The 127,064-nt window shown below is 40.6% G+C and overlaps 1 protein-coding gene across 3 annotated transcripts; it reads left to right on the forward strand.

Annotated features, from left to right (window-relative positions):
• The first annotated feature begins 13,911 nt into the window (after positions 1-13,911).
• On the forward strand, positions 13,912-91,627 carry Snap25 (synaptosome associated protein 25). Of its 3 annotated transcripts, none has more exons than XM_005068687.3 (8): positions 13,912-14,064; positions 63,489-63,624; positions 65,609-65,650; positions 71,565-71,613; positions 77,955-78,072; positions 81,880-82,005; positions 85,342-85,486; positions 90,317-91,627. In XM_005068687.3, exons 2-8 carry the CDS (start codon positions 63,553-63,555, stop codon positions 90,383-90,385), a joined length of 621 nt encoding a protein of 206 aa, XP_005068744.1. In that variant the 5' UTR covers positions 13,912-14,064; positions 63,489-63,552; the 3' UTR covers positions 90,386-91,627. The 3 variants fall into 3 exon arrangements, with proteins under 3 accessions (XP_005068744.1, XP_005068743.1, XP_021082038.1); XM_005068686.3 differs by lacking the exon at positions 77,955-78,072 and adding an exon at positions 78,252-78,369; XM_021226379.2 differs by lacking the exons at positions 13,912-14,064; positions 77,955-78,072 and adding exons at positions 14,224-14,247; positions 78,252-78,369.
• Positions 91,628-127,064: the final 35,437 nt, after the last annotated feature.

Below are 127,064 nucleotides of genomic sequence, written 5' to 3' on the forward strand. Positions count from 1 at the left end.
CTGGGACCAGGCTGGCGGGAAGAATGCTCATTACACACAGATTTGGAGAAAAAACAAAATAGCATTCTCAAACAATCATTTATGCTTTTTAAAACTCAGGTTTCTGTCCGATAAGAAACAGAAGTGTGCAGTTTCCACTTCTTGGTATCTAGGCTGGTAAATCCATTTGTCTACTTGATGACCAACCCTAGTAGACATCAGCTTACTTCATGATCACTCTAAAAGAAACACAGAAGTAAGGGAATTAGCAGGACCTAGCTACTAAAGTCATACATTTGGTCTTCAAATTAAATTAACTACCTTCAAAAAGTGTTCAGTCTCTTTGCCTCTCCTCGTCTTTAACATGTTCACCCAACCCAAGCTGCCATCATCTTGTACTAGTGTGTCCTGAATTCTGTGGATGGCCCCCATATTTTAAAACCTTTCTCAGGCATCGATTACAAGCACCCTAAATTCCAGGAAGGAGGTATTAGCCCACACAGTTTCAATGAATATAACAATGGTATGTCAGTGAATTATCAGCCATTTTTGTTAACCTGCCACAAACATACACAAGTTACTGCCGATTGTAAATCCCTTTCTTTGGAGTCCCACTGCTCCTAAGCACTGGCCTTGATCAATATAAAAACATAACTCTACCTCAACTCTGTGCTCCACAAAGTCAATGTTTGCATGTGGTCATTGATCAGTCTAATTCTACGTTTCTGGGTTTACAGATGTAGTTCTCCTTCACCCACTTTTTTTAGGCAGGTGGCCTTCCACAAGTTGCTCAGTCTCACTACGACTCAGTTTCCTCATACAAATTAATTTTTTTTATCTCATCACTGAGTGCCTTATAATCCAACATCTCTGTGAAACATCAGCCATGGAGCATGCTCACAGACCACAGATATATGATCAATGAGTGATCATTTTAATTGCATTTGTTATTGGAGAGCTACTTCCATCTCAACATTTTATAGAACATAGCACAGGTCTCCCGAGGATCTGAGCTATCTTATCATTCCTCCTCCCAAACTTCTCTAAATTATCTACACCAACTTTAGATGCTGAAACTGTTTCATAGCCAGGTTCTTTTCTGCTTTTCTTTTTTTGACCCAGCCAATTTGTCCTCATTCCAATTTCCTCAGCAAGCCCCTATCAGATTTGGCCCTTGTTTTATTCCTGCAAGGTTTTATTTTCTTTCTGTTCAAATTTGTTTCTTCAGTTGTCTCATTCCAGTGGGTCCTCTATAATTCTTATTTTCAGTAATTTATAATAAAAACAGTCATCTTGTTTAAATTTTCTTTGTGTTAAAATTCCAAATCATGTGGTAGTAGATAACAACATCCCTTTTGCACATTGATGATTCACACAACTTGGGGTAGGAGGCAGAGGTCAAAGGTGATGCACTCTTCAGAATCATTAACAACTTTCAATATTCATCATGATTAATTTTCTTTAGAAAGAAGAAAAATATTCCCTTTGTTCCCAATTCTCTTTTTTCTAAATTTTGAGCACATATATGAACTTATATAGATGTCTATAATAAACGTAACATTAAAATACAGAGTATCTTTTAATAAAAATAAACCACTGTCAGTAATCAGTAACCCAGCAACTTAAAGCCTATTTTCTTTATTTTTATTTCAACACAGCATATACATAGGAAGAGTCAAAAGATGGTAAGATTTGAATTTCCTCAAACTTAAACTATACATGTGACCAGCTAAAGAGTTGGGATTTTCTCTTTTTGAAGATGTTTGTTTATTTGTTTGTTTGTTTAATGTGCATGTGTTTGTGTCCATATGAGTTCATTCTACATGTGTGTAGGTACACACAGACATAGGAAGATGTCAGATTCTCTGGAGCTTGCAGTTGCAAATCAGCTTGGTGCTAGGAACCAAACTCCAGTCATATAGAAGAGTGGGGAGTGCCCTTAACCACTGAGCCTTCTCTCCAGACCCTGAGATTTTTACCTTACTGTTGTTTTCAAGATAGTCGCTTGAGAAATACCTACATAGATATATTTATTGTTATTAACTTTATATTGTCATGATACTTTCTCTGCAATTAAATTATATGTTCTACATGGTCTGACAATAGAACCATAGTTAATATATTTTCCCACTATAGTCCTACGTATTATTAAATAATATTCATGCTGAATTTATTCAATAATAATGTGTACCAATTTCTGCTTTATATGCTTGTTTAAAAAACCTATGACATCATGATTTTTCCTTCTCAATATTCTTGCTGACTTCATTAACAACAAATGCTATTTCTCAAAACTTTCCTCTCTTCTCTCTTCTCTCTCTCTCTCTCTCTCTCTCTCTCTCTCTCTCTCTCTGTCTCTCTCTCTCTCACTCACTCACTCTCGCTCTCTTCCTCCCCAAGGATTTAAATAATACCTGTAAACTAAAGCCATTAAAATAGAAACATATTCCATAATCAATTAATTGCACCAATCACACAGTAACAGTCGACATGGTAGCTTTTATCAACTTTGCAGTTTATTTTGCAAATACTCTCCCAAAAAGTGGAATTTTTTCCTCTACCCATTGAGTCTTGAATATTTTCATAGTTGTCTATGTCCATCAGAAAGTGGAAAATGTGTGTTATATCATCTATAGACATAAACCTGTGCATGTTTTCAAACCCTCCTTTTACAATATGAACAAGGCCAAGACCTCTCACTAAAGAATAAAACCCCACATAGATCATGATACTAGCTGACCCTCAACAAGACCCCTGCACTTTAAATGAGGGAATACTACAAAGGTCCATGAAAATGAAATGCCCTGGCTAGTCCTAGGTGTCTCCCATCCTCCTTGGATTGCTGCTATTACCTCAGAGGGATGTCCTTATCTAACTGTATTCTGAGGCTGGAGGGAAGGGACAGATGATAAAGACCGTTCTTCATACTTCCCTATTAAAAGAGAGGAAAAACTTCCTGTAAACTACCAGCCCAGACCATTTCTAGTTAAATTTCATTGGCCCAAGTTTCATTTCATACCAATAACTACCCACAAAAAATATTTGTGTGTGTGTGTGTGTGTGTGTGTGTGTGTGTGTGTTTGAGTATGTTGTAAGAGCATGTGCCTGCCTCAATTTTTCAAATAGCTGTGGGTGCTATTATACTGACTGGGCCTCATTCTGAGTATTTATATTGTATCACTTTCTCTTCTTCTTTCCCAAAGTATGTCACATTGCTACTATGTTTTATCATGAATCAGTGGTTTATGTGTTTGTGTACAACTATTGCTGGAAAACTCCTGGAGGGGAGAAGCTTGCACAATTCATCATCACAGCGGCTTGCACAAACTATATTCAAAGAATACCAGAGATCATGACAAACAAGAAGCAAAGAGTAAGCCTCAGCTACTAGGTCCTAGTTACACTGTTGGTCTGTGCCTACTCTGGATACGTACATTAAAGAAAGTTAGTCCATAGGGATAGCTTTTGGCTTTTGATCACCTGTTTGGGAGATGATTTTAAATTATCTCCACCGCACAAATCTTCTAGCCATATAGTGCCTTGGTAATGTAGGACTGCCAATCAAGTTAGAACTCAATAGATCACAAGCTCCATTTGGCCTGACTCAGGGACCTATGTATGGGAAAAGTGGACTGTTGACCTGATGTGACATGGCTTCAGCAGAGCCCACTCCAGAAACTGAAGTTACCCATGCTTTGACAAAGCTCTTTAATCTATGAGCAAAGAGGAATGAGTGAGCAGCAGGAAGTGGAGTCATCTCTGCTTGCCTTATTAAACAGAATGCTGCTTGTGAGCCAGATAACTGACCTTCCAGAACCTGATGCCAGGAAATTTCTTCCGCTCAATGCCTTAAACTCCTGTGGTCCTAAAGTAGCAAGATGATTTTTAGCAGAAAAGCTGCCTCTCACTGCCCTACTACTTGAAAAAGGTGACTGATAGCCAGTCAAAGCCTACCAAAGGCATACAGATGCTTCCAATCCTCTACCATTTATGGGGGGTGGTCAGTGAAGATGCAGAATTCATCAGGGCAGGGGACAATTTCACTAGCTACTTCAGTCTAACTTCAAACAGAGGGAAACATGGCCCTTGGCAGCAGCACCAGCAGCATCTGGAGCTCTTATCAGAGGTGTGGACACTTGGACTCTGCCCCAACCCCTCGAAACCAGCATCTGCAAAGCATTCCTTCAGCAAATCAGACCACTTGGAAAGCATCTATAGTCAGATTTACTACACTGAATGAGTCAACATGATGAGAAGTAACTCATCTAAGTGAAGCAATCCAGCATTGTTTGAAGTTGAGGCCAGAAGCCAGAGTTACTAATTATATTAGCTGATGTCTCCATTTTATGCCTAAGATATTGTGATCTTAATTTATACACCTTACTTGCAAAATAATCCCTCTACCCACAGCATGACATAAGCTTGCTGACTTCACATAGTACTTGGTTCAGCTGCCAATCCCTCTTCTCTTCACTGCCACCTTAGATATAGTCATTCTCCAGCTTTAAAATCATAAATTTACTTAACAGCATGGTCACAAATATCATGGTCAGGAAATCCATAAGCTAATACTTTAGCAGTCACTGTCCAGGACTTGGAGCAGACATAGTTTGCTATGAACACACTGTGAATCTGGAATTCTGAAATCTATCTAGAAGCTGGTTATTCAGATTGGACTGGCAGTACGAACTTGTTCCGAATCCAGAATCTCCTGCTTCACCATGACCCTGATGAAACAGCGTTAGCATCTTGTCAAGATCCCCAGGGAACTCATGTACACATATATGAAATGGATCTAAATAGGTACCATGTGTGTGGAAAGCAGTTGCCTAGAGTTAGAAGACTAAGCACCAGGGTTCCTTTGCCTCAGTTCCCTTGCTTGAAAAATGAGCAGACTATACTATTTTGGAGTTTTACTTGGCCTAAAGCTCTCTAGGACATCCATAATTTCAGGTCCCTAGCTTGAACAAACTATGACCCAAGCATATACATGGAAAAATAGAATAGTGACTCTACCAGAAGGCAATCAGGTGGACACTGTGGGTGGAATGGAAGATAATCTAACCAAAGATAATGATTTGTCTCACAAATAAAAAATAAAGTGCTGTGTGTCTATAACAAAGAGCTAGGGCTGCAGAGACAGGCAGTGAGCTCTAGGAACAGAGGGAAACTCTGTCTCCACAATGTAAGGTAGAGAAGTGATTGCTGAAGATACCAGCATCAGTCTCCGGCCTCCACACATGTGAGAAATGTCCCCACCCACAAGATTCAAGTATGAGAAGTTCAACCCTACCCCATGCTTTTGAAAAGTTACCCTAATAGTACACCAGAAGCCACTAATTATTTACTATAACTGATTTGATAATCTGTTTTTAGTAAAAGAACCACAGCAGTCTAGATCACCAGGGCTTTAAAAGGAAACAAGGATTGTATGGATGGAAAAGTGCCAGAAGGAATGAAGCAAGGTGACTCCTGGCCACTCATTTATCTGCCACCTGCCAAGCATTGCAACATCATAGGTATATCTGAAAATGAGTTTTTAATTATCAGGATTCAAGACTCATTTCCCCACAGTAAAATTGTGATTTCTAAAAATAGCCCACAAACCACAATGTGTCATTTAATTGTGGCAAAGTAATTTCTAAAGCCATTTTTAGGATACAAGTCAGTGGCATTAAATCCATCCACAATGCCATGTGCCAATCAGCAATGATCTAATCCAATACTCTTTTCATCTTACAAAGCTAAAGCTCCATGCCATTAAAACATAATTCCCTGTTTTCCCTTTGCTATCCAGACAATACCATTCAATTACTGTCCTCCAGATCCCTCAAGTAGGTGGGTCACACAGTATTTGTACTCATGTCACTGGCTTGATAAACCTAACAGTATATACTCAAACTGTCTCCTTGCTGTCCATGTATTAGAATATTCTTCCTTTTTAGGGCTGAAAAACACCCACTATATTTACAAACTACATTTTGTGTCTACATTTGTCTATCAATGGAACCTGAGTTGCTTCTGTCCATTGTGGATGTTGCTACGCACACCAACATAATTTCTTTATGAGTTCAACTTTGGTCTGTGTATATATTCAAAAGTGAAATCACAGGATCTCTTGGCAGTTTCCTTTCTTAAACTTTTTTTCTTTTCTTTTCTTTTTTTGTTTGTTTTTCAAGACAGGGTTTCTCTGTGTAACAGCCCTGGCTGTCCTGGAACTCACTCTGTAGACCAGGCTGGTCTCAAACTCACTAAGATCCACCTGCCTCTGCTTCCTGAGTGCTGGGATTAAGGGTGTGCACCACCACCACCCTCTTTTCTTTTTTAAACATCACTTGCTTTCCATGGTGATTGTACTATTTCCCACTCTCCAACAGTATACAGGGTTCTAGTACCAGCAAATTCTTTCCAATATGTATTATTTTTCTCTTTTACTTTGCTTAGTTTCTATTAGCCATTCATAAAAATTTCAATTGATAACCCATGGTTTAATACCCCTTATCACTTCTAGATAAAAGTACCCAACAAGAAGCTAGAAGAATGACTCTGAAACTCATGAATATAAAGGAGTCTAAGAATATGACCATAAATGTCTATATATAAAATGATGCTTACACTCAACGACATGAATTGGAATTTTGAAAACAATGTCCAACTAAAACGAGACACTGAGTCTCTTTATGTACTATGGTCAGTCCAGAACTTTGACAGATTTATCAGTATTCTGTGTTACCTGACATAAGATTTATGATAGGAAGTTTTCTGTGCCAGTTCCTGCTCTGCTGCCAACCAGTTGTGTAGTGTAAGATCTCCATGTAGTAAAAGTATGAATTACTATTAAATATATCTCAGAGATTTTTCATCAGAATAAAATGAAGATTATGTGTGTGATAGTGCTTGTCAGCTTGAACAGAACTGTAGCAATGGTAAAATGGTAGCTTTTGGAGTTTTTTTTTTTTGGTTTGGTGGTTTCCGGTTTGTTTGTCTTTGTTCTGTTTTGTTTTTATTTATTTATATGTTTTACTCTTTGGCTTAGTCTACAAAGCTTTTATGGTGGAAACTTAAAACAGGTACAATGGACATATGGAGCTCCTGGGGCTTGTATGGAACTCAGGGAAATGTCCAGATTAAACTGCAGGGAACCACTATTTTGCCATTTCAACCCATCTGCTGTGGCAATGGAAAGGCCAACAAAGAAGGAAGAAAAAAAAAGAGGCACCCAGTAAAGAGACCTCTGTAAAAGGGAGGGAGGAGAACAGTGTTAGATGAACCCAAGGTCAGGAAGGCAGAAAGCACACTGGAAATGGCCAAAAGGTTGTTGATGTAAGCTACGATGACTGGAGATTGGGAGTTTCTTAGCTAGAGCCTGTTGGCAGACAGAGCTTAGCTGTAGAACTAGTGGTACATACTAGATATGCTAACTTTATTCTCAGCTGTATCCTGAATCATTCACTTCAATCTGTACCCATCTGATCTTCTCCCCAACTCCTAGCACTCAACATCAATATTTATTTAAGAACTATTCTGTCTCTCTCCAAACTACTAGTATTGTTGTTCTGCTATGAGTTCTGGATAACTTTATTAAGTATTTGAGTACTGTTTACTTTGAGTATTGTTTGCTTTCTTTCTTTCTTAGGTAAATTACTAGGAATCAATCTTGGAATCTCCTCCTCAGTTATACTTTGTGTCAGTGGTAGCAGGGATGAAGGTATAGTTCCACTTGTTGCACTCAGCAACCTGGAAAATTCCTTTAGTTTTTTTTTTTAGAGAACCCTGTTCAGATACAGCTAGATCTTGACTTCCACACTGAGAATTGCAGGATGAGCCAGTATGAAGCAGAGCTGGTCTTTCTTAAAATAGCAATATACCCAGGGGAAGAACATTATCCACCAGAAAACATGGCTGTGAGGTTCTCTCTGAAGAGTCGCAATTTATTAAAAGATGTAGACTTTAAGCTTGTTGGTTAAAAGAAAGAATAAAACATGCAAAGGTGTGGGTGTAGGCTTCTCAGGGATATTTGAAAGTGTCTTAGCAGTAGACATATTTACCACTTGGATGGCTCTCAATTTATAGCTCAAAGGGCGACTAAGAAACTGTTTTGTTCCTTTTATCTCTCATTTTAATAGTGAGATTATAGGGGATCTCTAGAAGTGCCTTTGATAGGATTATAATCTAGTAAAATAAAACCAGAAGGCTCTAGGATTACACAAGCAATTTAGGACATGTCTTTTACTATGTAGTGGGCTTTGGTGGAAATCCTAGAAAATTATAGGTCTGTATCTAGGAAAAGAGACAAATGCTGTTAATTGTGTTGGAGTTTTTGATTCTAGACTGACAAAAGGATTCAATTCAACCAGGCTCTGATAAGGGGACTACTTTCCAATGTTCCCATAATTTCCTCCTTTCCAGCCTCAACCCCTCCCTTGTCCGTGCCCCAACCAAATTTGTTATTCAACCAACCAAACCAGTGGGTCAAATACTCATGCCCTCTAATGTTATTAATGAAAAAAGGCATACATAAATATATTAATGTAGACAGATCAGATGGTGTGGGAGGAAATGAATTTAATGGAACTGGAAGAGTATGAACCAATATACTGGATCTTTGAGTTCAAATTTCAGCTGTGCACATATTAGCCATATCCTTAGTCACGTTATTTAACTCTCAACTGTCTCCTTTATTTTAACCCAACTTCAATGTACTCCAATACCAAGAACAGTAATAGGTGTTAGATTTTGACTAATTGAATGGACTAATATAGATGATTAAGCCTAGCCTAGAACAAGTAAGTGATACATATTTTTATCTAACCTCGACATTAAAGCAAAGTTCGCGTCATTTCTTAGAGACATGAGGTCTCATTGAATTGATAGATTTATAGTATTTAACCAATAATTCACAAAAATGAGACATGATTCCATATGCCTCATCATTCCTTTGAGACTAGTGCACGTATGAGAAAACTGAGGGAAAGACAGGGTACAGACACAGACTAATTCTTCAAAGACTTCATGAAGGGTGATGATGATTTTGTTTTCAATTAGTCTATTTGAATTGGCTACTATTTCTCTTTCCTCCATCCTTCATTATCACAAAGCTATTCTCTATCTGGCCACAAGCATGCTCATGACTGGAGCTGCTTTGGAATTCATCCATGTATAAAAAGTCTGTAATGTATGGAAATATAAATACTACAAGTTTTTTTCTTATTTATGGAACCTTAATTTAAAAGTGGGGGTGGTATCTAGAAATGGCATCATGAGAAGAGAGGAAGAGATCTTAAGGGAGATGCGGGACAGGTACTAGAGAAAGTAATGGAACACATATAATAGAAAGAGAAACTAACTAGAGACAGGAAATGAAACAGCTGGGGTAAGAGGAGAGGATCACAGGGAAGATAGTGTTAAGGGGGAATGGATGAAAACAAAATATAATTGTACATATGTGATGTGATGAAACCAATGACTTTTTAGTCTAACTAAAATGTTTTTAAGTCTATAATCTTGGTGTATTAAGGAACAGGAGTGTGAAAGCATCCAGCCCCCAGTTGAGAGCAATCTCTTCCATTACACAATACTTAGTAAAAAACGTATTGCTCAAAGTTATACGTGTAGAATCTTATTTTTTCTTGACACAGTAAATCAGAAAGAATTAATACTTCTGGATCTCTCACAAGATATGGCCCTGTTTCAGATGCTTTGTGTAACAAAGTTAGTTTTGGAACTTAGACTTAGGGCATTTCATTCTTCCAAAAGCAACTGTGAAGGGGAACTGGGTTGGGGTGGGGTGGGGTAGCTACGAGAACATACAAGGAGAAGGGGGTAAACAAGTCGTATGGAAAGAAAACCAAGGAAGCAAACCAGCTCATCTATTCAGTATGTGCTCCTTTGCCCACACCTTGTGTCCTCCTTCCAATGTGTTGATGAATTATTAGGAGGTTCCAGGTATATCCCAAAGGAGGCTACTGGTGAAAGTATTTCCAAGCTGGGTACTTCTAAAATACTTCAGAGTTGACTTTAGAAAATTCATATAATATTTTATAAAACTGACATAATATCCAGCTCCCTTCTACATATGTTAAGACAAACACCACTGACAGCCTTGATCAGGAAAACTTCTTCTTCTTCTTCTTCTTCTTCTTCTTCTTCTTCTTCTTCTTCTTCTTCTTCTTCTTCTTCTTCTTCTCTTTTTTTTGTTTTTGTTTGTTTTATGAGACAGGGTTTCTCTGTATTGTTTTGGAGGCTGTCATACCAGCTCGGCCTCGAAATCACAGAGATCCACCTGCCTCTGCCTCCCGAGTGCTGGGATTAAGGGTGTGGGCCACCACTGCCCCACAAAACTTCTCCTTCTAGTAAATGGTGGCAACGCAAAAACTCATCACTACTATGAGAATAAGTGACAGATGAGTGCTAAACAAGACATTTGTCCCTCCACCCCACTATTCCCTGTTAAGGCTCAGCAAGCATTGGGGAAGTAGGGGTGGAAGGACTAGAATAGGGAGAATGGTTGTAAAATGTCAACTACTGGGCAAGAAACAGCCATCAGAATCATGAACTCACAAAAGCAGTTGTTACCTGCACTAGGTCTGAGAAAAAGAATGAGCCTGTCAACTGTCAGGTATGAATGGAGGAGAAACTCTAGGGCTCTACCACGCACTTCTGAACTGTTTGCTCCTGCCAGCTTCAGGGACTGGAGAGATGATTGCCTCCAGTTGGATACCCACTGATAACCTTACCAAGCTCCATTGAACACTTCCAATGCAACAGTTAACACAGATAGTCCCTAGTGAAGCTAAATGAACCACAAAATAAAATACATAGATTTAAACCTAGGGAAGAGTAGTAGACGTATGGGAGGAAGAAGGATTATAAAGATGATGGGGGAAAAACATAACAGAGTGTGGAAGAGAGAATAATAAGAATACAATATATGCATGCAACAAAAAATAATTCATAGAACTTTTTGTTATTTTTTTTCAAGACAGGGTTTTTCTGTATTGATTTGGAGGTTGTCCTGGAACTCACTTTGTAGACCAGGCTGGCCTCAAACTCACAGAGATCCACCTGCCTCTGCCTCCCAAGTGCTGGGATTAAAGGCATGTACCACCAACACCCAGCTTAGAAAATTTTAATGAAATTGTAGTTGTCAAAGTCAGCTATGGATCTTTGAAGTTTTTCGTTTGTTCGTTTTCTGTATTTATTTATTCATTTACATTTTGGAATTTTGGAGCAAAGTTTCACTATAAAGACCAGGCTAGCTTCAAACTTACTATATAGCCTAAGCTGACCTTGAACTCACAGTGAAGCCCCTGCCTCAGTCTCCCACTTGGCTATGAATCTTGAAATTTACTTAATATTCCAAGCGTAACCATTGTAAATTAGAATGCTTTGGGCCATGGTATACCAGAGAGCTTTGAGACATTGCACTAACATGTTTCCGTTTAGCACAGATGTGAGTTCCTCTGGGTTAGTTACTCTACATACTGGTTCTTTGCAGAGAAGACTCAGACAGCTGAATCATTTCATAGCAAAATATTTTTTGCCTTACTTCTTGGTGTGGGTCAGACTTTTGTAAACCCCAAGTAACTGTCAAGCATCCCCATGGAAGTTTTTGTTTGTTTTACTTTATTTTAATAAAATAATGGAAATAGCCCTGGGGGGATCTTATTATGATATTCAAAGTAGGTTAAGGACTATCTTATACACAGCAAACTTTTGTTTACCCAGTGTCTCTCAGATCAGACTTTTGTGCTCCCCAAGCTTTAAGAGACACTCAAACAGCATCGTCTTCTAAAGAAGCATACAGATCTGAGCAGTGCTGTCACCTCATTCTGCAGGGCCTGTGTTATTTTCTGTGATGCCCTGAGTCAGCCTGACTCCTTCCTACTCTGTACCTTTTGAAGATGTCAGCGTGAGGAATCTTCTGTTGAGAATTCAGAACACAAAGCAGTTCTCTCTGGTGATTGCCACATCACTTTCGCCTGCAGAACCAGCCTCTGTCAATGACGTACTTTTTTTTTTTTAATTTGGAAAATCCCCCGCCTCCATTCTTACACAAACTTTCTGCATGACTGGTTTCTAGTCGAAGGGTCATAAACATATTTTCTTTCTCCTCATTGCCTATTCCTGTTAGCTTTATAATGAAAGTAAGAGCTGGAATGGCAGTGGAATGAACACCACGCATATTTTCTCCTTCATCATATAGATACTTTAAATGTTGAATGAATAATCAGGTAAGCAAATTGCAGCAGCAACATTTCAGGAATCTGGATTTAATAAAAACCCAAACACCATCATCATCGCAAACATTAATATTTCAAAATATCCTTTGAATCGGGGTATCTTTAAGAAAAGGCGCAATCCCTTTACAAACAAGCCCCCCCCCCACACTTCAACACGCAATCACCTACAATTAAAAGCTTTATTAATTAAAGCTTTAAAGCCGGGGAGCTATGGTGTGCCTTGCGTGGGAGGGGGGTGAGAGCATGCGTGTGGGCGAGCGAGGTGTTGTCGAGGCGGTGCGTTTGTGCGCTGTTTTTCAGACCTAGTTTTGAACGCCCCCACCCCCTACGGCTACCTCATCTCCTCAGGAGTAGGAGGACTACTCCCCTCCACCTCCTCTCTCCCCCTACATTTCCGCAGCCAAGAGACAAGGATTTTCCATCGCCCAAGAGGCCATCAAGTTTTAAGATTGCAAGGCACGACTTCTAATCTCATCCTCCGCGGAAAAGTACAAACAGTTCCTCAGACGAGGTCCCCCACCTCCCACGCGCTCCCCAGCTCTCCCTCCCCGCCTAGAACCCCGACAGCCTCCCCAACACCTGTGAATCATCCAGAGGCTGAACCACCGAACTATTTGCATACCGCCTCCCGCCCTCCCCAGCTCCTGACGCACAGCAAGCGAACACAGGATTATGTTGTGTGGTTATTACTTCTAATCTCTTATCTGACTAGCAGAAGTAGACATTCTTGCTCATACCCAGCCCTAAGCTTCGGAGGGTCAGCCATTGCGAGTGCCTGCCGGGGTTTGTGTAATGAGTGACCCTCCAGAATTCTTTCCAGTCCTAGTCACTTTCCCTCCGGATGTCTGGACATGCATACACCAAGCCCTGGAGATGTTCTAAGAAACCCGAACATCACCCAGGCCCTGACTGCAAACTCAACCGGAAACGGCGTCATCTATTAGCCCTGGGCAAACAACTCTCAACTCAAAGCCCTGAGCCCTGCAAACCAGGGCTGGTAGGGTTAACTATCTTCCCTCTCCCTTTTCCCAGCTCAAGTGCTTATCTAGGTGATAGTTGCTCTGACGTACTTTAAAAGAAAGTGTGAGCCTTTCCCCAACTGGCCATGATTAAATGAGACCTCCAAACCTGCAATACTGCTTTGATACACCAATCACTCATAAAAATAGCAACCCCCTGTAACCTGGTCTCATAAGAAGCTAGTGACAGCGAAGGGGAATGCCTCTTCGGACCCACCCTCCTCTTTTGAGAAAATAAATCGCAACCCTCTCTACTCCTCTGTCTTCCTCTCCGGTCTGTGACTCAACCAAGACAAGTCAGCAAGAGAACGTTTTACATATAAATATGAATGTATTTACATTATAATTATATATACATTACATACACTCGGATATACATACATATATTCACATGTGCATACCATAGGCAAAAGTATAGGCCATCAGGGAGACTGTTTTCCCAAGACCGTTCTAAAATGGAGTCAAAAGAATCACCCCCATTTAGATGTTTATAAAAGACTGAAATAAAAAGGTTTGCTGCAAAACGCTCGGGGAGCTGAGTCAAGCACTCCCGCACCTCCCGGCTCCTCCCCTACCGCCCCCAGCCACCTTCCTCCCTCCGCCCTCCCCCAACACACTTCCTCCCCGCCCCTCGAGGAGCCGGGCTATTAAAAGCTGCTGACGTCAAAGGAACGGCCATCTTTGATGAGGGCAGAGCTCACGTTGCATTGAAGACGAAACCTCGGGGAGGTCAGGAGCTGTCTTTCCTTCCCTCTCTGCTCTGTGGCTCCTTCACTCTTGTGACCTGCAGGGATCGGCGGACAGCATCCTCTGGAGAAGCCAAGGTAAAGAACCCCTTCCCCAGCTCGTGGTCCTGGCCCTGGATGGCCGCATACACAGAAGGGACCGCAGCTGGCAGCCCAAGTGAGCCTGGACAAACACAAGTGTTGGTGCGCTTAGGGTGCGGTATTCCCTATGTGCACGTCTGCCTAGACTCTCGCCTGGGGCTGCATAAAAGTATTTTTGAGGTGAGCTGTTTGGAGAAGGAATGAATGGGGACACTGCAGATGGAGCGGTGGGAAGAAACTGCAAGGATGTGTGCAGAATAATAACTTACTCTTTTGAAACAGCCATGGGACCCTCTTCCATCTTGCGATGCAGTTTGGGGATAGGTTTAGGTTATTAGGGTTATGGGTTTCTTTCCTTTTTTTTTCTTTCGAACCAAAAGCAAAAGCAAAACACGATCTTGTCGTTTGTTCTAACTGTTGTCTTTAGGGCGCTGCTACCCAAGGGAGATAAGAAGGCAGGGTGTGGGCGCTGGGGAGGCAAGAGGAGAAGGGGGGAGTTCCCGCCCCGGGCAAGCTGAACTGCGGCGGCGACAGCAGCCTCCATGCCCCGCAGACTTGATTTATGCCGCCTGCCCCCTGTCAGTTACTAGCGGGCGGGTGGTGCTGGGTGGGAGAGCTCCGTGGAGTGTTGGAGAGGTGGGCTCGCCTGGAGGACTGAGGTGGCCAGAGCTCAGCACCCTGGACAGGAGTGCCCAAAGCCCGCGTCGGCGCCCTGACCTTTCAGCACCGCGGACAGCGATCAGGCTGCAGCGCCGCATTACCTGCTGCAGAGATGCCTGGTCAGGGCTGGAGGCCAAATTTTCTCTTTGAGATCTAGGTCTTACAGAAAGTCTGAATAGAACTGGAATACTAGATTAAAAGGAAGATAGGAAAATAAATCCCATCAACGGGGATTTATTTACAGACAATTGCCTGCTCTCCTCCTCACCTCCCACGTAGCTTGAAGAAATTATTGACTACTTGGAGAAACCTTCTGTATTTCTCCGTGTGCCTTGTTCTAGATAGAAAATTAATACACTCTTAAAAACAGTCACTTATCCTCCATATGACATGAAAATTGTTAACGTTTTGTGATTAATACAGGGGATATATGTCTGTTGATATTAGGTGAGCCGGAGTGGGCATATATGAAGATGTTAGTGCAATCTGTTTATAGAACAGCTCCCTCCCTATATTTTATTTAAAAATATGAATTACCTAAATTAAGTAGAATCAATTTTAGGAGTGAATCCTCCTTATTTCTCAATTTATCCTTAAAACTGGATATAAACATGCATACACATATAAAAATGCTTATCTCTTTGGCCATGGTTTTGGAGTTAGCATAATTCCTATCAACACTGGTTATGGCAGATTGATTGCTTTAGATTTTGACATTAAAAGTCATCATACTTGAAAGAACCCAACCATATCCTTCAGGGTTGTGCAGGTGACAGAACCATGGTACTAGGCTGAAACAGGAATCTGACCCCAAGATTCACTGCAATTTCTATTATGGCACTGCGGGATTTTGCTGAGGTCATGATAACTATTTTCTTCTCTGAAGATTGGAGACTCTTCATGGGCCAGAATTCATTACAAGGACAAATATGTGTTTGATTTAGATTTTCATAATTGTCATGAAAGTATCAGGACTGAAATTATAAGCTTTCTGCCATTAGTAAACAAGACTGATAGATGCATATGGAAGGATATATATATATATAATGCATTAAATAAATGCTAGCATGAACCCTTTTTAAGACCTCCTCTCCACAAAGGTTTTAATTGTGCTTTTTAGTCATAACTCCAATAATCTGTGTTTTAGAAATACTAAAATCCCTTGTCTATGTAAAAGGTTTGTTTTATCCTCAGTTATTTATTTCTGGGTTACTTTTCCTTTTCATGAAAAGCCATGTATTTCCATGTATCTATATGCTGATATAATATCGTGTATAGATGTAGATTGCTTCAGTGGAAATATAATCAAGTTATGTAGCTGCACGGGTGTTTATGACTTGTGAATCTTCAATATAATAAACAACTATGCTTCATTGATGGAAGGTGGAGGAGAAAATATGGATAGGAGTTTATTTAAATGCTCTAACATTATAGTGCACACAGAGACAGCTCTGCGTAGCTGCATCAAATGAAAAGCCTAATGCTGCCTGAATTATGTGTTTGGACATCAGTAATTACTACTTGGTTTATTTGCTAGTGGAAGATGAAGGAAAGGGGCACAGATCTGCAGTAAAGCCTTCAAAGGATGCAGGGCTTGGAGTAAGAGGTAGTGTGGACAATTATATAGCTAAATATAGCCCAGTTAGCTGAGAACATAAAGGAAAATATAACTGGGACATTGACTTAGTATTTATGTCACTGACAATCTTCATCAGGAAGATAATAAGATTTTTTTCTTCATTTTAAGCTTGAATTTTGAAAATTCAGGGCAATACGATGAAAAAGACAGGAGCAGAGGGGTGTGACGACAAGCCAGAAGACAGTCACTAGCCTCTGTGATAGTACCTGCTTGTTTGTTTATTGTTTTCTGCACTTTGGCATCCCCAACACAAAATAATTTATAATTTCTATAATCCTTCATGGTAAAACCTCCCAGGAATTTTCCTTTCTAAAATATGCACAGCTCCATGGCAAACTGTCCCTTAATTTGTTAGAAGATGTTCCTAAATTCTGAATGTTAACCCCAGAGTAAAGGTTATCAGTTAACAATCGATTGCTCCTCTGATGACACCTAGCAACTGCGCAGCAGATGGCCTTCAGGAGAACATGTTGGCTTTGACCATTAGTAGAAATAAAAAAAATTCAATCAAGAAATTGAAAGAGGAAACAAAAGAATATTGTGATTTTTAAATGATATACTATCAAAAAACAATGCTTTGTGTATTATGAAATTGCTTTACAGCTCTGAAAAGGTAGGAAAATTCATGTTTTGGCTGCAGCACTGGATACATTTCTGCAATGTCATCCCTTGCCAGCAGGCAGCAACCTAATAGGAAGATATTGATCAATCAGGAAGCACCAGATACATAAATGAACCCCATGTGGGGTATAGAATTTCATGGTTATATGGTTTTTGACCTCAGTAAATTTAGCATCTAGCTATCTTAATGGAAATAGTGAGTAATAAAACATACCGCATAATACCAGGATGAAAAAGCAGTAAAACATCAGGAAAAATTATTAGTGTAAGTAATTCATTTCTAAGTAAAATGACCAATAGTAAAGAATACAGTTTCATCAGAGGGCAGAATGAAAGCAAACATAGGACTTAAGCTGGCCTTGGAAGGTTAAAAAGAAATTAGAGCGGTCTGCTAAGTAAACAACTTTAAGTTATGTAAGCGAAGCTGTGTTCAGGGAACCCTGAAAATATCTGTCCGTTTGGACATAGCTGAAAGCTTGTGTAGAAAAATTTTCTAGAATAGAATTAGAGCCTCCTATGGAAGGCTTTGAATATCAAGCTTAGATTAGATATTATACTCTAAAGTTGATTTCTGAGCAGAAACTGATATAAATAAGAAAGCAACCAGGTTCTGGCTAACATCCAGGAATTGCTATTGACAAAGGTTTAATCCACAGTAGAAGGAACTGTTGTTTCATCATGGGGGATTAATTAAAAAAAAACTCCATCCTGCTTTTAAACATCATTTATCACTCGTTGGTATATGTATATCTACATGAGCACGTCCTCCTTGCCCATAACCATAACCAAATTGTAGTTTCCCTTTTCCATTTTTTTTGCTTTTTTAAGTAATTTATTTATTCTTTTAAATTTTATTTCACATTCCATCCACAGTTCTCCCTTCCACCCCTTCTCCCAATTCCCCTATATTCCTCCCCAGCCCACCCCCAGTCCATTCCTCCTCACAGGTAAGGGCTCTGATGAGGACTCAACAAAGTCTGGCACAATTCCCTTTTCCATTTTTAACTAAAACAAATTATTTGAGATGAGATCATGCTAAGGGAATTAAAAAGCCAGTCAGGACCCAGGTGATCAGAGGTCCTGGAAAGTATATTTGAATAATAAACATGGTGTAGAATTCTCTCTCTCCCCTCTGAGTATTCCAAATTGGCAAATGCACTGAATGAATGGCAGGGAGGGGTCAGTTCTTCATATGTTTCATGCTGCATGGCAAAAAGAACCAGGGGAGATGATGACGGGAAGCTAGGATGAGCTTAGGTGGAGGATAGAACACATTTCTTTGCCAGCTATACTGACTGATTCTTTCTGGTTCCCTATATCCCAGAGCTAGACTGAAGTCTGAACTATGTAAATTCCCTTTTTAACCCTGTAGATACCACTCTCATGATAGAGCCTCAAAATTCCAAATAGTGACAGAAACACTAATGCAAAGGAGCCAACAGCCTCATCACTGCAGAGGAAGAGACAGCAGTTACAAGTATAGATTTTGTTACTTTCCTTCTGACTATGAAACCGAGGAGATTTCCCTATTTTGCTGTTTACCAAAACATTGGCAGGAGAAACATGATGGGATAATGTTTTGATCTCTAGGCTCACTGCCTGGGGGAATAGAGGAGGTGATGTCATTTAAGTTTTAGGAGGAGACTGTCAAGCTGGGTCCAGAGGACCTCTCTCAGGTAAGAGGAAAGGAAGAAATGAATCGCAGTGTCAAGGAAGGAGGACACGGTGAGTGGAGAAACTAGTTCAAAGAAATTGGTGTCATGAAAGGAAAGTGACTTCAGAATTGCTATTGTTGGTATAACAATATCTGTGTTTTCTACGTAATCGTCTTCACTGAGATTGCTTCATTTCTCCCTTCGGAAAAGTTCAAGTGGATTCTGATTTGAAATGAAGTATGCAAACTACAGTCAGATTTGTCAGATGTAATGCTAAATAGCATTTAGTAAGTCATGAATTTGATGTAAAAGGATGGAGGAACCTAAGGCAGTGACTAATCCGAAATGCTTCAGGGGATGAGGTGGCCTGAGCCTCCCCTGCTGCTAATTCACCAAATGTTGGCAACAGCTTTGTAATCAAGTTACTCTTATCATTTTGGTTTTGTGGTGAGGTAGTTGAGGTAGAGCCAAAACAAGCTAAATGACTTATCAGAGAACAGAACCAGGAATAAATGTATTCATCTTGACTATAGAGACCAGGCTGTAAGCTAAATGTACTAGGTTACTTCTTGTGTCATCAGCTTTCCTACTAATCAAATGAATCATGGTGAATACACATCGATTTATTGGTAGAAGATAGATGATAGATAAATTGATTGATAGATAGATAGATAGATAGATAGATAGATAGATAGGTTGACTGATGTATTGATTGACTATTTGTGTGCTAGTGATTGAACCCAGAGAATTGAGCATTATACGCAAGCACCCAATCCTCAAACTACTACACTACAGGCCTCTGCACATGATTTTTTTCCATCTTCTCCTCCTCATTTGTGTAGCAAGGCATTCCTGCGAGGATGCTGGCTGGGAGCCAGGAGCCCCACTGCTATCCCGAAGCAAGTGTTTGTAATTTCCTGTTGGAATCAGTCTCTTAAAAACTCTCCTGAGCACTATAAAACTTGATCTCCTCATCCACAGGCTATGTTGGTCAGTATTACTGCCATTCAGATGCAGCTGAAATCCCCCAGCAGTGCCTGTGGGTCTCAGGAGAAAGGCTTTCAGCTCCCATTGTCCCAGCAATGCCTTGGTTACCAACCTGCCTTCACAGATCGTGTGATTCACAAATCCCAGTATCATATCCCTTTCTTAGTCCCTTTTTATCCCCCCAGCAAAACATTATTTGATATCATCTTTCTGGTCAGACAAGAAATCCTGGCTTTTGCCTCAAAGCTCTGTTCTACTTAGTCACTGCTTTGAGTGTCAGCCCTCCTTCTTCGTCAGATTTATAGTCATCTGGGCATGCTATGTCCTACAGCCTTCCCAAGCATTTTTAAAATAAATTATTTTTAAAATTTTGTTTTAAGATTCTGTTTTGATCAACTCAGTGTGTCTAACTTAAGGCGATGTATTGACTAACTTTTGCTTTTCATCTGCCCCTTAGAGGATAGAAAAGATACCTTTCTCTCTGATAGGCTAAGTATTTAAAAAGTAATATTTCTATATGACCTGAATCACTTAATACCAATAACCAGTACAAAAGTTGGTCACACAGGGCTGAGGGTATAGTTCAGTGATGATCACTTGCTTACCATTTGTTAGAACCTAAATTCTAGCCCCATTACATGGAAGCTCACATATCTCAGAAAAAAAAGGTTGCTTTTTGTCTTTCTAATGTCCTGCAGATTTCAGTGTTGTTCCATCCAGGTAAAGTGTTAAAAGGCAAGAAGAGATCAAGCAAATTGTTTTTGTTTGTTTATTGCTGACTCAAAAACATTGGCTGTATCAGCAGTTAACCTGTTGTTATCAACAGATCTGTATCCCCAAAAGAGGGAGGGGATGCTACTTAAATATTAGTGTCTCCTTTTCTGTCTGGAGAAAGTAAATTTCCATGCCTGCTCGGGGTTGATGCTAAATGGCTGCTCTGCTAAATTTACGGCTTGTTGTTTGATCAACAAGAAAGATGTGTCTGATCCTTCTGCTGTTGCTGTTTTGGCCTGATAGTCTGAAGATGGATGGATCTGTACTATCTGCTGACTCACTTCTTGGCTTCCAAAGGTGGTCGGTCCATTCCTGTACTTGAAGGGTAAAGCGATTTTATTCCAAAGTGACAAGTTCTACAAGCTGACCAGCCGGCCTTCCCTTTCACTTCTTTTTTTTTTCCTATGACACCAGTTCTAGGTTTTTTAGCTTGGTGGATGATGTCTCATGCCTGCAGGCTTGAGATGGTGCTTTCTGCCATGTCCTGGAGAGCATGAGTGGAAATGAAAGCCTCACTGATGCCCTCCTGAGGCCGGTGTTCAGCCCTGCACTCCTGCCTCATTTCTGTTTTAGAGAATTCTCTCAGATAAGCCCAGAGCCCGGCAAGCTTGACTGGATTCCCTTTCTATGGAGAGTGTGGGCTAACCTGTTGATCTTCTTTATTTATATTTCTCTGTTGTGCAGCTTCAGAGAAAACTGACTGGAAAATGCAAGAGTGAATTTCTTAAATTCCCCTGCAGTTAGTATAGGTTGGTCTGATGGCTAGCCATAGATAAGTCACACTGTGACATCTTTATTAAGAAATGGAAAGTAGAGGGAGAGAAATTCCAGAAAGCCTGCTGGGACGATCACTAGGAAGTTGTTTGTATATGAGGTAGCCCTGTCAAATATTTTCTATTTTAATAACTTCTTCAAGAGAAGATTTTTGCTAGAAATCAAAATCATATTCCTGGTTTATGTTTGAGAAATTACTGAACATTTAGGCATTTCTAACTTGACTGTCCGTGAATTCCTCAAACATAATCAGTGGTTTGCTATGAGACTTTCATTCATTCACTCAGCAAATATTTTATGAACAAGCTTTCATTTACCAAGAAAACTCTGTATTGGTTCCATAGATACAGCAATAAATACGTATGTTTCTGCTGCCAGTATGACATGCTGAGCATACCCTATCCAGACAGTAGTATTTTAGGAGGTAGGTTTCAAGTAGGACCTTTTAAAACACAACTTAGAAAAGAACATGGGAGGCTGTAAAGATGACTCAGTTAATAAATTGCTTGCCTTGCAAGCACAAGGACCTAAATTCAGTTTCCAGACAAACACACACACACACATACACACACACACACGCACACACACATGCACGCACGCACACACACGCACGCACACACGCACACACACACATACACACACACGCGCGCACACACACACATACACACACACGCACGCACACACGCACACACACAAACACACACACATACACACACACGCACGCACACACACACACACACACACCACATAAAAAAATTCAGCAGGTGAAATTGGTCTGAATGAAGGTTTCTTGCACTGGCTAGTACCCTCCTACAGCAAGATTACGGTATCGTGAATGAGTACGTTAAGAAACATACTTGGTCACTAGACTAACAAAAAGTAAGCTATGACTTTGTGTAAATTGTCTTCATTTACATGGTAATGACTAGAGATATGTATCCCTTAATATAGTTTTATATTTCAGCATCCATCTTCATAGGGATGTCTCTAGACTACTTCTTAACATAAAGAAAGAATAAAGCGTCAAAAAACATGACATCTCCTAGGCTAGAAAACTTCCTCTCCAATCTGAAACTCATGGAACAATGCAAAAACAAGGTGGCCAGGAGAGAAAATGCAGTATTTTTGTATCTTGGTCCCCTGGAAGCTCCCCATTATGGCCCATCATTCATAGATTCAGAATAAAGTACAATATAGGTTGGCTTCCAAGCCCTTACTTTTAGAAGTTGACTTCTGTTTATCATTTAACAATGTTCCCACCTCCCTTGAAGGTTTATGGCATGCCTTTATAATTACCTACCTATACATTTCTCTTCCTTAGTAGAAAATGGAAGCCTAAAGATCACAGACAAAAGCTCTTGGTTCCTTAGTGCCCTACATGCACCAGGAATGTAGGAATGAGTGACTGGGAATATTCCCACTTCTTTATAGAAAAGCAAATATGGCTCATTTAAGTAGTTCTGCCTTTTACTGACCAAACATTTCAATCAAGAAAAGTGCAGCAATTGTTCCGTAGCCTGGTAAGTAGATTCACCCTACATGTTGGGATAAAACTCTATATGAAAGTGGTGCTTTGGCTTGCCCCCAACTAGCCACCAAACTATAGCAAATAATTTAATATCTTTATATGCTATTTTATCATCTATGAGCCAGGATTTAAAATTCTAATGAGGAACAAAGAATTCTAAAGAAAAGTAATACTAAAGGCAGAATTATATTCAGAGATTAAACGCCATTACCTGAGAGTGATGTAAGTCATTTTCCTATAATGAAACTAAGCTGTTTAGCATACAAAATACATATACTTAAAGCTTTCTATCTTTCATTACCATCAAATCATATTTTAATTGATTTATGCCTTTGGCCAGCCCTTCAGAACTACACACTGCTTTATTAAGATAGGCATGGTCTATACATCCTGTCCTTGTTGATTTGGCTTTCTGTAAAATGTTCTCCAACTTACAGCAGCAAGCATCTTCTTTCTTTAAAGAGAAAATATCAATTTTAGCATGGTTAGCATATCAACCTCATTTATTTATCCTGGGGAACCCAACGTATACCACCAACTGAACAATGAATTGTGTTCGACTTTTCCTGCTCCCTTTCTTGTGAAATAAGTTTTAAAAACTAGTAGACAGTAACTCTACACTCTATTTTCTGCAGAATATATAGAGAATTTCACTGAATGACTACAAAGATGATAAATAATTGGCTGAAAACATGCTAGATATTACATACAATCCTTGGCTTAGGTTATGTCACATAATCTCTCTGGACACGTTTAAACTGTTTGGAGCTCTTGTCTGTCTGAATGTAAAGTCCACCTTTTACATTTTTCATCTTTACCCATGAGTTTTCCACATTTACGGATAATCTATTGAGACCCTCTAACACAGTGGTTCTCAACCTTCCTAACTGTGACTCTTTAATACAGTTCTTCGTGCTGTGGCGACCCCTGTTCATAAAATTATTTTCATTGATACGTAATGACTATTTTTGATACTGTTATGAATCATATTGTAAATATCTAGTATAGAAGATATCTGATATGTGACCTCCATGAAAGTGTTGTTTGACTCCCCAAAGGTATCACAACCCATAGGTTGAGAACCACAGCCCTAACAGAAAGCATGCTGTCCCTGAGTCAGAAAAACTCAAACACCACAGTTTTTCTGGGTTAAATCAGGTGCATATGATGGTGTGAATAACCAGCAAAAAAAGTTTCAGTGAGTTCACTGAGCACTGGACAGATCCTCAGAGGCTGCAGACCAGCCCAACCATGAGCTGTACGATGAACCACCTGAACTGAACTTAACCTTGGTATCCATACATGTTAAAAGAAAGTGAGGGCTTCTGTGAATGCCAAGTGGCCCTAAGAAGCTCCTGCTGTAAGTACAGTTATCTCTAGCACTCTGAAGGGGGAAAGCAGATCTCTGTGTTCCATTAGCCACAGTGTATTTCTAATGTTCTTAATTGCAGGTCATTTGAAGAGGATATGCCTTTTTTTCTTCTTTATTGTGTTGTCTTTTTAGAGAACCTACAGGCCATGGGATCACATTACTTTTAGCTTTAACACCATGCCTGATAAATTGGGAAGATGTATCAGGAGTATTTGATTTTTCTATTTAGGGGCGGATTTTAAAATGCTTTGATAGCATCTCTGCTTTAGAAATGGTCTCATGATTCTTAGAATGATGTTTAGATACCCCAAAGGCTCAGTTTTCACTTAGCCAAACACTAATCCCCCTGTTGTCTTATAGATTGGATTTTTAAGGACTCTTGAGGAGGAAAAAAAATACAAATAAAAAAAGTTTTTTTGTGTGAAAGAAATGTGCTGCAAGCTCTTCAGTAAGCTGAGTCAGCAAAGCCACATCTGTTGATACTGTTCTGTACTCAGCTTTCTGCTGAGGGGTATGGGGTGGGGTTAGGTTTCTTATCAGATATCATATACATGTGTGTGTGTTTGTATGTGCATATAATATACAAGCAAAGACTTGTAAATAAGGGTATTTCTTAGCCAAATTTGGTATCTGATTTTTGCATATATTCAAAACATTAGCTTCATTGATAAGCCAATGAAAATAAAATGCACATAGGCAAATCTTTTTTTTTATTTTTTATATCATTTTTTTATTTTAAATAGCTTGTTTTACATGTCAATCCCAGTTCCCTCTCCCTCCCCTCCTCCCGCACTCCCCTTCCCCCCCACCCTCCCACCCTATTGCCAAATCCTTCCACATAGGGGATATCAGAGTCTGTCATTTTACTCTGGGTAGGGTCCAGGCACTCCCCTAAGAGTCCAGGCTGAGAGAGCATCCCTCTTTGTGCTATAGGCACACGAAGACTGTTTGTATATCAGGGATAGACACTGATCCACAGCTCAGGGCCCCATAGGTTGCCCAGGCCTTCTTGCTGACACTCACATTTGGGGGGTCCAGATCAGTCCCATGCTGGCCTCCCCACTGTCGGTCTGGGGTCCAAGAGCTCTCCCCTGTTCAGATCAGCTGTGAATCTTTTTTTTTTTTTTTTTTTTTGGTTTTTCGATACAGGGTTTCTCTGTATTGTTTTTGAGGCTGTCGGTCCAGCCTGGCCTCGAACTCACAGAGATCTGCCTGCCTCTGCCTCCCGAGTGCTGGGATTAAAGGCGTGCGCCACCACCGCCCAGCCAGCTGTGAATCTTATGAACAGCAAAATATCCCAAGGTTTGCCTGCACAGCAAGATTTCTGGTCAAACCTGGGGAAGGTTTCCCAAGATACTGTATGTGACTATGACTTCCAGTCTGATATGGGGAAAAGCTCAGCAAATTGAAGCCTATCAGGTGAATGATTCTGTAGGGAAAAATCTTGAAGCTCCCTATTATGTTTACATTCATATCTGTTGTGTGATAGCTATAGTCCTAACTATTGTAGTTAGTGCTAGATTTAATCTCTCTAGTGACATACTAAGTGGTAGATTGTATTTTCCACTCTTACATAGGATAGTGTTTGATCACAATATTTTAAGGATCTTAAGGTGCTAATTGCCACTCTCTTCTGCATGAAGTGGTTTATACCTAGATAAGGGGTAATGACTAAAACACCTGGCATTCTGTTCTGGCTAGATTTTGAAGGGAGATAGTGATTACAGCCAGGGTTCCATTACCAGACTTCACCTTCCTTTCCAGTACTGGAACCCATGAGAACAGAGGGCTGCAAAAGTAAGTATATGTAGTCAGAGCAGCTAGGAAATCTTAGTTCTTCCACTTCTGAGGAACCTGCCTCAGGGAGCTTGAAGTGACACAGAAAATTCAACTTGACTGTGGACATGCAGATCTTAGAGAAAAAGCCAAGTGGGAGATTGTTACGATGCTCGATGCCTGTTCCCTATCTCACAGAGCACTATAATAATGGTCAAAAGGGAAAATAAGGGGTGGAGGGAGTATTGAAAGCCATCTCCTACTTTGTGAGGCAAGATGAGTATTGATGAGCCCTTATTAAGGAGAAAACTATCTCTTCCAACTTCTACTTTGAACTTAGCCCTAAAGATGCTGTTGTTGGGCAGAATGAATTTAAAGGATAAGGAAAGTACCTGTCTACAGGATGAGAACAAGGGTCAGAGGTGTGGGGGGAGTGGTAATAGACTCCTTTTCATGATTTGTTTCTTGTAATAGTGGCTCAATCTAGAAGTTCAGAATCTACTCCTGAAAGCTGGTCAAAATTTAGAATCTCAGGAATCCTGTTCATCCTCCTATAGTAGTGCTTGCAGCCTCTGTATGATACAAGAAAGCAAAAATGTTCTAGGTATGACAGCTAAATCAATGCCTGCCTGTCACTGCCCCTCTTACCTCCACAATAAGTGGCCTCTTCCCACTTAGGATCTGTGAATTTTTGTTTTCCACCCTGCACCAGAAAGGATCCTCATATCTCCTACTATTCCTCCTCCTCCTCCTCCTCTTCCTCCTCCTCCTCCTTCTTCTGCCTCTTTCCTTTTTAGACCCATAGATTTGAAGATCTGGCTTATACCTGTAAAATTGCGTTTTTAGAAAGGGAGAAATCCCATAGCCCAGACATGAGTCCCCACCATGGTAGCTAGTGAGTCCTGAAGCCAGTGCTGCTACTGGCTCACTCCTCAGCGCTTCTTTACTACTGGCCACTCTGCCTCATCTCATCCAGATTTTCAATCCTGGCTGTGGTTTTTCTTCTGAAGGACAACTCCCTACCTGTTCTTACTCCCAGAGGTCTTTGGTCACAGATAGTAAACAACCTCAAAACCTGATAGAAACTCTGCTACAGTTTGAACCATCAAACCAAGTTTCATGAATAGTTGGTTTTTAGTTAAAGAGCTATTTGATTGTTCCCTGTAGTTTAAAAATAAACAAATGTAAATTAACTGATAAAAGAAAGATTTATTGGTTTAAATATTTTTTAAAAATATTGAACAGTCAAACCGCAGGAGGAAGTAAAGAGAAGACAAGTTAAACAACCAAATGAGCATTCAAACACTTCCCCAAATAAATGATCTCTTCTCCACCCATCCTTCCACCTCCTCCCTGCATTTCTCTAATTCTCCCCTATGTCTCTACCATATTCTGTACATTTAATTCACTTTGTTTTGTTGAAACCATTTCCTGCCTCCATATAGTGCAATCACAGAGTGATTAAGTACTCCCTCTGGACCTATTATAGACAGGGAATTGCCTTTGTTGCTTCAACTCTATGTTCTAGATTCTCATGGAATTCTTGTGATTGGCCTTGCTTGGACCAGGTGTCCAATCAAATGGAAAGATGTAAAGTGTTGTGGAAATGTATTACAAGATAGAGCTACACAGTTTAATTGAAGGATGGAGCCAATTTCAAGTTAGACTCTATGAAGCTGGTGGGTGAAGTTGCTCAAATCTGTAACCGCAGTACACAGAAGATTCCTGACATTCAGGTAATAAATGTCACCCCTCAAAAATGGGGTTGGATATAACATCTTCTGCTTTAGAGGAAAGAAACTGTGTTAGGAAACTTAACGAAATCAGAGACAAACACGTTTTACATCTTGAATTCATGCTTTCATGGCTCTACAGGATGATCCTTCCTTACTTATAGCATTCATTGAATACTTGATGCTCCTTCACTACATATCAGACACTGTCCAAGCAATGGGAATAAACAGAGAACACAGCATCATGATAAAACCTACTTTCCAGTGGAGAACAATTGACAATACTGTGAACAAAATAATACAGGACAAGGGACAGTCTAGTAGCACCACAGGGTAGAATGATGGTTTAGAAAGGGTAAATACAGGATTCTCTGAGAGGTGACACTTGACACTTAAGCAAAGAACAAATCATCTCGGGCTTAGTGATTGAGCAGTCTCTTCAGCATATGATTCCATTACTAACCACCAACAAAGCCAAACTAGACTGTGATCTGAACAATACAGATTCATTTTCATTTTCCCATTGTCATCTCTTTTTTTTCTCCCCAATTCCAATACCAATGACACCTATTACTATAGGTTCAGAAAAAATATATAAAGTCTCTATGGCCCACAATGTCAGGGGAAAGAGATAATCTGGCCCCTGGTTCCAGGTTTTCTTCCTCAGGCTCATTTTGTTTCCCACTGTGGCCAGATTATAGGCTCAGATATACTTACAGATGAGTTGGGCCAAGTATGGCCTCTATAAACTGAAGGACTCTGATTAATACCAAACCTAAATAGTTTTGCACTGGAAATTAAATTATGTTTAAGCCTGAAATGTCACACTTACAGTTCTTCTTATAGCCATTAATATATGGGTATCAGGAAGGCATACATAGCCCAATGGGAAAAGATGCTAGTATGAGACCCAACCAGCCACAATATTGGTCTACGTCAAAATTTCCTTAGACACAAAAGGGTGGAGATAAAGAAATAACTTCCTGTCTCTGCATCCACTAATTAGAACTCCTATCTCAGTCACCAAAGAGGAACAAGGTAAAATTGAGTCATCTCTAGCCCAGAGGGAAGATAAACATTAAGAATCATCATCTAATTGGATGATGGAATGCAGGAATGTACATAGTCCATAAAAGAGAAAAAAACTGGGTCTAAATGTGCTCTTAGACTACCACATGGTACCACTGTACTCACAAGCTGAGCTTTAATCTTATGTCCTCATTTCACTTGCTCTAGTCTCTTTTTTGCTCTGATGTTCTAGAAGTCTAGTCTGTACTTCTTCCTTCATTCTTTCAACCCTTCCTTTCTTCCTTATCTTTTTTAAAATGTAACATTAGTCTCATTCTTTTTTAATCAACTTTAGTCTTAATGTTTGTTTCCCTAATGAATTTTTATTATTAAAATGGAAGTTAGCTGTCCACCTCAAGGCTAGTTATGAGTAGACCTTTCACAAGCTATATCTTCCAAATCGACTAAAAACTCTGACCCAGTAAATCAGAAATGGCCTCTTGGTAAAGTGGATAAGGCCCCTTTTTTAATCACTGCTGACATACTTCTTTTGTATTTGACAGGCTGGTGATGCAAATGATCTACATTCTCTATAAGCAGACTTGCAATTTATCAGTTCACTTACCAGACAATTGTACTGGTTCAACATGCATCCATTTAATGACAGTTGCTTCTTTTACCTAGTATGTTTTCTCACTGTGGTCTAATTTTTTAACTTTGTGTAACCTCTGTAAATAAAGATAATAGAGACTCATAGCTACCTAGCAAGTATACAAAATGGTACATACGAAATTTGATTTCACTGAAAAAGATCACCTATGTAATCAACACCAGAGCCTATTTGTGGATGCAGGTTGACCAGATGTCCAATTCGTCTATCTTATTCCTATTCAGTAAGTAGAAGGAAGTGTTTTATCAGTTTGATAAATATACACACTATTTATTAATAGGTTCGCAAACTCTTTAATCTGAGTATTTGAAAGTAGTATATTTCCTTTCTAATTAATACTACTCATGTTCTTTCTTGTCTATTATAAATAGCCTTAATATCTTCTCAGTCCTATAGATGTGAACTTGCTTCCATTGCTTACCAAAATTAAGAAATTCTGTGTCCTTCATAAGGAATGACTAGGATTTTTAGATTTACTTTTTCTTGTGAATGTTTTCATAAGTGATAGTACTATTTTGAGTAACAATGTTGAGCAAGTAACCTACACTAAATAGACCACCATAGTTTTATCTGAAAAGAATTGCAAAAGACTTAGCTTTTTGTTCTTTTCCACTGGCAGTGTGGTGAGGTCTTTGGGTCCCTTTTCAGAGTTACTTGTTTTAATATATAAGGCAAAACACATAAGGTTTCTGACTTAGGATTTTTATTACTGTGAAGAGACACCATGATCATGGCAACTCATAAATGAAAATGTTTAATTGGGGTGACTCAGTTTCCATTATCATCACAGTGAATGGCAGCATACAGGCAGATATGGTGCTGAAGAAGCAGCTGAGAGTCCTACATCTTGCAGTCAACAGGAAGTCGAATGAGACACTGGGAGGTATCATGATCATAGGACACCTCAAAGCTCTCCCCCACAGTGACACATTTCCTCCAATAAGGTCATGCCCACTCTAACAAAGTCACACTTCCTAATAGTGCCTCTCCCTATTAGATTATGGGGACCAATTACATTGAAAGTATCACAGTTACATACAAAATCAATTATATTGAAATATAATTACCAAAATACTCTTCAAGCAAATCTGTGAAGGTGATATACGATCTCTTTAAAATTATAGCACCAAATACTTAATGATAAGTGTAATCACTACAATAAGTTTTAAGTATTGATAAAAGTATAATACAGTTAAAGATTATTCACTATCAAGTGCTATAAAGCCATCTGAGGTGAATGGTGACAGATCATATTAAGCCCTCTGTGTGGCAGGGTAGGAAGAAGTCAGCTATGCAGAAGAAGACCCACATATTATCCAGGCACTAGTAATAACTTGAAGACCATGAACAAATGTTTTATTGTGGAATAAACCATCCTAATACATAAAACCTTGAAACCTCACACTTGAAATCTTAACCATCTCTTAGTGAGTATGGTCATTAAGTACATGGTTTTCAGGCAGCCGCTTGAGTGGCTGAAGCATGTATTCACTTCCATGTGGTTGTTGCTGGCTCTTAGCTATGGTATCATTGGTGCCCAGAACCATTTGTCTCCCATGCAAAAGGCTAGCCCTAGTGTTTCATATGGATATAGTGGGTGTTACAAAGTTCTTCGAAGCAATGGGAGAGGGTGAGCAGGAGTAGGGAGGCATGACCAATGTTAAAAAAAATCACTGTCTGTTTAAGGTTCATGAATCAGTCTATTGAACCAAAGAAGTCATAAAACTAAGTACAGAGAACATGTGGAAGGAGGAATTATTGTTACTGGAAAGAGAATGATCATAGTCAATTTTCACACAACACACATGCATGTATATAATGATGTGCACCAGTCTTGAAAGCATAAATGAGAGAAGGTTTTGTATTGGCCACAGGCTAGACATGGAGCTTTGCCTGTCCATCCTGAGACTACACATCTTCTTCTCAGTTACATAAACCAGGAAATTTAACCAAGGATCATTTTTATGTTAACACCACAGGCTTTCTGATGTCTTTCCAGTCAAAATTGGAGCCCTAAATGAAAGAATTGGATTGACCCAAAGGACATCTGGAACATGAAAACCTTGTCTTTACAAGAAAGCTGAACTATCACAGACCCAAATACCATGTAAATTCAGGAGACAAAAATAAAAAATAAAAAAGAGGAAGATCTTTTTTCCTCAGAATATTGAACATTAAGGATGGGTATGCTACTCTGGTTCTGAGCTAGAAATATAAATGCAAACACTTTACTGTTTTGTGATATTTCTCTATCTGGTGAAATTTTATTCAGACCTCTCTTGGTAAAGGCAATCGTAGTTGCATCTTTTTCTCTGTCTCTCCAGACATGTCTCATATTCAAGCAAGAAAACTATGGTTTCTCCTCTAATCATAAGAACCACTTTACTGCTAGAAACAACTCTCAGGCAGCCCTCTTCCCAGGGAGCACCAGCAAAGGAAACCCAAGGGAGTAAGCATAGGAAAATAACCCTGAAGGCTTTGCAACTCTGACACTGCATCATGGAAAACAAGTCAGGCAACTGATGGGAAGCCCTCAGAGCCCTCACCTTTATCAGTCCATAGAGGAGCACAGAGCAGCTGGCCCACAGGGCCACCTGACCAGGCATGTGCTCTGGTTTAGGGCTGCAAGCTTTTTAGTTTAAGTCTGACATCAGATGGTAGAGCCCTGAAGATCAACCCCCAGGTAGATGGCCTGATTGCACTTTCAGGTCTGTACCAGTCCAAAGTCAAAACATAAAGTCTTCTCAATGATTTAGTTAGAGTGCTGTGTTACTCCAGGTACATCCATAAGCAGAGCCTGCTTGAGGACTGTGAATACCTGCAATTAGTCTGGGCAGTGGTTTTAGGAAGTGCTGGCAGGTGAGGAAAGAATTAAGATGAGACTTTGAAGGAAGTAATGAGGGGCTCATTAATGAGCAGGGTGACAATTGCTGAGGTCCATGCTAGCTGGAGGCCCATCTAGGAAAGGGTACATAATATGTGCAAATACATTACCTGAAGGGCAGCAAAGTGAGAGTCCTGTGTGTCAACCGTGGCTAAGGGATGTTCCCTGGGGTGTGCCCTACACCGTGCCTGTGACAAGACAGGCTCCTCTTAAAACTAAGAAAACCCTAAAGCTATGATCTTGTGCCTTTTGCAAAAGGCCAATAACAGCAGAGGCTCTCCAGATATACAGGAACAGAGGTTAGTGACAGGTGACTACCAACAAACTGCTACAATTTTGCAAATGGTCATTCCCCACCCCCAAGTCTCCCAGAAGCTAGCTGTCTTCAGCTTTGGGCTATCAGCACCTCACCCATTCACTTATTTACCATACAGTCATTTGGGCTCCTAGTGTGTGTCACTCACTGAGCATCTATGCACTGAAATGCAGTGGAGGTTAAGTAAGTTACAATATGTCCCTCACCTTTAAAATGACAGAGCTGAGATTCCTTATAGGAGCTGTCAAGCTACAGGTCCAGTCGCTGTAAGCCCTGTCACACTGTGAGGTGGGGATTCTAATCCGCTGATTTAAGCCACAGATCAACCTTGCTTACTCCTGTCGACACTACCATGTATCCAGGCTCTTTCCCCTTTCCCTTCTTTATCTCTCCCATTACTTTTGCTCTTGTTGAGTTGGCGCCAAGGAATTAACTCCTGCCTCTTGGGTATGCCAAGCTCTCTCCAGCACTGGCTGGTCCTTCTCCTCCTCCAGACTCTTACAATGGGCATTGTGTCCACTATCTCCAAGCTGAGAACATCATTGAATTTCTGAGTTCTTAAACACTTTCAAACACCTCTTTTCTCCCCCCTCATCTGTGTTTCTCTCTACTGGCTGTCATGTTTCTGACACTGAGGCAGGAACAGCTTCATCTGACATTTGAATAAAGAGGAATCAGAAAAGCATTTCTGCATGGCAACTCTCAGTTAGAAGGCTGATTTACCTGTGACTCCAAAGCAAATCAGGTCAAATGGTGATGACAGAAATTCCTGTCTAGCCAGGTTCTGCCACCTTTCAATCCCAAATAAACACACTGAGACTTATATTAATTATAAATTATTTGGCCAACAGCTCAGGCTTCTTACTGGCCAGCTCTCTCTTAATTATTAACCTATATCTATTAATCTATGTATCTTCACATGCTCTTGGTTTACTGTAGAATGCCCAGACATCCTATCTTCCCGGTAGCTACAGGGCATCTCCTCTGGCAACTCTTTCTCTGCCTTTCCTCTTGCCAGAATTTTCCTAGTCTGGTATCCCTGCCTATACTTCCTTCCTGACTATTGGCCAGTCAGCATTTATTCATCAACCAATAAGAGAAACATATATTCACAGCATACAGAAGGACATTCCCCATCAAAAGAAAATTTTTTGAGTATCAGGCCAATGTGTAAGTCCAAGGTAACTGTTGCTTATGTTGTAAGATGGTTTGGGGCACAAAGAGGAAATAATTAATACTAGCCCGCCAACAAAGGAGAAAGAAAGAGAGGCACTGCCCTCTGGGTCTTGAAGAGGACAGTGAAGCTACAAGCCAAGATCATTCTTCCTCATTGCCAAAGCCCATAAAGAGGATGGGCAGACATGCAGGATGCTGGAAGGCTCTGTTGTACATCCCATATAGCCAGCACCAGTCAGCATCAGGGGGTGGCTGAGGTACTCTACCCCTCACAGGCCCCAAACTGAAAATAAAGTTAGTACTCAAAGACCTGGGATGTGGCTTAATGATAGAGCACTTTCATAGCATACCTGGACCCTGGTTTGATTCCCTGGCACAACAAAAATAAGAAAAGGAAAACCTAGACAAGTGGGACAGAAGGTGTTGACTTTTATACCCTGGTATATGTCAAGGAGTAACAAGTTTATACTGCTAATTCTGGCAAATCATTTAAATGATACATTAGGGACCCCTTCAGATCTGCTTTAAAATCCTACCTTACATCCCTCTCCAGGGAATCTTTGAACCTCTCAGAATGCCATGACTCTTCTGTAGACTCGGGGAACAGTTGAACATATATGGCTTAATAATGAGAATAGATTCTGAAAAATATTGGATGTTCTCCATTGTGTGAATGTCATAGAGTGTGCTTGCTTGTTCAACGAGGAGGAGGTCAGTCTCTCTAAATGGATTCTTCAAGTAACCAAGAGACTTGATATACATGCAATAGATAAGACAACTTCTGGGGATAAGAGGGATTATTAATATTACATAGGTGGTTAGTTTAGTATGATGTTATAAATTGGCCCCAAGGCTTCATGAATGTTACATAGGTTCTGTACTACTGGACCATCCCCATGTTCCAGAATACTGTTTTAGTCAATATTTTTCATAAATGGTAACATACTCTAAAGTAATGATATGAAGTATAACACAGTGAATAATATAAGCAAATAGCATTGTCATTTATTATCATTATCAAATAGTATATACTGTACAGAAATATATGCATTGACCTTTTCTATTGCTGGTAGGCCAATAGCTTTGTTTGCATCATTGTTGTCACAAACATCACCAGCGGAGTACTCACATTAGTATAGATAGCATCATTCAGTATTAATTTTTCAGCTCCAGTATAATGAACGTGAACCCAGTGATACATGTGGTCTGTTGTTGGTGAAATCATCAATACTCTGCATGACCATATATGAATTCACAAACACATAAATGACATTTCAAGTAATGGAAGTATTCTGAAGGAAATCCAAACAAGAACAGAGTGAATGAGGGGACACTGATTCTAGATAAGAGCAGGATTTCACATAGGTATTTTGGCTTTGGAGCATAACTGAATTCTTCCTAGGCCCAAATAAAAACACCTTTTAATTTTTTTCTCTGTTTATTTCTTTTTAAAGATTTATTTATTTATTATGTATACAGTATTCTGCCTGCAGCATATATTCCTGCAGGTCAGAAGAGGGCACAACAACCGTGTGGTTGTTAGGAATCGAACTCAGGACCTCTGGAAGAGCAACAAGTGCTCTTAACCTCAGAGCCATCTCTCCAGTCCCTCACTGTTTATTTTATTTACTTTTGGAGATCAAATCTCACTGTATTGCCCAAGCAGTTCTCAAACTAGTGGGCTCAGGCAGTCCACCTGAGCCTCCGTGCTGCCTGGAAGTACAAGCAGATGCACCCATGCCTGGCATTGTCTACTCTTTGAAATTACAAACTGGACTTAATTTGGTGATTGTAGACACTGGTATAAGTATTAGAGAATTACTTTAAAAGGAAATGGCAATTTTCAAACGTTGCCAGAACCTAAGCCAAGTTCACTAAGTATACAGTCGTTCCCCCACTCACCAGGTCAAGTGCAGTGGAACCTTGTGTTTTCATTTAGTGACACGAAAACTGAGGTTCCAAGGAACAAGGAGGAATTTATCAGACAATCTGATTTCCATCCCTTGGTGGTCCTCTGGAGAGGGTTCCTAGACAGGGCATGCTGCTACCTTAGAGCAGCCTTGGTGCACATGGCACAGTGAGGGCCCTCCCAAAGCCATTTGAGCTGCCAGCCTCCTCAACTGCATGATTTTGATGTTCTCAGGCCAGCTCCACCTGACCGCCAGAGTTGGGGCCTGCAGCTATTTTTCTGACTTTGATTGCTCAATCTGCAATCATGATCCAAGGGCCAGGGAGGCCTACTGAGCCCTAGGAGAGCAGGCAGGGGGTCTCTGGAGCTGTCCTCTTTCTGTGTTTGCTATTAGCAACCTGGGGAGTGATGTGAGTGGCTTCAGTGCTCAGTGGAGCCAGCAGCAGGGTGGTCTGGGGGCCCTGGCAGTGAGCTAGAGAAATATCTCTGTGAAACTGTCAAGAGAAAAATGGGAATTCCCAGCCACCACGCTGAGCCTTCACAAGGGCCAAGACTGGGAAACAACACCAGCTATGGGGCCTCTAAGGCTGCTGGTCTTTTCTGAGGCAGGCCAGCTTTGGGCTAGGACAGACCTCAATGGGGTAGGCTAGCGAGGCAAGCACAGTTGGGGAGCTTCAACAGCATCTTAATTCTGTGATCCATGGGTAGTTTAGCAGTGTCCTCTGGGCCTCGTTGGGTTTAACACTAGATGCCCTTCCTCAGAGGGAGCTTTAAAACCCACAGCTCTGGAATCCCCTGCCGCTTCTCATTGACCACACATTTATCCAGCCGCCATTGCCTGCCAAGAGCTCCACCAGGCAATGAGCAAACAGATGAACATAACGGGCCAAAGCTCCTGGTGCAGTAACATTTTAAAGACAAGAGATAGACTTCAAACAGACAGAGGAAGAAAAATACCAGACAGAGACAGGGCCTATGTTGGAAATTAAAGTAAGGGGAGGAGATAACACTGGTGTTAGGGAAGATCTTTCTGCAGAGAAGTTTAAACTGACGCTGGAAGGGATCGGACACATGAGAAGATTGGGAGAGCGTTTCAGTTGATGTGTAGCCTCAGGTTGGGCGAAGCCTGGTGTGTTGGAAGAACATTAGTCCGCCAATGATGTTGGAAGAAAGGGAAAGACTGTTAGGAAAGAAGCAGATAAGCCAGGGTGTGTGAGCCTGGTGAGGAGTCTGGCTTTGCATGAAGACACCAGAAGGTCTGAGAAGTTTAAGAATTCTTAGATTCCAGTGTGTCTTTTTACAAGATCACTCTGGAGTATAGTGGAGCCGGAATGAAAAGGAACCTAGTAGGAGGCAACTGCAGTTCCAGTTGTGCCTGTGGGTGAGGAAATACAGGCACAGAGAGGAGGGAAGCAAGACTTACTGAGAGCTCCCTGCTGGACAGAACTGCCCAGCAGGGCAAGTACCATCATCAGTCCAGGCCACCAGAGAACCCTACCTATCCTTCCTCTGTCACACCCGGTGAAGAATGGAGGCTGAGTCTGCCTTATAAAAATGACAGCATCTGTGTTCAAGTGAGTTCAGGTGAAACTCACAAAAATGTGAGGGTCACAGGATGAAACTGGGAAAAGTCAAGCACGAATATGGTGACTATGGCGGCAGGTAGAGACAGAGTACTGTGCATCTGATCCCCAGGAAGTTCTGGAATAGGAATTGCACCTAGTCCTGCTTTGAAACTGGGGTGGTGGTTTTTGTAGGCTCATATTAGTCAGTCTTTGAAGACTGTATAAACTCCCAGGCATCTTCAAGGGATGGTGCACCTGTCAGCCACAGGCAGGGCTCAGGAGAGTCACAGGTGTGAACTCCAAGCTACAGCAAGTGCAGCATCTGGGAAACAGATGCACCTGCCGGTAAAGATTAACAGGAACATGGTTACCACACCTGCCCCATAATGAGTATAACTTCATGGAGAGAGGACAGAGGGGCTGTGTGCGCTAAGGAAATACAAAGAAGCAGAAGGCCCAAATGTCTAAATAAGTGAGTTAGCACAGACAGCCTGTGACAGGAGAAACCTCTCACTGCCTGCAGATTTTCTTTAAATTACCCTTAAATAGTCGACCTCCACTATGTACTCCGGTGATAGGTGTCCCATTCACTCAACTCTTGTCCCCAACGGTTTTATCTGAATATCCATTTATACAATATAAAAAAATCATGAGGATTTGTATCTGTTCCTGCAAACAGATAAATATGAGAATAAATGTAGCTCACTGTCAAGGAGTAATAGGCTGGGGATATAGCTCAGTATTAGAGAGTGCCTGCCTGGCCTTCACAGGTCCTAATGAGGTTGGCTATGTCCCACAACTGTGTGGCCCCTTCCAATGTAGATCCACAGCTTTTGAAATAATAATAGCAGCAATAAGGCCTTGTCTATTAACTACCTAGACCTACAAAATGTAGACTGTAACTTATATTTGGTGGGGAAAAGATAATGTAAATATCTGTGTTTTCCAATGGTCTTAGGTGACTTGTTAAAGGGTCATTCAACCTTCAAAGGGGTTGTGACCCACAGGTTGAGAACTACTACCCTAAACCAATCAAATTATAATTTCTGGAATGATTTCAAACCATTTTGTTTTAGCATAATTTTAGATTTACCCAAAAGTCATAAAGATGGTATGATCTGGTCAGGACAGCAGAACCTAATCAAAGAAAACATCTGAATCTTATGTAACTATATATAGTGCAAGGGAGAGGGCAGGAACCACCAGGAAAGATTGTTTAAGAAAAAACTTGAGGTCTCCTGGAAGCCAAATGATACTGATCTTTCACATGAAAGTCTCTTGCTCTATCAATTCACAAAAGCACCTAGGAATTCAGTAGGTTTCTGATTTTAGGGAGACCATGGGCAGGGGGCTAAAACTTCCCATTCAAGAACAGAAGTGGGTGGTTTGAATTCCAGAACAGCCAGGTAGGTCTATGTAGAGAGACCCTGTCTTAACAAAACAAAGCAAAACAAAGATGGAAGTGGCCACCTGCATCAAAAAGTCTAGGCCACTCAAAACATATTCTCAGCAGGTAAAGGCGCTTGCTGACAAGTCTGATGACCTTAGTTCTATTCCAGGAACCCACATAGTAGAAGAAAATCAGCTCCCACAAGTTGTTCTCTGACCTCCACATGTGCTCCTTACCACAAGCATGTAAAGGACTCTGGGTGCAAGCATTACCACCACAAAAAATTAATAATAATAAATAATTAAGTAAGCCCCCCATCTACATGTTTATGCTTGGTCTTGCACCTTTAGCAAGACCAGTCTATCCTTGATAATTTTTAGTTCAGGACACCAGCAATGCAGAAAAGGTTTCTGATTCCGAGTACTTAGATGAGCTGTGGATTGTGCCTTGGTAAATAAATGTTTACTTGAGTCTCAAGGTTTCCAAAGGTACTGTTCCCAGGTTTTTCAGTGGTGTGTTTCTGTCCTCACCCTGACTACATCTCCAGATCCAGAGTATTGCATTGAACTCATCAGGCGTTGTGATGTCAAAACCATTAGTCAGCATTCATACAATCTGGCATTCTCTCAGAACTACTTGCTGCTCAAGGAATGTTAAAAATGAATTACTAACTAAATAGACTTTTTACCACTTGTTATGGCTTGGTTATTTACCACTGCATCCATGTTTGGTACCCAGAGAGGGTACATAAATCATGTTATGTTTTCTTATTCTTCTGCCTGTTACCATATAAACTCATCTTCCTGCTGGGAAGCTAAGACAGGAAGATCAGCCAGCCATCTGAGACCAATTTAGGCTGCATAAGGCTGATTTCAAAAAAGAAATCATCTCCTTGCTTATAGTATTGGAATGGAATAAAAATGTGTTAATTTGCTTTCTAAATAAAATTGTAAAGATACCTTTACCAAACCTGATACTTCAAAGCTCTGTGTCCTTCAGCCCAAGTAGCCAAGTGTCTGATAGCACCGGCAATACCCAGAGAAGCTCACTGGAGTTCATTCTCTGCCTAATAAGATAACTCCACTCAGTCTGGAGGCTGGTGGGTAAGCTTGGAATTTTTCTGATTCCACTGAGGATAGGTAACTCTAAACTATTTCTGAGCCACCTTTCAAAGGCAGCATCCCACCTTAGGTTTTCTGGGTTTACAGCAAGCAATACAGAATAGTGAGTGTGTATATTCTGTGCACATCTGTGGGGGTTTGAATAAGAATGGCTCCCATGGGCTCATATGTTTGAATACTTGGTCCCTAGTTGGTGGAACTGTTTAGGAAGGACCAGGTGGCGTGACCTTGTTAGAGAAGGTGTGTCACTGTGGTAGGCCTTGAGGTTTCAAAACAATGAAACCTCAGCATTCTCCTCTGCCCCCTGCTTATGAATAAAGATGTGAACTGTCAGTCACCAACAATCCCCAGTTCCCGTTGGTGGTGACATCTGGTCTAGCTCAACAACATTAGTATGTCTGAGGTTGCCAGGGCAGCAGAGGCAGTGATCTGAAGTGAAATGTGATGAAAAAAATTCAATTTCACCAACTCTCTTCTTCCTGCCTTAGCCCCCAACTTCAGTTTTCCCTCACAGATCATGATAGGCGTTAACTGGAAATAAATGTCACCTTCAGTAGAAGGACAGGCTAAGAATAGAATCACTGGTTGTTTCTCAGACGCTGTATGAAAAATTTAGATTAAGTCAAGCTTCCTTTGTTCCCCTTGTCCTATTTTCTTTTACTAAAGATCCAAAGGCAGCACCATCCATTTCTGACGTGCCTTCCAAGCGTTTCTGCTCCACTTACTGCCTGCAGCTTACTCATAGTGATAGTCACACTATCTGTAAAAATCCCTAAAGTAAGAGAATGAAAAGAAATTAGACCACTGAGTCTAAGGGCAGAATAAGAAGGGAAGACAATAACACCATAGCACATTGAGCTATTCTCAGTATGTCAGTTAGCTTTGGCTGTGTGACAAATGACCCTGAAACTTACTGAGGACAAAAAAGATCCACATATATAGCTCACAGTTGTAAAAGTCAGCCGTTTTTACTGAATTTATCTCAGCTCATTACAAAGTTAGTTAGCAAGGTCATTGGGCAGCTGGTTGGTCTAAAGTGCCCTTCACAGTGATTTTTCTCTGTTGGGTGGAGTCTACCTTGTGATCCACCAGACTAGTTGAAGTCATTCACCTTCTGACTACATGGATACAGAGAGGGATGGAGACCTCCTTATTCCAGTGGAGTCATTTCCACAGGTTGTTTTTCCTAGTTGTCCAAGTCTACTTTCTATTGCTGTGATGCAACATGATCTGATGCAACTTGGGAAGGAAGCAGTTCTTTTCATCTTGTAGTTTACAGTCCATCATAAGGAATGTCAGGGCAGAACTCAAGGCAGGAGGCAGGAACTGAAGCCGAGGCCAGGGAGCAGTCTGCTTACTAGCTTGTTCCTCATGGCTTGTGCTACCTGATTTCCTATATATCCCAGAGCCACCTTCCCTAGGATAGCACCATCTCCAGTGGGCTGGGCCCTACAACATCAATCAATTATCCAAAAAAGAAAAGAGAAAAAAATTCCTCACAGGATTGCCTACAGGTCTGTAGGGTGGAAGCAGTTTCCCAAATGAGCTTCACTCTTTCCAAGTATCTAGCTGCTGTCAATTTGGGGAGGAAACAAAAACAACAACACAAGCCTAATTAGGGTATGGCAGAATCCTCTGCATGGCTCTTGAATGTCCAGTTTGCTGAGGTCCAGCCCCAAGCACTATGTTTGGCTGGGAGGGCTGAGTCCTAAGAATTCACATTTCCATCCTGCTCCCAGGAAGTGCTGATCCTGCAGGCAGACCTGGCACCTTGCAGTGAGGTGCTGTGCTCACAGCAGCACGCATTAGTCATTCTGCTTCACAGACGAGAAGCTGAAGCTCCAGTTCGATAACGAGGTCAAGGACACACAGCTGGTTGACTCTGTATTACATCCCCTTTCTAGTGCAATTTAATGGAGAACCATTAACACGGGCAATTTTCACCTCACACCAGACTCCATGTCTGGCTTATGGTGAGGCCACAGTGCTCAGAGACATCGTTCAGAACTTCAGTACAGCCTCCCTAAGAGCTGGGCATGTCTGTAGTGCAAATGTGGAGACTGCAGTCTTTCCCCTCCCTATTCATTCATTTCCTCGATGATGGGGTCCGGCTATGAAGCTTGTGGAAGAAGGTACTGGAAGAGCTCTGCCAGCAGACTGATATCAATGTGTGTTTCTCACTAGAGGAGTAACAGTTCTCATCAAGTGAAGTCTAAGCAAGAAGAAAGGCACATTTTGTGGCTACAGGAAACAAACCTCTCCAAGGGCCTTGGTGCTCTTTTTAACCAACTAAGAGCCTCATATTGTTCTTGCTGAGTTTCTTAGGAGGAATAAAAGAACTGTCCCCTAATGTCAATGCATCCCTGGCTCTCACAAAGTGGAATATAACTTTCTGGGTCATACAGCCTAGCCTGGAGCTTTCCTGGCATCTGTAGTTATTCAGAGTGTGGTCTCCCATTGTGAAGAAACGTAATGAGAATGCTAAACACAGGCCCCACCACAGACCAACTGGCCTGGGCCACTGTGGGTAGAGTGTAGGAATCTCTATGTTAAAAGTGCCAGCCTGAAATGGTGGTTCATGCCTTTAATCCCAAGAGGCAGAGACAGGAGGATCTCTGAGTTAGAGGCCAGCCTGGTCTAAGGACCCAGTCCCAGGACAGCCAGGGCTACACAGAGAAACCCTGTCTTGAAAAACTGAAAAGGGGGCAGGGACAGTGAACTATATAGACAAAATTGCAACCAGGTTATCCTAAAACCTTCATGGGCTTTACCTGAGATTCTAGAGCTGGGTAATACCTTGTTCTCCAAATAGGATGGGTGTAATGAATAGGATGTAATGAATTTAGGAGGGGAAATGGACTGGTCAGGCTGCAAAGGGCTCAGGAAATACCAGAGAATGGGAAGCAGGTTTTAGCATTACTCTCCTTACAACAGAGCTGGCCTCATGCCAGTTAAAGCTGGCTTGTTTGGGGACATTAGAATCTCTTCTCTTTTCCCCTTTTGGTTTTCAAAATCAGATAAACAACTTAGTTTTCATTGGGGATATGGAATTTTAGCAAGAATGACTTGGCTTCAGTTTGTGACCAATGGGCCTAACACAAGGCTCAGCTCAAACCAATTGCTTCTCAGACCTTTTGTTACAGAAATGTGAGGTCATGTGCCAGGCACCTAGTCTAAGATGCTTCCTCTCAGGACGAGTCATGGTATGCGGGGAGGACCCAGAGAACCCAGAGGCAAATATAGCAAAAGCACCCACACTGAATCCATAAGAACCACAGATGATCCCAGGAGAGGCCTGGGCCTGAGCCAGCAGCCTCCTCCAGGAGATGCTGTTTGCAGAGCAGGAGAGACGTTTAGAGGACTTCAGTAGAGGCAAGCAGGCAGCCATTTATATCAGGTTTGTTCCTAAAGGAACAGGGATTAATAAGTATGAGTTCTGATCCCTTGGAAATGTCAAACAAACCTGATGCTGCTTCCAAAACAGAACACAAATCCATGAAAGGAAGATGTGTTGCCCTTGGGATTAAAGCAGCTAACCTTTCTTGCATGGGCTTTGTCTTTCTGTTGTGTTATTCATGAACTCTTTCATTTTCACTACACCTCCTGAGGTTCTACCTAGATGGACTGCAGACCCAGAAAAGCCTGCTTGTCCCAAATACGTTCCTCTTCACAAGTGAACTCATGGAAATTTTAGATATTTGAACAGCTACAAAAGAGGAAATTTTAAATCAGAGGAACTGAAAAAACCAAGAGCCTTGGGAGAACTGAGGTCCTATGTCTGCTGGTGCTTGTTAGGTGCATCTACCAGTACATGACAAGAAGGATTAACGAGGTTCCTAAGTTTGCTTTCTTATAGGTCCAGAATATCCTCCTACAATCATCTAGAACAATTGCTTCTACAATCGTCTAGAACTCCAGCGTCTTTTAGTGGAGCCTGAAAAATCTGTTGTTTGTTCTCTAGAAGGTTTTGAGGATATTTTCTAAGTTTAGGCACACCTAGGGCATGCGCACAATATGGTAGTGGCAAAGAATCATTTTCTTGTTTTTAATTGTATAAAAAATTTATACAATTCCCAGATTCTCCCCCCCCACCTTCCTACCTGTCCGACTGTTCTTTCTCTCCCTTTCAAAACAAACAAACAGACAAACAAACAGAAAAAGGAGAAAACAAGAAAGAAACAAAACCACACTGACAAAAATAAAAAACACAAAGATGAAAAATCAAAACAAACAAGAGACCAGTAAGACATAAAATACCAGAAATACCAGAAAAAAGTAAATGAAATGAAGAATTCACAACAGCACCACTGAGTTCCTTTTATGTTGGCAAACTACTCCTGACCTGCCATGGAGACTGTCCTGAAATGTGCACAGTGAGACTCCATTGGAGAAAACTCATTTTCCCTTTGCCATCAAGTACCAATTGCAAGTAGCTTCTTCATTATGGGTGGGATCCCATGTCCACTCTCCCTCTCATTGATGTGATCCTATCTGGTTAGATCTTGTGCGTGTGTCGTGTGTGCTGCCACAGTCTCTGCCACAGTGAGCTAATATTGTCTTCGGCCATAGGATACTGCCATACAGTTGTGGATACAACCAATGCCTTGGCAATAGGCTGTGATGTTTGGAGGTTTCTGTGGGGCTTCTTTGGCCAATGACTCAGTAAGATATAAGCCATTCTTGTAACTGGAGGTTTTACTTGGTGGCATAAAATATCTAATTGGGACTTTGTGACTTCGTGTAGATTATCTTCATTCCTGTACATATTTTATAAAGCTTCTATGGTTGTAGGTTCCCTTATGGTTTTTCAAATGGTGTTTTGTGTTAGTTGCCCCCCCATATTCCCTCCTTTACCCTTTGCTCCCATTCTCTCCCTATTTAATCCTCCTAGTCCAGTCCCCCCCACATATATTCTTTTCTCTGTGTGTATATTATATTTCCCCTTCCTTGAAAGATGCTCTCTCCACCCCCAATCTATAAGTAGGCACTTAACCCTGGATTTATTCAAATTGTGGCATTCACATCAAAATCTTAAAAACTAACACCCACATGTAAAAGACAACATGCAATATTTGTCTTTTGGGGGTCTAGGTTAACTCACTCCAGATGACTTTTTTTTTAGCTCCATACATTCACCTGAAAACTTCATAATTTCATTTTTATTAACAGCTGAGTTGTGTAAATAGCCCATGTTTCTATTTTCCATTCATTTATTGATGGACATCCGGGCTGTTTCCAATTTTTCTGTAGTAAGATATAGAGCTCTTTGAGTATATGCCCAAAAGTTATACAGCTGGATTTGAAGTAGATCAATTCTTAGCTTCCTGAGAAAATTCTATGCCGATTTTCATGGTGACTACCAGTTTGCACTCCCATCAGCTGTGATTAAGTGTTCCCCTTTCCCCACATCCTCACCAGCATATGCTATCTTTTTTTTTTTAATCTTGGCCATTCTTACAGGCATACAACCACATCTCAAAATACTTTTGATTCAAATTTCCCTAATGACTATGGATGTTGAACATTTCTTTAAGTGTTTGTCAGTCTGTTGAGTTCCATTTTTTTGAGGACTCTCTGGTTCTATACCCCATTTTTAATTGGGCTAATTGTTTGCAAAGAATGATTTTTAAAGAATTAGCATTGGCTGTTATCTGAATATGTAGTGAGTGTATGCCAAAGGTTTTTTCTTACATTCCCAGAGTATCTGAAGAACAACGATTTATAGTCAGTCAGGAGAGGAAAATTTAAATAAGTTTGTTAAGAGGACTATCAAACAGATTAATGTGCTAGGATCTTCAAGAATACATTTTCTACCAGAAAGAAATCATCTGCATCTGTAACAGGTCAAAATCATTTGTTCAATCCTCTGTAAAGTAATATCTCCCTTACGATCCAGTCTCTAAGAGTAAGGAAGAGTTAAAACTTTTGGGGCGTGACAGGTACATTCATTTTCTTGTGTCAAGAGTTTCATGACAATTTATAAGATTTTTACATTAAGTATGTACATTTATTGCATGCAGTTATACTACAATAAGCATTTTAAAAGAAAGAAAATAATAAGTCTAGGGATGAAGAAACAGACCTGTAATCCCAGTACCTGGAAAGCTGAGACAAAGAGACCTTGAGTTCCAGGGCAGCCTGGGCTACATGGTAAGCCTTGACTCACAATCAAACAGAAAGTCAAAGAAAAGCATAAACCCTTAGAAAATTAGGTAATCTTTGTATAAGTTTAAAGGTATAAATGTTCCAGTACTATGAAGAAAAGCTCTTCTGTTTTGTATATTTAAAATTTAGATAATGTTTTTGACATTAATCTAAGTAAGCAAACAGACTCTTTGGAGTCAGATCCCAACTCTGCCACTTACTATCTCCATGACCCAGAACTATGTATTGAAACCCTCTTAATCTTGATTCCCACCTATAAAATGAGAGTAATGAAGGCAATAGGCTGATTCTTTTTTAAATTCAAAAGACTAAAGATAAATAATGACCTGACATTCTCCAACATTTTCTGCTAGTTTCTTTAAGTGGCATAGAAGGAAACCTCTCCCCAAAGTGTGAGGACAACCCAGATATTAGTTTTAGTTAGGAAAAGAGAAAGACCTGTAAGTTTGCTTGCTGGCATTTACTGAATCAGAAGTTCAAGGTGGCCTTTGCCCAGTGTGATGACTCTGACTCCCAACCTTCCAGCTTTTCAAAAGCCTGGTAGTTTTCACAGACACACAGAAGGAAGTCTCTTCAAAGTCCGAAAGCTAAAAGGTCTGTAACCTGCTCACCTTGCCACTCTTCAGTTCATGCCATGCCTCATACACTTATTCTTCACAAGAGCAAAGACTGTGACCAAAACAAAGACTGGATGGGGAAAGTGAGTGCGTCAGAGTAAGGCCTTCCTGGATTTTGGAATCACAGTGTAGGAACATGCTCATGTCTTCTCCTAGGTCCTCCACCTGCTCAGAGCTATAGTGCATGACTTCTCTGAGGATGCGTGGAGTTGTTGAGAACATTACTCTGTATTGTCACATACAAGGATCCAAACACTGTGTTCTTAAGCCCTCGGTGCACACTCCTCTTCTTAATAGGACCTTTGAAAACTGACAGTGCCATGTATATGTGATGGAGACACCCCTGGGTGCCAGCAGTCATTCTAGAAGGGTGTCAGGAGACACTAATGCAAGTGATCTAGTAGCTCTATATGCAGCACAATGACATAAAAACACTCTCCTCTGCACATCATGTATACTCTGGGCCTGGAGAAAAGGTCTTGGGATCTGCAGAGAGGTTAGTCAGGCAGTTTCCAGGGTGACCTGGCCAGGTCTTCCATTGTGCTGCCTGGCAGGGATCCCTATACAGGATGTGCCATCATGTTCCCACAGAGCCCACAGATGGCTTGAACCTGTTTTTTAGATGGCTTTTCCCTACAGCCTGGGCTGTAAGAGCCCCTGCAGAGTTCCTGTTCTAAGCACTGCAGGTCCCTCGTGAGATACCACTTGGATTCCATCAGTGTCCTTCATATAGCTTCTGTATGTTTTGCTGTTGGAGGTAAGCTGAGACTTTCTCCACTCAAGGAGCTGCTTCATTCAGAGGCCAGAGCCTAGGTGTTTGTGTGCCCCTAAAAATGGCTTTAACTAACAACTGACATGGAAATAGAGGGAGTCAACCCCCCGGGTCTACTGAACACAGGCTGAAAGTTGTATCTAAGACCTCACAGTTTCCTACGAATTAGGATAGGAGCAAGGAATACACTGTGCTTGATCTCTTTCTTGGAACTTACTTCCTCACTTGATTTCCTGGTCTACCCTGAAAGAGCCCTTTCAGTAAGTCATTTGCACATAGACTCTTGACTAAAAATTGGCTGCTGGGAGAGGTCTACCATTTCTCAAATTCCCAGAAGGGCAGTACCTCTCTGCAGACAGCTTGCTGAGTCCTGAAGGAGGGGTCATACTTTAATGTTCTAGACAGATGGGCCTTGACTTAATCAGCTTGCCCGTTCCAAGTCATTTGTTCATGAAATTGTTGACAACTAAGAGATGAACAGCTTTGGACTATATTGTTCATTTTTTTTAAAAAGGCAGTTATTCAGAATTCTCCAAGAAAACATCCATTGCCACAAGGCAACATGCTTAGAGTCAGACTTACCTCACCTCAGATCTAAGAGGAGCTTTGCAATGTGCTGAGAAATGCCACAGCTTGGAGAACTTCTTCAACACAGTTGCAGCTTTTTCCGTGCCTCAGAGACCTCAGGGAAAGCTTCCTGATTCCACTTCTAGGTCAGCCAGCAGAAGAGGTCCAATACTTCCGCTCCGATCAGATTGACTGGCCTCCTAAGTATAAGCATCTGCTACCCAACACCCTGGAAACCTAAGGGATCCCTCCCTGGAGGTACAAAGGCAGCTCAGGGACTAGCTCTAGGGAAAAGGGGGCAACTTAAAGCTTGCCTGTTGGTGTTTGCTAAATCACAGGTGCAAGTGGTCTATAATCCACAACTAGTCAGGTTTCCAAAAGCCTCGTTGGTTTCACAGACATAGATAGAAGAAAGCACTTAGAAATTAGATTGACCTATCAAGTAAAGCTTATTTACCTGACCAAACCCTCACTCTCTCATTCTACATTATTCCTGTATCCTTCCAATAAAAAGGGTTAGGGGGGTGGGCGCTTCCCTGAAGTCAACCATTTGTAAGGCTCGGTCTCTGGTAATAGGAGAAGCACAGAGAAGGGGTCTCAGAGCAAAACTAAGAGTGATAACGTCAAGAAAGAATAGCTTATTTTATTATAGTATTATTACTGGTTTTTCATGACAGCATTTCTCTGTATAGCCCTGGCTGTCTTGGAACTTGATCTGTAGACGAGGCTGGGATCCACCTCCCCTGTCTCTGCCTCCCAGGTGCTGTGATTAAAGGCATGTGCCACCATACCCAGCTTACTTATTTTAAGCTAAGATTTAGTAAATCTACCTTTCCTGAATTGCATCACATGACTGGTGTGGGTTAGAAGAGAAAGGCTTAAGTCCTGCATTCATTGATTTTTTTTCCTGTTTTCTTGAATCAAATTAAAAAGGCTCACCCCCTTTTTCCATGTACTATGGCCTTGACAATTTTGTGTGTGTGTGTGTGTGTGTGTGTGTGTGTGTGTGTGTGTGTGTGTGTATGTGTGTGGTGTGTGTGTGTTTTTTCAAAGCTCAAATAGGACAGGCAAGGTAGCTCAGTGAGTAAAATTTCTTGTTCCTAAGTCTGTTGACCTGACTTCAGTCCTGGAACCCACATGGTAAAAGAAGAAAACTGACTCCTGCAAGTTGTCCTTTGACCTACATACATGTTCCCACACACAGATGCAGACATACCAAACACATTTTTTAAAAAAATTCAAGCGCAGAATAATGAGGTTATATGTTTTCTTATTTTATAAAAATTGAGTAGCTATCTAACAGCAATACATAAAAAAGGTAGGTCCAACTAAACCCAGAACCGGTGATAACTGTTTTGGAGTTCCTTCCTCGGCAGGGAGTGCTGGGGCGTGGACAAAGCTATGGAGGAAATAGCAAAGTGGGGCGGGTGGATTGAGACAGGCTATAAAGCCACAAGCTGCTTGTGGGCAGATTAAAGGCAGCTCAGGGAGGATGAGCTTTGCATTGTTTTCAGTGCCCAAGTGCTCTCTCTCTAAATGAGTCAAACTGGAAGGAGGTGTTTCTGAGGAGCACCTGGGGAGTCATCGCTAGCGTCCACATAGGAACATAACCTGGTATTTTTGGTTTAAGCTTGGCTGAGCGAACCTTGGTCTACTCAAAGTGTGAAGTCCCGTTCTTTAACTACTGTGCTGTTTTAAATTTCTGACTGCTGGCACTCATGAGAAGAACAGGCCTTATTGACAAGGAACTGTTGAGAAAACTAGCAAGTCAGACTTTGGACTTTTTCCATTTATTCCTGTGGTATGAAATATTTTAAAAATCAAATGCAAAGAAGTCACAAGTTTGAAAGAGTGCACTGGTCAGGCTCCATGAAAAGTAATAGTTTCAGATGTTTTTAAGCACTCATTTTCCTTGGCATGTGAGTCCACCTGGATGGGTAAGGGAATAATAGAAGATGTACTAAAGTTTCTGTGTACATATACATGTACCTGTCTAGTTTATCATTACAAGAAAGAAAAGGGGAAGGGAGACAGACAGACAGTCAGACAGATGGACACAACATCAAACACCCGTGATAGAAGGTTAACCAAATAAATCATAAATTTATATGATGGGACACAGGTCAGGCTTTAAAAGTGGCATTTTTAAAGTGGCATTTGATCAATATTTAATGCCAAATTTCATAATAAGATTCGTAATTAAAGAAGAACTTGGTAATACATGTTTGGTCCTAATTTTAAAATAAGTTTATGTCCCCCCATTCCCCCCACCCACACAGCTGTATTGTCACTTCCTGGTGAATTTTCATATAAACTGCTTCCTGGGATCCGTTCTGAGGCGTTGTTAAATTGGCCTGGGGTGGGTGACCTGGCAGTGGACCCTTATTAAAGCTCCCCAGGAGATTTCTATTTGCCTTCTCAAGTTTGAGCACCTTAAATATAACATTTAAAAACTACTCTTCTCACTTAGTACCTTCAGAAATATCAAGGATACCTATTAAGTTTTTCAAAACAAACAAGTTACTTAGCAGCCAACGTCAGGTTTAACACATTGTGCACAAGGTGAAACTGGCTTGCTTGTATCTTTAAGAAAAATTTTGTAAGACCTTAGCACAAAAGCCAGATAATGTAAGCATGTATGTATATTTTTCTATTTGTCATACTGATGCAATATTGAATGAATTCATTTACTGATTACCTAACTCCCCTTCCTTAATTTACTATACAGTTAAAGAATAAATTTTAGTCATTGCCACTCTCCATGAAATTCATGTTTGAAGGGAACTGAGAGTGACATGTGTAAAAAGTTAAATAAATTTGCTCATCATTCCTCTCTCTCTGTCACTGGGTTCCTTGGGTTCAGTTCAGTGATTAGTTGTGTGTTTGCCTCTGCTTCCATCAGTCACAGGATGAAGGCTCCCGGATGGTTATAGACATCAAGTTCATTATCAGGAATGGGCATTCCAGGTGGTCCCTCCACTATTGCTTAGCTTGCCAATTGATGTTATACCTTTGGATCACTCGAGGTCACTCTGGTGCCTGATCTGTCTTCGATCCTATGATTCCCTCTTCCCCCTATTCTACCCCCACCCCCTCAACTTCCTGTTCCCCCATGACCAAAAAGAATGGGCTGGCAAAACCAGCAGAGACAGCTGATCTGAACAAGGGAGTGCTCTTGGACCCCAGACCGACAGTGGGGAGGCCAGCATGGGACTGATCTGGACCCCCCAAATGTGAGTGTCAGTGAGAAGGCCTGGGCAACCTATGGGACCCTGAGCTGTGGATCAGTGTCTATCCCTGGTATACAAACTGTCTTCATGTGCCTATAGCACAAAGAGAGATGCTCTCTCAGCCTGGACTCTTAGGGGAGTGCCTTGACCCTACCAAGAGTAAAATGACAGACTCTAGATATCCCCTATGTGGAAGGATTTGGCAATAGGGTGGGAGGGAGGGGGGAAGGAGAGTGCGGGAAGAGGGGAGGGAGAGGGAACTGGGATTGACATGTAAAACAAGCTATTTAAAATTAAAATAAAAAATGATAAAAAAGTTAAATAAAAAATATGAAAAAAAGAAAGAAATTCATGTTTGTTGATGTGTAATTAGTGTGTGACAAAAGTGTTTATGGTTTCTCTCTGGTGAACCACAGAACTACAGAGCTCTCACCTCACTGCCCTACAAGATACTGACCGAGTCTATGACTGTGTTGGGAATCTTATCCCAGCATTATATATATATATATATATATATGTATATATATATAGGTCATCTCTAAACTGCCTCTGCCATCTTGTTGGTTTTCCTCACTAGAAAGCTAGATTAATCTTTGACATGATCCTTCTGTACTCTCCTGAAAGTCCTGTGTTAAATCTGAACCTAATGCCTTTGAAACTACCCAAGGTTAAATGTGGATTTGGAGATAGAAAATAAACAGCTCTTCCTGTCTGGAGACCCTGGCAAAATCATCTCCCGCAGAAAGCTTCCTGTCTTTAAAGGAAATACTCTCCGTGTTACTTACAGAAATGTTCCAGCCTTTGCCCACAAGGTCTAATCTGAAGTGCTTTTTAAACCCTCTCCATGTTAAGGACAGGGAATGACAAACTGCGTAACTGGAGAAGAGAAATTTGCACACTGACGCAGTTGTAATCACACCAGTGACTTATCTTAAGCGAATGGAGATTGGGGTAAATCTAATTTGATAAATTGGTCTTCTGTCTCCTATTGACTCACACAAATCACTTCAGGGGCACTTTATCATCATTTGGAGCCCTTCTGCCATTAGCAGAGACTCCAGACTCTGGCTGAGACTCCTTTTATGTCCCCACTCTTTGTGTCAAACACTTAATGGCCTGGGAAAAAAACCTAGAATGTAAGCTAGGAATGCTGCTTTTAAAAGCAACTCTGTGGTGAATTTACTTCAGAGCCAATAACTTTCCAGTGAGTCTCTTCTCTTAACTGTAAAGGCAGGGTGGTATGTGGGAGCTCTGAATGGAGGGAGGTTGTGGCAAGTTTTAACTTCAAGGAGGGACATTAGCAAAGCCAAAAAAAGTGGGGGACCTTCTCACCAAAGGTGAAAGTTATAAATTTCCACTATTGACTGAAATGATTTGTTTGAAAAATATCAATTGGGGTGCCACTTTGGTTTCTGTCACCAGCCCAGAATTTGCCAGCCCTGCAAACAATGAGTAAGTAGAAAGAATTCAGTCCCTCAAGGTCTAATCTCCATGTAGTTTTGTAGAAGAACTTGATACCAAAGAATCGAACAGAATCATTTATTTCAGGTCATAGGTGGCTACAAAGAGCCCTGCACTTAGGAAGGGATGTGGGATTGCGGCATCAACATCATGTGTGATTTCTTGGCTTCATAGAGACAAAATCCCAAGGTTAGAAGGGAATGTAGGTACAGTATTACATACCATCCCATAAATAAATTGTGTCCACTAAAATCAGCCAGTCTTTCCTTGTATAATTCCAAGAATAAGGGACTCACTCACTTCTTCCAAGTTTTCCAACCCACAGGTACAGCTCTCTTAGAAAGTTTTTCATCTGGCCAAATGCTACCACTTCTTCCCAGTGCTGGTGATTTTCTCCTTGGACTCTATTGCAAATTTTCTTCTGCCAGTTGGGTAATATTCTGTAATTATTACAGTAGAAGTAGCTAAAGTAGGCAAAGGTTATGGTCTCATCACTTTGAAACTAGATATGATTTTATCAAGAAAAGAAACCTCTGTATGGACTCTTTTTTTTATTCAAATATTAATTAGATAGCCAATAGGTAGCAGATGCAATTCTAGTATAAAATCCAATGAAATAGCACCATGTTAATTAAATTTCTGTTACTGTAACAAACACTGGACAACCAACTTATAAAAAGAGAAGGTTGATTTTGGCTTACTCTTTTGAAAGTTCCATTGCAAGATGCCTCAGCCCCTTTGCTTCTGGGTTAGTAGCAAACAGCACATCATGGCAAGATCAGTGTAGCAGTAAGAAAGGCAGCAAACACATCAGCTTCAGTCATTGTTTTCTGTCACATTCTGAAGATAACATCTGTGAGAGCAGACAGGTCGCTTTCTTCTGAGTTTCCTTCTATTTGCTGTCAGCAATGCCTTGAAGTTGGTTCTTAGACTGAGCATTGAAAAGATTCATGCTTTGGATGACCTGTAACTTCAACTAAATTATCCCACCTCTCTGAGCTTCCTTTCTTCTTATGGGGAATGTCCAGCTTATAACCTTTATGTACTGGCCATTCTGTGATAGTCTGTATGGGGAATCTTCATGTCCAAGTAATTAAGTTCAGCCCAGATTTACCATATTTCTTAGCATGGCTAGAATGAAATTTTTCTTCTTTCCCATTTTTTCCTTATGCAATGATTTATTGATATTTTAAGTGATTGGAATACATAATAAAATACTACTCATAAATAAATGGCAGTTGCCCCTAGATTGAGTTTAACGGAAGCACTCTCCTAGACAAAGATTGATGTGCAAGTGATATATTAAGGAAGGATTCTGGGAATACAGTGGGAAAAAGGAACAGGTGATGGACAGAAGCCAAACAAAGGAGTGCAGCTGTGGCTCCAGCCTTGGTGCAGGCTTCAGGAATCTCTGGAATGCATGTTGCACCTTGCAGTTTTAAGGCTGGGCTTTTGTTTGTTCTTCCCCAGTTGCAGGCCTAGAAGATTAAAAGTCTTAGGCACTTGCAGTTCTCAGTGAATGAGATGAAACAGCCCTGGGTAGTCTTTATAAAAAAGGGTCATAGGTGTAGGCAGGGTGGTGAGTGGGAAGGCAGCCACAAAGACCCAGTAGGGGAGCTGAACAGTGCACCAGACAACTTCCGCAGCTGAAGGCAAAAGCCATCAGTGAGCCAGGATACCAGGATACGTGGAACTTCTTGCTAACTGTTGACTCAGTCATATGGCAACAGAAATGACTTCGTTTGAAAGACCATGGGGGGTCCTTTCTGTTCAGTCTTGGATTGAATAGAGTTCATTCATGACTCCTGAATGGAATTCTTTTATTTAAGGCTTAGCAAGATTTGTGTCTTAATTTTTAATTAATTAATTAATTTTGTACCAATATTCTGGCCCTTGTCCCAAGACCAATGTAATATTTAGAAATGGAGCATTTTCATTGGCCCTTCACAGGCAAGGCAGAGGACAAATACTTGAACCAAAATACTTCATGCTAGAGCCCTGAAAGTCATAGCTAAGAGGCAGTGATTTGTCTCTAGCTACATGCTGGATATGGCTGTCCTCATTTAATACCCAATGAGAAAAAGACAGTAGCTCAGTGAATGAACTGTGATTTGCTTAAACTATGATCAGGATAAGTGAGACAGGGTTCAGTTCTGTCTGCCCCTTTCTCCTAGTCAAATTAGTCTGCCATGCTTTGGCTCCCAAGTAAACAATTATGAACCACTGCAGAATACAAACTATAGCACTAAATACTAACTTAGCCACATTTGCAAAATAGACAAAGAACCATTGGCATTTTTGAAATGGGGACATTTAGTCGTAATCAGTACTAGTTGTGGCTGATTGCCCCATTGCAATTAAGGAATTCCAATGCTGGTTGCATTTGAATGTAAGGCCACCCATACCCAACACCCTTACAAACCCAAACCAAAGCTACCTATCAGTTATACCCAAGACAGGGCTCATGCCAAGAGGCAGACTTCCCTTCTCAGGAGAAAGGAGATCAAAACTGTGCTTAGATCAGGAATTCCTATTCTGATAGAATCCAAATCAGGAATGGCATGTAGTAGGATGGTCTGGGAAATAAACAATCCAGACTTGAATAGGAAGTAGGTTTCTGAGGATGCTCGGTGCCTGGGAGATTCTGAAGGGGTGGGGGCATTTTGTGAGCTGGTTTAAGTATCTGCCACTTGAGATGGTTCTTCAGCTGGGTTCTTCTGTACTTGTGTGTTCATAAGGCCAAAGCATGAATATACATCATCATATTGAAAAAAATTGAAAAATAAGTGACTTCAGGTTACTGTGTAACAACAAGCTGGAGGACCACATACTTCCTAGATAATTTTATATCATGGCTCCCAGAATGTCCCATTGGATGTTTGTAGCTACACACAGATGCTTCCATTAGCAAATGATGGTGATGAAGGAGGTGAATAAAAAGAATTTGTTGCTGATTAAGATGCAGATTTTAGCACCGCCTCCACAGATCGATTTCACTAGTTGGTGTAACTGAAAAAGATTTTGAGGCCAGGAACCCTCAGACCATGTTATGAAAGATCCTGTCATGAACAATTGTGACATATCCTTTAACCAGATCATGCACATACAATAGATGCATAATGGTTAGTAATATATGAGTCATGTATCCCTCATATCTGAGATAGTCCTTTGACTTAACTAAGAAATGGATTGATACCAATAGGACCCACTAGGAAAAAGAAAGTCAAGTTTCATTCACAAGAATGTTCAAAATCTATTCACAGAGACACTAATCTGAGACACATCAAAAATTTAAATCTCAGTTACAGCAAATTTAGGAAATGACTATTTTATTTTATATTTAATTATTTAATTTTCATTTTTGAGACAAGGTCTCAAGGTGAGGATTTACATTTAAATGTAACCAGCATTGACATGTAAACAGAGAGCTGCCATATGCTATTTGTCAAAAGTACTTTTGTCTGATTTTTGCTTTGGAATTAAAGCATAAACTTCCTTTAACCATTTTCACTTGACTAAAAAGACAATCACCAGACCAGCCCTAGTCTCCAACATTAGAATGCGCAGTGCTTTTGCCCTCTATCTTTTGTGGAGATGGACAGTGCCAGATGTGTTTCTTATTAACCATCTTGCTTTAGCTTTCCTAAGAAAATCTTTTCTTGTAGAAGTTAACCAATTTGGCCCCTCTCAGAGGGCAGTATACAACTGGAAATCCTAAGAATCCTTTTGCATAGACTTATTTTTTGTTGTTTTGGTTTTGTATAAATTTTATTTAAATTAGAAACAATCTTATTTTAGATATCAATCCCAGTTCCCTCTCTTCCTCCCATGCCCCCCACTAATCTCCTATCCCAACCCCCATCCTCTCCAGGGAGGATGAGTCCTTCCCTGAGGGATCATCAAAATCTGTTAAGTCATTTTGGGCAGGGCCTAGGCCCTCCCCTGTGTGTCTAGGCTAAGACAGTATCCTTCCATGGGAATTTGAAGTAAATGATGCTGGAACTCTGGAGGTTATGAAAGTTGGGCAGCTCAAAAGAAGGATAGCCTGATTTAATCATTTCATATTATCCAATAAGCTAGTGAAACTAAAAGTAAAATAGTATTCAGTTTTTAATCCAAAGGAAATTTATTTATACAACTTGTTCTGAGAATAAATGTGCCTTGTGAGTATTGGTATTGAAAATGATCCATACTCTTGACCTACATTTCAGCGGAGGGCCAGTCTTTCCTTCTAAACCACAGTGTTCGGGTCATACCTGCATCATCATAAAGGTTTGTGTGAGGTTTAAATAGAGTACTAATGACAGAGTAAGCCTCTGAGAGTATTATTCAGCATGATTAGAAAGTTCTTTTGTTCTTCCTTTTGCTTTGTATTCATAAACTAACCAGTTTTTAAAACATACCTTCCTTACAAACAAGAGGTCTTTCATTCAAGTGACTAGCAGTGGGAGACATCAAATATATATTTTAACTCTCTGAGATATAATAGGAAGAGTGAGCATTGATTTATGTAAATTTGTTGATTTGTTTTATTAATTAAAAGAGGAGACATAGAAAGAAACCACTTGCTAGCTCCTTACCCTGTCTGAAACAAGCTTGTGCCCCATGGTACAATGTTCATAGCATGATAGCCACACCTCTGTTCACCTTACACATCAAGCCACAGACTCCAATATTCCCACTCAACTCTTACTCCCTGACCCAGGATCTCTGAGAATAGACTAAGAGGTGGAAAGCAGTTTTACGCTACTCTACTTAAATAAGTCCTTTAACAGTGGGGAAGCACTCCACAGTTATGTTAGTGCACTACTGTTTTGTAAAGTTTGCAAAAAATCACCATAAAGAGAACATTTGTTTTGATCTTCAGTTTTATAGATTTCTCCTCAGAACTGATTGGTCCTGTTGTTTGGGGATATGGTGAAGCAATACCTTATGTTGGGAGCACACAGCAGAGGCAGCTAGGAATCAAATCTTGAAAGCTAGGAATCAAAAGGGAGGGTGAGAGGGAGGGAGGGAGGGAGGGAGGGAGGGAGGGAGGGAGGGAGGGAGGGAGGGAGGGAGGGAGGGAGGGTTTCCCAGTATTCCCTTTAGATGCACATTCCTAATGACCTAACTTCCTTCCTCTAGGCCTTACCTATTAAATGTCCCACCACATCCCATTTGTGCCAAGCTGAAGGACAAACCTCTAATACACAGGCTTTTGAGGAGCATTCCAGATAGAAACTGTAGCACGCACACTCCCTCCCTTCTAATGAATTCCAGGCATGCTTGTCTGTGGTAACAAATGGAGAGATTTGCAAATTACCCCTGACACCAAAGAATAACTACAGCAGCTTGCTAGCTTGCCCCATGTACCAAAACTGTGGTAGGCCTTCAGATGATTCTGTTTCTGATATAAAGAGCCCAGTACTACTGCTGAGGCTGGGAGCCTTTGTCTGCAGCTGACCATGGAAATTAGAATCTCTATGAGGTTGTGAGGACACCCCATCACCTCACAATTGCAAGGATTAAATCTGATTTGCAATCCTAAAACTCTGTAGGCATAGTCAATCAAAAGCAAATTCATTATCATATTTTGTAGTTTTGCTCCACACATCATTCTTATTTTAGAACATGTTCCAAGAAACACCATGGGAAGCTTAGTTGAATGGATTTTGCATGCAGAATTGAACAGAAAAAATATCCTACATAGTGTTCATCTGTAGTAAATATACAATTCTCTGGAGCTATTAGAGATTGATAATGAGTGTTTCAAGATTCCTGGTTTTGTTTGTTTGCTTGAATCCACTCCACAAATTTATTGTTTTGCAGAGCCAGCTAGCAAATATGTTCAGCTTTGTGGGCCCTTCCGGCATAGAAGAAGCTACTGTCAATGAATCCAGGAATAGACAAACATATGCTCAAATAAAACTTTATTTACAGACCCTAAAATTTGAGTATCTAATTCTCATGTCACAATTTTTTCATCTCAAAACCTTTCAACCATTTAAAAGTGGAGCGTGGCTTAGTCTAAGTCCCATGCAAAACCAAAAGCAAGATGGTTTTGGTCCAGAGGACTGTAAAGGAATCAGAATTCCTGGAAAGAAGCTGTCTATACAGGCTGATTAACTGATTAAACTGTAAGGAATATGGAAAGGCTGGAATGTTGCAGGTTCAGAGTCTAATTAAATTTCTCTCAACTCTTTTATCTCCCTAAAGAGTCATTTATTGTTCACCTTTCTGTCAGACATAACATCCTGATAAATAGATAAAGACCTTTGGAATATATTAACTTAAGGAAACCCTATTCTCCACCAGTCAGAGCTAAGGATGTTATCAAGTAACATCTGAGGTCTATTGGATTCCTCTACCTGAATGTAGCCACATCTCTGATGTTTCCACCAACAGATCTTAGAAATGCCTTGATATATAACTGTATTTGTGCCATGACCATTAAAAACTTCCTGAAACTACTTCCACTTTGGAACTACAGATCTCACAGTAACCAAAGCCTATGTCCCAGGTCATAATCACTCAAATTTAGGTTCAGAGTCTCTTACTCCCTTACTGTCTGATACTTGTAACACAAATTAATAAAGGCTGATATTGGGGTTCACCTTCAAGACGAATATCAGAAAAGCAAAGCTGACCACTAACTTCTTACCTCTACCTCAGACTGAATGGACTGGTCCTGTCTCCACAAGCTCTCACCAAGCCTCAGCATGACTGGAGAATGTATCTCTCTACTGAGACATTGTTTCTGTCTTATATATTTCCCTAATGTTGGGAATAAAGGTGTGAGCTTTAATTCTCTTTTAGACTGTTCACTCTTGTGTAGATATGAGTGGTCTTGGACTCACAAAGATCCGTCTATCTCTTAATCCTGAGTCCTAGGATTAAAGGTATGTAACACCACCTCCTAGCTTCTGGCTGCTGATATTAAAGGTGTGTGCCTGGCTTCTATGTCCTGTGGCTGACTTTGCTTTCTGAATCCTCAGGCAAGCTTTAATAAATCATAAACAGTATAACACCACACTTATTCTCTTTGAGGTGAGAGCTGTGTTGCTGCAGAACCCTTGACTGGTTTATTCAGGCTAATGTCCCATTTGTGTGACTACAAAGCCATTTCTTGACCCTATCTAGTGACACTTGATGCTCTAGCTGTAAGTAGGCCAGATGTGGTCGGCAGAGCAGCAGTGTCCACCCCTCCTGGGTGTTTGTAGAGATATAAAATCTAGGACTGCGTCTCAAACCCAGCAAATTGGAACCTCTATAGTTTTAATGACTCAACCATCACTAAAGAATTTTCTGGTGGTGCTGACTCCTGCAGGAGTTACAGAATCATTCTCTTAATTTGTAAGCTGAAAATGCTGATTTTGGAATGTTACAGGGATCGCTGTGATAATTCATCGTAAAGTCAACTAACAGGAAGTGAACACCTAGTTAGGGCCAGACTCTGCCTTGGTGATTTGAGATTATCAGCAAGAGTCTTTAGTGACTAGGGGATGTCTTATATCAGAGCTCCAGGGAAGCCTTTTGAGAGGCAGATTCCCTGTATCCTCTCTTACTATGTGAGATTTGTTCCTTTGGGCCACACCACCAGCTTAGGCAATGAATGTACTTGGCCCATGCTACCTGGGTGATTTCATTTCACTATTAATATCCTCTCGGCCACTAAAATAACTGATAGTTACCATGATGCCTGTCTCCTAGAATGCAATCATGCATGGGCTTGGGATTTGTAGGAACAATTTATCAAATAGTAGTGACAAACATCCCAGCAAGTGGCCTGTTGTCTGGCTGTTCTCATCAGGAGGGATGTCATTGCTTTCTCTGCTTTAAAATGCTGTGTGTCTGAGATCTGTCACTCACCATCCATCCTTCCAAGACACCGATAAGCAGGCATTTGAGAGTGAGACAAAGGTATGGGAACTCTTGGTGGGGGGTGGGAGTGGGGAAAGTGTGAAAGCGAGGAATACAAGAACATCTACCACATGGCTTCTCTGTCAGCCTGCCACCTGCCCATCAAGCAGCCCCTGGCAGGTTGTTGGCAGCCTGGAGCCAGGAGCATACAGCTCTTCTTCCCCTGCTGAGAATAGCAACTTTGAAAGATCACCAAGGAAACACCGTAGACAGGAAGTGTGTGTGTGTGTGTGTGTGTGTGAGAGAGAGAGAGAGAGAGAGAGACAGAGACAGAGACAGAGACAGAGACAGAGACAGAGAGACAGAGACAGAGACAGAGAGCGAGGGAGGGAGGAAGGGAGGGACGGAGGGAGGATAATAGAGACAGAGAGACAGAGAAACAAAAAAACTCATCCACAATTAAGCCCATAAGAGTGGGAAATGGCAGTTTACTGTGGGGTTGAAAGCACATGAACCCTGCTTTCTAATGCAGTGCCCAACTAAGAGCAAAAGCCAGTAATAGCTCTTTGAAGGAGAAGATGACACACGAAAGAACAAACAGCACATAACAAAGACAGCCAAGGTCAGGTGTGTCCTTGCTTGTTCTCTGGTGGCAGTCCTGGGAGAGTTGCTGCTTGGAGACCAGCACCTCCACACTCTGCTGGTTTCCCTGGTTTCTGCTTCCACCAGCGCTCAGCTAGCTCCTCAACAGCATTTTTGATGCCAGCCATTACTAAAGGAAGGAAAGGTAACAGAGTCTAGATTTGTTCTACTCTTAACAAAGGATATAAGGCTACTCTTCACAAAGGGTGTGAGGACATTTTACACAAACAGACTGTCTGAATATTAAGGCTCAGCATCCCTAGCAAACAAAAACATTTTCTATAATTGATACACCTATGGTGTAAAAGCTCAGAGATGCACTTTAAGCAATAAACTCAGGGAGGGTGATGATCTTGCCCACAGCCACCCAATTCCTAGTTCATAATAGCATTCTTCCTGTTTAAGGTCCCTCCATTAGAAGACTTCGTTATAGGGCTGGCTAATGCAGAGGGCTAATAATATATGCCACTTCTGCATTCCAGAGGAATTCCATCTTAGCAGCTAAGAAAGTGGTATGACAGTGTCATTCACACCCAGTCACATAGCTCATGTTGTTGTTAGCTATGGATCCAAGTTCCTGCTCTCCTGTGGCTCAGTCATCTTCTGTTGCCCAGATTTTGCTGACATGAAAGCTCTGTGAGTTCAGTGTCAATTTCTGAATGCCCTCTGACTGACTGGGACACACACCATCTCCATTTAGGGGCCATCTCTAGCTATGTGGCCATCTTCTCAAAAATACTAGAAATGTAATTCCTAGCTATGCACCCATTTTTCAGAGACCAGGTTCTACTTTGCAAGAAAAAAGACAAATTCTATTGCATGTTTGACCATCTCAAATGCAAGACACAAACTCAGGCCTTCATCAGGTATGCTGCCCAAAGGTGTTGTCATAGCATCTAAGACATCTCAAACACTTCCTCAGGTCCTTTTAGGGATATTACTCCCTTAGAGGGACTAACTAGTCTTTATAGGCATGATGGCTGACTTCTATGCTAAGAATCCCTTCATTTTCCCAATTAGAATGTAGTTCTGTTGAGGTGGTGAATTCACTTTTCTTGTTAATAATTGTCTCTCTGACACAATGATGTCAGGTGTGCTCAGTGAGTACTTAAGAATGGGAAGTAAAGAGAAAAGTGTGTTCTAGAAGAATCAGGATCCTCCTATGTGTATTTGTTTCATATAAGTAGCCACAAAGTGGGCTGGTCAAAGCTCTGGGCTCATTCCACTTTGGAATAACAATTGTTTACCTGCACACAATCTTGAAACTTCTAATAACAATGTTGAATGCTTCTAAATACAATGGGGTGTTACACACAAACAAACAGGAATGGTCTAGTAATTGTGCTATAATGTGGGTAAATTTCAAAATAATACTAAGTGGAAAAGCCAAGTATTCCATTTATACATAATCCTAAGACATACCAACTATAGTGACTAAAAGGAGGTCAACAGAGTCCTGGACACAGGAAGGTGTGGAGAATAGCAGGTAGAATAACAAAGAGTATACAGAAATTTGGGGGGATTAATGGACTGGTTCATTTTCTTTTCAGAGCAGTGGGTTACTGAGTGTTTTACAACTATATGATTTAAATATGTGGGCTGTATTTAAATATGTATGTATCAAATATGTCATCTGTATTTCAATAAAACTGTTAAATATAACTAAATAAATGTAACATTAAAAATATAACAACAATGGCCTGCATTGTCCACAACATCATTCCTAAGCTTTGTATGGTTTGTGTCTTTAAAAATACTCTAGATAAAGCCATATATGTTCTTGTGAACCTGCTGTGGTGGTATATTATTTATGATTTATTAAAGCTTGCCTGAGGATTCAGAAAGCAAGGTCAGCCACAAGTCATAGAAGCCAGGCATACACCTTTAATCCCAGCAACCTGAAGCTAGGAAGTGGTGGTACACAGATTTCGTCATAGGACTAAGATTAAGAGGTAGACAGATCTCTGTGAGTCCAAGGCCACCCAGATCTACACAAGATTGATCCAGTCCTAAAGAGAATCAGCTCACATAAAGATGATCTCAGCATCTGGGATCACACACCTTAAACCCAGCATATGGAATTTTTATAAGACAGGAGCAAGGTCTCAGTGTCCAGTGTTCATTCTCCAGCCACTTGAGAATAAAAATGCCCAGCCCTGTTAGAGGTAAGAGTGCTCCAGTAGCTTGACTGCTTTGCTTCCCTGATGCTCAGGTTGAACCCCAATATCTGTCTCTGGGTCCGTTTATTTTATTTTATTTTTCGTGTTACAACCTGTAATTAGAACACTTGAAAGCTGAAGCAGAAAGATGGTGAGCCCAAGGTCAACCTGGACTACAATGCAAAACTATCACAAAGCATGCCAATATGTGTCTGTTTTAATGATGGGGTTGATAAAACACTCATTCCTGGTACTTTTTGAAGAAATGACACAATTCGATTGATTCTTGTCTGAGTTTGGCTTCTAGTTCAGAAGTTATCTAAACTCTGTCGACAGTGTGACACTTAGACTTTCCAGTATGCACTCATTCATATTAACTTTCATATTCTCCAATCTGCTTCTACTCAGGTTCCGTAGCCAAACCCATTGCTGACTTGCTGGTCCAGGTGCCCAGCAACCCCCTACCACTACCATGGCCGAAGACGCAGATATGCGCAATGAGCTGGAAGAGATGCAGAGGAGGGCTGACCAGCTGGCTGATGAGGTAAGGAATAGAGAGGCAGGAGGTAAGCCAAACACTGGAAGGTGGACGGTTGAATTCAGATTCTGAGAAAAGACTTCTTCAATGTCTCATTTTTTTTAAGGTGAAAAAAGAACTTTCTTTTTCTCTAAGATTCCTGCAGGCTAGGCAGAGTTGATTATAAGGCCCCAATACAAATTAATGTCTTATCCCTGACGCGTGGCTCCAAGACACTTGGGAAGGCAGGGTCCTCTAGGAAAACCTTCATCTTTGGATGTCTTACAGCATGCCATAGTTACATCAATAATGAAGGTTACTAAGTGTGGCTATTATTAAAATTGAAGTACTATATATATATATATATATATATATATATATATATAGCAATGGTAGTATGAGCTCAAAAACCATTGCTTGTAGTAAGTTTAGCACATTTTTCTGCTATCTATGTCCTTGAGTAATTTATACTCACTGTATATAAGAAATGGAAATCCCATAGAACAGTTGATGCAGATCTCAACTTCAGGGTCAGTTTACCACACTGCACTCAGAAATCAAATAGAAAGCAATTATTTAGAACTAATAATTGCCAAACAATATCAATTGTGCTTGCTTTATTGTTTGTTGATTACCTATCATTAAGACAAAAGGGAAAATATTAATAATCTAGATAAAACTTTTAAAGTATGCATGTCTGTAGCTATTCCATTAAGAAAATAATATACAAAGTTGGGGGTGGAGAGGTAGGTTTGGATCAGAGAGGAACTAGGGGTAAGAGTGGAGGAGGTGAATATGATCAAAATATTTGTAAGACATTCTCAAATAATAAAAATTTTAATATAAAAATTTTGGGGAAGTCCTCTATTATTTGGAAACTTATTTTCCAACAAAAAATATCACCTTCTTTACTAATGAGTCTAATTCTAGCATTAAATCTTCACTGCTTCAGTTTCTTCTTATTCATGAACATAAGTGAAGTTGTCCAGTTCCAGTGACTATTTTGGAATTACACTAGTTCATCATATGATGAGTCATAGATACGCTACACAAAAAACTGACAGGAGTTTTCTGTGAGAATGAGCCTGCTACATAGAACTGATAGCCAAGCACGCTGTGTTCATTATGTGTCAACTCTGTGCTCTTTGTGTTTCATATCAGTACAATAAATGTGAATATACACAAATGTACTCATTTTTCCCCAACAGTCTGTTGTTAAGCATTTGCCAACACACCATTACTAAAGGGAGTCCACTTTAAGTCCTTTGCAGCAAAGGATTCACATCCTGCAATCCCATGCAGAAAGAAACATGTCCAACATAAATTTGAATACCTGAAAGCAGGGTTTTGAGAAATCACACTGGTTGTTGCATTGGAACTATGTTAAATGAACTGAGAACAAAGTGGTGATGCTGTGCCTGAGGGACCAGCTGCCAAGTTCAGAACTTTCTTCATGCTTTTTCTTATCTAAGAATGAAGGTAATTACAGCTGTCTCCTATGGGATAGTTATTTCAAACTTGCTTGATTTTTTTTCACCCTAAGGCGACAGCTTAATTTGTATTGATAACAACTTCCAGTTGTGTTTCTAGGAGTTTTAAAGGAAACTTGTTAAACTCATCTCTCCTCATGAAAACTTATGTTTGTGTTTAAAATTCAATATCCCTAGTTCAAGGAGGCCAAAGTTGTCCTTGAAGTATATGAGATAGTTTTCCGGGCATCTGGAGCATACAAAATGATTTGTCCAGATTACTTTGCCTTTGATATCAAGATCAGCCTCATATGGTTTTGGTTTTATGAAGATAAGCTTTCATATGATTGCTTTGGGAAATCTGATCATGTAGAAAGCCCAATAGGAAAGAGAATAAAATTGGAAAGACATTTGGTGTTTCCGTTGCAAAGTTGAAGTCATGTGTGATAGGGACCTTTGCGTTTCTCATGTGAAGAAAGTATTTCTGACTTTCCTAGTGTTCTGTTACTGCCTTTGACAGTGTTTATGTTTTTCCATCTTAGTCCCTGGAAAGCACCCGTCGCATGCTGCAGCTGGTTGAAGAGGTAAGGTGTGGAGTCTATTAACATAAACTAGGTCCCTATGTTGACATGTTCATTCCTAGCTCCTATTGTTTTTTCCTAAACCATGGCTTTCTGGCTTCCAATATGGGTGTAGACTAATAGAAAACCAGAAAATACTGGAGATGTTGGCATGAGTTAGTAGCTAGTTATCAAGGTGACCTCACCACTCTCCAGGCCAGGCTATCCTCTGTAGTGTATAGTACAGAGAAACCTACCATTTCTAAGCTCCTGTTCCCAATAGCTTCCAAAGTGGGTCCCAGTAAGCAGGCAGAATGGTGCTTAACCTATGAAGGAATTACCTATGTAAAAATTTTCATTTGTAATAATTTTGTTGCAGCATATTACAGTTAATCTAAAATTCTTTTCTGACTCCAACTATATTTATAACGTTGAAAAATAAGTATTTATGCAAGCAAGCATATTATCTTTTGAAATTGTATTTAATGTCCAATGCTAAAATTTAAGAAAAAATAAGAAAAATCTTAAACAAAGAGAAAAATCTAGTCCAATTAAGTAAATATAAAAGTTCTTTTATATGACTGACTCTGGATTGCACATCCATTTCTAAAGCATTTGCAATTCATGGTTAATGAATCCCAAACTATTTTTAAATGGGCAAAATAGGGCAGATAGCAATAATGGAATCAAAAGAGCTTTTGCAATAAAACCTACTCATTCCAATTTGATAGAACAGCAGTCAACCAGGAAGAATAAATGGATTAATTGAACTTGCCCATTGGGAGAGATGGAGTAGAAAAAGAATGGGCTGGACTATATTTATCTTAACCTAATAAAGAAGTCTAATGGTTTTTATTCAGCAAGATGATGCTTTAGCCGTGGTTTGAATGTGACTGCTTATCAATGTATAAATTCATGTGTGATTATCTTTTCTAGAGATCTTGGGCTTTCTCTGACAGAATGATTAAATGAGCCTATTCACCCACCCTATGCTACTATAAATTGCTTATGCAATGACATGAAAGGGAATGGGGAAAAAAAAGAGATGAATTTTACAAAGGCTTAGAGAAAAGGCAGCTGCCTCTTACAACATTGGAGAAAATGCTGTCTTCTTTTATTCCTGAAGCTGAAGCTCCTCACCTAGGGGTGAAATGTGGATAAAGGTGAATGACCACAGCAAGAGTGGGGAGAAGTAATGATGCATTCTCTGAAAAAAAAGTTTGTTATTTCAAAAATGACAAACTGAGCTCGGAGTGCAGCACAGATGGGCTCCCACAAAGAGGCAGGCCTACAGGGCCTCAGCAGCATAGCAGAGCAGCCTTCCGCTCTAAATGAAGGGAACTGTCTGCTTTTGCTCCATTCTAGGGACACTACTCATGCAGAAATGCTTACATGACAAGAAGGAAACAGATAGCCCCCATCCAGGAGTGCAGACCATTTGGCATTAATGTGTTATTTTCCAATTTGTTGCAAGCAAAACACAAAAACAGCAAGAGCTTGAAGCATTTTTACATGAGCTGAGATTAACATGAAGGGAGCTCACTAGTTAACTGCTATAATTATTTTATGGTATGCTACATTATTATTATCACAATATAGTTTGTGACCTACAACCAGAGAACTCACTTTTCACTTGCTTATGTAAATACATGTATATATGATGTGCATTTCTCTAGCTCTCTCCAATTTGCTCAGTTGTACAATGTTGAAACATTAGTCAGACTGTGGAGAGTAATAGAATAAATGGATTGCAATGCACCCTTTTGAACTGGCCCTTTGTCCTTCAGAGTCTTGCGAGCATGAACCCTTCTCTCTTACATGTCTTCTCAAAATGAAAGTAGTGTCAGCCTGTCTTGCAAAAATCTATTTGCTCTAATTTATTCTAAGAATAAAAGCTCCATTGATTGAAGTAGGATTCTCAAGTTATATGTTTTTGTTTCTCCTAAATTGTTTCTCGATCAAGCATGACGTTGAGTCTTAGATCAAGAAATGAAAGAGATAGGTGAAATCTTTTCCAACTAATAAGTAAGAGGAGGCTGTAAGACATTTCATCCTTAGGAAATGGTGAGCAGGGCATTATTGGAGTAGACTGGATTGCTCTTACTTCCTCCTGGGTCATTGTATATTTATAGTGAAACATTCATCATGTCTAGGGCATTGGTTATTCAGATTATGTTCTGATTTTCAATCAAAAAGGAAATTCCCTTTAAAGAGAATCAGTATTAAATATTCATCAAGGGCAGAAATTATTTGGAAAATATGAGCTTTGATATACCAGGATCTTACTCATAACCCCAGAATTCATCAGTGCTACATAATTTGAATTGAACTGAACTTTTATTGAATTCAGTTTCAAAGACAGGAAAGGTTACTAGAATTAGGAAGTCTCCCTAAGGCAAATAGTCCACTTCCTATGAAAGCACAGCTCTACACGATCCCTAATGAACTACATGGTATAACAGCAGAGGAGCCTGGGGACCTGACTTTTAAAAGGAGTCATCATCAGCATTTCAAGGATGATCTAAAGTTACTCAGAGGTCAGTGTGTAACTTTCAGAAAAGCAGTATCATAGACAAGTACAAAGGTTAAAGACTTGGTAGCACTTGGTTCACAGGCTGGAGTTGGGAACTTAATTTGGGTGTGTATATTTTATCAGATATTTATGTAATACCTAACATTGGAGATGGGAGAGAAGATACAAATGGATTTACTATAGGGAAACCAACATGTAAATAGCTGCCCAGGTTCAAGATCATACCTGCCTTGGAAGCATAAAAGAGAAAAGAATTAAATCTAGAAGGAGAATCATTAAGATGTTCTCCAGGAGAAAATATTTGAGAAGAAAAAGGTTAGCTCTGCTGATGCTAAATGCAGAAGTGAAGTCTGAATATCACTGTCTAGAGCTATGATGCTTGAGTCAGAGTAGGCCATACTGGTTTAGGGAGGCAGATTTGAAAGCATCACAGAGCCTGCTTGAAATAGTTCCTGAAACACTAATATTTCATGAATGTTTTAGCATAATATCTCTTTCTATACCAGCTTGTCTTTTAAAATGCTCTGGCAATAAACCACAGATGGAGATGTGAGATTTTTCACTTCAAAATTTTATCAAATCAAGGTGGCAGTTCTTTTTATTAAGCAGATGTGACATCCTTCAGAGTTCAAGAGAATGTCTGGGTGTTCAGGCTTTAAGGAAGATGCCTTGGAGTTTGGGGCAAGTACCCCAAAAGGACTGAAACAAAATATTCTATAAATACTGGCTTGGTTCTTTGGCTAAATAAATTAATCAATATGTTTTAAAAATAAAAATAGAAGAATAAATTTAACAAAAGCAAGAAATGAAAAGAAGCATTTCCAACTCCTTTTAGATGGGTTATTTCCCCATCTAAAAGTCAAACACAAATGAAGAATTGAGTTTGGGTAAAACTAGAGCCACTTCCTCTCACTCTCTATCTAGACATTAAAGCACACGACTCTTCCACGAATTTGAGAGAGTAATATTCTGCTTCCTATATTTTTGGTTGTGAGCCTAGCCTTTAACGGCTGAGCCATCTCTCCAGCCCAATATTCTGTTTCTTTTGCAATATTTTGCCCATCTCTGCCCCTCCGTCTTCTAGATCTCATAAGAACAACCCAATTATTTTGATAAAGCCATCAGCAAAATAATGGAACCAAATTTAAGTTCAAACTTTTATTGAGAACCTACCATGTGCCAGCTATGAGTTTAGAGCCATCATTATCACCATTAGAATCAAATATATGTTAGTTAACACATATAGCCACATTTTATTGCTGCCTTGATTTCCCTCTTTAACTCAGAGGACTTTGAGACATTTAGTGGTTAAGTGACTTGCTTGAGACACACAGCAGGAAATGGTAGATGTGATATTCATGAACCCTATTTCAGAGTATGGGTTCCTACATACAGCATTTCAGTTTCATCCTGTCAAAACTTTCTTTTCCTTTGGGAAGTCCACATCAAGCAAATTGATCTGAGGATAGTAGCCTATTCTAAACATGCTGAAATTCCCTTCAAATCAAATCCAACATCAGAATGTATTCTCTCTTGAATCCCACTCAGTCACCCATGAACTGAACTAGCTTTGAGATGGCTATACTGTGTAGAAGTCATTTCATCTGTATTATTACAGTGGAAAATGTGAGAGCTCTTACTGCCCCCATATGACCTCAGGGTGAGCTGAGACATAGAACAGTTGAGATTGGAGCAGTAAGACTTCAAAGAGAGACCTAGAATTTAGAATCATTTACTGAATCCAATCCCATTGACTAAGTTGTTTCTAAAACAGAGAAATACCATTGAGAAACAAGCTATACATTTTTTTCTATCCTTTATTCTTAATGTCTGGGACAGAGTAGCTGTCCGGTACACATTTTATTGAGTAAGTGAATGAAAAAACATACAAACGAAATAATAGTAAATGCAAGAAAAGGGGATAAAAAGAGATGAACCCACCAAGCACACCCCCTTACTTTGTGTCTCTGACTCTACCTTCAATGTGGGAAATGGTGAAACTGTGGAAGAGTCACCCAATTTTCCAGCACAACCCAACTTTTCTGACCCCCAGGCCAACTCTTTCCACTTATGTTCTCCCCAACTAGGACAGTGTCAAACACTCTTACTCCTCCCATCTAATTCAGTTCTAGTTTGGAAACATGCAGCACCTAATTAGAAACATGTAAAATTATACTTGCAGGTCATCATACAAATAAGTAATACTCATTATACATCATGGGATCCTATGACCTATAAGTAGATGAGAACTAGATTGATAAAAGTCACCAACTTTTCTCCATCTTCGGTCCCCAGCAGAATGGAACAGGATGTTTGAGCAGAAAATGCTCTCTGACATGCTTCTGTACTGTCAGATCCATATGCCTGAATAAGCCGTCTGCTTCTCATTATACTGTCTCATAAGCAATGGCTAGCAAGTGCAGAAAAGGGATCACTAAAATGTGGACTTAGGGTAGATAGAAGTCCATTCAAAATCTACTTAAAGAAAGACTTCAAGATGCCTTTTGTGGGTCAATAATCTCTCTGCTCAGTCAAGTCCTCCTGTAGCATGCAATAGAGCAGGTTAGATTCCTAGACATGGAAACTCCCAAATCAAATAAGACAGCATCTTCACCTCTTCTTCCCCCACCCACTCCCAGTCTCCTCCTCCCAGTAACCTAGGTAGTCATGGTCTGTGTGGATAAAAAGCAATGAGAGAAGGTGTATTTCTAGAGATTTCCACAAAAAGGAACTGCAGTGACCCCAGAGAGGAGTGATTCTCTCATACTGAATCATTGTGCAGACTGTGGATTTCAGAGCAAAATATTTTCTGATCTCACTCTGTGTCCCATATCTTGAAGAACTTCTCTCCACAGATCAAAATCAGAAATTCAGTTTCCTTTTGAGCTGTGCTTCCCAGCTTCTGGAAAGCCACACTCTTCTGAGATAAACTTAAGCACCAGGTCTCCAAAATCCTTATGTGTCTCCCATGGGTCATGTATCTCCCTTATGAACCTCCCCTGGCCATTAGTGACAATTTTTGGTTAAAACTTGCTAGAGAAGAAAATTCAACCTAGAAGACTGTTAAAATGTTGCTTTAACTCTACAGGTATAAAATGATTGTATGGTATTAAGTACATACATTCTAATTTGCACTTACGGTATTGAAGGACACAGGCCCACCTTCTGGAGGGTGTGCTGCATGTCTCTCCTCATGGCTCTGAGATTCACTGATAAAGTTCACCCTTTACCAGTTCCTCTGGTCCCTACCTAGCCCCTTAATGCTCTAGTCATGTATCTTCCCTTTGTTTCCCTTTGGTCCTTCTTCATTTTCCATATTTAAGGATAATTGTCTCTTTACTGATTTCTCTTTCTCTTTTCTCTTTCTAACTCCTTTTCAACTTTGCTACCATTATTGGAATATAGAGTAAAGATGCTGGTATCAGGACTTTGGTTATGTTGGATGAACAAGGAGGTAAGTTCAGATTTCTTCAGTAAGAACAATTCCTCAATTGAATAAAGTTACAGTGTTCCATTTTTTGTGAACCCTCAGGTGGCCATTCTGCATGCATTACATGTGTATATAAGTGTAAGGTTTCTAGAAAGTTCATCTTGCTAATTTTCTTTCTCTATTGAAATTGTTGAATGTGGGGCTGTCAAGGCCTTCTTTATGACTTAATTAATGATACTGATGTCTCTACTATGTACATCAATGTAACAGATTTTAAAAGCAAAATCTATGTGTGTTTCTTAAAAGACAATATATTAGAAACTTTCCTATTCTTCTTACCACCAAACTTTCCCAATAAATTTACCTAGTTTCCTTTCAATAATATCCAAGTTATGGAATATAGTATTGAGGTTATGCATTTCTCCTGACCACCCAAATTTAGTGTCTGGGTGTTTTGGTTTTCAAGTCATTACAGAGATTCCCTGAAATAACTAAAAATTATTTCTTCATAGGGTGTCTGGAAAGTAGAAATTTTAACCAATCATAATATTAGAGCTATTTTTAAAGCATTTTTGGAAAGTCTAGGAGCAATAATACTCAGAGTCAAGATGTTGGTATATCATCTCTACACACTAAAGTAGAAACTATAAGGGAAATCCCATATTTTCCTTTGACTCAAAATATTTAGCAATATAAGTGATAATATACATAATTCTAGGCACAAGTTCTTTACCTGTTTTCATTTTGAATTCTTATAATAATGAGATACTTGAACATTTTCATGCTTTGTAAAGGCATTAAAAAATTATGATCGTGATTTTTTCCCCAGTGGCAAACATAAGAATGTAAAACCCAGTCCAGCTGTGGTAAACTCCGAGCACAATTTTCAAACTGAGAGGAAAATTGTCATGCTGGTCGCCTGGCATAAAACACTTTTCCCAAAATACAGAGAGCTTCTGCGTATCATCAAAGGGAAATAACTTTTTTTAAATGGGAAAAAGATATAAAGCTTTAGTTTGCAAGTAGACATGAAAATATTCTCTCAACCATCATTGATAATGGCATGACAGTTTTTAGCAAATTGATACAGAATTTAAAAACTGATAACAACCAATGGTATAGTATGTTGGGAAAATTGAAACTCCTCATTTGCACATGATTTCTATGGGCTGATACACATGTTATAAGAAACAATTTGATAATAATATCTTCAGTTTTTTGAAGTACAACAGTGTTTGACCAAAACATCCCATTCCTAGGACTTTGTACTGCAATTAATCATTTACAATTATGTGAAGAAAAATGAATATGCCTTACTAGTAGTTGTATGAGACTAGGAATAATTTAAACGTTTGTTAGTGGAAAAATCAACTAAGTCAGCCATGATATGGCATGAAGAGATGTTCTACCATCAACACAGTGCTTAAGTGTTTAATGACTTCTGGAGAGTTAGAGCTGGAATAAGAAGAAAGGAGAGAAAGCATTTGAAGTATTTTGAGGAGCAATTAGAAGCATTTGAAATTTATTGGGGAATGCCTATGGTGGATAAATGTAGAGAGTAGAAGCCCATGATGGCTGAGTGTGATAGTAAGAGCCTTCAGATGTGATATGGGTCTAACACCTGGAAAGGGGGCTAGAAAGAAAAGGAGAATAGAGTGAGAGGACCCCAGAACAAAGAACTGTTCTGAGAAGGTCTCAGCTATGTTAATGGGGTGCCCTAGAGCTAAGATTGCTACTTCCAAGTAAAGAAGAGAGGACCATGTTGAGCAGGAAGACCACAAACCTGGCAGCCCCACTATACATAGATATTGACTTGTAGCATCTTGAAAAAGCATAACCTTAGTATGAACACCGTGCAACTCATAGATGCAAAGCTATAGTCCACTTCTCTGACAGGTTCTTCCCAATGCTATCACAAAGGGGCTTTTGTTTTTATAATATTTATTTGTGTTAAACTTTTTAAAGAATATACATAAAATAATTATAAAATGGGGGGAAAAAGAATCATACACCAACCTCACCACTTTTTTCCCACTGTTCAAATTAGTTTGTTGAAATCTCTAAAATTTAGAGTCCAGTTGAGTTCTGTTCTAAAGGGTCAGTCTTGAGATTTGCTGTAACTCCTTGCTGGTGTGATCTATGTAGCAATGTCTCAACTCCGAAATGTGTGGTGCAACAAGCCATTGCTTGAAAAGTTGTGAAACAGAAGGTGCCCACGTAGAAGAGTGGCAAACCAGCTCTTTCAGTTAATAGACAGCAGTGTGGGGAAAGAAGCTTTACAGCAGCAGGGAGACTTGGTACAAAATCCCTATACTTATACAAAAGTTCATAATTCTTAAGCATGATAATTCCCACAAGCATCTAGATATTATTATCTAAAAAACAAAGAACGGATTGTCCTGACAGGATAATGAGTGTTTTCAACTGGAAAATTTTGGAGTCCTCTGGGAAGCATTTTCCCATGAGAGCTTGTGTTATATCAGATGTGTAATAAGCAGCTCATACTGGCAATCAATCAACCAATAAATAAATAAATAAATAAGATTGCAATCGTAAATATGCAAAAGTGGGTGGTCTCGGGCTTGTCTTAAGAGGTACACATTTCATTTTTACTAGGAACTTAGGCGCTTAACAAGTGACATGAGTGTACCCACCACTATCTTCCTTGCCTCTTAATAAGCATATTTAATTCTGCTTGTGCAATGTTGACTTGTTGAGATCAGTAATTGATTTTGATTTCTCTTCAGTTAATGCTGTCCTAATTTTGTCTATGCCTGACATCCAGAATATTAACTATTTCTACTTCGCAGCTACTCAAGGAAACACAAGCAACAACCATCCTGCTAGAGAACCATTGCACCTACTGTGGAGGCAGCCCAGACCTCTGCAGGTTGTCCAACTGAACAGTTGCTCTGGGAAATTCATTATGAAATTCTTGTTTTAGGCCCAGGTATCAGGGGACACCAAGGAGCATCAGGCATGACACACAACTCTGGACATATACAGAGCCCTGGGACTTTAGTTCCCCTTAAAATGATGTCTTCCAGGAAAACCCCATAATGGCTCTGTATTAACATGGATAATCTAACTTTTCACTTCCATGTCTTTCATTTCTTTTGTTAGTCTTTTCTGGGTTGTTTGTTTTGATGACTCAGTCCAGGCTCTCTGAGAATGTACCTGTGATGAGCTCTAAATTAAACAGTAAAATCTCTTGCCAGAAAAAAGACAAAATCAAAGCCAACCTAGAGGGCCATCCAACCACCTTAAAATGCCATTGCACTACAAAGCATTTGACAAAATATCAGACCCCCGTGCTGATCCACTCACTAACTTTAGTTCTGAATGACTCAAGCTTTCCAATGTGGTAGCCACTGTGGATATGTGGTTATATCACTATGTTTAAACTAATTTCATAGTGTTCAACACTGTTAAGGGAAGTGGAAATCATATAGGCAGTGTCTTCTAACTGTGTATTAGTATGAAAACTTGCATACTAGGGAAAACACTGTTTTTCTTTAGGACCAACCCCAAAATTCTAAGGGTCTTATATTCCTCTACTTATAATGGTAAAAAAGATGTCTAAACAAATCCCTAAGAATCTATCTTCTACTGGTGAATCTATCAGAGACAATTGATCACTCAAATATTATGGCAAACAAAAAAATGTTTCCGTCAGTGCTAACAACATTCAGTGTTGTCTACGAGAAGACAGAAAGACTCATGACAAAAAAAAAAAAAAGAGTTCTCTTCTCAATCTCCAAGAACAAGCACAAAAGCTTAGGGAGAGAAGACGTAGTCAACCCTGTGCAGTATGCATGAGACCCTCACAGATGCAACTCAACACGGGAATGAAATGAACATGGAAGTTCTCACAAACTTCCTATTCATGCTTCATGGAAATTATTCCAAGGCTACCAAGTTTAATGTGTCAAACATGCCCACAAACGCAACTCAGCACAGTAAATATTGTAGCCAGAACACCTGGATAAAATAGTTCTAGGCATTTTTTTTATCATATTCAGCCATTAGATTTTTCCCTTACAGTCAAACTTTTGCTAACAAAGCTGGAAATCCATGGCAGAATGTAGCTTTCATGGATGTGTTAACTTTTATCTTTCAATTATCTAACTCAAAGGTCCAACACTTTAAGGTCAGTTCATAGACACGAATTACCTCCTATCCCCAGAGCCATCAGGGATAAGGCTTCCAAAATGTTGTCAGAGAGTCATGATTTTTGCAAAAACAAAATATGTATTCATTCTTTTCTAACTGAAGAGAAATGTACCAGGAAGTACAGCCATCTGAAGATGCATCCCTTTGGAATGCACATTGCTGCCAATGTTTGTGCCCTGCAATGAATTTGCCCTTTGAGCCCAGATACCTCCTTAAATTCATCCTAACACAGTACTCTTCAAGCTATCAGCAATTCTTTGATTTGAACCTCATTTCTATTTGTATGCATGATGGTTCTTCATTCAATGACATGTTGATAAAAGCATGAACCATGTCAACCAAGACATATAGGAGGCCAAGAAAAATTTAAAGGTTTCAAGAAAATACTCTGTCCTTTGCATTATACCCTAATCCTCTCACACAAGTATTATATTTGATTCATAAGCTTGTTTATTATGTTCTTAAAAGGAAACTGGAGTTAAATCATTAGTTTAAAAAATGAGTTTGGCACGGTTGTGCTTACAATTGTGTACTTAGGATGCTGGGCTCCATAGGAAGATCCTGTGTCAAAAAGGCAAACAAACCAGGAAGAAAAGAAGGTAGGAGAATAGAAAGTTCCCTCAAGTATGAGGAAGAAGGGAGAAAAATCTTGCATATAAAGATTTCCAAGACATTCCTGTCTCTGTGCACTCAACAGAAAAATGGCTCCACTGCCCTCCATGCTGAATAAACACTGCAGTGTTTCCAGCAGTTTCTGAAAAACATAGCAGAGGCAGCAGAGACCTTATCAGTGACAATTTATTCTTTAGTCCTACCAAAGAGAGCAAAAATAATCTTTTATTATCCAGAGTCATGCTTGCCCTATTTGAGTCACTGGTGAGCCTTACAGTGACAGTTTCCACATTATACACTTATATGAAATGGTTTTCAGGTGATTGTGTAGGCCTTTAGGCTAGAAATGTGCTCATGACTTTTACCCTAGGCATGCCTTTACTTCTAGAGGCACACTCATCAGTGCATGCATGAATATACAGAAAAAAGGAGGAGTGAGATGTAACTGGACATTATAATTAGACAGCCAATACCTCATACTGCACTTCTCCTTTAATGTTCTTAAAAGCTACTTGACAAATCCCCTGCATTAAACTTGCAATTACCCTAATATGGTGACACATTTGAGAGATTAATCAAATTTGGTTTATGTAACCTTGGCAACCTAGAACTGATTTATTTTTATGAGTATCGAGCTGTGTTTCAGATGCACTAAACTCATCTTTCCTTGTAGCAATGGTACAGTGCCATTCTGTGTGCCAATTCACTGCCCCTCCTCCAAAAATACACACATTCTCGTTTTCGATGATCAGGTTAGTAGTTAGCAGGTCCACATCACAGATACTAGGCAACCAGAACAGAAGAATAAAATGTCTTTCCCAGTTTTTGTAGCAAGTCACTCCCAGGGTAAGAAATGAATTGAAATGTTTTGGTACTCACAGTATTGCTATACTGATGTTGCCTTATTTTTCAGCATCTATGAATTAAATAAGGAAAACCAAGAACACACCTTTGGCTACCTCTAGCTGTAAGCCACTGCCGAGGGAAGAGCAGAAACACATAGCCATATCTATTCCTTGTTTGCCACCAAAAAGAAAACACACTGTATTTTCTCCTTTTATCTGCTTGGGGACACTTAAAAGCCAAAAGATACAGATATTTTGAAATTGGAGCAGATAATCTTTCTCAAAGCATTGAATGGGAGCCCCTTAAATATAAATTAACACCCGTTTTTCTTTCTCTTGGGTTTCACTGGTGTCTTGGTCAATACACTGCTATTTCCATGGATACACAAAATCAAACAGACCTTCTGATCTCATCCCATCATGTCAGAACTGCAAACTATTTTGAACATCGTTCTTGTTCATTTCCTTCCACCCATGTCTATTTAGGACAGCAGCAGCCGTCTACAGCAATGCATCCTCTTGGACAATGCATTGTAATCTCAATCTCTCTCTCTCTCTCTCTCTCTCTCTCTCTCTCTCTCTCTCTCTCTCTCTCTCTCTCTCTCTCTCCCTCCTTCCCTCCCTCCCTCTCTCTCTCTCTTTCTCTCTAATTCTGTTTCACATAGTCATTTCTCATGTTCTGTTGGAAACCCAAAAAAAATTCATTCCACACTATCATCCCTTTGTCCTAACCAGAACAACTCGATCGTGTCGAAGAAGGCATGAACCATATCAACCAAGACATGAAGGAGGCCGAGAAAAATTTAAAAGATTTAGGGAAATGCTGTGGCCTTTTCATATGTCCTTGTAACAAGTAGGTACTGGGTACCAGCTCTAATCTGTGGCGTCCAGTTTTCTTTCTTTCTTTCTTTGCTTTTCTTTTTTGTTTTTCCTTTTTAATGTCAAAGTGAATGTCTGAAGTTTTGTCTTTTTTTTCTTTGTCCTTTTCCATCTGCTTCATTCTGTGGGGATAAAATACTTGTGTTTAATCAGAACAACTGGAACGCATTGAGGAAGGGATGGACCAAATCAATAAGGACATGAAAGAAGCAGAAAAGAATTTGACGGACCTAGGAAAATTCTGCGGGCTTTGTGTGTGTCCCTGTAACAAGTAGGTGCTGCCTGCCTGCCTGAAGCTTTGGTTTTCCCAAGGCTCATCTCCAAGCCTTGACTAGCTCATTCCTGCAGGTTCATAGGCAGGATGAGCATGTGGCATGCAGAACAGATCAATGCCGTCTCCAATGCATTCATCTCATAGCATAGATAATACTAGTGGGAATTACTGTTGATGCATTAAAAATCAGGCATACTACAGTGGAAGCCTCACTGTCAGCAATTTTTATTGATGAACGTTTCAACATTTTCCAGAAAGTGTACTTTGAGAGAGAGGCACTTGGGGCACATTGTTTTCCTCAATCCAAAGAACAAAAATTGTAGATTTAGAAAAGACTTTGGGTAAGTGTGGAGGATTAGAAATGCATGTATCAAGGTTTGATTATTTTTTCTGTCTCAGAAGTAAAAGAGACAGGCTAATTTGGCCCAGGTAAGCCTCTGCAACTCAGAGCATGTGGCAGATTCCCTCTTGACTGCTCACCAGCTCCTGCATTTGGTCATGAGGTCTATAGCCTCACCCAGTGCAAAAGCATCCTCTTCAGTAAGAAGCAGTAGTGCCCATCCTAAATTGGACCCATATCCTCTAACTCTTCCTCTTGGAAGATCTGCCTGTACACTGGCTGAAATGTTGAAATGTGTAGATTTTGCATGCACAACATCTCAAAACATTTAACTGTTCTCAAGGTTCCGCAATGCTTTTTTGGAATGTAGCAGAAATGTGACATGTGGTTATAAAGATTTGCAAGAGAAAGAACCCAAAAAATCAAGGGTTCCAGAAGATAGTCTCATTTGGCTAGCAGTGGGGTTAAAATGCATGAGTGGACTGCCCAACATGCATTTGGAAAATTAAACTCATTACCTGATCTCCCTCACCCTTCCCCCTTTCCCTTTTAAAAGAAGCCTTTTACCCAAAAGCTCTCCTGATCCTAGCTTTCAGAATAGAAATTGATGTCATTCTGAGTAGATTATATGACCATTCACATCCTTTAAACTTTGAGGCTGATTTGAAATATCCCACTTCCTGCTTAGGAGGGGGAGGGGCTCATTTTATCAATTAAAAAAACAAAAATGAATACTCTACAGTAAAGCCTGACTAACTGGAATCCAACTAACTGGAACCCTCAAACACAAAACACTTTTGCCCCCTTTCTGTTTTTAGCCAATGAAAAGTGGGACAGGGGGAGTGGGGGGGCAGTCAGAGCAGTTTTGAAATGTTTTGTTTTCCCAGGACATCTAGCTCATTTGCAGTGTCTCAAGTAGTCTCTATTCTATCTCTACCTATGGAGAAATAAATAAGTGGTAAATTAGAGCAGGTTTGAAAAGGTCATTAGATATATCAATATAAGCTATAACTGTAGGAAGACTGAATTGTGCCCATACCCAAACTCTGAACAGAAAATTAGCTCAAGACTTTTCCTCCAGAATCTACTGTTCACTAGTAAAACCATAGAATTCTCCAAACTCTCACTCATGGGCAAGCATTCCAGTTAGTCAAGATTTGACTGTAAGCCCTTTTCAGAGCCAACTTACCCCACATTTGGAGCGAATGCCAACAGATACATCCCCCACCCCCTCCCTCAATTGTGTGTGAAGAAAGGGTGGAGGCGGGGCTCCTTGAGGTGGATCCTCGGGTTTTGAAGAAGCATGACCCCTACTAAATCCATGTATAAGTGATCCCTAATTCTCCCTTAATTCTAAAGAGACCCTAATTGAGCTTCAAAGCTTGAGTGAAGTGTTTCCCGATGTGTGTAAATAACGCTTTAAAAACCATGTGTCACAACGCAGTGGCTGGTGGTGCCCTGGACTCTCCGGGGGCTTTGCCCTGTCTCGGCATGTTTCGAAGGACTATGGTAGATGTACGGCCGTGATGTGAGTGTGTGCAGCGTTGTGGGTGCAGTGGTTTGCCTTCTCTTTGGAAACGCATATTTCCCTTTCCTTTGACTTTGCCAAAGATGGTATACCAGACATTTTACATAGCAGAAAACATCACAAAGTCCAAACAGCTTCTTATACCCAAAAAGAGAGAGAATGGGGAGGTGGGGTGAAGAAACAAACTCTTTTAACTATAAAAATTTGGTTTCTGGCCTTGTACTATTCATGGAGTGGGCCCATGCCCTGTGGTGCAGTAAGTTGTGACAGTAAATTGTGGGAGCTGCTGAAATCTCATTGGTTCATTTCCCAGTTTGTCACCATGGTTCCCTGGTCTCAGTCTACAAAGATTAAAGCCAGTTTAAGAGATGGCTTTGGCCCTCTAGTGAGAGAAAGAAGTGGGGGAAGTGACTAAATCTTGGTGTCTTAGAATAAAAACTGTGAAATGGGACCAAAGGATGTATGTTTTTCTTGGACTCAATAGCATGTGGTTTCTACTATGCAAAGAACCTAGAAACATCTTTGATTGCCTTAAATTACAGCACACCCACCAAAATATGCTCTATATGTTTCTATTGGGCACAACAGGTATGCCTGGATTTTAAGTTTTCTTCCAAGGCAGGTCAGTGAAATGTAGCCCATGGAGACCACACTAGTTCCAAACCACTCTCCCTTGTCATAACCCAGGATAGTTTAAAGTAGGAATCTGTATGCACACCACTCTGCCCTTTGGCCTAACCAAGAAGCTAATGAACTGCGTTTCAAATCATCACGAAGGCTATTACTGTCCTGCTAGTGCCTATTTCGAGAATGGTCAACTTCTGGAGTAGTTTGGCTTAAATGAGAATGCTTCACTCTTTACTCATGCCTGTAGCTGGTGCATGAAGAAGACACAGGGTGGCGGGGGTCCTCTTTGATGCTAGATGGCTTGGTCTCTCTTCTATTTTCCTGCATTCATTTCACTATGCTTCTTTTACTTTTTGTCTCTGTGGACAAAGGTTTGTACATCAACCCTGGATGTATGGTGACTGTTTGGAAGTACCGATATATTATCAATTTCAAACCACTGTAGAGGCAACCCAAAGACCATCACCCTTGGCCAACCACCAATCCTCTGTGTCTTACATGAAGCATTCAGAATGCTGTTTTCACAGTCATTGAGGGAAATATATTAAGCAGAGATCATTGCATGACAATGTGTTAAAAACTTGGTCAAGTATGTTTTTCATAACGATTCTGTGTTATTGTGGTGTGATGTACACCCCCTACTTGGCAGTCTTGTTTTGTGTCTGTCTGCCAGTATGTTTTTCTGTGTTTTGTGTCTCAAAATATAACCATGTCACTGAAATAGAACTGAACTTCTCCAACTATCTTAAGCCTTATCTTAAGTCCAATTAAACCACAAAACAAACCAAAGATTAGTCTTGACCATTGCAATTGGCGCAATTGAAAATAAAATGCTGAATAGCTGAGGTGTGGTGGTGGCTAACTGTTTGGGTCCGGATTATGATATATCGGTATTCTCTAATGCCTCAATTTAAAACTCATTTGCTTGGTTCGGTTCTTCGCTTAAATTGGTAATTTCTGTGAGCTTGCTGCTCCACCCTGTGCTTTGTCACTCACCCAATTTTTTGTGTAGGCTTAAATCCAGTGATGCTTACAAAAAAGCCTGGGGCAATAATCAGGATGGAGTAGTGGCCAGCCAGCCTGCTCGTGTGGTGGATGAACGGGAGCAGATGGCCATCAGTGGTGGCTTCATCCGCAGGTGAGTTTCTTGGAGTTCTCTGCTGATAAATAACCATCACTAAACTATTTCATCTTCTTCTGCAAAGAACTTTTGGACTCCCTCAAGAAGCTAGGACTGGATTCGTGATAGCCTCACTGACTTATCTGGTTTTTGACTTCGCTATCACTGCAGGCACTTCCATCCACCTCCATGAGGTCTTCCAACAAAGAGCCTAGACTTCTTCATGGTGATGATAATGTGTCAAAGAAACAAGACCCAAGGCACAATGTCCTTCCAAATTGTCGTTTAGGTGCTGTTTGCCAGAGTGTCTCTAAACAAAACAAATCTCATGACCACACCCAGAATCAGAGTGGTTATGTAAAAGGCATTGCATGACATGGCTTATTTTGACCGGGCTTATTAAGCAGATTGTTATAGAGGTATGTTAAACAGTGTGAGTGAGGTAGCATGTATAGTCTAGTAGTAGCAGTAAGCTGTTACCACTCAGTCCTCAGGAGATAGGCGCAACAGAACCCAACAATTATGACTACAAAAGGTTATATGGTAGTGAAATTCAGCCATAGCCACAGCTGGCCAGAATGAGAAAGGAAATGCCCCAAGCCCTGCTTCTCTTGTTCTCTAATATCCCTCAGGCCATTATCCAAAGCCCATTGGAAGTCAGAGCAAACAGAAAGCCAGCTGTTCAATAATAAAGATCAGCTTCCCAGGGTACAGAACAGGGGAAGTGAAAGAACTGATCTATGTGAAAAAAAGAAAAAATTGAGATGTACACTAACAACTTCTTTTGAGATCTAGAAGCAAAAACCAGTTTAAATATCTATTTTTAAAGCCTCAAGTTATGTAAGTCAGCCAATACCTTGGCTCCGAGGAAACTGCCAAGCAGAAAAACAGCCAACTATTTCCAACGAAAAGGAAAAGGTTATAGTCCTTATATTTTTGGACCCCCATCCACATTATCATCCCATTGTCTTAACCCCACCAACTTAATTTTGTCAAAGGAAGCGTAAATTGTATCAATTAAGATATATTTAGACTACTACATATATAAACCAGTGATTCTCAACTTGTGGGTAGCAACTCCTTTGGCAAACCTTTGTCACCAAAAATATTTACATTATGATTCCTAACAGTTATAAAGTAACAGTGAAAATGATGTTATGGTTTTGGGGTCACCACAGCATGAAGAACTATATTAAAGGATTGCAGCATAGGAAGGTTGAGAACCACTGATGTAGACTAGTATACGGGGACTCAGCATAGGTAAGAATATATGTCCTTATGACTATCTACTGCCAAATCATTGTAGTTGTTGGCCAACTAATACTGCTGTGATTCATATGGTGTAGGGTCTAGGTATGCACCTGTAGCTTTACAGATAACAATCTAATTCTTCCTCTAAGTGATTTTCAAGCCAGTGCCTATATTAGTATCAACTAGGAGGATACAGAAGAAAGAAAGGGAGAAAGCAGGGAGAAAGGGAAGGGGAAAGATGGAGGGACTATTGCCTATACTCAGTATACAGTAATTGAATCCAAAACTCTTGACACTGACACAAGCATCTATGATTTGTAAAACTTGGGTGATTCCATCATGTGTTAGAACTGGATAGGATTGCTCTACAGGAATTTGTTCATTGTTGATGATCATTCAAATGAAATTTAAATGATAGGAAATTCTCTCTCAATTTTTAAATTTTCTTTGGCTCAGGCTAATATGTATTTTAGTGGAGCCAGGCATAGTGGCATAGGACTATGATCCTAGGATTCAGGAGGCCCTAGGCTTAAGGTCAGCTTGGGCTATACATGGAAACAAGGTTTCAAGCAAAACAAAATGAACAAAAGAACAACGTCATAGTAGGTCAGTCTGATTTGGAAGTTGCCATGGGAAAAGGAATTTAACTCTCCTTTAGCTCATCACTGTAACTAGTAGGAGGATTCTGTAATTAGTGCCTTCTTACCCTTCAAGTTGGCCTCTGGAAATGTGGTAAAGCTCTTTGTGAGCCAGCTCCTACATTCCTGTTCCTACCCATTCAACAGAAACCACCAGATACAAAGCACTGCTCCTCTGCCCCAAAAGCACAAGTTCCAATGCCCCTAGCCAACCTATGATGTCAACATATGCATGCATTAAGAATCACCCCCCAAAAGTGGTTCCCTTTGAATCTCTTCGGAGTTCTCAGGATTAAGAGGCAAACAGGTTGTCACTGATGTTCACACTGATGCACATCCCAAGGAGGCAAAGTAATGAGCACTGAGATTCTCTATGTCACTTTTTTCTTTTACCTTGGAGATTTATGTTTCAGAAAAAAGAAAATAGCCTTTATATAATTCTGCCTCTATCTCCTGACCTGAAATCCCTCAGAATAAATGATTTTATCTTCATAAAAATAAAATTAGGGTATTAGGTGACTCAGATGTGGCTCAGTGGATTAAACACTTGCCATTCCAGTGAGTGCAGATGCCCAGAAGACATGTGAAAACCAGGTGTGGCAGTGATGTGCTTGTGGTGACATGGGAAGTGGGCAGAAGTCCTGAAAGCTCATAAGTGGCATATATGGTGATGAGCAAGATGCTCTAGTGGACATGTTAGAAAGTGAGGACTTACACCCGGACTGTCCTCTGATGTTTACATGGGTGCCATGGCACATTCACTCACATATGGACACACACATACAGAATCACACACATACACACACATACCTAACACACATTAAAAAAATAAAATAGGCTGGGCGATGGTGGCTCATGCCTTTGATCCTAGTACTCAGGAGGCAGAGTAAGACAGATCTCTGAGTTTGAGGCCAGCCCGGTTTACAGAGAAAGTTCTAGAACAGCCAGGGATAACCAGAGAAACCCTGTCTCGAGCTAAAAGGCAAATAAGTAAATAAATGAAGTAATAATGAAAATAAACATGTAAGAATGAGGAAAGGATATAGTTTTAGAAATCATAAAAGTAAATAGATTGATGTTTTTAATTCAATTGAATGCTTTCTTTAGAACTGTAAAATCAAAGCAGTTGTAGAGGTGCATGCCTGCAAGACTTTTAATACTGGGCAGGATGAGGAGGGTGAAGCAAGATTTCTACCGGCTGTGGCTTCATAGCCAAACCTTATCAGAGAAAGATACAAGGCTCCCAAATACAGTTTTTGTATAAGTTCTCTACTATTAAGCCACACCCTGAGCTCAAAATACCTATTTTAAAATTACATTTGAAACAGACGGATGTTAAGGTGTGTTGGTATATTGAATAAGAATAAAGTAGATCCCTAGAAGTCTGTAGACTTCCCACAAGCTCTACTCCTTAATACTAACTTTCTTCTCACTCTGACTTCCAAAATTGCTATTTGGCTCCCAGGGTAACAAATGATGCCCGGGAAAATGAAATGGATGAGAACCTGGAGCAGGTGAGCGGCATTATTGGCAATCTCCGTCATATGGCCCTAGACATGGGCAATGAGATTGATACCCAGAATCGCCAGATTGACAGGATCATGGAGAAGGTAAGCCCACAACTATGAGGTTGGGTGGTGACTACTGGTTCCCATTAGGAAGGGAACAAACATCCAGGCACACTAGTTGCTGGATGTTTTGCACTTAGTATTTGCATGGGATTCAGCAACCGAACTGGCATGAAGATTAGAATGTAGCTGAGATTTTCTCTTGTTGCAGTTCTGGGGATTGAGCACAGGCCCTGGGTATGCGAGAAAACTGCTCTATCAATGAGCTATACCTTTAGCCCCAGAGCATACAATTAAATGTAGGCAATGTTTTTCTAAATCTCTTCTATTTCAAGCATGTGCTAGGCACTTAGAACACGTGAAAATGAGACACTCCCCACTGCCAAGAAAGTCATATCAGGACATATCACCATACAAATCAGACATTAATTCTCTTTCTTTGCAATTTCCTCATCCCCAATAGTACCATGTTGAATATTAATGACAGTCTTTTAAATTGTACAAATACCAATAGGGGGAGATGGGTGCATTAAGTGTTTAATAGTGATTTTATGTGTGTAATTTCTGTATAGCTACTCTGAAGTTCTTTATCTGAGATCTTGAAATCTTTATATATCTTTTATATCTTTTTCATTGCCAGGAACAAAGTAGGTTAATTTTTAGATCTTTTAAGTCACAAAGCTACATAGTGGTTTCTTGGTCCCCAAGTATCCTTCAATGCCTTGAAAGGAATGACTAGAAAATACTAAACAATAAATAACAATAAACAATATCTGACCACATAATGTTTTGCCTGACCAGTATTGAGCTATACAAATGTCAGAGCTGGCTGGCAAAATGCTTGTGCTTTGCTCTCATCTGCAAGTTACAGCATGCTTGTCATGGCTAAGCAGCTTTTGCTATGATAAAGCTTTTAATGCTGTGAGAGCCAATGGGTTTTAGAATCCTATTGAAAGGTTCAAAAAGTGCTGGAGCCAATGCAGCTGGATAGAAGCCATTATAGCCCCAAGAAAAATGAACAAAGATATAATAGGTGAGCTGTTTTGCAGAAGGAAAACAATCCAAGAAAACAGGAAGTGCTTCTTTTCAATCAGTGGACCAAACTGACTCAAAAGCAAGCAGATAACTCAACAAGGCCAGGCTGGCTTCAACATAACAGGGTCAACCTTTGAAATACTGGAACTTGAAAAAAACACTTATTGCTCCTAAAAAGTCAGCAAAGTTCACGATTCTGTTACCTCTACAGGTGTAGTTCTCTAGTATGGCAAGTACCTTCGGTATTAAGCTGTGCATTACAGATAAAGGCATACACTGGGATAAAGGTTTAAGGAAAAACCAGGCAACTTGATGGGAAATAGCTGCTCTGGTTTTCATCAACCCTAGACTGCTGAGTCACTGAGGTAGAGAGAAGGGGTATAATTGCCTTTTAATAATTATTTTAGCCTCATCCACATTTGAAATAGAAATTCCTCCTTTTCCCCCCCAAATCACAATGTGAACACAATTCAAACAGAGCTGCAATATTATTAGCAGACTCTTCCCTTCTCAAGGAAGCGTTGGTCTGTAATAACTGCATTTAAAAGTCTCTGCAAGTATAAGGTTGAGTTAACACCACACAGTAGTCAAAGCAAAGAGAATTCTCTTCTCTCCTTACCCCGTCCATGATCTTTACCCCATATCCACCATTCCACCATCATGATCTCTTCTCATCAATATTTGGACTGATGTTGAAGTGTGGGGAGTTCAAAACATTAAGAATTTTCATATATTCTTGTAGGTTTTTAAGAAATTGCTTTGTGTTTTTGCTTATGGGTGTTTATACATATATACAGCCATCCAAAGTTACAAGCACCCCATTCTTCCAGTAAACTGGAAATTAGAAGTAAGTTTCCATCACAAGCTTTATGTAAACTGGTGCTAAGGAAACAACAGAGATGCTCAAACCTCAAGGTGAAGCCTGTGGAAGTAGATGTGTGAGATGCAGGCTGGGCGGTCCTTTAGGTCTTTTGTCAATGGGAAAGGCAGCCCGAGAACTAAGGCGATTACTTCGAAAAGGGATTTGCTGTTCAGCAACTCTGTAACCTGAAAGATTGGAGAACATTTTAACCCTGGAGTCTGAAGAGGCTGGTATATGACATAGTAAGCATGCAGTTCTAGACGTCTGATCTGGGCCAGTACACCACCTACCATGCAGCTAAGGGCTCAGAAACATGAACTCCACAGCTCCTAACCATGTCTGGGTTCCCTGGTGAATACTATGGCCTTTTCACAAAGGCAAATCACGTAGAACATATTGGATATATTACTGAGCTTAGGATCCTCTAAAATCAAACATGAAAACTAGGGTGGGGTAGCCTCCATTAAAAAAAAATCCTCAAGCACATAAATAGGATGAACATAGACACAGATTCCAAGGCACATACCTGCAGGGAGGAGATCCTGGTGATTTTGTTGTTGTTGTTTGTTTTGGTTTCAGTTTCTAAGAGGCATATTTCTTTTATACATAAAAAGCATGTGGTGCTTTTGTGTCATGTTTTATGGGTCTGGAATTCGAATGTGCTTCATAGAGAACTTGAAAAGAAGTCACAGGCACCCACTGAATGAAGGTGTTCCAGGTCCACTCTGTCCTTTGAGTCTATTCCCAAGAATAGTCTCTACTCAACTTTAATATCCCCAGAGCTGCCTTGGGAAAGTCAGGCGGCTATACATTCATAAACAAGGTGGTCTCCATTTGCCTTCAGAAAGGACATTTATTTTCTTACTTCAGCTTTTCTATGCTCACTCAGTCTGGAAACGGCACAATTCAATCTATAGGAACATTTCAGACTAGTCTGAGCTAGTAAGTTTCCTTTGCACCAAAGTGTGGTTATTCCTGATACAGTTTGTATGTACAGAAGGATTTGGTAACTAAATAAAATTGGAGGGAGTATCCATTTTCTAAAAAAGGATCCTGGGAGTCATATATATATATATATATATATATATATATATATATATATATATATATATCAGAATAATCAGGACAAATCAGTATTGTCTCTTATGATGTAAATACTCATTTTGAAGCCAACTCCTGATTAGCCAAGCAAATGGTAGAGCACCACGGCCAGATAATTCAGTTGTGAATAATCTAGAAATATGTTCAACTTTCCAACCTGTTTGAAAATGGATGACTCCAGTGTCCTAGGAATTCACAAATTCAAACTGAATAGAGAAGACCCCACCCCCCTACCCAGTGGAGATTGGAAAGAGGAGAAGTAGGTGCAGAGCCTGCAATCAGTGATTGATAATGGCTCATCAGAAAACTGATTCCCTGGATCACCTGGTGGCTTTCTTCTCTGGTAGGCTATAGAGTTACAAACAACATTACCACTTGTGACAGAAAAAAACAACAGCCTCTGCTTGCTGACTTCCCTTTCTCCATGGTCAGAGTTATGGGAACAGTTAATTCCCTGGGGTTTAAGGGTCTAACCTTGTAGCATTCCCTGGTTTCATGCTATATATACAGAAAGATGTAACCCAAAGAGTGAATATGTCTGAAGGGAGCAAGGTATAAAATTATGACAAATGAGCTTTTGTTAAAGATTTGCTGGTTGCCAAACTCATGGAGGTGAGCCTTCAAAACTGGCATTTAAACGTTGCTGCTGCCTTTAATGACAGTATCCTCCTATGAGGTGCTGCCCCAACAAGAACAGCAAAAGAATATTGAATCCATTCGCTTGAGTTATAAAAAAAAAGAAAAGAAAATTGGTCTTAAAGGCCAGTAAATAACCTGAAGCATGCCAAACTTCAACTCAGTAACAATAACTGTAAGGTAAGACACAATAAGCACTTAATCTTAGGACAGACGTTTTTATGGTTCATTATATATGCATGCTTAGTTAATACATCACAGGAAATCTCAATAGAGGAGTAATGGTGTGGTTTCTGAATCCAGGCTGCTTGCTTTTGACCTTCCCTCAATTACTAAGACTCTAGACAGTTGTCTGTATTTGCATCTGCTTTGTTTCTTTACTTGGAAAAAGTAGCAAATAATCGTATGCACCCAATGGTTAATGTCATCTAGGTTGAATGAGTAGAACACAGTCAACGTCACACTCATTATTACATTTCTTTACTAGGCCCTTCTTGTAAACAAGAAAGTTGAGACCTAAGATGTAACTGGCACAGATACTGCTATAAGCAAGCTAAGAAGGATCTAGCAAGTAGTAACAGTTCAGTTCAGTAGAACAGATAGGACTGTTTCCACAGAAGTCATTGAGTATTGAGTACCTTTCTAGCATAAAATGATAAATAATATAACCTGTCCTCAAAAACCAGATGTTATCCAGTGAGAGAAGCAGTCAAAAATCCAAGTCAAGTTTCTGTGACCTTGTCCAAATAAGGCTGTGGCAATGATCCTGGGGGGTGAGGGGAGCAGAAAAAGTGATAGTTCTGAATGGGGAACTTTCAAGAATGATGGAGAAGTATATGTCAATAAAGCACTGTTGGCCAATAGGGAAGCAAGATAGGTGGAACTAGGAGTTGAGGAGGATTCTGGGAAAGAGAGACACAGGTAGACACCATGTAGGCTGCCAGAGTAAGAGGTCCGGACCCTTTTCTCCAGTAAGAGAAATACTTAGATTAACAATTATGGGTTAAATACTTAAGTCAGAGCTAGCCAGTAAGAAACAAGCAAACGGCCAACAGTTTCATAATTAATATAGTGTCTTGCGTGTTATTTGGGGACTGCAGCTGTGGCAGGGCCCAGGCGGATGGCGGGGAAGGCAACATGTTACACAAGAGTGTTTCATAAAAGAAGAATTTGAGTGGACCCAGAGGGTGAATGGGACTTTAAGGAGTAAGCTAAGACCTCTCTTCTCTCTTTTCTAGGCTGATTCCAACAAAACCAGAATCGATGAAGCCAACCAACGTGCAACAAAGATGCTCGGAAGTGGTTAAATTTGCACTCCTGCTGTTCTCTCCTCCAAATATTGTTGGATAAGAGAGCCCTTCATGCTTTTCTCATGGTATTACCTAGTAGGTCTTACACACACACACACACACACACACACACACACACACACACACACACACACACACAATTACCCCATTGTAAATGTCCTGTGTGGTCTGTCAGCTTCCCAATGATGCTTTGTGTCTTTTGTTCTCTCTGGCTCTCTTTCTTTCCAAAGGTTGTACATAGTAGTCATCTGGTGGCTCTAATTCCCTACCTAAGATGTCTTGGGTCTCATTTTTCTTTTCTCAGTGGCGTTTGCTGAATGACAACAATTTAGGAATGCTCAATGTGCTGTTGATCCTCTCAATACACAGTATTGTTCTCGTAAAACTGTGACATTCCACAGAGCTACTGCCACGGTCCTTTCTTCGGGTGTCAGGCTCTGAATCTCTCCAAATGTGCTGTCTTTGGTTCCTCATGGCTATTATCTGTCTTTATGATTTCATGATTAGACAATGTGAAATTACATAACAGGCATTGCACTAAAAGTGATGTGATTTATGCATTTATGCATGAGAACTAAATAGATTTTTAGATTCCTACTTAAACAAAAACTTTCCATGACAGTAGCATACTGACAAGAAAACACACACAACAGCAACAATAACAAAGCAACAACGCATGCTCAGTATTGGGACACTGTCAAGATTAAGTCATACCAGCAAAACCTGCAGCTGTGTCACTCTTTTTCTGTCAACATACAAACTTACTGGTCATAATCATCCCTTTTTCTTTTTTTTAACAACAACAACAACAAAGGATTTGACACACCATTTAATCATTTCTAGCAAAATATATTTGGCTGAAACTATGTGAAATGTATGTAATATAGGATTTGTTCGCTGACTTTTAAAGATATGTTCTGGAGACAACACTCTTGCTGTGGAAGGTGTGAAGATGTAGATCTTCGAAGTCTGAATCTTGTTGATCACTATTTCCCTGTGGTTTTGTCATCAGTACAATTCTTTGTTGCTTAATCTAGAGCTATGCACACCAAACTGCTGAGATGTTTAGTAGCTGATAAAGAAACCTTTAAAAATTATATAAATGAATGAAATATAGATAAACTGTGAGATAAATATCATTACAGCATGTATATTAAATTCCTCCTGTCTCCTCTGTTGGTTTGTGAAGTGATTGACATTTTGTAGCTAGTTTAAAATTATTAAAAATTATAGACTCAAGCTATTGGCTCCTGTCTGATGTTGCACTCATCCTGGAAAACAATGTCTACATACTTTGTTCAGTTGGTTCTAAGAAGCTGGTTGTATTTAACAAGGACTCTGGGTGTAAAACCACAGTTGTTCCATTTCAACACAACCCCAATGACAGAAAACAACTTGTCTTCAGTCTTATAACCTGTTCTATGTGTATATACTGCATTTATTTGCGTGTTCTCCAGTTAGTGAACACCTAGGTTATATCACTTTTGGAGTATTATGGATAATTGTGCTTTGAACATTTATAGACAAGTTCTTATGAGAGAAGCTGTCCTTATTTCTCTTATAGCCACTCATTTGCCACCAATGTGACTCTGACACCACCACCTCCACTGCACCACCACCTCATCTAACCCTACTTCTGTTCTTCCTACTGCCTGTATCACTTTACTATCTTAACTGGCATGTCTATTCCCTTCACTTTCATCATAATCTTTATTACACACACACACACACACACACACACACACACACACACACACACACACTATAATCAGCTCCATTCCCACTGCCTCTGTTACCACAACAGCCACCACCACCCGCATCACTGTACCATCTCTCCACCATCCCCTATCATTTCCTCCACCAGCACTACTCCCCTCCATAACCCATAGTAGTAATGCAAGTGCATTTATCCTTGTTGGTGGTGGGTGGTGGGTAGATAATTTTACTCAGGGGTGTCTCTGGGGGTGAGGTGTGAGCAGTGAAAAAGTAGGAGGAGCAATGATAAGTCTTTGTCAGAAAGTATTTGCAGGATTTACCCTCTTCCAATGGAGCAACAGCAAGAGCACATCTATTTCTTAAAATCATGGTAGCCGGGAGAGTGCTAAAAGACAGATTATGTACTGCATATGTCAGAACTGACAGCAGGGTCAATAGTCAGGCTGTGCATAATGTGCCAAGCTCCATCTGTTCTCAGCCAAAGTGAGTGGGTTTTCACAGGAAAGGCGAGTGTAGGCAGTTTACTTTCAGATGCTCTGGGCAGCATATTTGCTTTGACAATTGCATTCGTCCAGGCTTGGCTTTCACACACACAGTCAGCTGCTTCTCACTAATGGAGGATTAATGTCCCACGGATGACTCTTATACAGATAATAGAGCCACCCAAGAAATGTTTTAGTGACATAACAACAGAACTCTCTGGAAAGACTAAATCTCCTTCCTCCATTCAGGCACTGTGAAAAGACCCTCCTACACAAAATCAGAGGTTGCAGGTCGCCCCCTGTGTCCTCTTCACAGGAGGCTTTCTTCTTGATCTCCTGCCCATTGGTATCTTTCATCCCTCTTTTAAAATTATTCATTCATTTTATGCATGTGTGTGCTTTATCTGCACAAATGTCGGTACCTCATGCGTATGACTGTTGCCCACAGAACAGGGTGTTGGGTCCCCTAAGACTAGAATTATAGACGGTTGTGAGTTACAATGTGGGAGTGAGGGATTGAACCCAAAGTCTCTGGGAGAACAGCCGGTGCTCTTAACCACTGAGACATCTCTCCAGCCCCCTGTTCTCCCTGTTTTATGTCCTCTAAAATATGATCTGTGAACATCAACCTTTTGCCTCCAAAAGTGCTCCAGCAGGATCCAACCCCAGTTGCTCATGCGGTAACTCACCTGATGGTAATCGCTTGCTTTAGTGGCTGCTCTCACTTCTCTTCTCCTATCTCCTTTCATTTCTGCTATCTCTTTTTTATCCCTAAAACCTGATTAACTAGCTTTTCCCAATTTTGTGTCACTGTCTCATTAGCTGCTAGTGCTGACAACAGAGAAAGAGAACGCATATTCTGTGACCATTAGGCACAGGACAAGCTCTGTTTCCTACTTTACCTATTCTATGTTGACTCATTAAACTCTCTTAAAACTGCAGACCTGGTATTGCTAGTTCCCTTTGCTAATGGCAACATTAACTTTATTTGAACAAGATATATCAGCTAGTGAATGATAAGGTAGGATTTAATTAAGATATGCATGAGTCTATAACTGTTTGGAAATACATTCCAGGGTTGTACCTTTGCCATTCCAGAAAGCCAGGAAATTCCAACAGACAATAAGCTCCTTGAACAGCAAGAAAGAATGATGGGCTTTCAGAAGATCTTCGAGAACCTACCTTTTATTCACTTGCTGTAAAAATCACTAAGCTTTATTATGACCCAGGTCCCGTTGCAAACATTGTGAATATAACAGTAAGAGAAACACAAATTTAGGAAAAAGTTATTTACTTGTCAAAGTAGTTTCATGCCCTCAGATAGAAACTGCAAGAAAAGTGGGTGGGGATGGATAAATAGACAGCTCCACCCCCCTGTGGTGGCTTCTACATTGCCTCCCAGAATTCCTCAACTGGATCAACCTCTAGTTGTTCACAGGTAGCTTACATGGTATTGATGACTTTTTTATTGGCTGCTGGTTTTTGTCTGGTTACCACAACCCTGCTCAAATAAACTGCCTGCCTTAAACCCGTTTGGGCATCCCAGTGTAGGGGTGTTCCAACTAAGACAACCCCTTCCAGAAATATGTACCACCTCCTAAACTTCTCTCATAAACCCTGCCTTGGAGAAATGTGCTGCCTTCCACCTACTTCACATTCTTTGAGTCCATCCTTCTGTAAAATGTGCCCTTAGCACTTAAACCTTCGCTTTCCTCAGTAGAGAGCAAGACACCACATGTCAAGTTGTAAGATTGCTGTGGATTGCATTCTTGAGGGAACGTCAGGCTTACCTACCTCCACTGGCATGCATCACTGTATATTCCCACAAACAATTTGTTTTTTGTTTTGTTTTTGCAGAATGCATTATGTTTCCTACTACCCAGTAGTAATTTGTGAGTGTAACACTAAGCAACATAAGACTTCTCTGAGCCCTAGCCTCATGTGTTTAAGCAATATAGCTACAATTAATAATACTTTTGCATCCTATTTCACAGGGTAGGTAGAGAGATCTAAAGGTATGAGGATCATTAAAATGCCTTGTAAAGCTATGTGCCACCAGGTAGACACAGTGACAGGAAACACAATCAGCAACTTTGGGGGTAGGAACAGGTCTTTCTGGGAACTTCTAATCAGGGCACCTACTCATCATTTATATGGGCATATGATGTTTGCACAAGATTTCACTTAGCTGTTAATAAATTAGTTTTATATCTGTGTTCCACACCCTTATGAAATCTACCAGAACAACCCATGGATTTCCGCTGTCCTAACTGGTAGTCAGTGTGCTACATTTTCACCAGTAAAACTTAGCCTGTGACTGTCACCCAAAAAAAAGTCAAGTACTGCTTTTTTTGTCATTCATGTCCAAAACCCAGGAGCAATTTTTTATGCTACTATGAGAAACAAATGGTGCTACACCATATAATTGTTTCCAAACATATCCTAGGATCCTTACTTTTGCCATTACAATGATACAGGGAAACTGATCTGAGACAAGAATATCTGATTGTGGAGGCTAAGAATTCTTAGCGATTGCTATATAACAAAACGTACCTTAAAATGCAAAATAATTTACTTAGCTCTCAGCTCTTTAGTGTGGCATTTGGGCCAAGCCTGACAGAGAGTTCTAATCTTCCCTTGTCTGTGATTGTGTCAACTGTGGACCCACTGGGCAGCAATTGGCCATCTATTGCTGAGGCTTCCTCTGACTCCATATGGCCTTTCCTTCCACAGCAAGCCATTTAGAATTTGTCGACATCCTCTTGAGACTCAGACTTCTCACTTCCACCACAAATCATCTTGGTAACTCTCATACCAGTCCATAACCAAGACATGAGGAAATAGATTCAACCTCTATGGAAAGCTTCCAGATCCTTTAACAAAGGTTGTACATACTGCATGGTGAATGGGAAAGCTACCTTCACAATCACTTGTGTAGAGTTTTCTCTCATCCGTGTCCTTAGAGTCTAGTAAAAATAAAGGTTAAGGGTAAGTGTCTTCATCCTAGAGAAGATCCCTGGGGATTCACTCCACAGCAGCCCAAGGAGGATTTGAAGATCAGAAGTAGGGTGCTTGGAGAGCCAGGGGGTGGTGCTGACAGATTGTGGCAGTCTGTTGTTGAAACTGACCTTAATCCTGAAATGTCAAAACTAATCCCACTTCTCTAAAGCAGGAAGACTGCAGCCACTACCCTTAACCCCTAAATACCCAGAACTTGGAAGAAGCGTTTTAAGCTACACAGTGGGCTTGGATCCTCAGGCAACACTTGGTAAATACCCTTGTCTGAAACTTCTGTGCCTTCCTTCCCCATCTTTTCTTTGTTGCAATTTGTACAGATTTACACTAGATTTTATTTTGTTGTGGGAGTCTTTATTTTGCTTTTCTGACCAATCTTTTATGTTCAAAAATATACTGTTCTCTTTGCTAATGGAGCAAACAAGACTGATTAGTCAAGAATGAAAAAGAAATTATGTGTGTCAGCGACAGCTTAAGTATACACAAGATGTTTCCTGGGTGTCTGGAGGCGTGGGGTGTAGGAGGTGACTGCTGTCTTCCATGGCATCCACCGGCTTCCTTCTTAAGGAACCATGACAATTGCCTGTTTAGAAAGGATAAAGCAAATGCCCATGGAGTGTGTTTTTAAACTGCCAGAAGCTGTGGCGATGGAAAGCCCTATAGACCTAAATCTGTATACTAGATTGTATTAAAGGCAAGACTCCAAACTAGGTCAAATCCACTCTCTAAGAAGGTTCAAATTTTATACCCCCACCAAAAATCTGTTTTTCATAACAATGCCTTACTTGAATTTCTACCCTCAGAACTTTTATTTAAGCACCTCAAGTGCAACTAGTCTGCTCAGCCCTTAGACTAATTAGCAGTTCTTAGGTGACTATACTCCAGTCAGCTATCTTAGCCTCATTTTATTCCAGAGCAAAGAGGGCCTTAGAAGTGCTTTCCCTAAGTTAGAGGATAGCATAGACTCATTCCTCAGAAAATAAAGCCTCAATGAAGAAGTGCTTTGGGAGTGTGAATCCAGAAGGCAGGAAAGAGGGATGAGAGAGTGAAAAGATGACTTGGAAAGTGATGTTGAAAATGCATTGTGCAGTTGAGCCAGTGTTATTAGGTACCTGGGCATTTGAGTCTAAGAGAAAGCAGAGAAGCAGGTGGAATACAGACCAAGACTATTTTCCTAGAGAAAGACTTGGAGGTGCACTTCTTTTGACCATGGATTGTCATGGGTGGTATTGACACTTTCTGCCTAGATTATACACTTGAAAGCCCAAAGGGGTTCTATAACAACAGGACCAACACAACAGACAAAGTTAAGGCACAAAGGGTTAACTCATTCTTCTGCAAGACTGTTGAGGTATGTTTGAAACTGGCTGCCAGTCCTATGGCTGGTATAAAAATTAGTGTTATAATACACAACGCTAGGTGGGACCTTGGTGAATCCCATGGTGGGCTAGGGACAACCACACCATCAGGCAGAACTTATGTGGGAAGTTTATTGAGGGAAGGGAAGGGAGGGAAGGCAAGGCAAGGGAAGGGAAGGGAAGGAAAGGAAAGGAAAGGAAAGGAAAGGAAAGGAAAGGAAAGGAAAGGAAAGGAAAGGAAAGGGTGTGGAGGGGGAGACAGACACACAGACACACAGAGAGCTGCCTGCCTCTACAGAGGAATGATGGAAAGAGAGAGAAAATAGACGGAGCTTGTCTCTTAAAGAGAACTTTTGTGCCTGCAAAAGGGGATAAGGGGTGACTACCTATAACAATCAGAGCAATAGAGTTTGAAGGTGCAGATTAGGAGCAATGCCTGTGAGAGAAACATGATGGAGCCATCAGCCCACCAAAGTGCCCCGTCAGAGCATAGCATTCAGCTATTAAGGTTGCTTATGGCTCAACCCTAGAGGGAACCATTCACATCCTCAGAATAGTTTCACAATTACCCACAACACCTACTGGGTTTTGTTATGGTGGAAGTTCCACCCCAGCCTCCTCCCCTATCTCTCTCCAAACCCTGCTGCATCTCAGAAAGCCTGCCAAGTGATGACCCTTCCCACAGAGATGCTCAAGACCACTCCCACAGGTTATTTAAACTGCCTCCCTGAAAATGGACCCATGGTTTTCCGGTTTCTCTTTCCTGTCTCTTCTCTGGGGGACTGGAAGGTCATCAGGGAGCCTTGTATCCACTAACTGTGGGCTTTTTCTACTTGGGTTTGATTTGGTCTGATTTGAATTGCTGCATCACTGGAGAGGCTTATTGGGTGCAGAAAGTTTTCATCTGGAGGTTCTGCTGAGGGGGCAGTTTTCCCCCACCAGCCCAGGGCCACCTGGTGGGAAACACTCTTCTCCCCCATACCTGCACTCAGCCAGGCTAAGATTGGCTTTTGGCTGGGTAAGTTGTCCTTTTCAAGTCATTGCCTTAGAGGCCAAAGGTCTCCTGTGATTTTGGGGGTGTCCTGCCAAAGACATGGCCGTGCCAGGCCCCCAACCTGTTACTGGGACAAGGACCTCCTTGTCCAGTGGGAATCCTTCTTCAGAAGATGTTCTGGTCAAGGGAATGTCCCACACTCCCTCTGTTTTTGACCCAAGGTCTACCACAGTGGACAAATTGCCTTAGGCTTCAGGTTCTGGCATAGAATTGTGAAATGTGTACCTGCAATTTGAAGCCAGATCTCTAAACACCCTTGGGCTGCCTTTTACAAAATCTTTTTAAATTGGGGCTATCTGACACCATATGTCCTGAATGCCTGATTTCTCTGTGCACTACAGCCTGTTCTCTGAAGGAACCAGACCCTTACCAGCCCCATGACAGGCTGCAGAAAAGACCCAGCAAGACAGAGGCCCCTGACTCGACTCAGCAACATGTGCTGAGTTCCTGACCTTGCCCAACCTTCTACTCACTAGGAAGCCAGATAACCTCCACATGGCAAGGAACCAATCAGAAGTTAACTGGTGGGCTCTGGATGTGCTTTAGGGTAACAGTGGAGTACAGAGCATAGCAACTGCCCTGGGAAGGCCTATAGGCCATAGCAATCTACCTGATGCTGGCCAATCAAAACAGGACAGAAGTGCACCAGTCCTGAGACTGTTGCTACCCCAGACATTCCCATTACTCTACCACAATAAATTTCCTGCCCCATAGTCCTTCTTGCTCCACCCAGCTGTGTCAGACAGACAGAGGACCCAAATTAATACAGTTGACTGGCTAATTAATTAAAGACTCTGCTTTGACATCAGATCAGGTCTCTTGGTGATTTGGGGATTCAGAGTTTGGGCACAACAGTCTCAATGTGCCCTTGACAGTGGGACACGATGGCCACGAGGGTGGGTGGGGTGATCTTTTGAATTTTCCACCCTCTGTGATCTTGAAATTTTTTTGCCAGTGTGGGGACCAGTGAACAGAACCCCCACAAGTCCATGGTTTCTGGATACTGTGCTCCGGCCCTTCCTTCAATAGCCAGGGTCTCACAGGACTGGTCTTGTTGGCCAGGGTCAGCGCACCTCCATTTGGCAAAATACTGCCTGGACCCTCAGCGGCCATCAAAGTATGCTGACAGCCTGGACACTGCAAATCAGAATGCTCCCGTGCGGGTTCATCCTCTATGCCATGCCATGGAGGTCCAGCCTCATCAACTGAGGCTGTACCAACCTTTGAACTACTCAGCCTGGCAGAGGACTGATGAGGCCCAGACTTGGTGACTCCCATTGTCCTCTCCAAGCCTAGGGTAACACTGCGGGTAGAGGGTAAGTCCATTTAGACACACGAGCTATCTATTCTGTCTTGACCTCTCAGTCAGGTTCCACAGCTCCCTCTCCAATTCCTGTCATGGGGGTGGATGGGACCCCCTCCTTCCCATTTCAGAAAAACCTGGGGCTGCTTTAGCTGAAAAAACTGTCTCACTTCTGCTCATCTACTTATCCTTCAGATCTGATGGTGTTTGATGACCAGAGTACTAATAGCTCATTAGTTCATTAAGTTAACTTTCCTGCTAAAAATACAGACTGGTGTGCCTCTTTCACAGGCTTCACAGGGATTTAACAGGTTTCAGGTGTAACTTCAGAGATTCAGAGTTTTAAATTTCCTCTGGTTGTTTTCTAAAAATGTCCATGCCTTTTAACCTAAGGCCCTAGTCCTTCACTATGACACCAAGATATACATCTGTTCGAGCTGTCGTAGAGATACCTGCAATTTCCTGGGGGAAGCTCTTCTTCTGTATCAAGAAATCTGTACTGTTAGTGGAAGCTAACCATCTCCAGAACCCATTTTGACTCACCCATTTTTCAGCATATCTTACAGGTTCACTCCTCCTGCCTGGGCCAGGGCCAACCCACAGAGGGTCCTCCAGATAACACCAACACCTGAATGGGAAGCTGGGACATCCATGCTGGTTCTACCACTCCAGGCTAAAGTGGGCACCTCTTCGGGATACTTGATCTGTCCAGCAGCTGAGACCCTCTACCCTCCAGTTTTCCAAGATGTCCCAATGAAGGACACATCTGTTCTCCTGTCTCACCCATTCACACTTGCCTCTTCTGTACTACCAGGACACTTCTCCATTCCCTTCATCCTGGCAGTTATCACCCTTCCCATGGCAAGCCCCATTCATAGGACCAATGATAACAACCTATTTTTTAATTCTAGCAACTTGCCTTCTCTGCATCCTCAAGGAGCTGGTTGGTGCCTGAGGTCTACAGGATTGCAGCTAACCAAATGCTTCTTCACTCATACCACCTGCTGAGTGTGATCCCACTGACTCCTGACTCTCCCTCTCCCCTACATCATCCCTTGTCAGCAGGAAGAATCCAGACATGAACCAAGACCCAAAGAGTCTGGGATGCTATGGTGGAAGCTTCACTCCAGCCCCTGTCATCCATATACCCAAAGAGTCTGGAATGTTATGGTGGAAGTTCCACCCACGTCCCCTCTCCTCTATCTCCCTCCAAACCCTGCTGCATCTCAGAAAGTGCGCCAAATAATGACCCATTCCCCAGAGATGCTCAAGACCACTCCCATAGGGTGTTTAAACTGCCTCCCAGAAACTAGACTCATGGTTTTCCAGTCTCTCTGGTCTCCTGGGGTGGGGTGGGATGTCTGGAGGGCCATCTAGGAGTGTTGTATCCATTAAACATGGGCTTTTTCTAATTGGGTTTGATTTGGATTGCTGCATCGGTGGAAAGGCTTATCGAAAGAAACTTTTCAGGTTTTAATTGAGATTTTATTTGAAAGAGCATCCGCTGATAAAACAGAAAATGCAAAAAAGAAGGGAAGAACTTCTATTGTTATTTTGGGAGTATTTGTCTGTTTTGAGACAGGATCTTTATCTGTTTCCCAGGCTACAGAGGAATTCACTGTATGATCCAGGCTGGCCTCGTAACAACAATCCTGCCTCCTGCCAATGCCGGGTTTACAGCCCTTACTGTAGGGCAATCTGGAAGACAGATGTTAGTGGATTAAGATTTTTATAGATGACCACAGAGGAGCAGGAAGACAGGCATTTGACTGTGTTTTGCTTGAACTCTGAAAGCACAAGAGGCTAGAGAACGTACATGAAGTAGAAGACAAAGAAGGGATAGGCAGATACCACGGTAAAGCAAACATGGTAGAAGATAGCACGGGGGACTGGACACAGTGAGTGTGCATGGAAGAAAATGCAAAGCGAAAGTAAGCATGGTCAAGAAATAAAAGATTGGTGATAGATTCGTTACCTGACACATGTAGTCAGGACAGGCAGTTGCTTATAAAGCAGATACGTGGGGCTTTTATTTACTTAACAGGCCAGCACATTCTGAACATTATTAAGAAACACTTTGCTGAGCAGGCTCAGCTTATGTTCATAATTCGTAATAAAAAATGGCAGGCACAATTGTGAGCCCGCTTAGGTTAAAGTCATGGAGCATAAGTTTGAAGGTTAGAATAGGTGAGCTGCTTGGCTTGAGTCATAAAGTTTGGGCTGAAAAGGAAGAAAAAGGAAAGGATACCTAGAAATTGTTGTTTAGCATACAACATAGGTAAAACTGACCTAACTAGTTAAGAAAGTGCAAGAAAAAGCTGAAGGTGGACCTCAGTGGTAGAGAGCTTGCCTAAGCATGCATGGGAACCTAGGTCCATTCTTAACACTATCAGAATGTTTTTGAAGAAGGGGTAGAGTTAGACCAGAGAGACATATGAAAGGGGACTTTTACATAACAATAGAGAAGGATTGGAAGACAAGGACTGCTTTGCAACTCGACTTCTTGTTATGACTACTAGGCTATTTCTAGCTTGTCTTCCCAAAATAAACTGCTCCTTTGTCCATTCTCTTCCTTCCTTTATTTCCCCCAAGTCATCTCCAAGGTGACCTTGACTATAGTCCTGTACCATGCTGCTCTCATCTTGAGTCTCTACATTATAACACTTCCTCAAAATAAATAGCTCTCAAATTACATATGCATCATCCTCTAACCAAAATATCTCACTCTTTCACATTCTTACAACTCAACACTTGCCCTTCAAAAATACATAATAGTCTAGTACCTCCTACTACATTTTCTCTCTCTAAGTCCAATTGCCCAACTCACCAAGAATCCCAGGGCAAGACACTGTCCTTAGTCCTGTAATGAAAAAAATGACCTCTTGATCCATAGTTCTCTGTCTGGTCCCTTTTGTGCTAGGGTTCTGGAGAACACCAGGAAAATAATAGACTATTGACATTAAAAATATATGGACTAAAGCTGAGTGGTGATGGTGGTATGTGCCTTTAATTCCAGCACTAGGGAGGCAGAGGCAGGTGGGTCTCTGAATTTGAGGCCAGCATGGTCCACAAAGTGAGTTCCAGAACAGCCAGGACTATTATACAGAGAAAAAAAAGTGTGTATGTGTGTGTGTGTGTGTGTGTGTGTATATATATATATATATATATATATATATATAGAGAGAGAGAGAGAGAGAGAGAGAGAACTTGGATGTGGTAGTACACAGCTGTTATCCTAGTACTCCAGAGACTGGGAAGGAAAATAGAAAATTCAAGGCAGTAGGCAGTGTGGGTTATGCCTTTCTCAAAAGCATAGTGAAACTCTGAAGTCCAGCAGAAACAGGATAAATCAGCACAATACTTTAGTCAACTAGCAAGGATCTAATAAAGCTAAATATGTCCATACACTATGACTCAGCAATATCATTTATAGTATCTGCCTACTAGAAGTATATGCTTTTATTCACAAAGAGACCTGTATTAGAATAGTCATTGAAAAAAAATGTTTATAGCAGAGCCTGAGGTTCAGTAAGTTAATGGTATTTGCTGAGTAAACACAAGGATTTGAGTTCAAATTCCCAGTACCCATATAAAAGCCAGGCATGGCCTCTCATGCCTTTAATCCTAGTGCTGTGGGTTGGATACAAGCAGATCCTGGGATCTTGCTGGATAACCACCTAGCTAAAATGTAGTTTCAGGTTCAGTGAGGGACCCCATCTCAAGGGAATAAGTTAGAATGAAATAGAGCAGGACACCTGACATCCTTCTCTGGCCTCACCCTGAGAGACCAAAATCAGGGCCATTTTAGAAAAGAGGGTTGGAAACAGAATATGGGATCTTCACCCCATAACCTGTGAAGACCGGCTCACATCACCCACCCAGTTCCAGGAAAAGCAAGCAGTCAGGAAGAACAGATAACGACACAGGGCCCTGAATCTGTCAGGAAGAACAGATACCCCAGGTTGATCAACAGAGTTGCAAAACAACTTTTATGGGCATGGGTTGTGCCAAAGATTAACCTGTGAAAATTACCAAGGTCCTCTAGACACCCCAACCAATCAGCTTTGAACCTGAACCCTCACCCTATCCTGTGGTTTTAGTCTTTATAAATCCCTTTCTTATGAGGCTTAGATCTTCTCCTTCAGCTGCCTAGGCTTGAATTCAATAAAGAATTGTGCTTGCATTTGGAGAGTCTGCTGGTAGTCTCTCTGGAGGTCTTGTGAACTGGTCATAACAACCCAAACACACATATGTCCATGTACATATGTATCATACACACAAATAGTGTTCAACATAATAGCCAAAGTACAACTCCAGTGCTCATCAGCAATAGAATGAGAAACAAACAATGAGAGTGAACAAACTGTAACAGCATGCTGAAGCAACTGTCATGCCCAAATCACCAAGAGACCCATTCTGATGCATAAGCTAAGAGTCTTTTGTTGTTTAACGAGCTAACCCCATTGGCTCAGGCACTTCATCCATTCATCATGGTGGGTGCCTGGAGAAGGACCCAGAGAAACCCTGAGGGGAGTGTCTAGGGGTACACAACAGTCTCAGGATTAGTGCACTTCCAGGCTTGGATCACCTGTCGTGTGTTGATGGATAACTGGTTGTCATGGCCTATAGACCCTCCCAGTGTAGTTGCTATGCTCTGCACGTCACTGTTGTACACTTGTACCGTAAAGCACATCCAGAGCTGTAAAATACAGCCCCGCCAGCTAACTTCTGATTGGTTCCTTGACACAAGGAGGGTATCTGACCTCCTAGTGACTAGGGCAGGCCCAGCAAGGTCATGCAAGCACATGGTGAGTCTTTTCTGAAGCCTGTCAAGGCTGCTAACACAGGGAGTTGGTCCCTTCAACAACATGCATAATTATTACTAACATGGTATAGAATGGAAGAAGACAAACACAAGAGAACATATTGTTTGATCCATGCATATGAATTTCAAAAACATAATAAACAAACCATGGTACTAGAAGTCAAAACAGTGCTTTCTATTTGGGAATGGTTAGTGGTGAAAGCAAGTTAGAGGGAAGTTCCTAAGATGCTGCTAATATCCTGCGGGTTACATGAAGATATTCACTGAGTGACATCTTGCTGAACCCTCCAACATGGAATCTTCTTGCCTTTCTGTCTGTATGCTTTACTTCAATCATAAGCTTATTAAATAGTTTTAAAGTGATAACAGAGTACAGTCCCAAACATCAGGTTTTGACATTCCAAATACAGCAGACCTATCCTCTGCCACCCTTTACTTTGCTTTTTGTTTCATGGTGGCTCATCTACACAAACAAAGGTCCTGAAAAATTCTGCAAGGGGTACACCTTATACTGTTCTATTTCAAAGTGAAGAATAAGTCATGGGGTTACAGTCTGTAATCGTCCCGTACAAACTACTTCCACTTCCTATTACTCTAGTTTCAACACCTCTCTCCCAACTATCCTCTTAACATGACCAAGTAATATGGCAAGCATTTAACAGCAGGGGCTATTTCAGAAGTTCCCTGGGGTAGCAACCAGGAGAGGAGCTCCTTCTCATCCCTAATCCCAGGGTAGCAAGGTAGAGAGAAAATCTGTGAACTGGAACCTGGAAAAGGTAGTCATATTCATGGAGAAGACCACCTGCACCAGCCTTGAATAGAAAAACTGCAACAAAAACAGGGTAGAGAAAGTAAATGCTTTAGTACCTCTCCCTCCAACTGCTGGTCTCTGACCTTTATGCTGGCTGCCACATACAGAACTCACCAGAAGTTGGGGAAAGGAAGTCCAGTACATGCTAATGTTTACCAAAGCTGGCACCGCCAACCTAGAACAAGGTGGAGAAGGGTAAAATGTAAGTCTGAAGGAGTGAAAAGTAGCACCTAACATGCTCCCTATTATGTATCTTTCTCTGACAACACTGGTTGCTTGGAATCCTGTGGCTATAGAAAAGAATACACAAGAGAGTCCTCAGGCAAAGACGAATAGGAATTAGAGGTTTACAGCAAAAGGCCCTCCTGTTTCCCATGCTTATTGTGGACTATGTGGTAGTCCCACTCCTGACTTATAATCATGTTGTGTTCACTCGCCCATAATGCTTGTTGCTATCCACAGCAAGCTACAGCACAGGTTGCAGAACAGTGTAGGTTTACCACAGCTGCACTCTCTCATGTATCCACCTTTGGTCCAATGAACTATTACTGAAGAGCCAGGTCATATGACACACAATGTGGCCACCTGAGGAACAGAATATGTGTTCAGAAAAGTAGGTATGAGTTACTGATATGTACATTGTCACCTTAAGTATAAGGTCACTTAGATATTTTCATTTTAATTTGGGATTTCTCAAAGCAGAGCCTGAGATTTGAATGTAGATTTGGAACTTTTCTTGGGAGGTAACTCCAGGTATAAAAGGGTTAAGAATAGAAGTAAAAACACAATAGGAAGCAAAGAAAGTATTGTCATCATTCCAGGTAATGGAGCTCAGATCCTTGTAACTAGTGAGACATTTGCAGATTATCCTAAAATTTGTTCACCTGGGAAATGGTAGGCTAGAACATGTATTCATCAGTGCCCATATCATTGTGGAAAAGGTTGTCCAAGAATATTAATTCCCCTATACTGACAAGCTAAACAAGCAACTTTCCTTGCCCATGGCATTAGAGATGCCCCAAGACAAAAGGAGAAGCCCATGGCACCCAATAAAGCAAGTTCCTGCTAGACTGAGGTACATTAACAACTGTTGAGAACTGCCTAACCACAGCTCAAGTCAGACCTAATGCCCTGAGATCCTTGGATAGTTCTACTGCTGAGCTTTCTCTGGCAACCAAATTCAGGCACTCTCCTTTAAAGGTGGAACCTGGGCTGGGTATGTAGTTCAATACCTTAACACTTTCCCATCATGAAATGAGTCTTTGGGTTTTATTCCTAACACTTCAAAAAAGTAACTAAATATAATGTAAATCCCAATTCTCTTTCCTCTAAGTGTGTCCATGGTGTCAAACTTCTAATTATTCCCTCTTGCTGATTTCATCTTTTAAATCCACTCTGTCTCTCATTCCACCTGACCTGTGATGAAAATCCTTGGAACTTATGTAACATTTGAGTATAAAGTGAATAAACAAAAGATGTTAAAGCATAAGCTACTCTAGCCTCTTTGGGATATTTGATAATCACGATCCTCTAACTTCAAAGTGTTTCTCCTCTTGTGAGAAATGTCTTCTCTCTGACTGCTCCTTCTCAGTCTTTGGGTTCACTTTGTTTATTCATCATTTAGCTGATGGTGTGACCCTAAATGACTAAATTCAGGCAGTTTCTCAAATACAGTATACGTAAACCCAGGCTTAGGATATTTCAGCTACTGCTTTTATGCAGAAGAATCCTAAAAGTGGGCAAGTATGGCAAGTTTCTCTTCTGAGGGCAAACCACATCTCTGCCTGCCTACTACATATTCTTCCAGATCACCCACGGGCACTTGAAAGTCATCAAGACCCACAGTGAAGTGTTCATCACCGCCCCCTCATAAACTTCTCAGCCTTGGGACTGAAGCCAGATACCACCCCCTCATTACATCAGGCTCCAAGTCTTGTCAGCACCATCTCTGAATATCTCTCCTATGCTTCCTCCTTTATCCCTGGCCATATCTGGAAGAGCACAGACTTGGGACAAGCTTCCCCAGTTCCTCCCTGATCTAGCCCAACTCTCCTCACCATTCCCAGGATACTTGCTCAAGAAATGTTTTCTCAGTCCTTCAAAGGTTTTCTGCAAGATAAAGTACAAACTCCAGTTGATGCAGTCACCATCCATGATACAATGGTTGGTTCTAGGGCCTGTATTAGTCTGGGTTTTGTGTTTTTGGTTTTCTTCACAGTACTATGGAAAAAGGAGGGAGGAAAGGAGAGAGGGAGGGAGGGAAGGAAGGAAGGTGGGTTTGCTTGCATGCACCGTTTGAGGATCCAGTCCATCATGGCGGGGAGGACATGGTGGTGAGAGTGTCTCTAGCTATGACTGCAGGTGTGTGAGGCAGCTGGTCACATTACTTGTAAAATCAGGAAACAAGGGAGGTGAGTGCTGGTGGTCTGCTGGTCCACTGCCTTCTGCTTTAATTTTTTAAAAGTTAATTCTTTGAGAATTTTATACAATGTATTTTGATCATATCCATCCCCTGACCCCAACTCCTCCCAGATCCATCCCTGTCTGTCTAGTTAGGATGTGGAATGATGCCACCCAAATTCAGTCTGGGTCTTCAATTAAACCTCTCTGCTGACATCTGAACAGATACATCTAGAGGTGTGTTCCTAAGTGATTCTAAATCCTACCAAGCTCATCATCAAAAGTATCCATCATAGCCCTGCCTCCATCAACTTAACACCCAAACATAATACTTCTAAATCATAACATTCCTGTTACTGGATGTTTCTCTCCCACCTACTAGTTCCGGAATAACTACTCAGAGGCTTAGTATTAATTACAAACTGTTTGTTGGATTAGCTCAGGCGTGTTATTAACTAGCTCTTACAATTAAATTAACCCATTTCTATTAATCTGTGTATTGCTACTGAGGCCCATGGCTTACTGGTGATGCTTGAACATCTTTTTCCTTTGGCAGCTGAATGGTGTCTCTTTGACTCCACCTTTTTTCTCCCTGTATCTCTGCTTGGATTTCCCACCTAGCTATATTTTGCCCTGTCATAGGACAAGGCAGCTTTACTAATAAATCAATAACAGCAACATGTTAACAGTGTACAGGACATCCCACATCACATTCTACCTCTGTTCCCCAGTGTTTCATGTTTACTTCATGACACAAAATGTATTTAGCCCATCTCTAAAGATGCTGAAGTCACAACAGTCCAACACTACTTAGAAGTCCAAAGTCTTTTGTGAAACTCAAGGTAACTTATTAATGGTAAACTCCTATGAAATCAAACTTTCAGGCTCTGTACTTTCAAGACATAATAGCCAAAGTAAACATCCCCATTCCAGAATGGAGGAACAGGGACATAACAAAATGCTCAAGCTAAAGTAAGACAAAATCAGGAGGGTAAATGTCAAATTCTACAGCCTCATGTCCAGTATCTGGAGCTGGTGATAGGATCAGCCAAACTTAATAGCCTTGGGTTTCTCTACCCCTCTAACTTGGTCACCTACAGGACATGTGACCTCCTATGGCCTAGATCCAGGGCATGACTGCAGCTTTTCTTGGGGATGTTCTATAGCCCTGGCATCTCCAGTATCTTCGAGCCCCACTACAAGGCTTTGCCTTCTTTGATTCACACAATAGCCTCTCAGGGACACCTTGCTGGGATCTAGTACTGCCAAGTACTTCCTGATCTCCGTGTTTTTCCTGGACTCTGGATGCAAGCCTACGTGGCCCCAGACCTCTTGCATTTCACACCCCTACAAGCCTACACCGTGTGGACAGAAATTCCAGTTTCTGCTGCTGACTTGAGATGTGGCCTGGCCTTCATAGGCCACAGTTGTAGCAATAACTGGGTGTCTTTAAGGCTGACCCTAGGGAAACATTTCTCTAGGCAGTCATTTTGTAGTCGAAACCACCGTGGTAGCATTCTAAATTAAGGCTTTTTCCTTTGAAACGAATATGCATTTTACAAGTTAAAACAAAAACACTCAGTTAATGATTGGGAAGTAAAAGACAGAAGAGAAGAGACTGAGGTCCCATATTCCCTTCAAGGGCATGCTGAAAGTATCTTCTTACTAGGATTTTCCCAAGTTTCTACTACCTCTCAATAGGGTCATCTAGGCCCTTTAAAGACACAGGCTTCAGGAGGACATTAAAATCCAAACTATAGGAAAGATAAAATTACTTAACATTCCCCTAAAACTCTGATTTTTATAAATATAATATCATAGTTGCTAAGAGTACAAGATATATCACTTTTGTCACATTGTGGTATCCCTCTACATGAGGATTAAAAGAGAGAGAGAGAGAAACAACAATTATTTACCTTCTTTAAGGCTGAAAAGAAACTGTCAGGTTTTAGGGAAGAATCTAAAATTTGACTGTTTATTTAGTCCAGGAATCATGTGTTGAGATGTTTATTTGCAGGGGAAGAACTGACAGAGGATACTTTCAAACCATTCCTTTGATTGGAACCCAACCCCTCATTGTCAAATTCTATGCTCAGCTGCCTGCTCCTCAGGAAGACTAGATTGCTAGCATGACCCCAATATATAGATATGTCACTTGGTTTGCACGCCAAAGTTTGGCCTTGAGGCAATAAAATCCTATAGCCCAACCATAGTCAAGGCCAGAGACAATAATGAGAAAAATCATGTGGCACCTAAAAATAATGAGAAAAGAGAGCAGTGCTTGAGGGTGTGAGTCACTGTTGTTTGGGAGGCAGGAAAAGGAGAGCTGGGAAAGAAGGAGAATATAAAAAGATCCAGGATGGAAATAAACACTAGTTCTGTGGATAAGAAGCTACAGGGATCATCATAGGCCCCAGGCCTCTGGAAGCTCCAGAGCTGAGGTGAAGGGGGTGATAGGCAATGGGAAATCCCGTGTCACCTGCAGAGACCTGGGGCAATGATATAAAGCCTTGCGATCTACATTGGCCACCAGTCCACAGCATCAACCTCCTTTTCAGGGCAGGAATCATTCACTCAGCAGCCATTTTTACCTGGCACTGTGACAAACTCAGGAGATTGGAAACTGAAGTAGGCCCCCGGGGACTTACCATTTTTAAAAGAGACAGATCTAGAAGCAGAAATATATAAAAGAATGCATCACAATAACAGAGCACTTTGTCCAAGAACTTGGGAGAGACAAAAGTCAAAGTGGAACCTAGAGGGGGTAAGAGGAGGAATCTCAGAAGCTCCTGGTTAGAGGTGACATGTAAGCTGCAGACATAGGAGTCATCTTGATAGAGTCCTGGGGATGGGGTAAATGAGCCAGGCAGTACAACTGTGTGCTTCCTACTACTATGAGATACGTTACTAACTAGGTGCCTTATAGTAGTGTTCTAGAGCCTAGAAGTATGAAGTCCAGGTGTTGACATAAACCACACTCTTGAAGGAAGCTCTCTGAGCTTCTTGCAGCTGTTGACAGCTGTTAGAATCCTACGGTTTATGGTCACATCCCTCTAAGTCTACCTGCCCCTTCACATCATCTTCTCTGCATGTCAGCTGCCCCCATCAAAGATTACAAAGACATTTCCGACCACATAATTGGATCATATTTAGGGCCTATGTAAATTACCCCAAACAATCTCTCCATTTCAAGACAGTCAGTAATTACATCTTCAAAGATCCTCTTTTCCCATAATAGTAACAGTTTCCAGTGATTAGATCTGGTGTCTTCAGGCAGCCCTTCCCCACCAAATAGAAGTACCTGAGACCTGGGTGTGCAAATGCCCTAGGGTGTGGGCATTTCAGTGCTCCCCAAGCTTAAGAGTAAGAGAGAAGTAAGGTGAGCAGACATCAGAGTATGAAAGATATTACACACCAGGACAAGAAATTTGGACTTACCCAGGAAAACATCATAAAAGGTTTTAAGTGAGAGTAAGGTAACCAGATTTTCTTTCCTAAGAATCATCTGAAGTTTAAATAAAGTAGGGAAAGAGATGGCCAAACTAGGGCAAAGCACTAAATCTTATAGCAGTTGTCCTTATACTGTCACAAGGGTAGAGTATAGGTCAGCAAGCTGAGAGGTTTAAACACAGGATCTGTGACCTCTAAGAGAAAGTTAGTTCTACACATACCAATGGGGGGAGGATTGTAGCAACAAAATTGATATTCAGTGGAGACACCAATAAATGTGAAGACTAAGCACAGACTTTATTTTCTCGTACCCCACATGGTGCTAGTTTTTCTATCCAAAATGCATTTCACTATAGCTAGCATTCAGTAGAATCTCAACACAGGCTGACGGCTCACATGCTTCTGAGTTTATGTGGGCTCTGGAGTTTACAAAGCACTGTACATGTGGTTCACAGACTGGCAGCATCTTGTCATCTGAGAATTTGACTAGAAATGCTGAATTCCAGGTGTGCTTAAGATCTGCTGAATGTGACTATCTGGTGTGGCATCCGTGACCTATATTTTAACAAAATCTTAGGGTTATTCCATGAAAACATGCCTCTGCTCTGTTTGCATGCTATAGGAGCAAAAGATTGGGCCTCAGTTGAGACTAGCTAGCTTGAAAAACAAACCATTTATCTCCTTCAGCCTGTTTCTTAATCTATAAAATGGAAACAACACTAGTACTAGTTCACACTAATTTTATAAATGATAAATTCACTCACTGGAAGGCTACACAGTTTCATGTATAGGTAGGCTTATATCTGCAGATCTAAACACCCTTTAGTTAAAACATTCTGTTCCTTACTGCCATTTGTCTATAAGTTAGGCAGATGTTGGTCCCTTCTTCCTGTCTCAAATAATGATAAAAATTATTGGGTCAAGGTTCCACCTAGGAATGTAGGGAGAAGTAGAAAAACTAGCTCTTGTCTGAGAGAGCACATCAGAATTTGATCATGGGTTAAAATACAAGCGTTGGCCTGGGAAGCAGACAGTTGTTATTTTCATTAACCTGTCCTCTCCTGAGATATATGGGCTAAATCAGGTTTGTTCCAGAAAAGCCTGGAACTTGCCATGTCAACAGCAGGCATACACCACAGACGCAATGAACAAGCTCTCTTCCTCGTCTTCAGTTGAATCGTATCTACTGACATAACATGGTAAACCATAAAGGAAGGATGGAAGGACAAAAAGACAGACTTTCACAAAGGTTGGAAGCTCATAGTAACACCAAGGACAGGATAAGAATATAACAAAGGCTCACATAGTTAAGAATGTTGAAAATAAGTGCCTATCATTGTCAGCTAAGGAAGGCACAGATTGAAATGCTAGACAGTGTAGTGGTTTAGGGCCTAGAGGTATGCAAGATGAAAGATCCTCTGCTCTCTGGCCAGTTTTGTTTTATCATAATGAAATTAGCCTTGGGACAACATGGGATAGACAATAAATGATTTTATTGTCTGTTAGTTCCCCTCAAGTGCAATTATAGGTACTTCCAGGTAACTGGTTACATGGTTCCTGGGTATGATGCCTTCAGAAAAATAGAGGCTTTCTTAGACAAACAAAATGCCAATATCCTGTATAAGCATTCAGACACTGTAGCCCCCAACGTTTCCCCTCGGGGCTTCAGATTTCTTTTTTTGTATCATAATACAAATTTTGGGTCCTTGATAATATAAATATAATTTCTAATCTTATTTAGGACAAAGGCTAAGCATTTTCACAGTTTCTAAAAAATGAATAGCAAGGAACAAGATGTTTAAACAAGTGGAGCCTTTAGCAGAAGGTCTGCAGATGTTGCCTGGTTCTTTCCATCACTGGAGACTGGAGTCTGTCTCTGGGGTGATGCAGGAAGCCTTGAGACTGCTTACTCAGTAACTTCAGGTAAAGGTCTTCGACAGGCAATCCCATCTGCTTCCTTCAAGGGAGAAACCTTACAAAGTAGTAATGTCCAAGCGTTGAAACATATAATTTCCTAAGGGTGTCTATCTTAATGCAATGTCCTCCTCCATGTAACCATGTAATCTTGGAGCTGTTATGGGGGTGGTGCAGACAGCTGGACGCCCTGCCTGTGCTGGCAAATTGTGGAAATGGAGAGGTACCATCTGTGCCACTACTGCTACTGATAGAAAGTAGCAATGCAGAGCTGTGAGTTTCCAAATGTTCCATCTGGGTAGAAATGAATTCTCTTTGAAATAAAAAAGGAAAAACATGTTTGACATATAACATTGGGTGTGATCATCTCTACAACTTTCTCTTAATTTTTACAGTATTCACTTCATGAGAAGTGTGGCATGAACTATCAAAAGCTAGGAGCAAAGGTAGGGGAGAGGTAATATTTTTTTCTGTTCTAGCTGACTTATTCTTATTTTTCTAATGAATTGAAGAAATGATTTTCATATACAAAATTCTGTCTCACTCATCTGAGAAAAATATTCTGAATAGATCACTAAGCAGACAGGTAGAAAGGGAATGCCTTACATTCATGCACCCAGAAATAATGAATTTGCAAGAATAGTCTGGTGCCCATATTTTCAAGCTAGAAAGATGTGGAATTAATCTTCTTTCCAACAAACTATTTTGGTCCTGAAGAACATTCTAAGTATAATAATAATAGCAATTAGAAGCACGACTTGAATTCAGAGTGACTTGCTTTTAAACATTAAAGGAATAAGAGGAAACAAGAATACTCATGGAGGATGTTAACACACCTCTCTCAGAGCACAATTATAGATTTGAAATCTCTTTCTATCTTACCATGGCAACCTTATTACTTAATTTCTCAAGTGTTTGAAACTTTGTCATTCTGTTCCTTTAGGGGAGCCTTTCAACTGGATTCAGCTCATAGCATTTGTTTTAGCTCATCCCTCAAAGCACACTCCATGAGCTCGAATGTCCAGACCAAGAATTACAGCAAAAGCTTGGAAGAATTGGTACACCCTCAGCAACTTACTTAGATATATTCTTTCTAGTTAATGGAAACCAAGAATCCAATGGGTCAGTGACAAATTCAAAAGCAACACTTTAGTCCCCTGTACTATCAAATTTTAATAATAGTCACTAAGTTATGTATGTATGTATGTATATATGTATGCTGGGAACTTCAAGGCATATAAAGACTAAAGAAAACAGCTTTTTATTTATCTTGAAAAGTTCACAATGGAGAGAATAAAATCCAAGTTATTGTAAAGTAGTTCTAACTGTGTCCACCAAACCAACAGCACCAGCACCTCCTCAGACCTTATCAATCAGAATAAGCAGCAGCTCTGGGAGGGGTTAGAACTCTGTGCTTGTTTGCTTGTTGGTTGATTCAATTCTTCCAGGTGATCTTGATGCTCTATGTCTTTGTTAGGATTTCTATTACTGTGGAAACACATCTTGACTATGGAAAACATTCAAATGTGGTGGCTTACAGTTCAGAGGTTCATTATCATCATGGCAGGAAGCAAGGCAACATACAGCAGTCATGGTGCTGGAGAAGGACCTGAGTTCTTACATGCTGAGCCACAGGCAATAGGAAGTGATCTGAGACACTGGGCATAGCTTGAGCAAAGGAGACCTCAAAAGCCACCCCCGCAGTGGCACACTTCCTTCCACAAGGCCACACCTACTCCAACAAAGCCACACCTCCTAATAGTGCCACTTTCTATAGGCTTATGGAGGCCAATTACATTCAAACTATCACATTCCCTAAGATATGAGAATTAGCATTACAAAGTGATATAGCACAAAGGAGTGAAAGGAAAATAACAAACACTTTTAGGTAGGGGCTCATGAGCTCTTCCCATTCCATGTGTAATGCTGACTGAAAAAAGCTTCCTAGATTGCCAGTATGTACATGAAGCTTTGAGTACTAGGGAAGATATTGAAATACAGGGAGTAGATGGTATATGAAGGCATTTCAAGTGAGTGAAATATGAATCATCACAGAGTTAATACATGTATGTTAAGAATTAAGTCTTTTAGACACACATACAGTGTTTTAGATCATAGCCAACTCTCAATTCCTCTCCTTAACTATTCCTATATCTACTCCACTCCAACCTTTGTGTCCTCTCTCTTTGTTTTGGGTTTTTGTTGTTGTTGTCATTATTCTTTTCTATAACCTACTGATCACAAGCTATACTTCCCATACACTCCTGGGTATGAGATCATACAGTAGGAAGGTAGTTGATATTCAGTGTTGCTGATGATAATCCAACCATCAAATGGCTGGAAATACAGCAACTGGTGCTTTTTGAGAGAAGAAATATATATTAAAAATAAAGGAAGTCTGGGAAAAACAATCTTAGCAATGACACAAAGGTCCTAAAAGATGCACCAAGAAAAAAAAAAGACAGAAAAAAACTTCCAGAATCATACCTGCAAAAGGCAAGAAAACACAAAGCTTCTAAATGGAAGACGGGCTAAGCAAGGCATGCCAAATTGCACAATTTGTTGAAACTCAAAATATTTATTGGATTAGAGGATGCCAAGTCCTTAGTGACCTTCCAAAGACATCGTTTAAGTGTTCTATGACCACATCTTATGGTTAAGAGAATGTGAGACAGAATATTGGTGGAAAAATCCCTTCTCTTCTGTGAACTTTGGCCACGCAGGGGACAAAGGAATTGGTGGCAGTGACTGAGTTCAGTACATTCACATAATGTTTTCATAGACAAGAAATGCGGAGCACAATTTCCACTTATGACATCAAGTCTCCCTGGAGACTGGATTTCAGTGTTTGAATACTTGATAACAAAGCACTTCCCCGTGGTCAGCAGACCCAGTCCAGTTCCTCTAGGGAAGGCAAAGCAAGCCCTGGCTGACAGTCTTTAGGGGTGATGAATCATCTCTGGTTTCCCTTCCAAAGGCTGAATGGCTGCTCCTCTAGTGCTGGATTGGGATCTTGAAGAAAAATCATGTTACAGAAGTAAAGATGCTGCATTCACCTTCAGCAGGCCCTCAAGGACAAAAAAGCTCTCCGGGTGCTTCTCAAACCTTCAGAATCTGAAAGCAGAGGGTTGCCAGGGTTGAGCTTCATTTCATTAAAAGCAAGTATCAGATTACAGCACCTTATTTTTGCAGCTGACTGAGGTTTTACTGTGGTGCAAATGAAAAGAGGTTCCTGGCAGGGCTGAGAACTGTGTCTGTATCATTTCTTTATGACGCCATTTTCTCCCCTCAAGATATGAAGTCCCAGAGGAATTTTTACTCCCAACCAATGCCTAGTACTTTTTTGCTGTGCTCAGCAAGCATGACTTGATTTTAAGACTGTTAAACATAATGATAATTTATTGGACCATTTCTCTCAGTACCATTTATTCTTTCCTCCCTAATTTTCTACTCTCCTATTGTCCTTACATTTCAAAATTAAGGGGAAAAATAAGTGGAACTACAGAATGCCTTTGAATTTTTAATTTTTAACCCGATTCTAGTGAGCCATGGCAATCTAGAAGCTTAAATCTGCCTAAGACACTCCAAATCTTCTGACTTTAAAATAGCAGCACATCTTTTAGCAGTTAAGCTATTCTGAGGTGGATTTTTATGCACGTGCAATGTTGAAATAGAGTACATTTCGTTTTTACCTTTTTTTTTCCTTCTGAGGAATAGAAAGCTTGAGGGATATGCCCTTCCTACATACTGAAAAATAAATTTGAATGTGTAAGGTAAGTATTAAGTTACCTATTTTCTATCTGCATTGATTATTGATTAGGACTGGCCCTATCTGCACTGTAGTATGCAGATATATTATATCTGTTGTTTTAATTTGTGTGTGCTGTTAATCCCACCAGTCAAGAATAAAGAGCAAGCTTTAATTAAATACTGGCCTGGTTGGTGGTCCATTCCAGGGTTCCTAGGAAATGGTCACACCTTGAGGAAATTTAAAAGGGCAACTCCACAAGGCTACTGCATTTCCCATCAGGTTCAACCAAGGGCAAGCATATATCCTGCCCTATTTCCTGCCGGTATAACTGCCCTCCCACCTACATCCAATCACAGGTAAGTGCACATCCTAACATATTTCCTGCCTAGATGAGATCAAGCACATCCAGTGCAGGTGCAGATGGGTCAAACAAACTTGTTCAGGAGTGTGTGTGTGTGTGTGTGTGTGTGTGTGTGTGTGTGTGTGTGTGTGTGTGTGTGTTAGAGAACAACCACAGCAGTTACCTGTCCCTCTTCCATGTAGGTACTATAGATCTAGAGCCCAGGTCATCAGGCTTGGTGGTGTACGCCATCCGCCCAGCCTCTCCTTGACCCAGATTCATGTTTATCTGAAGTTCTTTCAACCAAAAGTGTCTCAGGTTTCAAGCACTTGGTGGAGGAGGATTTTATATATTTGTGAATGTGACTGAGATATCTTGACAATGGAATACAAGTCTAAACAGCAAGCTTATATTTCATATATATATGTATATATATATATATATATATATATATGGCTTACAGCTTACACACATTCTAAAGGAGATTTTACAGTACAAGATTCTCTGAATGCACCTGTTGTGACTGTGACTTGTCCCAAGAACTCATGTATGGAACCACTTATGGAATTAAGTTGGTACTCAAAGGGGCTCACATTTTGAACATTTCAGATCTTAAACGTTTGGACTATGGATGCTCAGCATGTACCACTGCTGGAATTGCTCTCTTCATTGGGATTTCCCCAGAAGCAACCACTGAGCTGAACTTTTGGGTACACAGAGTGTATTTGGGAGGCAATTTCATAAGACATTGAGAAAATAGAGAAATGAGCCAGGGAGGGATGAGAGTTGATAAAGTTTGTCTTAAAAAGACATTTCTCTGCTGTTGAGTGGTCCTACTGGAAACCTCTGGGACAGGCCATGCAAAGACATGTGCCACCTGATGGCTGCAGAAGCTCCGTCAATTGTCAATCAATTCAGTCCCTAGTTGAAGCTCTGCCCAGAGATGTCAAACCTTTTCAGTGTTATCTATGGATTCAATGCTATCACAATGAAAATCTCAGAGATTTCTTTGGAGATACCAATAAGCCCATTTTGAAGTGAATAGAGAAAAGACCTACAACAACTATCAGAATACTGAAAAGAGAAGTGAGTCTGAGGACTTCAGCTATCCATTTTCAATATTTAATATAATGCTCCAAAAACCAAGAGAAATGTAGTATGTGAGAAAAAAATAGACACTTAGATCAGTGGGGAAAAGTAAAATGTCCATAAATAGACTGACAAATTGTGCTCCAACTTCTTTAAAGATCTTACTCCTTTCATAAAACCTGACTAAAAATAGATAATAAGCTTAAATGCTTAACATGTAAAACAATGGAAAATCTATAGGAAGGTGTAAGAAAATATATCTATGAACTTGGACTGTTCAGTTTTGTACTATACCAAAAGCACATTCGGTAAAACAAAAGCCTCATACAACTACACCCCATTGGACTAAGAACAATGTCTGATGAACAGAAGCCATTGCTAAGACAATGAGGAGCAGAATGGGAGGAAACAATTGCAAAAAACCGTTACCTGGAAAAGGAATTGTGCCAGAAATTATTAAAAGTTGAGAGTAAGAAAAATGCAAATAAGAATTTTAAAGCAATCTGAGTGGGTAAAAATGGCAGTTAGATTATGATCTTCATTTGAAGATATTTTTTAATTGTTTGAGAGCTTCATATATCATATACACAGTGGACTGGTTTTCATTAAATCTACCATCACTCCCTCGCATCCAATTTCTTCCTTATTTCCTCTCACCACTTTCTACTTGGCGCCTTGGTACTGCCTGTGTGTACATTCACTGGGGCATGGGTAGCCTCTTGGGGGTCACAACCCTGCAAAGAACTGACTCTCTATCCCAGTCAACCAACTGTCAGTAGCTCCTCAGCTACAAGTGGAATTTCAAGAGCTCTTCCTCATCCATGCCAGTGTTGGACTGACTTGGTGTTGTGCAAGCAGTCACAGCTGCTGTGAGTTCCTGTATACAACTACACTATTGTGTCCAGCAAACACTGTTTTGATACAGATATCTGTCCTCCTCCATAATGATCCCTGAGTGTGATAAAAACGTTCCACTTGGGGCTGAGCACAGTCACTTGACTGCTGACCAGTTGTGGGTCTCTGTACTGAGTCTTAATTTCAAAAAACAGTAATCAGAATAAACAAATAGAAAAAATATTTTTTCGAAAGCCAAGTCCTTTATTCTTACTTTGCTCCAAGATGTAGTCATTTCCTCTCTTAGCTCTTGATGTTTTTAAACTTGAGCAAAAGGAATTAACCTATAAGCAGTAGTTGTGTAAGTGAGAAAATGGCAGGTAGATAAATGGGTGAGATACCTTTCCCCAGATCAAAAATGCATGAAGGGCTGGAAGAGCAGTCCCATGCTTCATAGAACCCTGAGGTGGTGGCAGATCCTCAGAGGGAAGCTCAAATGAAGCGCAGAGCTTGCCAGCAGCTCCAAATACTCTGTGTGATACTGAACTTTGAAGCACAGAGACCCTGCCTTCCTCAACTACTGGACACATCAAAGGAGATGATGACTGAGAGACAAACTGAAGACCAAAGATCTTTCCTGACTTTCCTAGCAGTGAAAACCTCTCGCTCTTGTTTTTGTTTTGCTGTTATTTTTTACTGTGTGTGTGTTCTTTACGTGAGCACGTGTGTGAGTGTGGTATATGTGTGCTGGTGTGAATACTGGTGGGAACGTACATGAAAACCAGCAGTGGACATTAGGTACTCTCTGTCACTCTTTTCCTTACTTCTTTGAGGCAATGTCTCTTGCTGAACTAGGAACTTGTGCTTTTTAAGCTGTACTAGCAGCCCACAAGCCCTAGTGATTCCTTGTCTCCAACTCCTTCAAAGATAGAATTACAGGCATGCTCAGATCCACTCCGAATTTATTATGGGTGCTAGTATCTGAACTCTGGTCCTCATGATTACATAGCATGTACAGTACTCTTAACCAGAGCCATCTCTCCAGCCCTCATTTGTTATTTTCTTATTCTAAGAAAGACCACAGCCTTAATGATGATAAAGATATAATCTCCTGACAGCTTGACCAAGGGCAGAAATGGACTTAATTTTATTTGAAGAAAATAATCATGACATTTCTTGTACAATGAACTCATGAAGTGAAATTCTGAGTGGACTAAATATTTGTGCACCCCAAAATTCAGATATTTGAATCCTGACTCCTAATAAATTGGTATTAATAAGTGAGGCCTATAAGAAATAATTAGATTATGATATGGATGGGACCTTAAATGGAGATAGGACCCGATATCTGTTTATACACTCATGAGAGAGAGAGTGAAAGACCCCTACCCAGGACCCCCTAGGAAAAGAAAAACAAGGCCAGGCCGTTGCCTAATGAAAAAAACCCCGACCAGGTGCCTCGCCCAGCTGGCAGGATGTCAAACAGGATCGGTGGTCACCAGAGCAGTCATGGGACCCAGATAATAATTTCTGAAGCATGCCAGGGTCTTTCATGAGGTAATACCAGGAAACTTAGTCTGTGGGAACTACCCCTGCCCCCAAGATGACCCAATAAAATACCTGTTGCTATGCTGATACTTATGTAACCATTAAAACTCTATAAATATTGTACTCCCTGCAAGCCCGGTATGCTCTGCACCTGGGTTGCAGTAGCATCTGCAGGCGCCTGTGTACTCAATAAATCACCTCTTGCATTTGCATCCAGTGGTCTGGCCCCAGTTCTTGGGCAGAGGGTTTGGTTCATTACCCAGTGCTTTGATGCCGAGGTCTTTCAAGAGAAAGAAAGGGTATAGATTTAGTTGGGTGGGAAAGTAAGGAGGATCTAGGAGTTGGGAGAAGTTAACTGTATTTAGAATATACTGTTTGAAAAAAATCCATTTTCAATTAAAAAAAGAAAACATTTGTAAGGGTATCTGTCAAAAAATTATAGGTGGCTAACTTTGAGTAACAAAATTATAGATAATTTTAATTTTTTCTTCATATGTGCCTTTAAATTACTATACACTGAGAATGTTTATTCACATAAAAAGTAGGGACAGAAAGACTCAGTCTTACTGGGAAGAGGACACTGGGTTTTAGAGTAAGGCAATCATGGCTCTGAATAACCATCTCTTTATTTATCAACTGTGTGCATTAAGAAAGCTATTTACACTTCTGAGCCTTCTAACCTCAGCAATGAATGCTATTGATATCCACTTTGTAGAGTTATCACGGAGATTGTAATTAATACATACAAAGAGTATAAAATACTTTTCTAAGATGGGTGTGCCTGCACATGCCCTTAATCCCAGCACATGGAAGGCAGAGGCAAGCCTACAGAGTGAGTTCCAGGACAGCCAGGCTACACAGGAAAACGCTGTTTTGAAGATAGATCGATAGATAGATAGATAGACAGACAGATAGATAGATACTACTTCTGTATAGACTTGTATATAAATACTTAAGATTATTGTATTCGATGTGGGTATGTAAGGTGTAGAGATTGAACTCAGAGTCCTGTTAATATCAGGTAAGTTCAGTACCACTGAGCTACACCCCGGATCTTCTGATTCCTAGGCATATGAACCCATTGATTTTATGATCTATAAATTATATTTCTATAAAGATGTGAGAAAGCACACAAATGTGCTATCATATATGTAAGGTTCAGGCATCACACTGGCCTGCCTGATTACCTGGCAGAATGCACTCAGGCAGTTCTCTGGCCAGCCCAGACTTCCACAAGAACTAGGTCTGCTCGAAGGTGTAAAGGACCCCTTTAAAAGACAAACCCCTGCCCGCTTATGCGCTCTTATCTCACTCTTATCTCTCACTCTTCTTCTTCTCTCTCCACCTACTCCTCTCTCTCCACCCACACTATAATAAACAATGATTAATGTGCTCTCTATGACTCGTGCTCTCCATGGCTTGTGCTCCGTCTGTCGTGCCAGTCCCGGTTCTGTGCCCGCACTCATGTTTCTCCTTCTGCCCCTTCTAACTTCTAATTTCTAATCTTAAGCAAAATAACAATAATATATCTTAGCAATACAACCTGGCTGGAATACCCAGGCCTTGGGTTTGCCACCCCCCAGCGATGTAAAAAAGCAAGCAAGCAAACAAAACCCCCACAAAACATAAAAATATGAATGAATGACTGTGATATTTTATATGAATATTTAGATCAATTGTGGCTACCTAGATACACAAGAAACTTATTGTCAAGTAAGATGTGTCTAAAATTTATGTTTAAAGACAAAAATAAAATCATTGGTTTCTTTAGTGTTGTTCTAATATGCCAACTCTGAAATTATGGAAGGTCTGCCCTAGAACAACTTTTTATTTTCTTAAGTTTGTTTGTAGAGCTTCATAGGGCAGGGTATCAGTTAGAGGGGCTAGTTTCTTTCCTGGGCAGATGTTTCAGAGATTCTTTAATCCCTGGACGTTTTTTAGCCTTCTTGTACAGAGAAGAGGCCATTGTATGTTAAGTGGCAATGTGAGTCACTGCAAAATTCACAAATTGAAGTCTCAACTCCCAGGACCTGAGCATATGACTTTATTTGGATACTGAGTACTGAAGAGATAGCCATTTTGTTACTTATGGTTATTATTGCTGTGATGAACACCATGACCAAAGCAACTTGGGGAGGATAGGGTTAATTTAGTTTATATTTCCACATTACTCTTCATTGAAGGAAGTCCTTGATCCAAAATGACTGGTAGCATTATTTGTAGAGGGCATTAGGACACAGAACCTTAAAGGGAAAACACTACCACTCACGAGCCAGGGAAAGGGGTCTCAAAGGAGGACAATGTTGTCAACTCTTTGACTCAGACATCTAGCCCCCACAATCATTCCATGTGGAAGTATTGAGGGGAGCCCTGCTGATAGTGAGTAGAAAACATGGAATTCCTTTGTTACAATCGTCTAAGAAAAATCATTAAGCTACAGGGCATGGTTACTTCCTGAAGTTAAAGTTATAGCACCTTATTCATAAGCCTCCTGCCCCAGCATCTTGAGAGCTATGATCACAAGCATGCGCCATGGTACTCTGCTGTGTGGCTACTACTATTTAAAAGTATAAAGCAGAGACATGCAGTTGTTTGGTATTAGATAAAAGGAAACATGAAAGAAGACACCAGAATACAAGGTTTTGTTCAGTCTTTTTATGGCCATCGAAGACTGGGTGTTGACTGGCTGAAATTCTTAGTGGAAGGAAGGAAAACTTGAAGAAACTTAGGTCAAATTAACATTCATGAAAACAAGAAGAAAAGATGGGGTGAGCAAGAAGATGAACCACTCCCATTGCAGACACTGAGAGAATTAAAGAGCAAGAAAAAAAATCCCAGAATCATCACTCAAAGAAGAACTGGGGGTGAGGGGTTAATAGCAAGCGGGAACATAGGAAGCAGGCTGGGTGGAACAGGGTGTGGTGTCTGCTCCTACCTCCATGAAACCCAATCCTGTAGTCTTTATACCAGCCTCCCTGGCTTTGGTTCATGTCCATTTTGCTTGACATTCTAAAATGTTGAAAAGGTTGTGAAATTTTTAAAAGGAGCATGTAACAGTTCAGTCCATTTAGTGATTTTCTCGCAACATTTTCCACAATGTGGACTACAAAGTAGTAAGCTGTAAGGACAGTGACTAAGCAAGGGTCTTTTAAAGCATACTCTTCCTTCCATTGAATTTCCCTGGCTTTAAAGAGTCTACTGCGCAGCCCATCTGTTGTTCTATTTTGATTGTTTCTGGCAAACAGATGCAGGAGGAGAATACTGTTGCCTTTTCTGTTTTATGTAACCCTAGAGATACAATCAGAATGTTAGGTTTTTCTACCAAAGGGGGGAAAACTGCAAAGGACTTAAAGCACACACACACACACACACACACACACACACAGTATTGGCTCTTTTCAATGGAAAATCTGGCATTGTCTGATGCAACCTTCCAGGATATGGGAATTTATGGGGTCATAACCTTCCATTCTATTTGAACTCTTTACAGCTCTGCAGGCTATAAACAACTGAAAATGTGAAAATGATTCAAAAAATTGTGCAACTATCACTATTAAGTCCAGAACAACTTCATCTCTTCAAGTGAAACACTGTTTTTATCAGCCATCACTAGTCTTTCCACTTTCCTTCTAGCCCTTATCAACCTCTGATCTACTTTCTGGCCTACTATGGGCAGCTTACATAACGGGACCATGGAATCAATAATCTTCTGTGTGTTGCTCCTTTTATAGAGAATACTATTTTCGAAGTTCATCCATATTATAGTGAGACTAGATGCACAACACCCATCAAAGGTAGGAGATTCATAACATTTTGCTTGCCCATTTATCAATTGGTGAATGTTGTAGTGACTTCTTTATTTTGTGTACTATCAATAATTTTGCTGTGTTAAAAAAATAGGAATGATTCTTGTCTACAAATATGTAAATAAATCTGAAGATTCAATGTAGCTTCATTTCAGCATTCCTAGTAGCCTGCATGTGTGTCTTCATTTTAGATTAATTAACGAGTTGACATATATCTGCTTTTATATTTATGTGATCATCAAGGGTTTACCTTTTCCTTAATAATTTATTTAATACATTTGTAAAGTGGCTTTCTTTAAGCTTGCATAGCCTGACTGTATATTAGTCTGACTGGAGTTTCTACTGAACATGAAAACCGTAAATTACTCTCAGAATGAGGAATCACAGGGGATGGCCAGGGAATGACAGATCTAAACTGATCTCCCCATACCTAATACAAAGTGTCAGCTGCATATATCTCCAACAAATCCAAAGCAACATAGCTATGATCTGCATGACATTTTTATCTCTGACAATGAGTTGGACTTTCAAGACAACATGAGTAATATTTTTCAGCTAGGAACTATAGCAGCAACTAGTCTAAAGTGAAAGAAAATCCATCTCAGTTTGCCACTGCCTGCTGTTTGGCATGAACTCAACAGTTGTTCAAAGGTTCAGTCTCAGCTGGTTGTGGCAGAACACACCTGTTTTCTCACCAGCTAGAGGTAGAGGTAAGAGGACCTCAGGTTCAAGATCAGTCTACACTATATAGCCAGAGTGTATCTCCATAGAAAACCCAAGTACACATACAAAAAAAAAACCCTAAGTGAACATTTTTCTCTCCTGTTCATAAAATTTAAGGACAAGAACATGGAATCCAATTTGACATCTTTAATTTTTGTCTTCTCTGCGTCTGTGCTCCTTATGTGTATTTGCATGTTTTTATATGTATGTGGGTATATGTGTGTGGAGGCATAGTCTCTCAATCAAACCTAAAAGTAGCTTTGTTAGCCAGCACATCTTGGGATCTTCTCTCTCTACTTGTGGAGGCTGAAATTACAAAAAATTCAACACATGTTTGCATGGGTTTCTGGTGATCTAAACTGTCCTCATCTTGTATCACATAGATTTAAGCATGGTGGTCATGAGAGAGGCGCCTGAGGAAAGGATAGTATATAGCCTGTACTTTTCAAGAGAATTGCATTTAAAGGAGTCTTAGTTATGGTTTCTATTGCTGTGACAAAACACTATGACCAAAACACAAGGTGGGGAGGTGTATTTGGCTTACACTTCCATATTGCTGCTCATCATCAAAGAAGTCAGGACAGGAACTCAAACAGGGAAGAAACCTTGAGGCAGGAGCTGATATAGAAGCCATGAGGGTCTTCTGCTTACTGCCTTGCTCTTTCCATGGTTTGCTCAGTTTGCTTTCTTATAGAACCCAGGACCAGCAGCCAGGGATAACACCACCCACTATGAGCTCAGCCCTCTCCCATCAATAACTAATTAAGAAAATGCCTTAAAGCTACATATTATGGAGACATTTTCTTAATTAGGTTTCCCTCCATTCAGAAAACTCTAGTTTGTGTTCCAAGTTGAATAAGATGATTCAACATAAAGGATCTAAGTAATAGTTGAAGATAGGATTTTTGAAGCTTTGGGAATTGTATTGTTTCAAGGGTTACTAAGGAACACACCCTTCTCAACACATATAACGACTTCTGACACCAGGTATAACGATAATCGAGGCTATATAGGGAAAAACAATATATTTATTTATCAGGGAAAGAGAGAGTCACACATACCAGGAGTTAGAAGCGTGGCTGGCTTCCAGGAGAAAAGAGAAAGAGGGAGGCCCTTTTTCTTTCACTACCTTTTATCTCTACCTTGACCCCGCCCTGTTGGGCGGGTAGCTTTGTGGGGTTCACTCCTACAAACACACACACACACACACACACACACATTTGTCTTTTTGTTTTCCCTTTTTCAGTAATTGAGATTATAGAATGGTTCTTGAGGTGGCTTGTGTAGGGTGGCAACGGGGCAAAACCCTGGTTCACAATGGTTGCAGAAGGGCATTAAGATAGAACCTTTCTATAAATGGAGTTTTTTAAGAGAGTTCCAGAAAACTGCAACTTTGCATTTGGTAAAAGAAAAAGGGCATATTTGGTCATGTAGACTTGGGTCTTAAGTGTGGTTTGTAAAGTATCTATATAAAAGAAATACTCTCTCTATTTAGGTGACCATTCACAGCAAACGCTATTAATCGTGCTAGAATTCTCCACTCTCAGAGACTGCAACAAGATTCTGTAGTAAAGGGCTCTTTTCACTTTTCATGTCTACTTTTTCTATCTTGCGTCAGTATATCTAATCTTTTATATGAAGAAGCCAGTTCCCTGAACAACATTAAAGAGAGGCATAACCCCAACAAATTGTGAGTGGCAGGTTGGAATTCAGATTTATAACGCATCACATTGCTGAAAAAAGATGCATTCTGGATAGTCCTGACCCCAAAACATACTCTTAATCCCACTGGGTGAGAAAAGGCTATTAACACAATTTTTGAGCCAAATTTGAAGCAAACTTATTAAATACTAGCCAGGAGTGTGGATATTGGTCAGGTCCATACCCAGGATTTCCAGAGAATGACCACTAATTACATTAGTCCTGTGTTTAAGGCAAAACCCACAAGGATATGTACTTCCCTCCTTCATCCAGTGGGGGGAAAGCACATATCTGATTTACTTCCTGTCTGCATTGTAGGGAAAAGGGACCAGTCAAAGAAACACACCCTGAGCAGAGCCAAAGAAACACACTTTGGCCCTGCAACCAGAACCAAAGAAATGTACTCTGACTTTGAAACCAGTGCCAAAGAAACACACTTTGTCCCTGGAATCAGAGTCAGTGAAAGAAATACACCCTGGCCCTAACATTGGAGCCAAATGGCTAACAAGGACTAGAGAAAGAAACACACTTTGGCCCTGAAACCAGAGCCAACTCT

Source organism: Mesocricetus auratus, unplaced genomic scaffold, assembly GCF_017639785.1.
Source record: "Mesocricetus auratus isolate SY011 unplaced genomic scaffold, BCM_Maur_2.0 Super-Scaffold_100004, whole genome shotgun sequence".
Classification (NCBI taxonomy): domain Eukaryota; kingdom Metazoa; phylum Chordata; class Mammalia; order Rodentia; family Cricetidae; genus Mesocricetus; species Mesocricetus auratus.

What these genes read in the sequence shown, in the direction of transcription:
- Snap25 (XM_005068687.3), top strand. Translation starts at nt 63,553, where the DNA reads ATGGCCGAAGACGCAGATATGCGCAATGAGCTGGAAGAGATGCAGAGG. An exon ending in TATGTTGGATGAACAAGGAG is followed by an intron (nt 71,614 to 77,954) that starts GTAAGTTCAGAT and finishes TGTCCTAACCAG; the next exon opens with AACAACTCGATCGTGTCGAA. An exon ending in AGTGGTGGCTTCATCCGCAG is followed by an intron (nt 82,006 to 85,341) that starts GTGAGTTTCTTG and finishes TTTGGCTCCCAG; the next exon opens with GGTAACAAATGATGCCCGGG.